This window comes from Xenopus tropicalis, chromosome 4 (genome assembly GCF_000004195.4).
Source record: "Xenopus tropicalis strain Nigerian chromosome 4, UCB_Xtro_10.0, whole genome shotgun sequence".
Classification (NCBI taxonomy): Eukaryota; Metazoa; Chordata; class Amphibia; order Anura; family Pipidae; genus Xenopus; species Xenopus tropicalis.
The window spans coordinates 128,630,064-128,766,298 of NC_030680.2; the positions used below are offsets into that span (position 1 = coordinate 128,630,064).

General features: G+C 39.9%; 3 protein-coding genes across 4 annotated transcripts; 2 read left to right on the plus strand and 1 right to left on the minus strand.

The window, feature by feature from the left end:
- The first annotated feature begins 19,086 nt into the window (after positions 1–19,086).
- fbln2 (fibulin 2) lies at positions 19,087–72,913 on the plus strand. Of its 2 annotated transcripts, XM_018093681.2 has the most exons (14): positions 19,087–19,188; positions 22,815–24,173; positions 36,498–36,603; positions 52,872–53,001; positions 53,970–54,156; positions 55,053–55,187; positions 56,735–56,869; positions 58,508–58,651; positions 60,766–60,894; positions 63,312–63,437; positions 67,673–67,789; positions 69,453–69,581; positions 70,788–70,911; positions 71,068–72,913. In XM_018093681.2, exons 2-14 carry the CDS (start codon positions 22,901–22,903, stop codon positions 71,420–71,422), a joined length of 3,090 nt encoding a protein of 1,029 aa, XP_017949170.2. In that variant the 5' UTR covers positions 19,087–19,188; positions 22,815–22,900; the 3' UTR covers positions 71,423–72,913. The 2 variants fall into 2 exon arrangements, with proteins under 2 accessions (XP_017949170.2, XP_031757003.1); XM_031901143.1 differs by lacking the exon at positions 69,453–69,581.
- A 4,717-nt stretch (positions 72,914–77,630) lies between these two features.
- Positions 77,631–83,863, minus strand: rpl29 (ribosomal protein L29). Its single transcript, NM_001171676.1, is given in 4 exon segments — positions 77,631–77,842; positions 80,052–80,116; positions 81,209–81,253; positions 83,629–83,863. Coding segments are annotated over 3 exon segments (228 nt in total). The 5' UTR covers positions 81,246–81,253; positions 83,629–83,863; the 3' UTR covers positions 77,631–77,716.
- On the plus strand, positions 83,683–90,386 carry LOC105947022. Its single transcript, XM_012961735.3, has 2 exons — positions 83,683–83,769; positions 86,504–90,386. The coding sequence occupies exon 2, from the start codon at positions 87,178–87,180 to the stop codon at positions 87,940–87,942; it is 765 nt and encodes a 254-aa protein (XP_012817189.1). The 5' UTR covers positions 83,683–83,769; positions 86,504–87,177; the 3' UTR covers positions 87,943–90,386.
- Positions 90,387–136,235: the final 45,849 nt, after the last annotated feature.

Consider the following 136,235-nt stretch of genomic DNA (forward strand, 5'->3'; position numbering starts at 1 on the left):
CTACAATGACTTTGGAAGTCTGATGTGTGTGAGAGCTCAGTTGTTTGCTTTTTGTTTTGCACAGTACATATATTGATTTTCGAATGACTTTGGCATTGCCGCTCTCTCCCTTTCCCTTTTGGCCAGTGGCAGGCGGGCTACTTTCAAAAGCAGTGGGTAAATAGGACATTTCCCTAAAATCATAGTTACGAGATAGATGGTTAAATGGGTGGGGGCAGCAATGGGAGGGCGTGGGTGCTTCCCTATTTAATACTTGTAAGAAAGGAGTGACAGATACCAAAGCCTTGTACGTAAGGTAAACTATACCCTCAGAATGAATACTTAATATATCATAATAAAGAACCTTACCAAACTGGAATATATACAGGTATAGGACCCATTATCCAGAATGCTCGGGACCTTGGGTTTTCCAGATAAGGGGTCTTTCCATAATTCGGATCTCCTACCTTAAGTCTACTAAAAAAAAATATTTAAAGAGTGATTAAACCCAATAGGACTGTTCTGCCACCAATAAGGATTAATTATATCTTAGTTGGGATCAAGTACAGATTCTGTTTTATTATTACAGAGAAAAAGGAAATGTGAATTATTTGATTACAATGGAGTTTATGGGAGATGAACTTTCCGTAATTCAGAACTTTCTGGATAATGGATTTCCAGATAAGGGGTCTGATACCTGTATATATATATATATAAAACTGGAGGAAGTGTGGGGGTAAAAGAAAGAACGTTGTCCATTAATTGGCTGAGGTGAATGTATATGTGCCCTTTGTTTGTTTATGTACACCATGAATCATATAATCCCAGAAGGTCTTCTGGGAAGACCCCCCTTTAGATTAGAGGAATGGAACTTTCATTTGAAACAGTGAGGGGGGTTTTCCCTGGTGAGGGCAGTGAGGTTGGGGAATGCCCTTCCGAGTAATATTGTAATGGCAGATTCTGTTAATGCCTATAAGAGGGGCTAGGATGAGATTTTGAACAGGAATAATATTCAAGGCTATTGTGATACTAATATCTACAGTTAGTATTGATGTTGGTATATATGGTTATATAGATATATATATAGATAGGCCAGTATGGGTCTGTATGTGAATGTATAGATAGGTCAGTATGGGTCTGTATGTGAGTGGATAGGTCAGTGTGGGTCTGTATGTGAGTGGATAGATAGGTCAGTATGGGTCTGTATGTGAGTGGATAGATAGGTCGGTATGGGTCTGTATGTGAATGTATAGATAGGTCAGTATGGGTCTGTATGTGAGTGGATAGATAGGTCAGTATGGGTCTGTATGTGAGTGTATAGATAGGTCAGTGTGGGTCTGTATGTGAGGGGATAGATAGGTCAGTATGGGTCTGTATGTGAGTGGATAGATAGGTCAGTATGGGTCTGTATGTGAGTGGATAGATAGGTCAGTAGGAGTCTGTATGTGAGTGGATAGATAGGTCAGTATGGGTCTGTATGTGAGTGGATAGATAGGTCAGTATGGGTCTGTATGTGAGTGGATAGATAGGTCAGTATGGGTCTGTATGTGAGTGGATAGATAGGTCAGTGTGGGTCTGTATGTGAGTGGATAGATAGGTCAGTATGGGTCTGTATGTGAGTGTATAGATAGGTCAGTATGGGTCTGTATGTGAGTGGATAGATAGGTCAGTATGGGTCTGTTTGTGAGTATATAGATAGGTCAGTATGGGTCTGTATGTGAGTGGATAGATAGGTCAGTGTGGGTCTGTATGTGAGTGGATAGATAGGTCAGTGTGGGTCTGTATGTGAGTGGATAGATAGGTCAGTATTGTTCTGTATGTGAGTGGATAGATAGGTCAGTGTGGGTCTGTATGTGAGTGGATAGATAGGTCAGTATTGTTCTGTATGTGAGTGGGTAGATAGGTCAGTATGGGTCTGTATGTGAGTGTATAGATAGGTCAGTATGGGTCTGTATGTGAGTGGATAGATAGGTCAGTATGGGTCTGTATGTGAGTGGATAGGTCAGTGTGGGTCTGTATGTGAGTGGATAGGTCAGTGTGGGTCTGTATGTGAGTGGATAGGTCAGTGTGGGTCTGTATGTGAGTGGATAGATAGGTCAGTGTGGGTCTGTATGTGAGTGGATAGGTCAGTGTGGGTCTGTATGTGAGTGGATAGATAGGTCAGTGTGGGTCTGTATGTGAGTGGATAGATAGGTCAGTATTGTTCTGTATGTGAGTGGATAGATAGGTCAGTGTGGGTCTGTATGTGAGTGGATAGATAGGTCAGTATGGGTCTGTATGTGAGTGTATAGATAGGTCAGTGTGGGTCTGTATGTGAGTGGATAGGTCAGTATGGGTCTGTATGTGAGTGGATAGGTCAGTGTGGGTCTGTATGTGAGTGTATAGATAGGTCAGTATGGGTCTGTATGTGAGTGTATAGATAGGTCAGTATGGGTCTGTATGTGAGTGGATAGATAGGTCGGTATGGGTCTATGTTTGTGCACTGGTGGTTACTTGGAAGGGTTGATCTTGATGGACTTTGGTCTTATATTCAACCCAACTTAACTATGTAACTGTGCAACTATATGTAGATTATTCTGCGGTATAGTTTTCCTATAACACCTTATTGGGCTGGGCTAGGTACAGGGCTCCTTTGTACTGTGTTTTGTGCTTTGCACCTCTTAGCACTTAATCACTTCCACCATAGTAAATGAGCCTTGGGGTTCTAACTGCCGAATTCCCCTTTGAAAAAATTGCTTATTTTTATAAATTCCATGTGAACTTCCTATAGCAAGTCATTTCGAGGACTACGTAAATATGTTGAAAGAATGACTTCCAAGGTCTCCGGTTACCATTTCTTTGATGACCAACATTAAGCAGAATGTTTTCTATCCACTAATATTTGAAGTGGTTGTCAGTAATTAAGGCTGTTTTGATCACCATAGTGGTTCAAGAGTAATACTGTAATTACAATTTATGACTGCCCTAGGAACATACAATCTAATAGGAGAAAAACAACTAAAGAAACCCAGTTGGTGAGTTGGCACAGTGAGCAGTCTGGGAAAAAAGATATGTGGGATTAAAGTATGTTTAAACCAAACATTTTTCTAAGAAACATGAAAGGGAATCCCAGTGAAAATAAAAACTTGAAATTATACTGGCATGCATGGAAAGGGGTATAATATGCCTGCAAAATGCTCAGTAGGGGAGTAGGAGACTTAAGTAGGTGTAGGGTAGGGCAGAACTGGGGATGTTATTGATGATAAATGGCAGTAATTAAATGTCATATTGCAATGGTTGATGTGTTATGAATGATAGAGAGGGAGCAGGGATGAAAGATGGTGAAATTTGTTAGATATATTATTGTTCCAATAACAATAGGGCCCTATGATATCCTTTATTCATATAGTTGTAGCACATCATCATTCACATAAGTCCCTGTCTCAGTGAAGCACACAGTCTGTTTCCTATCACACCCAGGTTCCTTAATGATAGAGCCCAGTCTAGAACTGAACTTAGGTCCCCACTGCTGCAGAATTACCCCAGCGCAATCAGAGAAGGAAACATTATTGTGGTGGAATTCTGTATGAGGGAAGTATTAAAGAAAATGTTACCTTTTAGTATGTTATAAACAGTGGTGATTCTGGGGCCGCTTACAACTTTAGCGTGGGAGCAGGTACAGAGGGGGCCACACCATTTGTGCAGAGAGATCTGTATTGCACTCTTTGTTCTACAGAGCCAAATTTTAAAAGTTACCAGAGACAGCTTTTTGCCTCATGGCAGGAGCGGCCCTAGTTATAAAATAGCCAGTTCTGAGCAGTTTGGTCTTCATTATTTATTTTGTATACGTTTTTTAAATATGTGCCTTTGTCTTCTGACTCTTTACAAATTTCAAATGGGGGTTGCTGACCCTAAACTTTTGATGGTATATTTTTGGGCTGTGGAGCTGATTTATCATCCTTCAAATTTGAATTTTAGCGAAAATTCAAATTTATTGCATTAAAACTCACAAATTTCAATTACAGATTCAAAAATTCAAATGTTCGGGATTTATTAAGCACAAAACAACTCCAAAACGTGAAAGTGGAACTTTGCCATGTATACACTAGGGTGCACCAGCCACTGCAGTTTTGGAGGATGCCTATTTACTCTTCTACATGTTTGTAAAATTTCAATTTTAGTATCCTATACACCCGAACAGAGGACTAGTGAGCCCTACACAGTAACTGAAGGAGGTCTAGCCTAAAGGACAATTTTGAGTGATTTCTTCTCCTACATGCTTACAAATGCTTACTTAAATATCAGCTACTGTGAGTTATCCTCAGATGTCAAAAAAGGATAGGTACCAGAATTAGGCTTTGTTATATGATGACGGAAATAAGGGCTGGCCTTAGGTAGTTGTAAGTTACATGGTGCCTTGGATGCTCTTCCAGAACTCAGAAGAACTGTGCTTGTGTGATATTACATCGAAGTTCTACATTTCCCCAATAAGCCCACTCATTTTCTGTTATGATAAATAACAATAATTTATTTAATACATTTCATTCAAAGTTGTCTTGACATTCAGCAATTAGATACCCTGTGCATCAGTTCTCATACATATTAATCATATTTTAGGTTCTTCAAATTCCCAAAGCACTCACAGCCATAGAAATGTGGATGCAAAGTAGCTGCTACTGTTGTAGCTTTGAATAGGAAGAATTGTAGTGTTTTTTCTCCTCAGAGTGATAAATTACTGGGGTGAAAAACCCCGGCAAATCTTCCCATGTGCTGTTATCTTGAATAAAAGGGCACAAGGGAAGGATGATCTGCTTGCATTTTGTGCACAGGCTGGGAAAAGGGCATCTGCTCCCATCCTCATCTCTTTGTAGCTCCACAGACGGGCACTGGATCGGCCTATGAGCAGCTACACTAGGACATTTACAAGTGATGTCATAATAAGAATACAAAACCTTACAAATCAAAAAAGCACAAATTAAATATTGTTACAATGTTATGCTTAATAAATTTTGAATAGTTCATGGTTTAGAGTAATCAGTATAGTCCATGATTCTTTTAGCACTAAAAATACGATTTATGAAAACAAGAAAACATACAAACGTTAGTAAATGGGCCCCATAGTGTTATTTTGCCCATATGCATGTAAGCAATATTTTTCTGGCGGTATTGGTTCATAATGTATCTCAAATGTATATCAAATTGAAAGAATATATCCCAAAACAGCCCATGTTTTCCTTTTTTGCACCTACCACATCGCTGTCTGATTCCTAAGGCCCAGACGGCATAGAATGTATATATTCTTCATACTTATGTTGAAATTTGAAATCCAAGTGACTCCACCAAGATAATTTGGTCCTAATTGGTCACAGCAAATGCTCAGGCCTCTCTGGCAGGGAGAGTATTACATACTGTATGTGCAGAACCTGGGGATCCAATTTCTTTGTTCTCTAAAATGTAGTAAATGGTCTCCGTATATTGGTCACTCTCTCCTTTCGGTTTAGCTTGGCAGTATTACAAGTAAAATTCTCCATTAACTCTGAGATTTTACAGTCACAGATTTTAAAAGATTTTTCTTTTCGTTATAAAAGATTTCACAGGTCATAAAAATATATACTCATTAATTGTGATTAGGCACCAAAGGTCTGCATAATAACCATAGAAATGCATGTTCTTCATTACTGCTCATTCATTCCCAGATATGAATATTAATATTATCCAAATGTCATTTTCAGAGAATGCACTGGGGAATCTAACGGCACATCCCAATGGGTAACGTACAGGCAAAGTAACTGTTATTGACAGTAAATGTTACACCTCTTAATCCCTCAGAAACTGTAAATCTTAAGAACTACGAATGGATTAACACAATATAACCTTGGATGAAAGGTATCGTATTAAATGGCTAAAAAACCTATTTGCCATTTAGTGCACCCTTTGAATTGGTAACACCCTTTATTTAAGTAGGCCTCCTATGGGGCTGCTTTAACACTACTTTAACTATAAGGGCACATTTATAAAATAGATATAAAATCAAGTGCACATATGATCTATTCACGTAGGTTCATGCTTCCTTACACGTTCCTTTAAACCTTATGATTATTGCCTATGTGCCCCTTTAGCCTGCTTAAGTGTAATTATGCATGTTATTGCAAGGAAACCCTGGAATTATCCTTATCCTGGCCCAGTAGTGTAATTAGATTTTACTGGGCCCCACAGCAAATTCAACTTAGGCCCTCCAAAAAATTAGTAAATTGACCTGCTCTACCAAGATATATTGAAATTGCTCATTTATTTGGGGCACTTCTGTGCCCCTTACACTCCAGGGTCCCCCTGAAACTGCAGGGTCTGCTTCCATAGTTACGCCCCTGGCCTGAGGTCTGGCAATTATTATGGGGTTACTTAACTGGGTTGTGTCAAAACCTGCAACTGAAATGCACCAAGTACTGTATATAGGACACTCTCCCCAATATGTAATAAAAGGCACTACATTTGCCCAGGAGCAGTGACCCATAGCAACCAATAAGATGTTTGCTTTTAAACAGGTGACCAGTAAACTCTAAATGCTGATTGGTTGCTATGGGTTAATCACAAATATAGAAGAAAGGCAGGCACTCCGGTGTTAAGGTGAATAAATGGCAGCCGTTCATGAAGAAATGGAGTAAAATCACAAAAGTTTATTATACTAACACATAATACAATTAGCCTTACGCGTTTTGTACCATGCAGTACTTAGTCTTTGGCTAGGAATGGTTGCTATGGGTTACTGCTCCTAGGTAAACTTAGTGCCTTATATTACATAACCCCATAATTCCATTAATGACACTGAGTGCTGTATAAGTAATACCATTTGCACACAAAAGTAGTAAAGAGGCCACAACTTGCCAAAATGGCTGCAAATGAAAACTTAATGGAGAAAGGTGGAGATTACATGGTGTGAAGGGAATAGGGGCTGTTCAGATTTTAGAGCAGGAATGGGTGCTTTCATGTACCTCCAAGCCTTTGAATATTATATTTTAGGCCATATAAACCTGACCTACTTATTGCTAATCCCCCTCCTTTCCATGCATACTGGACTGCCTTTATCAGGACAACTGACGATGATGATGTTGTTAAACTAAAACTCCAAGTGAGATTAAAAGATACTTGTAGTTGACAAGATATAGGTTTTATTGTTTTCTGTGGCATAAGTGGTCTGTTATGCTCCTACAAAAAATAATGAACCCTCTTGAAACCTGATTTATTCTGTGACAATCATGCATATAGGCTTTATATAGGCTGTCCCACCTTGTTTGTAATGAGAACATCCCTAGAACCTGAGAATCAGTGAGGTCAGATTGGTGATCATATTAAATACTTTTGGTGGGATTAGTTTCATTGTTGTTGTGATTGACAGGCTTTCCCATAACCTTTCCCATAACAGAATATTACCTGTTGTTTGTTATTCTAAAATGATTGTGTATCATTTTGTTTCTTAAACTCAGCCATTCTAGGAATGTACCACTTATTACTTGATTAATTGCATGTCACGTGACCTGTTTTGACCGCTTAAATGTTTCCATGTGGTACACATTAGTCATGCATCTGACAAAGAACACTGAGACATTTGAAACTTTGCATGGATTTTTCCTGTAGTTGCGAGCGTGCCCTTGTAATAAATGCATTTAAAAGTTTCTGGTTAGGGGTTCTGGGATCCTTCCTTTGACAAATAAACTCTTTAGTGTGCTACATTGCGGAAGGGTAGTTTACAATGGTGGTGCTGTGTGCATTTTACTCAACCAGTTCTCCTTTGATTTGCTTCTAAATCGTTTGCACAAAAGGTACAGTAACGAACATGCTATCATTAGCTTTATATACAAGCCCCCGTACCTACTGCATGTTCTCACAGAGGGCTTAAGTATGGGCTCCTTGAACATTCTGCCATTTCAGCTCTCATCATGTACTTTTATAAATAAGGAGGTGGCTAATTGTGTAGCCTAAAGGACCCCTGGAACTTGTAATATGTGCTGCTTGCGTCTTTGCATTTGTTTAAGTTTAAGCCTCTGCATCTCAGATACAAATTCTGATACAAAGTTCAGGTTCTGCTCATTACTACTTTTGCTAACCATTTCAATAGAATGGGGAATCTAGGGAGAAAAACTAAATGTTATTAACTTATAGGGATCTGCCCAGGCATCACCTCCATGTTATTCATCCAGAAAAACAGTCATTAAAGTCAGTGACCCTGGTACCCCATTGATGTGGGGCATTTAGACCCAGCAGTAACCTAAAGAAGAAGTAAGGAAGAGCAGCATAACATGAAATGCTGCTGCTGAGAATAATTACTGACTGAAGGAATATAGAAGATATATTATATAGTATCTAGGGAGCAAAACCAACAATGAGTGACTGCAGAAAAACAGGAGATGACTCCATTAAAATATAAATAAGTCACCTCCTTGGGAAGTGAAGAATTAAAAGTAGGCACTTAAAAACTGACATTATTGTCTGGGCTCAGTTCTAATTACTGGCTCTGAGAACCTGGATAAGCTTTGGCTACCTTATATCTAAGACCAGGAAGATAGACAGGCAATGTGTCAAAGTAAACTAAAAATAGACATAGTATAACATAGTAAGTTAGGTTGAAAAAAGACGTACGTCCATCATGTTCAACCATAACGCCTAGACAGGGGTTAAAGGGAAACTCTGAATAAGGAAACCTATGACCTAGTTATTGACAATGAGGCAATAATAAAACAAAACATCTAGGGCACTCCTATCCCCTCTCACATTCACTTTACTGTGCAACAATTGTTAGCAAGGAGTGAATATGTACCTTAACAACAGCCTGATGGACAATATTTGTCTCTATTGTACAGGTTTGAAAATGTTGTCAGGTGAGGGCAGCTTTGAACCACTGATGTACTTCTACTCCAATGGGTCTTCATAGGTCCCTTTCATGATCCGATCGTTGTCTTGGGGGCCAAATGATTGGACTGGCTCACTTTAAATCACTGCCTCACTAAAATGATAAATTGCTACCTTAAAGGGAATCTGTCATGATTTCATGGTGTACTTTTTATTTCTAAATTACACTGTTTACATAGCAAATAATTCACTCTCCCATTTAAAATTTTATTCTTGAACCAACAAATGTATTTTTTTCAGTTGTAATATTGGTGTGTAGGCGCCATCTCAGTGCATTGTGCCTGAGTCTGAGCTTTCAGAAGGAGCCAGCGAACAGCCATTAGAACTGCCTTCAGGTAACCTATTGTTTTTCCTACCCCATGTAACTGGAGGAGTCCCAAGCCGGACTTGGATTTCTTACTATTGAGTGCTATTCTGATATCTACTGGGAGCTGCTATCTTGCTCCCTTCCCATTGTTCAGCTACTGGGGGGAAAGGGGAGGGGGGTGATATCACTCTAACTTACAGCAGTAAAGTGTGACTGAAGTTTATCAGAGCACAGGTCACATGGCTGTAGCACCCTGGGAAATGAAGAATATGGCTAGCCCCGTGTGATTAAATATAAAAAAGGAAAGTCTCAGAACTCACCAGTGCAGTTGGTAATTTAATACTTACTCAGGAATACTGAATATTGAACTTTGTACAGACTCTTTTAAGGTACAGTATATTATGGCAGTAGATATTACTGTAACACAAATAATTTGTAGTGAGAAATAGCAAAGTAAAAGGAATATACTAAAAAGAAATGGAAATAATGGCAGAAAAAAAACACATAGTTAAGAACTGCAGGAGATTCTGATCTGCACTTTGCACGTAATTTACATGTATGTTTGTGACCATGCCGGTCAGTATGACAATAGCAAGCAGTCCTTGTCCGAGGGCCGGTTATCTGGTAGATAAATATGTGTGGGGAGTTAGGTGTTATTGAAACAATGATATCATACACCTGGATCCCCTTGGTTCAGCATATGTCATATAGAACTACAGGTGGACATGACTGGTAGTTACTGTATTTGTATTGCAGCAAGTGAATAAACTAACCAGGACAATTAGGGGCTGATTTATCAAAATTCAAATTTATGTTTTTTCAGGATTTGAGAAAAAACTGTGAAAAAACATGAATGAAAATGCGAATATACTTGAGACTATTCTTACGAACCACGAATAGTCCACAAAAAGTCACCAGCTGGGCAAGTAAAAGTTGTAGGTTCAATAGAAGGCAATGAGAATTGTCTCTCAGAACTTTATTTACTTAATTATCTTCCCAGTTGCATAGTTACTTCATATAAAGAACTCTTCACTTCCACAATTGGCTCTAATCTGCAGTTTCCGGATGCAGCAGGTTATTATGGAGCGTAATCGCTTTCTCCAACTTTCTGAGAAACCCCCTATATCTCAGTGTTAGTACGTGTATTTGTTTACTTAGACTATGGCTGCAGCTGGAAAAACATTTTCCATACATCCCTTTTTACTGGCTCCTGGGTAGATTTGGCTGAGAGAATGGCAACAGCTCTGACTTATTTCTTGAACTTGTGTTATGTACTTGAAGCAGTTGCACGCTAGAATATGGGATTAGAACTGCTTTTGGGATTATTCTGCTCCCAGTGAGCAATTTATACCTGGTAGCAGAGACGTTTCAATAAATGGCCAAATTTGCCCGGGGCCAATGGGACAGGGGGCCACCAGCAGACTTTTTATCTGGTACAAATGATGACACAAGCATCCCGCAGAGGTGGCAGTCCCCTCACTTTAATCAACTGGACAAGCTCTAAAGTATGGTTATATTCATTTCTTTTTTTTTTTTATTGTATCCCCAGGCATTTTGGAGAGATAGAACAATACAAGTGTCGCTTAGGACCAACTTTTCTTCTTACCATGATTAAGGGTAAACCATTAATGATTTTACTTAAATATGCAAATGATTACTAAACGTGATTGTAGAGAAAAAAGCTTGCGTTTTTTAGGATTTTTAAACTCTAAAATGTATCAATTGGCCTCTAAATCTCAACACATTTCAGTAAGTTTCTAACATAGTACCTTTAATTCTCCCCAGAGAAGTGCTAATACAATGGTGTAGAGTAGACTATAGTGTGACACGCAATATTTTTTAGTATTATTTGTCCAAATTAACCCATTAGGGTATGCACTACTGTCACAAACATGGGGGACTTGTAGTCTTGCAGATGAATACAAGAACAACTACTGTATATTTGCAGTCACCAATATAGATTCTCCAGTATTATTGTTACACAAATTGCCAAGCAGATATCAATGAACAGAACAAGGCTTCCCAGACCACTGGGCCACCTGCTGCCTAGCCTTCTGTTAATCCTCTTCAGGCCAAGCACTCTGTACTGTACAGACTAGAGATGCAGGGTCACAGCCTTGCTCTAGGGTCCTAAGGTCTTTATAGTCCTACATTTCATTTTCACCGTATGCCTGTATGTCAAGGTACTGCTGGGGAACTAGCCCTGTCCTTACTCCTTGTTGGAGCCTTAGATGCTCAACTAGCTAGTCTAATACTGTCTCTTACCACCTACAGTGAGATTCATGGACCTAACTAATGACTCCTTCAGGTACTTTACTTAGGGGCAAGCCTCAAGCTCTATGGCATCATTCACTCTTCTTCTCACATCGGCCAACATGTGGCACACTGCTCTCACCCATATGTCCTCTTCTAGGGAAATCCCCTTCAAGTGCCACAGAGGAGAACCTGCTCGAGAACCTCCTCAGAGTAAAACCAAAGTAATATTATTTATACAAAATGAACTATTTTTAAAATATGTACCCCTTACACCTACCCCTTAGTTAATGTCCGCGTTGGCTAACTAAAAGCCCCACACGTGACCTTTGACAAGACTATTTCTAGTCAGCTGTTCTCTGAAATGTTAACCTGAATTTCTACAAATGAGTAGTAGATTTCTTTTTAAAGAAAAGAGCCACAAATGATGGGCCCATTTACTTGTCCCTCCTAAGACCCAAACCATCCATATTCCTACTAAACCCCTACATGTGGGTTCATGTGTTGGTCTTATCACACTCAGGGGCAATCTTGGCCCCTGTGCTGGCCGAGGTAGATGTTGTAATGCTGCCCCCCTCCTCCCATCCACATCTAACTTTTCGGCAGTGGAGGGGTGCAAGGAGGGGTCGCATTGTAAGTGCAGAGATTACAATTTGGATGAATGATCTCTGTCCATGAAGCCCCTTCAAGTTGTCCCTTCAAGCTCCTTCCCATGATACTCTGCTGCACTAACTATCTGCAAATATTACCACCTGGAGTTTCACAAATAAGCACATCACTTAATGAGAAGCCATGCCATTGGTTATTAATGGCTGTAGCAAGTGCAAGAAAAGAAGCTTAAATATATTGGGTTGGAATGTTTTCCAGATTTAAACAGAAAGAGCTGGGAAAGCTCAGCCCACTTCTCTACCTATTCCAGGGTTCTGCTGCATATTGCTTGTTTTTTCCAATAATAATGTAATATTTTTTACCAGATGTCCTCATTCTTTTGGGACATAACATCATCGGCAGCTGCGTGCCTGCAAGTACATTTTTCCACATCCTAGGATCTAAGTAGTGTGCTGCTTCAGACCTTTCAGTGCTACATTCCACCCAATTTTCAGCTGAAAGTTATCAGAGACAGGCTAGTGATATGGGAAGGCTTAGGCAAGATATTACACCCTGTCTTCTTACACACCCAGCATTTATAAACACTGGGCAAATTTGTATCTAGGCAGTAACCCATAGCAACCAATCAGTGATTAACTTTTTTCAGCCAGCTGCAGGTAGAACAACAAAAGCAAACATATGATTGGTTGCTATGGGTTACGGACCAGGTGTGCCCAGTGTTTATGAATGGGCCCCTTATTTAAGAGTCTTTAAGGAAAACTATACCCCAGAATGAATGCTTAACCAACAGATAGTTTATATTATGTTAAGTGACCTATTAAAGAATGTCGCCAAACTGGAATATATATATATCAGTAAATATTGCCCTTTTACATCCTTTCCCTTGATCCACCATTTGGGCTGTGTGTTCCCTCAGGGATCAGCTGACAGGAAATAATGCAGCTCTAACTGTAACAGGAAGTAGTGTGGGAGCAAAAGGCAGAATCTTGCCCATTCATTGGCTGATGGGGCCTAGCATGTATGTGTGCCTTGGCTTGTTTGTGTGCACTGTGATCCTATGATCCCAGGGGGCGGCCCTTAATTCTAAAAATGGCAATTTTCTATTTAGGATTACCCAATAGCACATACTACTAAAATGAAAATGGTATGGAAAATGGTTTATTTAGATGAGGCAGGGTTTTACATATGAGCTTTTTTATGCCATATATTTCAAAGAGACCTACATTGTTTGGGGTATAGTTTTTCTTTAAAAGACTGTTACACTAAAATGTGTTATTTTCATATAATCTATCATCTATCAATCTATCTATTGACGATAGATGATGATAGATAGATAGATAGATAGATAGATAGATAGACAGACAGACAGACAGATAGATAGATAGATGATAGATAGATAGATACAGTAGATAGATAGATAGATGATAGATAGATAGATAGATAGATAGATTGATGATTAATAGACAGATAGATAGATAGATAGACAGACAGACAGATAGATAGATAGACAGACAGATAGATAGATAGATGATTGATAGATAGATAGATAGATAGATAGATGATAGATAGATAGATAGATGATTGATAGACAGACAGACATATTTCAAAGAGACCTACATTGTTTGGGGTATAGTTTTTCTTTAAAAGACTGTTACACTAAAATGTGTTATTTTCATATAATCTATCCTCTATCAAACTATCTATTGATGATAGATGATGATAGATAGATAGATAGATAGATAGATGATAGATAGATAGATAGATTGATGATTAATAGACAGATAGATAGATAGACAGACAGACAGACAGACAGACAGATAGATAGATAGATAGATAGACAGATAGATAGATAGATGATAGATAGATAGATAGATAGATGATTGATAGATAGATAGATAGATAGATAGATGATAGATGGATAGATAGATGATTGATAGACAGATAGATAGATAATAGATAGATAGATAGATAGATAGATAGATAGATCATAGATAGATAGATAGATAGATAGATGATTGATAGACAGATAGATAGATAGATAGATAGATAGACAGACAGACAGACAGACAGATAGATAGATAGACAGACAGACAGACAGACAGACAGATAGATAGATAGATAGATAGATAGATGATAGATAGATAGATAGATAGATAGATAGATGATTGATAGATAGATAGATAGATAGATGATAGATAGATAGATAGATAGATAGATAGATAGATGATTGATAGATAGATAGATAGATAGATAGATAGATGATAGATAGATGATAGATAGATAGATAGATAGATAGATAGATAGATAGATAGATGATAGATAGATGATAGATAGATAGATAGATAGATAGATGATAGATAGATAGATAGATAGATAGATAGATAGATAGATAGATAGATGATAGATAGATAGATAGATAGATAGATAGATGATTGATAGACAGATAGATAGATAGATAGATAGATAGACAGACAGACAGACAGACAGCCAGATAGATAGATAGATAGACAGACAGATAGATAGATAGATAGATAGATAGATAGATAGATAGATGATAGACAGATAGATAGATAGATAGATAGATAGACAGACAGACAGACAGATAGATAGACAGACAGATAGATAGATATGAAATACTGACTTGGTACTTAATATGCCCTTTCAATTAAAGGTTTGTTTTCTTTAAAAGACCTATCAAGCACAGAATCATAAGGTCTGGTATCTATTACCTGGAAACCCATTATCCAGAAAGCTGCAAAATAATAGAATGCTTTTTTTCTATAGATTCATATCTAAGCCACCAACTCTAGTTATTGACTGATTTCCATAATAAAAAATCTTTACACTTTACCTGATGGTTAATAAACCACATAAATTGTTGTTGGTGGCAAAGCAATCCTATTAGGGTTTTCAATGTTATGGTGCTTCAAATTATGAAAAACCCCTTAAAAAAAATCTTACTTATTTTTTCTGTGTGCAAGTTGTGTGTAACTTGGGGAAGCATTTTCAGTAGCAAACTGATAATTTGAGTTATGTTTTGTCAAGCAGTGGTACGCCCCCTTTATTAATGTGTTGCTTTGCCATTATTATATGTCATTGTTGTTTTTCTTGCAAATTTTCCATTGTGATTCATTTATCCCACATGCTTTAAATGGCCTGACAAACAAAGAAAACACATTTTGGCAAACACATAGGAGACAGCAGCTACACAGCAGGCTATTTTACCAACACAGTTTTCATAGATTAAGCATAACATAAATGTATAACAGCAGCTGACATTGTTTGTAGATTTTTGATGATCAACTTTTGGTATGGAATATGACCTGCAGTTAATAAATCAGTTGACCATTTTAGGTCCAACATTTGGCTAGGTCCCCTCAGTTCATATGTGTGTCTCTCATAAAGTTGGCACTCAAAAATACAAACTGGCACTATGATTGGGGGGTATAGTTATCATTCTGTGTAAAAAGTGGAGTAAAACATTACTGGTGATGTTCATAGCTGCCAATCAGATGCTTTGCATTGGTTTTCTAACTGTTGAAATCTAATTGCTGATTGGTTGCCTTGGGCAACTTTATCAGTAATGCTTCACTCAACTTTTTACACAGCATGATAAATATACCCCTTAGTGTCAGCTGGCAAGGCTTTGGTTATGGACCCTATCTTGGCTAAAAAAAGACTTTGTCCGGCTAGATAAGATAGAGCATGGATTATGATGGACTCTCTCGACACAGGATGGGCCTTTGTTAAGTGGAAGAGTGAAGCGAGGGTGTTGTAGAACCATACCTCTCTTGCTGTGGTATAAAAATAAAATAAAGGACACGGTTAATACTTACATCACTTGAGGATGGTAGAGGATTAATGTAATTTTTAGTCATAGGCGAAGATAGGCTCTGTGACACCATTGTAGAGATTGGTAGGGTTAAGGCTCACCTTCTAGGGTTTCTTGTATATTTGTTCCAGATCCCCTACAGCAGAAATGGATCAGGGAGGAGACTATGCCCAATTTCCTCTTCAGTACTGTGGTTCCTTCACTTAGGCCTAGGGGAGGCTACCTCCTGCTATCAATACTTGTTGGAGCACAGGTTGCTCTTTCTAGCTATCCCTGAGATGTTCCTAGAACGTGCTATAACAGTAGCTAACTGACTAAACCTCATTCGCAGTGTCCCTGTTGTCTGGCTTACACTAGAAGGATTGTCCCTCTAGGGCTGAACATCTTTACTGGGCCCTGTTGTTCCAGGCTTCTTAAACACATCCACCTGGTACAACAGTGGAGGGCCAAAAAGGAAGTGCCATCCCTTTTACTATATTACAGTGTGCAGGAAGTAGTCACCAAACCTATAATAATACACATATGCTAATAAGTGAAAGTAGACATATAGGCTTCTGACTAGTAACTAGGGGAAACTAGTAGGAATTTAAAGCCATAGGGGCTATTAACCCTATTGGTCCCTACAGATGTATCTTGAGAATAGACTTACTTGGGCCTATATGTGAAGTCTTTCGGGTTACTAGCTCCGTACTACACAAATAGCTGATGTTCTGGGGCTTGGCATTAAGACCCCAGGCTTGTACTGGGAAGTCTTTCTAAACTCTGCATTGGGAATCCACTTTGTCCCCTTAGCAAACAAGACTACAGATATGTGAAAACATTGCGGAAAATAAAGGAAATAAAGGAAATAAAGGAAAATAAAGATTCACCGCAAATACCACACTAAGGGGGGCATTTACTAATGTTTGTATTTTTTTCTTACATAAAAATACATTTTTTTTTTACATTTATTATGCAACAAAACTGCCACAAACCCAAAAGTAAAAATACGCCATCTGAAAGCTGTAGAAGTCAGTGGAAGCTGTCCTTTTTCAACTGGCTAATCTTTCTTTGCTTGTGGTTTGAAAGGTTATTGGTTTTTCTTTTTACTCTTTCCTTTATGACAAAATAAAAAATTAGCATTTTCACCATTCGTACTTTTTTTTAAAAAGGTTGTTTTAATTAATCCCTTGGCATTCGTGGTTTTAGAGAAAATGATTTTATTTGTGGTTTCAAACACCTTTAAAACCACAAAAGAATGTTGATAAATGGGCCTCCCCAAGAACTTTAAGATTGGCTTCCACGAGTATGAAGGGGATCATACCAACATTCTCACCAAATGTAACTGTAAATGGACTCGTGTTCTGGCCACTGCCGAAGGGGCCACACACAGTTTGAGTGCCAGTAGCCGAACAGAAAAAAAGATGGGAAAGGCATCAGGCTACCAGCAGGAAGCAAGAACAGAAAAAGAAGCAACTGGCAGCTATCAATGTACTATTGGTTACAAATAGAAAAAAAAATAATTTTTTCAAACTTTTAGAACTGTGCGTATTTTCCACGACTTTTTCGTACTTTGCGATAATTTGCGCAACAATTTGTGAGACAAAATCGTATTTGTCGCAATGAGTACGAAAGTTTCGGATTCATTCAAGCTACAGTATCGTGACTTTCTTTTGGCCAGGTTGGAGCTGCAGAGTGCCATTGAGCCCTATGGGAGACTTTCCTTGGGCCAGGTTGGAGCTGCAGAGTGCCATTGAGCCCTATGGGAGACTTTCCTTGGGCCGGGTTGGAGCTGCAGAGTGCCATTGAGCCCTATGGGAGGCTTTCCTTGGGCCAGGTTGGAGCTGCAGAGTGCCATTGAGCCCTATGGGAGACTTTCCTTGGGCCAGGTTGGAGCTGCAGAGTGCCATTGAGCCCTATGGGAGACTTTCCTTGGGCCGGGTTGGAGCTGCAGAGTGCCATTGAGCCCTATGGGAGACTTTCCTTGGGCCGGGTTGGAGCTGCAGAGTGCCATTGAGCCCTATGGGAGACTTTCCCTGGGCCGGGTTGGAGCTGCAGAGTGCCATTGAGCCCTATGGGAGGCTTTCCCTGGGCCGGGTTGGAGCTGCAGAGTGCCATTGAGCCCTATGGGAGGCTTTCCTTGGGCCGGGTTGGAGCTGCAGAGTGCCATTGAGCCCTATGGGAGACTTACCTTGGGCCGGGTTGGAGCTGCAGAGTGCCATTGAGCCCTATGGGAGACTTTCCTAGGGCCGGGTTGGAGCTGCAGAGTGCCATTGAGCCCTATGGGAGACTTTCCTAGGGCCGGGTTGGAGCTGCAGAGTGCCATTGAGCCCTATGGGAGACTTTCCTTGGGCCAGGTTGGTGCTGCAGAGTGCCATTGAGCCCTATGGGAGACTTTCCTTGGGCCGGGTTGGAGCTGCAGAGTGCCATTGAGCCCTATGGGAGACTTTCCTTGGGGCAGGTTGGTGCTGCAGAGTGCCATTGAGTCCTATGGGAGACTTTCCTTGGGCCGGGTTGGAGCTGCAGAGTGCCATTGAGCCCTATGGGAGACTTTCCTTGGGCCCAGGTTGGAGCTGCAGAGTGCCATTGAGTCCTATGGGAGGCTTCCCACATCATGCATTGAAGTGTCAAAGTCAGAAAGGGTTTTGCGCCGTTAACGATCATAGGGATACAAAAATTTTGTGATCGCATACTCATCTTTTAAATACGAAAATTTCTGAACTTTCGGATTGTAAGTACTAATTTTTGTGACATTTTTGATCATCAGAAATGATTGGATTTCGTGATTCGTATTCGTACATTAGTGAATCGGCCCCATACTGTACTGAGAGCCAAGGGAAAGGGCAAGATGTATCTAAATCAATTGATACAGACCATGCACCAATTAGCAGTACTATACACAAAATCATATTAATGAGACATAAACATGGGAATGACACCAATAAAATGCATTGGAAGCATTTGTGTAAATAGAAAAGCAGTCAGATCCTAGTGCAATAGCTGCTCCCACACACACACACACACACAGGCAAAAATATACAGAATGATCTGATTTCCTTGGAAAATAATTATCCTGTTTACCTTTTAACAGATTGGAAAGATCCCCTTTGCTGAATAAATATTCTATCCCTAAGTGTTCTGAAATCGCCTGAAATTCAGGGCTATTTTCCTTAAGTTCCTAGGGGGCAAAAGTAAATTGACTTTATCATACACATATGGTACTGTTCTCCTCATATTACATACAACACATTCTTTTTTTTTTTCTCTTTCTGGAGAGGGATTCTGTGTCTCCGCAGCTCAGCAGACAGACTTGCAGGAGAAGTTGCCTTATTCCGAAAATTTGCAGGTCAGTCCACTTTTTTTTTGAATGAAAAACAAATACCTGTTTTGCACATAATTATATGTGTTGTAAAAATGTATTTTTTTAATTAGTTTAATTAACTTCTCAGTGAATTTTTTTACAGAGCAGTAAATGTTTAGTGCAAGCTTCTCACTCATCTTGTAAACTGCCTCCTGTGTTCCTACTGCCTGTCAGTTTGTTGTGTTCCGACTCAATACACAGCGGCAAGGCTGAATTTTTATAAACTTTCAGAGAGGTTTTGAGAGACAACAAACAATAAAAACAGGAATAGGCAATTGTATGGGAGGCACGTGGTATCTGCATGTTATTGTATTGAGAATAATATGCCTGGAAACTGGTTTGTTGTATGCACTTGGTTAAATGTCTTTTGAGTTTTTATTTTATAGTATTACAAAAAAAAACATAAGCAGTAGAGCTGCTGGCACTCCCCTCAGTAAAGCACTCTAACATCATGGTGGGGAGAAGGCAATACAAGTTATAGAAGGAAAACTTTGTGATTTTAGAATGATTTATTACTATACTATACTTTTATTTTTTAATATACTTTTATTCTTTTCCCTGGAAAATAATTGCAGTTTTCTTTTGTCATATTACAGTTTAATAAAAGACAGGTATGGGACCTGTTTTCCAGAATGCTTGAGACCTGGGGTTTTCCAGATAAGGGGTCTTTCCATAATATGGATCTCCATACTTTAAATTTACTAATAAATAATTTAAGCATGAAATAAACCCAGATGAATTGTTTTGCCCCAATAAGGGTAATTATATCTTAGTTGGAATCAAGTACAAGGTACTGTTTTATTATTACAGAGAAAAAGGAAATCATTTTGGGAGATAGCCTTCACGTAACTCAAAACTTTCTAGATAAGGGGTTTCTGGATAATGGATGTTATACCTGTAGTATGTGTTGTGTGCAATTAAAATGTATATTGCAAAGTTGCTTAGAATTATGTTTTCTTTTATTAGGCAAACAATTATATTTTGGGTTGATTTGTCCTTTGGAGGACATTCTGTATAATACGTCCTATACATGTATATTTATACGCCCAGGATAAAAGAAAATACATTATAACTTCAAAATTGAAAGATTTTACATCCTTAATTGCTGTGACCCAGGGGATGTTTGTATCACTTCTACTTGTGGTGATAGGCAAAAAGCCCACTACCTGCAGCAGATTGTTTCCCACTGATGTGGGTGGTGCCCTCCATGCTACATTGCAGGCTGATAATTGCCCCTGCAGTCCAGCCAGTAGTACTTCTGATTCAATCCAATGGTTAACAAACTGTTGTGGTCACAGGCATTTTAGCTGCTGCTAAAAGTACAGAACTGGCTACCCAAAACCCAGTGTGCCATTGCCCTAAGGCAAAGTAATAAGGTTACTATTCTATCATCATGGGTTTCTGATTATTTTGACATTCACCTAATGTATAACAAACAGTATAAAATACTGGTGCTATATATATATATATAAAGGATCAGAATAATGATGGTAATAAACCTATTGTAAAGTAATTAATGTGAAAATACTAAATCCATTTACTCTAATTTATCATTTGCATTTTCTGAAAGCCAGAATTGATATATGTAATTTAAATTAATATAAACACTTTTCAGGCGACTGGAAGCAAACGTGCATTTTCAAACATGTTTGTAGCACCATAAACACGTACACAAATTCACCCTAAATGAGTTCCAACAAGCCAATAAAAGAGTTCCACAAACAGGAATGAACAATGTTTGAGGCCAAACAACCAAACACTTGGCTGGTCTTGGTCTGGTGGAAATACCAGTGAGTGGGTAGCCCTCAGGAGGGATTATTGTACTGATTACATTTTAATTTTTAAATTGAATTGGATAGAGAGGTGTCAGGATTATTTATATGCAACAATGTTATAAACATGGCAGGGGGCAAACCTACTATGGTGACTAGTAATGGCCTGGTGATGTGTTTAGATACATCTTGAAAGAGGATAAGGCCAGGGGAAATCCAGCTAGCTGGGAATTAGAGCAAAGTTATGCTTTGCTAAGTGTGAAGATAAGACGAATGTTGATGACAGGTCATGTCCCAGCGTATCCACAAACAAGCATTTAAGATAAAGCCTTTAAAGTGATACTGACACATTCCTATAATTGATATAAATGTGTCGCTATCACAAATAAATGATTATTTTTAATGAAATCTCCCAGCCCTCAGCAGTAGACACTGTGACATTGCAGGGGGAGCAGTCTATCAGTCAGGAAGTTATGGCTGTTGCCTCCAGCCCAGCATGAGTGACACAACCAGCTCTTCACACAACTTAAAGCCATGTTGGATTGTGACTATTAATGAACCCTGGGCTGGGGATGGTTTAACAGGGTAGTTTGAAAAAGGAATCAGGCAGTTACTTTGATAGTGACATGTTCCTATCATTTTTAGGGTGCATCAGTATAAATGGATCTGTACAATAAGGCCAGATGCGAGGATTACAGGAATGCCCACATGTGATTACCTAAAGGGATCTTACATGCCAGCTTTTTTGGCATTTTTATTAGGGATGCACTGAATCCATTATTTTAGAATAAATATACCAAAAAATGGATCTGAACTTGCATATGCAAATAAGGTAACGTAAGGGTTAAAGAGTGTTTATGTGACAAAAAGTCATGTGATTTAAAGTATTTGGTTCAGCCAGAGGCATGAATTCAGCCAATCCAAACCCTGACTTAGTGCATCCCTTGTTTTTTAAACACATATATGTATTTTGTCATTTCCAAAAGCAGCCCTCTGTTCTGTTGGCTTCTGAACACGTGAAGCGCAAGAAAATGCAGCATGTGGCGTATAAAAAATGTCATAAAATGCAACTCTGAGCGCTCATGGGTACAACCAGGCAGATTATAATGGAAGCAATTAGCGAATGAATTCAAGTACGCTCAAAACTGTGTCAAACTTTAGATTATTTACATAAAAATATATAAAGATAATCCTAGAAGAGTGTGTCAAAATGGGTTGACATGCTATTTAAGATCTCTTTGACCCCGATAAAACATTAAAATGTCTTCTTTCAATGGAATGGCAATGCAAATGTATTGTGCACAACTGAATCTAAGCCAGTTTCTGGGTCACATAACCATAGTAACCCCTAACTTAGAATATACTGTATCATAGAAATAAGCAAGTCTACTTTCTCCTAATGAAGGTTATCAACTTCTGAATTTTAGAGCACACTCATCCTTGGTTCCTCCCTGTCCTACCCACTTGGCAATAACTGCCGCCCTAGGCACAGGACTTTTGGTGCTTATATAGAAAATACAGGCCTACTTTGGGGTCCACAAAGTCTATTTTCAGTTGTTACAAATTAAGTAGCCAAAACAATCAGCTGCAGCTATATTTATTATATATTATGGACTTATTCTATTTTTGGTTCTGTACACACTGGTTAACACATCTTATCTAATAGCAGGTCAAGTATGAAGACCAACTGCAATGTAATTTTCTGCAACTTAAATACAGTAAGTCTCTATACAACCAGTTTCTATCAAAGATTAAGCACAAAGGGAAGTCAACAATTGAGTGTATCAGATTTAAACTGATTTCTGACTTGTGTCTAATAAGTGTTATCCTCTTCTCCAGGTGCTCATTAAGAAACTTCAATAAAACCAACTTTTACACCACTATAAATTCATTTTATCAGATGTTTTGGGGCACCTTGTTTAAACATGGCCTCTGATATCTGCAGAGACATCTCCACCAGTTTCCTATGCATTGTAGTCCTTCTGCTGATTGGCTCACAGACATCTCTGGCCCAGAAAGACTGCACAGATGTGGAGTGTGAACCCCCAGTAAACTGTATTGAAGAGGCAATAGAGGAAGGTTCTTGTTGTCCCACATGTGTACAGTTCGGCTGCACATGTGAGGGGTACCAGTATTATGACTGCGTTAATGTTGGATTCAAAGATGGCAAAGTGCCCGAGGGAGAATCGTACTTTGTTGATTTTGGAAGTACTGAATGTTCCTGTCCAGCTGGAGGAGGAAGGATTAGCTGCCATTTTATTCCTTGCCCAGAACTGCCACCAAACTGCATTGACACCCTTCAGCCAGCAGACGGCTGTGGTCAATGCGGAAGAATAGGATGTATCCACGGGGAAGAGAAGTATGACGCAGGACACACTTTCCACATGTCTTTGTGTAAGTTTTGCCACTGCCCCAATACTGGCGGTGAGTTAATGTGTTATGAGATTCCAGATTGTGACCTGGAATTAGACAGCACTACTCCGCTCATGGATACACCTGACAGCGATCCAGAAAGACAATACGATTACCCATACAGTCAAGAACATGAAGCTACTGAGTTGGCCAACCCAGCTGAGAAAAACAATAATTACAAAAGAAATGCCTTGCAAGATCATTCACTTTTGGATTATGATGATGGCTTGGGCGACTCTTTAAATTCTTCAAATACAAAAGTTTATCCTTTTAATGAGGTTGATTTCACCACCTCGAGTTATAAAATACATCCTACATCTGTACAAAAAGGATTAAATGCAACTTCCATGGCTAATGCATACAGAACAAAGCCCACTAACACAATAGCCATAACTACAACACCTACTTATAATGACAGCCGTCTGGAAGAAACAACAGCCCAGCAAATCACTTTGCATCCACATATTGAGCCAGAAGTAATGGGTCTAAAAGACCCATTCAAGTTCAGCAATGTTTTGCCTACAAGTAGCAAAGGAGACCTAAAAACAGACTTTCAAACTACTACAGCACCACACACAATGTCACCAATGAGCAGACATGAATCTCCTGAAGATAAGAGAGAAGAACCTGTCACACAGTTAAACTCTATTCCTACTGTTGCTCCCACCCCACAACAGCAAGAAAATAGTCAACAAATGACAACGGAGTCATCCACTACCCTGCCTCACTATATAGAAGAAAGATATGACCCGTCACACATTTATAATATCTCAAGATTGCATGACGGTAAGTCATATTGCTCATTCTTTGAGGGTTTGTTCTACAGGTATCCAGCTATATTATTGGTACAGGTATTGGACCTGTTATCCAGAATGCTTGGGGCCTGGAGTTTTCCAGATAAAGGGATTCTTATGTAATTTGGATTTCCAGACCTTAATGGGCACCTATCACCTTCAAATGGTTCCCCCACCAGAGGTGCAGGCTAACAGAGCCCGGGGTTTTGAGGAAGAGGGGTCTTTCCGTAACTTGGATCACCATTCTTTAAGTCTACTAAAAAAAAATTTAAACATTAAATTAACCCAGTAGGATTATTTTGCCTCAAATAAGGATTAATTATACTTTAGTTGGGATCAAGTACATGGTACCATTTTATTGCTAAAGAGAAAAAAGTATATATGTTTTTAAAATGTTGAACTGCTTGATTAAAAGGGAGTCTGAGAGATGTTCTTCCCGTAATTTGTAGCTTTCTGGATAACAGTTTTCCGGATAAGGGATTCCATACCCTTATATTGTATATTGAAAAAAGTAATTAATTAAGGGGGAACTCCACCTAAACACAACAGTCCCCCAAGCCCCGGCCCCTATTCTCCTGCTAATCTTCCTGATTAGTTTGAGACTCAAATAAAATGTAACAGTAGTCAGCTGTCCTGAGCCTTCCTTCAGCCTGCATCCTCCCAATCCCACAATTCCCTGCACATGTGATGTCAATAAGGAAAGGAACATCACAGTGCAATGCATTGTGGGTTATGTAGTTCCTGCATGCTGTCTGAAAGCTGTGAAGAAGTTGTTACAATTTGTAATATTGATGTTTTAGTCCCTTCTCCCCTGCCAGGATCTCAAATGATGCAGAAAGAGAACTGTTTTGCAGCTGGATTTCAGCATATAAAAATGGTATTTATTCCTACTTGTATAAATATTAGGGGTTTCTGTGTTGTGTGGGGCTTTTTAACAAATTCTGGTTTGGAAGCTGGAGTTCCCCTTTTAATTTGTTTTGAGGGTTTGCATTCCCTTTGAACCAGATCACCATACGGTGGCTTCCCCACTATAAAACACAAATTCTGCTGACTAATAATCAGTTCTACACCTCCGCCTTGTTTCTGCAGTGATATCCTTACACAGCCAGTCCGGAAGTTTGTAGGAAATATGACTTATATGCCCAATGAATTGATATATATTAATTCTGCTTTTATTAAACCTAGTTGGTTTAAAGTGTTAAAGAAACTGGAAGCTGGAAGAAATGCCACTAAGCTTTATATTTTTGAGGCAAAATATTTTCACTTCCATAATAGCCCTATATGGTCAACATCCATTATTCGCTGTCCTTAAACCATCCGTATCCTAAAAGTGTACAAGTGCTTGAATGAACAACTGGATACTGAGATAAGTTTATCTTGGAGACGTAGCAGGGAAGGTCTCAATGGAATGTATAAAGCTGAGAGCAGCGCTCAAGGCTGTTGACATGCAGAAGTGTTAAGAGAGTGTTCTTTTCCACCAGATTGTGCCAGTGTTAAATATAAACAAGTTCAACCTGGTTTTGATACAAAACAGCTCAAAGTGGTTTAGGGAATTAGAGCTGTGGGGCAGGGTCATGGTGAAAAGAACAGAACAGTACATTTCCTGTTACTTCCACTAAAATGTTAATGAGCTGGATTTTATATTTCTTAAAGGACATGTAACCCCCCCCCCCCACCAAAAAAATCAGCAAACAGCCTCTTTGAAATGTTTAAATACCTGCCACTCCTGGTAATAGTAAGGCTACTGCATCCCCTAAATCACTTAGGTTTCCTTCTCCTCCTCTAACCCATTTTGCCCCCTACCTTGAGAATTGACTTTGGCTCTTGGCTTACTGAGCATGCTCAGTTCTAGTGATGAGAGAATCTGTCCCATTTTGCTTCATAGAAAAAATGTTTTTGTTGCACGTGTCTTTTTTTTTGCTGGCGACCGCACCTATTTTGCCACAACCACGCCCAATTTGACGCCACCACGACTTTTTTTGATGTGAGACAAATTTTTTCCCCGCCAAATTTTCACTAAGTTTTTGCGAAACAATTCGTCAATGGTGAAATGCGGAAATTAGCTGCAAATCCATGCTTTGCGAAGTTGGTTTCCCTAGAAATGCTGCTTTAGCTGCGCACTCTGCGGAAAAACATGTTTTTTCTCCTAACCTCCTCTCCTGAGCTCAGATTAACTGTTACAGGGCTCAGTCCAATGAGGACTTTTTTAATAAAGTAATTTCTGCCCGTGTAAGCCTGCATTCTAAATTGCATGAACTTTACAGCACACCCGTGGTTTGCAGATGTAAATGTCACTGATGATGTGTATGAAAGAAAATGTCCACCAGGTAAAAACCTGCTATTCGTTTTAGGAAAATGTGATGGCGCATTGTTGTGTGACTTTTTTGTCGCCCGCGTCTTTTTTTTGGCAGACATGGATTCGCAGTGAATTTCCGCATTTTGGCATTGGTGAGATGTTGCGAAACTTTAGGGAAAATCCACCACGAAAGAAGTTGCCGCACGTCAAATAGAGTAGCAGTTGCGTCAAAATGGGCGCAGCCGCGTGAAAATAGGCTCAGTCACAGCAAAAAAAGGTGCTTGCCTAGCGTTTTGCAAATTTTACGGCGATGCAAAATGGGACAGATTCGCTCATCACTAACCCTCATATGTAATAAAAGGCTCAAAGTTCGCCCCGGCACAGTAACTCATAGCAACCAATCGTATGGTTTCATTTAATCAGGTGACTAGTAAATGCTACCTGCTGATTGGTTGCTATAGCTGATAAGAAGTGTAGCAAACTTTGCTCCTGCATAAAAATCATTCATTTGAAAAAACTTTCATTTTTGATATTTATTAAGTGGAAAAAAAAACATGTAACTTGAAAACTTCGCCATCTGAAAACATGCAAAGTCGTGCAGAAGCCAATGGGCAAAATTTTAACTATTTATTTGATTGAAGTTTTTTTAAATTTTTTTTAAACTTGTTAACCCATTAGAATTGGTAAGAATTGAAGAATTAAAGTTTTCTTTAAGGTTTTATTAGATCACTTTTTTTATTCAAATTTTGATAAACAAGGGCCTAAACCATACAATGGAAAAACTATTTTAAAACTATTTTTTTATTATAATTATGATATGAATGTTTTATTCATTTTAATACATTTTCATTTGGAAATTAATTTTAAGGTGAGCAGCCTCTTTTAACCTCTATATCTTTCGTTTTTGATTTTTTTTGTGTGTGTACAAATATTTTTGCTCCACTGAATCGCTTTGTTCTCTCCTCTCTTACATTTTCATTCCTGGTTTTCCAAATTCCAGGATTCTTTCCCGTGAGTCTCACACGTTAATCCTTAGCTTGTAAGTAAAGGTTTTATTGTTCATTCCAAAGTGTATATTTTGGCACCGCTCTTGGAGCATTCCAGACGGTTCCTTTACAAGTTCCATGGGTTTCACACGGCCCAATGATGATCCAAGAAAAAATGATTTTCGAAATTGCTTCCATAAATCATGGTGGCTACAAGTACTCTGTGTCCTAAATTAAATGCACTGTATATCACTTCCCGTCTGATGCACTTGTACATTTATAGAATTTGACATAATTGCTTTTCCTCTGCTTTTTGAAATGGCAAATATGTTATAAAACAATCAGGGCCGGATTTGAGAATAGGGTGCCCCAAAGCTGGGAGGCGCGTCCGGTCCCCATTGCTCTGTATGCAAGCAAAATTGTGCCATCCTAGGCCCGGGACTTAGTGACCTTGTCTTTCCACAAATCCAGGCCTGGCATTAATCATCTTTATTTTGGTGGGAGAACTTTATCATATTCTAGTCAGATATGAAATAGAAAGAATATAATATGCCCCCACAGCCAAAGAATCGGTGGAGAAACAACACATATATTGTGTATATACTCGTGTGTATAAACGTATTAATAGTTGCAGGAGTAATACTGGCAGAGCAAAGCCTCTACCCAAATGTTCTGTTACAAATTAACTGTCACCATAAGAATATATAGAAATTATTTTATGATTCAAGAGGAGACATTTGTGTTAACCCATTCAAACCTGCTGCTGTTGAGCTGTACGTCCCAGAATTCGATAGAAGCTGCCATGGAATATTGGAAATTATTACTCAACAGCATCTGTCTGTTTTAGTTTATGTATGTCTATGTAATCATATGATCAAGTTTATAATGGGTCCTTTAACATTATTAGGGGAATCATGTATATTAGAGTAATCGGTAGGGTGTTTAGCCTGGGCTCCCTAGATCAGATAATGTCAGCGGATCCTAACCAAAAAATACAACAATATAAAATTTACTGTATTTACCAATTGTTACATACTACGGTAGGTTGAAGTGCAGGTTTTAGGGGTCAGTTATGGATCCCTGGGGCGCAAGTGCTATTGCCCAGGGTATGGAGTGTACCCTTTTAGAGCTCATCTAACAAGTACTTGTGGCTCATGAATGCTGCCCGCCACTTCTTGCACCAGACTGAAAATCCTTATCGATGGACATTGGGCACTCCCTAACTTATGTGTCTAAATAATGTACAAGTTAAGGAATGAGGACAGTAGGGGTTACACCTAAGTGCCTCCACCCACCCCTGTTAAATAGACCACTGTCTTCATGGGGCTAGCCTCAGGTTTCTGTGCTCTGGGCATTCAGCAAGGGCACACAGGTGTGTGCAAATGGCCCATTGCAGCCATTTTTTCTACTTTGCAAAAATTGCTCAGTGCATCGCTTGTCTATCTGAGGCTCTGACCACTCTTTCTTTATTCACACTCCTTCTGTCATCTGCACTTTCTCTTTTAAAGCTCTTTCCTCACTCCTCTAAATAAATATGGATGGCAAAGGGCCAGAGGCAGATGGATTCCAGATAAATGTTCTCATCCACATCGGGAAACATATGATATGTATGATTATCATTTAATTGAGAATTGTGGTAACTACCTAATTGTTTTATGTCAAGCTTTACAAGAAGTATTATTATACTTGGGCTATTGTGAATGGCATGGAAACCATCATCTGTACTAAACAAACCAAATGGCCGCATTTTGGATTATGTTAGCTCTTTTCTGCAAATACGAGTCTCACTGATTATAATCATTCATTCAATTACTAGAAGACAGGAGTTTATCAGTTCCAATACTTGCCCAAATGGTTATGTTGTAGAACAATTCTGTTTCATAATAATCTGGAGCCTTCATTTAGTTCATAATATTTTCTTTGGCTACAGAGTGCTTGTAACTTTGTGATTTGCAGTACCATATTCCATATGGTATATCCATATGCTGCAATAGAATAGCACCTCAGGCGGTGGTTTCAAAAGTTTTGTGATTCAGAAATGATAACTGAAGTTGAAAATGTAATTCACCCTTGAGTAAAGAGGCAGGGCTGAGGTTATCATAGTATTTCAGAAGTGCTGGGATCTGGTTCCCCAGCGTTATGCTTCCTGTCTAGCAGTATGGGCTGAGGAGCACAGAAGATCTAACCTCAAACTACAAATGAATAACTATTTGTCATATCATTCCTCAAATCATATTCCTTATAAAGATATACAGTGTAAACTGTATTTAATGAATTTTTGGGAACAACAGCCAACATTTCTCTAATGACTCTCAGGAAAAGCTGTGGTGCCATTGCCCAGGACTTTAGGTTGCCCATGGTACAAAAGACTGCACCATCAGACTTATGCCCTCAACAGAAGTTGTCTAATCTCAGAGGAAACAAATATTCTCAAAGTTCCTCAAGGGTAAAGCAGCATTTCAGTAAGTAAGACAACACTCTCATGATGTGCAGTGAAGGCAAGTACAGAAAATTATAATGTAAAGATCAGTAATAATAAAGTAAAGAGCAGTAGAAATGGTACAAACAATAACTGCTCATTTCAATTTGGATGGTTAACATAGTGAGACACTCAAACACCCAATAATAAGTGACAAGTCAGGAGACGCTTTGCTTATTTGTATACAAAGCACAAGGAATCCCAACAGGGAAACCCAGCTTCTCTCCTTCCCAGCTTCTCTATAAGTTTATTAGAGAACTGATGAGTCTCAATAAGGATGAAACTGGTCTGTGGTTGGCATCTGATCGGTAACTGCCCTGGCTGTGCTTTAAAACCTATTGGGGGATTGGGTTGCCTTTTTTGCCTCTGTTAATTATTCCACAAAAATAGAAAGTGTTTCTTTCTCAGGATTCCCTCTGCTTTGTATAGAAATGGGGAGAGGATTTTCTCACTGCAAGCTCTTCGAGTGCAACCGTTTGCCTGGCTCTACATATACTGATCAGAAGACTCTGCAGCACATTAATAATGGGGGTCGAATCCCTTTAGCCTACAGGGAAATGCATAAAATGTAAATGTTAGGAGCAAAACTGGGTTTCCTTCAAACAAGTCCTTCTGCTTTTCATTAACATGATAAACATTCAACTGGGCTATAATAGTCCATCAGTGGTAATGAATCAATCTTATTTATTATGATTTCTCACCTTTTGGTGAGCTAAAGCTTGGGAAACTGCCATCCATCTTTGCAAAAACATGACCTGCCTCATGATTAAGACTTCCCGATTTGTTGTTTATCCTTGGTGGTAGAAGTGGTAACTACCTAAGTTTATTCTTGACATGAAGTTTATATGTGCATACCATACTTTACCATGGTTTTACTAATATTATGGAATTGCCCCAGTATGGAGCCCACATATTTTGTTTTCAGCGCAGTTTTCCCTCCATACATCTGTTCTGTAATAGGCAAAAAGACATCAATGCTAAATATATAAAAATGGTACTAAAATTCCACTGCTGAGACTTTCCTTTGGTAATTGAATATTTCTAGTTCAAAAGCATTCCAGAACTTTTGATGTGGAGGCACCAGCAAGAGAAAATGGATGCCAGAGCAATCAAACAATATATGAATTTCACCAATAGGTTTCTGGGATCATTGTAGTTTATTGTAACACTGATTTCTTTCTTTTGCAGTAATTGTTATTCATGTAGGATCAAAGCATCAGTATGCTTGGAAAACATCATATTACACTTACTTTCTAAACATTCTGTTGGCTTGCAGAGTAATTTATGTGGAAATAGCATAAACAATCACATACATTTGCTATCTGTAATATTTACATGTCTCCCCCCATTTGTTTGAAGGGAATTGTCAATTTGCATTAATTTTTATAACTCGATTCTTAAAATGATGACTATTTCATAAAAGTATAACAGTTTAGCATACAAAAGCATACAAGTTTATTTAGTCTTCTGCCATACAGGGTTTTAAGGGGCCAAAGACAGTAGAAAGAGGCATGCATGAGATTCTGGCTGTAGTATATCAGGTATAGTAGGATCCTATAGCTTTGAGGATAATAAACTCTGCAAAGGAAATCTAGATAATAGCCTCTGGGAAGGGACAGTGGCTGTGGGATAGCAGGTATAGTAGGGAGAGATGGTGCCTATAGTAGCAGTGGGGGGATAATAGCCTCTGGGAAGGGACTGGGGCTGTGGGATAGCAGGTATAGTAGGGAGAGATGGTGCCTATAGTAGCAGTGGGATAATAGCCTCTGGGAAGGGACTGTGGCTGTGGGATAGCAGGTATAGTAGGGAGAGATGGTGCCTATAGTAGCAGTGGGGGGATAATAGCCTCTGGGAAGGGACTGGGGCTGTGGGATAGCAGGTATAGTAGGGAGAGATGGTGCCTATAGTAGCAGTGGGGGGATAATAGCCTCTGGGAAGGGACTGTGACTGTGGGATAGCAGGTATAGTAGGGAGAGATGGTGCCTATAGTAGCAGTGGGATAATAGCCTCTGGGAAGGGACTGTGGCTGTGGGATAGCAGGTATAGTAGGGAGAGATGGTGCCTATAGTAGCAGTGGGGGGATAATAGCCTCTGGGAAGGGACTGTGGCTGTGGGATAGCAGGTATAGTAGGGAGAGATGGTGCCTATAGTAGCAGTAGGGGGATAATAGCCTCTGGGAAGGGACTGTGGCTGTGGGATAGCAGGTATAGTAGGGAGAGATGGTGCCTATAGTAGCAGTGAGATAATAGCCTCTGGGAAGGGACTGTGGCTGTGGGATAGCAGGTATAGTAGGGAGAGATGGTGCCTATAGTAGCAGTGGGGGGATAATAGCCTCTGGGAAGGGACTGTGGCTGTGGGATAGCAGGTATAGTAGGGAGAGATGGTGCCTATAGTAGCAGTGGGGGGATAATAGCCTCTGGGAAGGGACTGGGGCTGTGGGATAGCAGGTATAGTAGGGAGAGATGGTGCCTATAGTAGCAGTGGGATAATGGCCTCTGGGAAGGGACTGTGGCTGTGGGATAGCAGGTATAGTAGGGAGAGATGGTGCCTATAGTAGCAGTGGGGGGATAATAGCCTCTGGGAAGGGACTATGGCTGTGGGATAGCAGGTATAGTAGGGAGAGATGGTGCCTATAGTAGCAGTGGGATAATGGCCTCTGGGAAGGGACTGTGGCTGTGGGATAGCAGGTATAGTAGGGAGAGATGGTGCCTATAGTAGCAGTGGGATAATGGCCTCTGGGAAGGGACTGTGGCTGTGGGATAGCAGGTATAGTAGGGAGAGATGGTGCCTATAGTAGCAGTGGGGGGATAATAGCCTCTGGGAAGGGACTGTGGCTGTGGGATAGCAGGTATAGTAGGGAGAGATGGTGCCTATAGTAGCAGTGGGATAATGGCTGGGGAAGGAACTCTGGTTGTGCAAGTAAAGTAAGAAGAGACAGGGCTCTGGGCTGTGGTTTTCAAATAGCCGGTATAGTAAAGTAAAATTTGTCAGCTGTTATAGTAATAAATGCCTTTGAAGAAGCCCTGTGGCTGTAGAATAGCAGGCAGAGGAACAGTGGGTGTAGGATACCATGCAGGATGTAGCGACAAGAGTAACGCCTCATTGAAATAAAGAGACCCCAAAAAGTTTACTTTACCCTGGGCCCCACCACCAATTAATAGAGCCCCATTTCCAAGAATCCATTGAACCCTAGTATGCACAGGAATGAATTACTGACCATATACTTAGATGGACTGATTTACAGATCTGTTTCTGAACTTTTTTCTTATGTTTTTTTTTATATATAAATATAGGACAGTTTAAAGCATTTGACCTTTTTCGTCTGGGTTTATACTTGATTTATTTAAGCATGAGCCCTCAAAAAAATCTTGGATCAGCTTTTTTAGAAAAAATATGTCTGCATTCTTTTAAGATTATATTCAGCTTTGGTGAAATATTGCATTCTTTTCCTTACATTGCCGTACATTTCAGCAGATCATTCATGGGCCAAATTAGACTATAAATATTTAGACACAAAGGCAGAGACAGTGGAACCTAATATCATTTGGATTCCAAGGCAAAATTCTAGTCTCCAATCAGCTAACTTGACCTAACACTCGAAACCCCTACTGGCTGTATATCTTATATACTGTATATCTTAGCCGCCCAGTAACCCCTTTTTTAGTTATTTGTCTCCCACAATGTTTGATTCTCTTAGATTCTTTTTAGCTATTTAATACCAGTAATATACTAGTAATTGTAATGATAGCCGCCCTCTAGATAACTTCATTTTTTATTGTATATCTAACGTACAAATACAGGTATGGGCTCCATTATCTGGGAACCCCTTATCCAGAAAGGAAGGTCATATCCCATGGACTCCATTTTAATCAAATAACTCACATTTTTAAAAATCATTTCCTTTTTATCAGTAAAAATAAAACGGCAATGCATAGAGAAAAACAAAACTCGCACATCACTTTGTGGGGCTTTTCTGTTCTCTGGGTACCGACATTCAGTGGGGCTTTATTTTATTTATTTTTTATTTTATTTATTGTATTATAAAACAGCACCTTGTATTTTATCTCAACTAAGATATCATTCTTATTGGGTTTCTTTCATGGTTAAATTATTTTTCAGTATGGAGATCCAAATTGCAGAAAACCCAAGGTCCCAGACATTGTGCATTACAGGTTCCATCTCAAATATAGAGAAAAGTGATATCAAATCTGAATAAAGCCAGTCACACATGCCCAGATTTGGTCAGACAGTTTTACTGCTTTTGACCATTCTCCTTGACCATATGGGCATGCACAGGAAATTAAGGTTGCAACTGGCAAGTATATGACCGACCTAGCCAGTAAGTCGCTAGCTAGGTCCATCACCAGTATTGCAAATTTACCAGCAATGTACTTGCTGGTCAATTTGTAATGCCCTATAATTAATTTAATCATTTCATTTCATAGTGCTCTTCTTTTTATATTTCTACATTTTTTTCTGGTTACTATTTTTTAGATTAGTGTCATTCAGCCATAGTTTAGAGAATAGTTCCATCAATGAGAGCAAACAGGGCATTCTCAGAACTCACCCTAACTGACCTTCAAGTTGAGCCCAGGCCCATTCCAGTAGGACCAGGCACAAAGTTTGGAAACCACTGGCTTATACAAACAGTTAGTTTACCCATTTATCTTAATAGTGCTGTTCTTTTCTGGATTTCCTACTTCTTCTTATGGCCACTGTGTTTAAGATACAGTACATGTTTTTCTAACTGTAAAGCTAGCCTTACTTGAGAGACAGGTGTGCTGGTAATGCCCAAGTCGATACCTTGCTCCTCATAAACCACATCCTAAGTGCCAGCACCCTCTTCGATTGTACTCAAATGACAACTGATTCAACATTTTATATTGGAAAAAAGGATCTAAATGACTTTCTTTGCAAATATTTTGAGCCTGAAATGTCTGGTGGAGCTGATGTAAAAATCTAAATAACAGCAATGCATACCAGTCTAAAAAATGCTAGGCACTGAAATGTGATCTTAAGCAAACTAATATCCAATTAGTGAATTGCAGCTACCTGAATCATCCTCTCTCTATAGGAGTCCAAAATATGATACAAAAGTAGTAAAACTACAAGGAAGCGCACATTAAACAAAAACTATATAGTGTAGTAAGTTATACAAAAGTGAAAATGACCGATAAAATCCACTTATAGTGACTTGTGCACTTTTTTGATCTCTCCTTTACTACACACCCAGTGAGTCAGCCTACTGACCAGATATAGATCAGTATTAAGCCAAATGGAAAGAAATCATGGTGCATATGGTCTTGCAGCAGATCTGCAAATGTTCCAATGCTCCACAGGTTGGACATAGAATATACAAGCCAGTATATAGTGTAGCAAATTTTAATAAATGAGTAAAACACTAAAAATGGGTACTTATAAAGCATCCAATATAGGTATAGCACATAGACAAATAGATGGGTTCAATTCAGTCCAATGCGTTTCACATGGTTATACGCCACGCTTCCTTAGGGACAGGATTCATCAAATAACAGTAATGTTTGTAGCCACCTGTATACATATAACTGTTATTCCAGTAGTGATGTTGGATGAAGCATGGCTGTTGACTATAATAAGCCAGTGAAGTCCTGGTGGAAAAATGTTGAGAATATTTTGCATTAGAGAACTAGACCTGGACAGCTCTGGAGAGGAAGAACTTGGCATAAACTAACCTGAGAACTATTACTGGAACAAATATATTGTCTATACCCACTTTCTTCCTGACCCAGTTCCAGTTTTCGACATTCTTTAAACATCTGTTTGGCTAAAGATGTGTTGGAACCAAACTTTCTCTGAGACAAGATTACTATTGGGCCTTTCCTTATTTCACTATAAAATCAACACATTTGACCTACAGTAGCTTGTTATGGACCAGTCAGCTTGACCTTTTCCATGATTAGGCAAATGGGTCAAGCTGTGAAAACCATGAATTGAAACAGCCATAATCTCCTATGCATCTGCAGTGCTTGCTTGGTGCATTTGCAACCTTCTTTGCAAATTTGTTTTTTGGGGGGCCTAAATCATTTTGTGATTTCACATATTATTTTCTTCTGAATATTTTTGCATAGTAGCTGAGCACTATTGTTTACATTTTCCAAATTATGTTGCATAATATGGTAGTGAGCAAATGGTGGGCTTATGACAATGTTTATGTTTAGATTGGCTATCTTTCATTTCTAAATATTTGTATAGAGAAAACGACTTTGTTTACGTGAAAGTTTTTACTTATATATATGAATGAATAAATAAATAAATACAAAATATAATAACATTCCATAGAAAAAAACGTTTTTGTCTTAATTTATTTAACTTTATTTAATTTGAAATATTCCACACAGTGATAACGCTCATCAGCAGATGTTAGGAACAGGGTAACAGACAGCTATCCATTGTTTCCCTGGGGGTAATAAATGGACAGAATTTTGTACTGACTTTTATATGGCAGGAGATTTATGTATTTTTCTTAAGAAAGGATTTTCTTTCAAGGTTCAGTGATTCATTTTGTATCATTTTTAGGATCCACAAAAGACCTGGTTGAAACGTGCTGTGCAGCTGGCCAGCAATGGTCAATTGATCATGGAGAATGTGAAAATATGCCATTGAGTGCTTCTGAGGAGTGCAGGTATGCAGAGCCTAAAACCATTATATTCCATTACAATAAATAATTATAAAGCTGATTACTACTTTATAGAAGTCGATTTTGAATGGAGGACAGGGTACAAAGTGCAAAAACAGGCACAATCCGCCATATTATTTTTTTTTTTGCATTTCACACTGGCTTATCATTAGCGCTGTTTTCATTAACAACACAAGATGGATTAAGAATGTTAAGGTATTTATGAGCTGGAGAGAGTGCAAAGACTTGTGACTAGACTGGTGGAATGGAAGATTTAAATTATAAGGTTAGACTGTCAGGGTTGGGGTTGTTTTCTCTAAAGAAAAGGCGCTTGTGAGGGGACATGATTACTCTGTACATTAGAGGGGATTATAGGCAGATAGTTGGGGCATCTGTTAGATAGAAAACATCAACGCATCAGAAGCCATCCCTTTAGACTTAAAGAACTGAGGAGCTAGAGACTGGTATAGTCTATGGTTTAACCAATGGAAACCTTACATAAAACATTATTATTCATTTGTTCCCAAGCCCATTATCCAGAAAGTTCCGAATTATGGAAAGGCCATCTCCAATAGACTCCATTTTAATAATAAAATAAAAATAACTAAACTATTTTTGAAAATGATTTCCTTTTTCCCTGTAATAATAAAACAGTACCTGTACTTGATGCCTACTAAGATATAATTACCCCTTATTGGGGGCAGAACAGCCCTATTGGGTTTATTTAATGGTTAAATGATTCCCTTTTCTCTGTAATAATAAAACAGTACCTGTACTTGATCCCAACTAAGATATAATTACCCGTTATTGGGGGCAGAACAGTCCTATTGGGTTTATTTAATGGTTAAATGATTCCCTTTTCTCTGTAATAATAAAACAGTACCTGTACTTGATCCCAACTAAGATATAATTACCCGTTATTGGGGGCAGAACAGTCCTATTGGGTTTATTTAATGGTTAAATGATTCCCTTTTCTCTGTAATAATAAAACAGTACCTGTACTTGATCCCAACTAAAATATAATTACCCCTTATTGGGGGCAGAACAGCCCTATTGGGTTTATTTAATGGTTAAATGATTCCCTTTTCTCTGTAATAATAAAACAGTACCTGTACTTGATCCCAACTAAGATATAATTACCCCTTATTGGGGGCAGAACAGCCCTATTGGGTTTATTTAATGGTTAAATGATTCCCTTTTCTCTGTAATAATAAAACAGTACCTGTACTTGATCCCAACTAAGATATAATTACCCCTTATTGGGGGCAGAACAGCCCTATTGGGTTTATTTAATGGTTAAATGATTCCCTTTTCTCTGTAATAATAAAACAGTACCTGTACTTGATCCCAACTAAGATATAATTACCCCTTATTGGGGGCAGAACAGCCCTATTGGGTTTATTTAATGGTTAAATGATTCCCTTTTCTCTGTAATAATAAAACAGTACCTGTACTTGATCCCAACTAAAATATAATTACCCCTTATTGGGGGCAGAACAGCCCTATTGGGTTTATTTAATGGTTAAATGATTCCCTTTTCTCTGTAATAATAAAACAGTACCTGTACTTGATCCCAACTAAGATATAATTACCCCTTATTGGGGGCAGAACAGCCCTATTGGGTTTATTTAATGGTTAAATGATTCCCTTTTCTCTGTAATAATAAAACAGTACCTGTACTTGATCCCAACTAAGATATAATTACCCCTTATTGGGGGCAGAACAGCCCTATTGGGTTTATTTAATGGTTAAATGATTCCCTTTTCTCTGTAATAATAAAACAGTACCTGTACTTGATCCCAACTAAGATATAATAAATCCTTATTGAAGCCACAACAATCCTATTGGGTTTAATTACTGCTCAAATTATTTTTTTTAGTAGACTTAAGGTAGCAGATCTGAATTACGGAAAGACCCCTTATCCGGAAAACTCCAGGTCCCAAGCATTCTGGATAACGGGTTCTATATCTGTATTTTTATTTATTTTATTTTTTTTGAAAGAAGTACATTTTCTAGTCCTTTAAAGTGCACCAATTTGAATTGACAATTAGTCCAGGACAGAAAAAGATGATTTCTCAGGCTTTTTGTGTATGAAATGTTTCCCAAGACATTAGTCTGAGCAGCCTTTGCGCCAAATTTCCTCATTCATTAGTAATTTGTTACTATTCTAAGAATCTATTCTCTAGTCCAAAAAGTGTGCCAAAAATCTGGAGCTTCTATATTGGGTAACATCTGAGGAAATGTTATTAATGTTACTGAGAACAACAACAGCAACAAAAAAAACCCAGCCCTGTTGTCTGTAATTAATATATGGAAAGAAGTAAAGAGAAGAATAATGAAAGGGATATAGGAGGGGAAATTAAGACCACATTATTGTGGAGAACAGAAACATTGGAAAAGGAGATAAATATGAAAGTGGAAGAAGGAGTATAAGACAAGAGTGGAGAAGGAAGCAATGGAAGAGAATACAATTTGACAGTAGATAGGAGGTCAGTAGTTAGTGGGTCCATGTTTTATTGGTGCCCCCCCCCCCCATCACCCTAGTCCAACACTAATGCAGTGAACCATTATGACCTTTGCTTGCTGTGTTTGGGGGTTTGCATTCCCTTATACACAGTAGCCATGTAACTACTGTACGTGCAGTGCTGAGACTCAAAAATGCAACAATTTGAACAGAAGGAAATATGATTAACCTACAAAAGTAATGGAAATTCCTTGGCATTTGACTTTATTGTGTCTCCGTTTGCAGGCATTCGAGCACATAAACCTAGCATGACCAGGGAGAAATAAAAGCTGAGATCACATGTGGGGGGGGGGGGGGGGTGGTGGTTTAATTCAGTTTACTATGAAGTATAAGCAATAAAACTATGCAGAATTTCTACAGTTCATGCACACGTGCACACAATGGATTGGATTTGACTGTTGAATCAAAGTCAGTTTAATGATCTGCAATTTAATTTAAAACAGTAGCATTTCACTGACTTCCACCAAATTGCAGCGTCTGAAATGACTAGTTGGGCCCATTGGGGAGGGAAGGAAACTGTGCAGAATTAAATATCATCATGGGAACCTCGGTGGCTTCTCCTTCCTGTTCCCTCCTCATGTTCCACTGTTTCTCAATTACCCACGTTCGTGACCCGTAATTGTTACAGCAACTGCCAACTTCATTATTACTGTGCCCCAGACTCCTTTCTCTCTCTCTCAAGTTTGAGTACAATAACTGCGAAATCTGAGCAAGACATTACATAACGTTGATGTCATCCCACAAATGGCTAGCACCTACTCCATCTGTCTCTTGTTATTGCAGTTGAATTCTCCCATAATATTTGTGCAACTGGAAATTAATTGTTTCAGTGTTTACACAGGATTTATCATTCCTAATGCCCATACAATTAGAGGGGTGCTTAGAATATTATTTTTATTTATTTATATAGCACTAACATATTCCATAGCACCCTACTCTGTAGAGATTACACATCATGTCTATATCAAGAAAAACATACATTAGGGCTCATTTAATGATCTGGGCAAAAGCACTGTGTGTGCTAATGGGCACCACATTGTTCCTAGACCCAGTGCAGCAAAGAAGCAATCTGCACCTTGTGCCATTTGTGCAAGATGCAGAGAGCAGCACCCCCTGCACAATGGAGCTCATCATTGAACAACTTGCCCCCATTGCCACTCTCCTGTAGAATGATGTACTTGCAAGGGTATTACATGCGGATAGCCATTGGCCACCCTAAGGTTGTATATCCTTATCATCATCAGACTGGGGTAGTTCGGGGCCCACTGGGGCTGGCACCTGAGGGACCTCCATGTCCATTGGGCCCCCTGCCACAGCTGTGAGGTCCTCCACATGCCAACTCCGCAACCCCCCTCCTTCTCCTATGTGTACATTGTACTATTCCCTTGCAGCCGCAGTTGTGGGGAGGTCAGGGGGAGCACTTATAGTGTCAGACAGGGAGCAGGTCCTGGGCAGCGAGACCTACGAGGGTTGGGGTCCACCAGATTTTTTCCAGGGTTTTTTCCCTGAAATGATAATGACAATGATAACTGGGCTTTATCTCAGGATTGGTATGCTATTTCTGTGTAGTTTTGCCTAGCAAAGAATTAAAATTGCGCTCATACTGAAGTCATTATACAACTTGTACAAAATAAATACAAAATATTTTCAAAAATTTGAATTGGGGTATCCTTAAAGGAACAGTAACACCAAAAAATGAAAGTGTTTTAAAGTAATTAAAATATAATGCACTGTTGCCCTGCGGTGGTAAAACTGGTAAGTTTGCAACAGAAACACTACTATAGTTTATATAAATAAGCTGCTATGTCAACACGGGGGCAGCCATCGAAGCTGGGAAAAAGGAGAAAAGGTACAGGCACATAGCAGATAACAGATAAGCTTTGTAGAATATAATGGGGTTTTATCTGTTATCTGCAAAGTAACCTGTGCCTTTTCTCCTGTAAATGGCTGCCCCCGTGGCTACACAGAAGCTTTATTTATATAAACTATAGTAGTCTTTCTAAGGAAAACACACCAGTTTTACCAGTACAGGACAGCATTACATTATATAGTAATTACTTTTATACACTTTCATTTTTTGGTGTTACTGTCCCTTTAAGGGTTTCTGAGCAGTATGAACATCAGTCCAGTTATAAAACACTTTTCTAAGGCCAACTTTGGCACTGGTGGGAGTGGAGGGGCAATTTGTTGGCCTGTGCTTACACAGATAGAGCTCGGTGTGGCATTAGCCTTAATCTGCTCTGAGAAACTGAGTATAAAATGATATAGTCATGCCTTGGTAAATTAGATGAAGAAATGGCTCTGGCACTTAAGTAGCTTTTAAGGAAAGTGTTTCATTAGCACATACAGGGTCTATTAGTTCTCATTATATTCAGTTCAGTCCTGAGATCTGTTTCTTCCACTACATTTCAATGTTTATTCTATGTTTAATTTGGGATAGAGGAATGCCTTTGCTGTTTCTTTTCCACAAAACATAGCAGCCATTGCTTGCGCTAAGCACTAATTCTTTAAAAATACAATGAAATGGGAGTCTAGAAAGTCTAGTTTATCCAATATAAGCTAATCATGCTTGGAAAATGAAATGATTGCCAGTTTAGAATACCTGGGCTTATTTAAAGAAGCCATATACTACTTATTTATGTTGAACTTTTCTGTGTCCTATAAATATTCTTATAATGAACATTTAAATAAACTAACTTGAATACAACCATTATGTAATGCATTATCACACTTGAAGTCAATGCAGTATTAGATCAATTTGACTTTATCACATATGCATTTTATTTCTATGCTGCCATTCACTAGTTAACTGAAACAACTGATTGTTATTATAACTGTATATATTCTGGTTGCCACTGGTTTATTTTTTAGCTGGTGTCAGGATATTTCCAGGACTTAGCTTTTAAAGAACAAGAAGGTACAGATATGGTTTTCTCTTAAGTCTGCAGCATGTGCCCAAAGACTGTTTAGTCTAGTGCTCTGCTTGTGGCCCTTCATACCTCCCAAAGGGCATGTTTAATGGCCGCTCGTTATAAGCATGTGGTTTTACTAGCCTTTTATATGTGCTAATTACTGGTTTGCAGAAAGTTGAGGGCTTGTTAGCAGCATTTACTAGGATAGGAATCATAGGGGAAGCTCGCAACCATTTGGCTCATAAATGAGTTCTGGAATGTGACTTTGTGTGTGTCTATTTGTCCATGTGTTACTGTACTTTATACATATGTGTTACTGTACTTTATACATATGTGTTACTGTACTTTATACATATGTGTTACTGTACTTTATACATATGTGTTACTGTACTTTATACATATGTGTTACTGTACTTTATACATATGTGTTACTGTACTTTATACATATCCTGGGGTTGCTGTTATCTAACTCCCCTTATATGATTGATAGATGATAGATAGATGATAGATAGATAGATAGATAGATAGATAGATAGATTCCTGGTCCTCATAATTGATGTCACAGTGACTTCCCATCCCTGTTGCCCTTAGCAACCCATCACATTGCAGACATTCCCGTGTGTTTCATAATGCACTTGTAAATTGCCCAGCAATCCAGGCTGCATCAAAACAAAGATATTTGTGATGAATTGGGTAAACTATGTGATTATCAGCTAAATCATTATATATTGGCTAAACAACTGCAGATTTGCTAAACACTCTCTTCTTTGTCTGCTGTTCCTCCCCTTTTTAACTTGATATATGGTGACAATTTAAGATGAGCAGACTTTGACCATTATGCTGTCAGTAGAATATTCCCATTGATATTTATTCCCATGTTCTACTTATCTCATGCGGCGAAAGAATCCCTGCCTTTCCTGCGCTCGGTTATGGCTCTCAACTGAGTCACTGCGGCTCCTTGATTGAATGCAGATGTAGCCTGTATTTATGTGACATTTTTTCCATTAGCCCTGTCATTGACAGCATGAAAATTGGTGGAGCCTTGTAGAAGTGAACTAAATAGGAAGGAAACAGGAACATGCAGACAGGGCTGAAGCATTCATAAAGGATTCTATATATATTTTCCATCACTTCGTAACATGATGTAGTTCTAAGCTGAAAACAGAAAAGTACTGCAGCTATTTGGCTGAATCATTAGGAGTACATAGGTGTCAAGACTTCTGTGCCCTCTTTATTGTTTTTACTTATTATAAACCTATGTAGGTGACACTATGGGGCACATTCATTAAAGGAGAAGGAAAGGCTAAGTCACTTGGGTGTGCCAAAATGTTAGGCACCCCCAAGTGACTTTAATCGCTTACCTTGTACCCCGGGCTGGTGCCCCTGTTAGGAGAAATCAGCACCAGCCCGGGGTACCTGGAGCGAGCGTTTCCTTCTGTCATCAAAATCCATGGGCCGGCGCATGCGCAGTAGAGTGAAAAGCCGACTTTTTGTTAAGGTTTCGCTTTTCACTGTACTGCGCAAAGAAGGAAGAGGAGACGCTCGCTGCATTTTGGCACCCCCAAGTGACTTAGCCTTTCCTTCTCCTTTAAAGCACGAATTTTGGATTGTTAAAAGCACGATTGGAAAATTTCGGAGTACCCTTGATAATTTCTGATGTGTGGAAATTGCACAGAAATTCGTGTCGTGGTTGTATGAAAATATTGTGGTTGCGATCCGAAAGTTACAAAATTTTCATATCGGAACGATTGTAAACAGTGCGAAAACTTTTCTTGCTTTGAAACTTCAATGCATGATTTTGGAAGCCTTCCATAGGGCTCAATGGCACTCTGCAGCTCCAACCCGGCCCAAGGAAAGTCTCCCATAGGGCTCAATGGCACTCTGCAGCTCCAACCCGGCCCAAGGAAAGTCACCCATAGGGCTCAATGGCACTCTGCAGCTCCAACCTGGCCCAAGGAAAGTCTCCCATAGGGCTCAATGGCACTCTGCAGCTCCAACCCGGCCCAAGGAAAGTCTCCCATAGGGCTCAATGGCACTCTGCAGCTCCAACCCGGCCCAAGGAAAGTCTCCCATAGGGCTCAATGGCACTCTGCAGCTCCAACTTGGCCCAAGGAAAGTCTCCCATAGGGCTCAATGGCACTCTGCAGCTCCAACCCGGCCCAAGGAAAGTCTCCCATAGGGCTCAATGGCACTCTGCAGCTCCAACTTGGCCCAAGGAAAGTCTCCCATAGGGCTCAATGGCACTCTGCAGCTCCAACCCGTCCCAAGGAACGCCTCCCATAGGGCTCAATGGCACTCTGCAGCTCCAACCTGGCCCAAGGAAAGTCTCCCATAGGGCTCAATGGCACTCTGCAGCTCCAACCCGGCCCAAGGAAAGTCTCCCATAGGGCTCAATGGCACTCTGCAGCTCCAACCCGGCCCAAGGAAAGTCTCCCATAGAGCTCAATGGCACTCTGCAGCTCCAACCCGGCCCAAGGAAAGTCTCCCATAGGGCTCAATGGCACTCTGCAGCTCCAACCCGGCCCAAGGAAAGCCTCCCATAGGGCTCAATGGCACTCTGCAGCTCCAACCCGGCCCAAGGAAAGCCTCCCATAGGGCTCAATGGCACTCTGCATCTCCAACCTGGCCCAAGGAAAGTCTCCCATAGGACTCAATGGCACTCTGCAGCTCCAACCCGGCCCAAGGAAAGTCTCCCATAGGGCTCAATGGCACTCTGCAGCTCCAACCCGGCCCAAGGAAAGTCTCCCATAGGACTCAATGGCACTCTGCAGCTCCAACCCGGCCCAAGGAAAGTCTTCCATAGGGCTCAATGGCACTCTGCAGCTCCAACCCGGCCCAAGGAAAGTCTCCCATAGGGCTCAATGGCACTCTGCAGCTCCAACCTGGCCCAAGGAAAGTCTCCCATAGGACTCAATGGCACTCTGCAGCTCCAACCTGGCCCAAGGAAAGTCTCCCATAGGGCTCAATGGCACTCTGCAGCTCCAACCTGGCCCAAGGAAAGTCTCCCATAGGACTCAATGGCACTCTACAGATCCAACCTGGCCAAAAGATAGTCACGATAGCAAAGCTTGAATGAATTCAGAATTGTTAATTCAGAATGAATTCAGAAACTGCCACCCTGGACCTGGCAGTATCTCTAGGGTTCCCAAAGCTTGTTGCATCAATATGCCCCCCAGATTTACCCCCCAATGAATAAGGTTTGAACAGAAGCTGAACAGAAGAAAGCATCATCTTTATTATTAACACAATCTTTTTTCCCTATGGTTACATATATTTACCCATAATTCCTTGCATTTGGCATATCAAGCATTCAAGAACATCTCCCAGATAAAACAGGCTCCCCAAAGGATGAAGTGAGGTTTATACAGACAAAAGAATGAGAAGGGCAGACTACTTAGCACCAACCATCAATTGCACTTTAGATTTAATAGCCAAATAAATTGTTTAAATGAATGGAAAATATAATTAATAGGATAGAAAGATAAGATAAAAAGACATATGAAGTGTGTTATGAAATGTTTAATCCTCCTTTGTCTGCCTTCACGTGCAGATCTGTGGAGAACCTACCATGAACTTCCTCTGCAGCTGCTGTGCTTTCTCTCTAGGCCAAATTGCAAGAAATTAGGTGATTTTCCTGATGAAATATCCCAGAACATATGGGAGTGATGAAAATGATGACGCTAGCATCTGTATAAGAACTTCACTCCCACGTACATACCTAAGAAATATGGGTAGAAAAACAATTACATACTTACACAAATTAATTCTGAATCTAGGGTTCAAAATGCAGAGGCTAAAACACTGATTTTGGTGACGCTGGATGAACCAATAGAAATGGATTTTGAAAACCTCCACCTAAAATAGAAGGCATGTTTTTGCCCACTACCCTATTACACAATGCTAGTTCCAATCAAGTCTACTGGGTCTAAGGCCAGAACCCTGTGGCCAAATAAAAAGCTCTAATACAGGTATAGGACCTGTTATCCAGAATGCTCGGGACCAAGGGTATTCCGGATAAGGGGTCTTTCCGTAATTTGGATCTCCATACCTTAAGTCTGCTAAAAAATCAATAAAACATTAATTAAACCCAATAGGATTGTTTTGCATCTAATAAGGATTGATTATATCTTACTTGGGATAAATCACAAGGTACTGTTTTGTTATTACAGAGAAAAAAAGGAAATCAGTTTTAAAATTCTGAATTATTTGATTAAAATGGAGTCTATGGGAGACGGGCTTTCCGTAATTCGGAGCTTTCTGGATAATGGGTTTCCGGATAAGGGGTCCGATACCTGTATTCCATACCTAAACCTATACTCTAGTATACCTCAAACCAAAACTGCCTAAATGCTAGACCCTCTCTGTGCACATTTCTTTAGCCATAGTACCACTGGGTGTTGGTAGAATGTATTGGGAGAGCATAGTGATGAGCGAATTAGTCCCGTTTCGCCTCTCAGGAAACTGCTGTAAAATTAGTGAAACAGCGGAAAATGCAAATGCCCATGTGTGTGACTTTTTTTTTTTTACACGCCACCCATTTCTTTTAATTGCACAACTTTTTTTTCTGAATACATTAAAGTCAACAGTCATTTTTTCTTGATTAATTTTTTGTTGCAGCTAAATTTCGCTACAATTTCGTGAAATGTCATGTGGAAATGCAGAAAATCCATGCCTGCCAATACATTTTGCTTATCACTAGGGAGCCTCACATCAAAGCCACCTAAATCCAAGACCTTCTATGTGCACATTACTTTACCCCTAGTCCTACTGGGTGTTGGTAGAAGCTATTGGTAGAGTCTCACATCCAAGCCACATTTATCCAAGACCTTCTATGTGCACATTACTTTACCCCCTAGTGCTTCCGGGTGTTGGTAGAAGGTATTGGTAGAGCCTCACATCCAAGCCACATTTATCCAAGACCTTCTATGTGCACATTACTTTACCCCCTAGTCCTTCCGGGTCTTGGTAGAAGGTATTGGTAGAGCCTCATATCAAAGCCACCTACATCCAAGACCTTCTATGTGCACACTAATTTACCCCTAGTCCTTCTGGATGTCGGTAGAAGGTATTTGTAGAGCCTCACATCGAAGTTACTTAAATCCAAGACCTTCTATGTGCACATTACTTTACCCCTAGTCCTACTGGGTGTTGGTAGAAGCTGTTGGTAGAGCCTCACATCCAAGCCACATTTATCCAAGACCTTCTATTTGCGCACTTATTTTTTTCCCATCTCACTTGGTGTTGATATAGGGGGTCCTTTCAGCGGCATTTGCACTTAACACAGAGTGGTGAGCGGGAAGTCCCTTAGGATCATGGTATTGGGTAAATGGTGGTCTACATAACCTGACAGTGCAACAATCTCTAGGGGACCCTGCATTTAAGTATGGGGTCAATGGCAGAAATCATGGGACTTTGCCACCAATATAGAAAATAAAGAAAATGAATGTCACTATAAACATTTCCAAAATTGTTGATGTTGCATCACAATACTATTCAGCAGATAATTATTGCTTTGAGAATCAAAACTGCAGAATGCAAATCTGTTTGAGAGTTGGATTTATGTCACAAAATGAAAGCTTTACCCGTAGGACATTTTATTACATCTAATGGAAATTTGAAATTGAACATAAAGGCACCAGGTCCACTTTGCACACAATAAAATAACATCCTTTTATTTTATCGTCGGCCGTTCATATGAATGGTACATAATCATGGAAGACGCAATCTTGGGTTTTAAATCTTTTGACATCTTTATTATCAGTGATGAATATTACCCACAGGTCCCTCAAGGATATACTTTTGTTTTCCCCTTTACCAGAAGGACTTTCTAAATAGACTGGAGCCATAAAGCAAAATCGCATTTCTTTATATAGCTTGTTGGAAAGCCAACATCACCTCTTCTGGATAAGTAAGCAGCTTGGATTTGCCAAGAATTTCTTGGAACAAAGAGCCAAGGAATAGCGTATAGCCGAATGCATTGGTATGTAGGTTTTATGGTTTCCTTTAAATAGCAGCAAGTGCACAGCTTAATCTTGCTCAGCCAGTGAAAGTGCTGCATATTGCCTGGAGGATGTTGAATATTTGTAGTTAACTATTTTATTTCGTAAAAGGCAATTAAATATGGGTTATTTTCATGATGTGTATTGCCAACCATCAGCCCAGTTAGAGCTCTTCATTAACCTGCTGGGTTCCTTCAGTGCTGGGTTCCTCCATTGAGATGGGGGGGGGGAGATTGCCTATATAGACCTGGATTTTAGACCCCCCCTAAGCCCCTATGTAGGGCATTATTAATATAAGGGAGCCTGCTAAGGCAAGATAAATAACAGGGTGCCTAAGTGGTTGGGTTGTTACAGGGTAACATGTTATAAACTCTTTCTCATAAGCAAAACCATCTCTCTCTTTCTTTCAATAAAATGTACGGAGTATATAGAGAATTAGGGGCCCTAATATTACTTTGCCTGAGGCCACCAAGGGTCCTAATCCAGATTTCATCAGCAGCATTCCCATGATGCATCCTTCAGTACTTTCTGACCTAATCAGGATATTAATATAGGTTGAGTTTACAAGTGTGTGTGGTGGCAGATATATTTTACATTTATTTCAAGTGGAAAAATGCCACAGTGAAAATAAGTGGCAGAGAAAGCAAATCCTTCAGCCACACCTTCAGTGCTCCAACCCTTCTGGTAGATGCATCATGAGCAGATGGGAACGTGTCCCCAGACACCTACGTCTGAATAGGGCTGCAGGCTAAAAATAGGAGAATCGAAATTTTCTTTCATCGGAATTGCTTCTTCTGCTGAACTCTGGGCTGTACCACTACCTCCCTCCTGCAAGGGAATCCTAATACTGAAACCAAGAAACTGAGACCCTTCAGGGAAGCCCTACTCCAGTTATAAGTAGCATTTGGTACTTAGATAGGTACTTAAGAGTTGAGAATTCTGTAAACCCAGTTCTAAAAACCACTTTGCCTGGCCTAGTGTACATCTATGTAGCTATGTTATGCACAGACCACAGGCTGGACAGTAAACAGTTAAAGGGATTCTGTCATGATTTTTATGGCGTACTTTTGATTTCTAAATACACTGTTTACATAGCAAATAATTCACTCTACCATTTAATATTTTATTCTTGAACTAAAAGTATTTTTTTAGCTGTAATATTGGTGTGTAGGTGCCATCTCAGTGCATTGTGCCTGAGTCTGAGCTTTCAGAAGGAGCCAGCGCTACACATTAGAACTGCTTTCAGGTAACCTATTGTTTCTCCTACTCCCATGGAACTGGAGGAGTCCCAAGCCAGACTTACTATTGAGTACTATTCTGATACCTACTGGGAGCTGCTATCTTGCTACCTTCCCACTGTTCTGCTGCTCGACTGCTGGGAGGGAAAGGGAGGGGGGGTGATATCACTCCAACATACTTGCAGCAGTAAAGTGAGACTGAAGTGTATCAGAGGACTTCTCTAAGGGTATGGTTTCTCTTATGGCAGAACACTTCTGGGCCTTGTGGATCCCAGGCTTCCTGGAACACATCCACATAGGTCAGATGCGGCAGGCCAAGAAGGAAGATCCACCCCTTCTCAAACACCATATTATAGTGTGGTAGGGTGTGGTCTAGACTTGAGCCAATAATAAAAGTATATGTTAATACCAAAATAGATACATGTGTCTTTGCACAGTAACAAGGAATAAGGAAATGGTGGGGTTTAAAGCCATAGGGGCACATTAACCCTATGGGTTCCTACATAACCCAATAACCCCACACCTTCTGGATCCACAGGTAAGAACTGTCCCACCTGAACAGAGACAATTGGGAGCTGGAAAACAAGACTAGGTATAGGTTTATACTGTATGTGTAGGGACCCATAGGGTTTATGGCCCCTATGGCTTTAAATCCGTACAGTTCCCTTAGTTGTTGGGCGGAAGGGAGTGTATCTAAGCAAGTTTATTTACATATGTATGCTATTGGCTAGCGGGTAGGGTGACCACTTCCTGCCTCACTTTGGTATAGTGCTGGGAAAGGAGTAGCACTTCCTCTTTGCTCCTGCCTAAGGAACAGGGTGGATGTTGGGGGAAGTCGGGGAACAGGGCCCGTGAATGAGGCATTAGATAGTGGCAGGTGTAGCTCCCTTTATAATACCAGTCTAGGAGTGTAAGGCAGTTAGGGTTGAGCTAGAAAGAGCAGTTCCCACATAGGACTTGCAGTTTTGGAGGTATCTCTCCCAGGCCATATTGCCTATAGTGTAGGGATCCCAGTGAATAGGGAATCCGGATAAAGAATTCCCTGAGGGGATCCACTATAGGGTGTGGCAGAGGTGCAGTGAGATTCCTGCCAAGTTTGCCCGCAGTGGAGTGTCAGTCTGTATTACACTCTGCGTGTGATTTTGCCAAGGCCCGGATTTGTGGCGAGGCCAAAAAGGCCAGGGCCTGGGGCAGCACAAATTTAGGGACAGCATGCTCCCCAAGCCGCACTGAGACTTCGTATACGGAGCTCACATACGGAGCAATGGGGACTGGGGGGCAGAAAACTTAGTTAAATGGGGGTGGCCTCAGGGCACCATGTTAGGAAATCTGGCCCTGATTTTGCCTGTACCACTGGCCTTTGAGAAGCTGTATTGTGAGTAAACCCTGTGGATGTTTAATAAACACCTGTTATTTTGTTGTTTGCAAGAACCTGGCGCCCTCTGTTTTAATTCTCTGTATAGCATCAAGAGACGTGTAGTTGCACAACACCCTCACCTTCCTCTTCCATTTAGGGAAGGCCCATTCTGAGTGAGAGAGTCCAGTGTAACCCATGTTCTACTGGTACTAGTCCAAGAAGGCAGTTATTCAGCTGAAATAGAGGTAACATGTTTAAATAGAAGAGAATAGTGTTCTGCCTGTAGACCATAACACAGCAACAAAAATGAATGATAAATGTGCTTATAAGAACTTTATATGCAATTCTTTCCAATTATAACTGTTGCTATGAGTATCTGTACAGTGTATGAGTTATTTGCTTTATCTCTAATCCGGCAGGTGCCTAATGGAAAAAATGATTTATGCACATTGTGTTCCCATTTCATCATAATTCTGAAGTGACCCAGAGGCTTCACCTCCATGTCCTGAAGCTTTGCAACATGATCTTATTGAATTAGCCATTAGGGGTGCGGAAGGACATGCTTAGCTAGTGAGAAAATGTGGATTATTCTGTAAAGCATTAGCAGATACTTTAGCATTGCACACACAAACGGGGTAATGTAAAAAAAATCCTAGATGCAAGTGTGCACCCCTTAGTGCTCATCTACAGAGTAATAAAGGTATGCTGGTCCTTGTACAGAATGCCAGATCACAAATCTGGTGTTAGCGTTGCCACCTGTCCAGTTTTCGCCACATCATAGCCAGTGTCGGGCTGGGCTGTCAGGGCACCGGGAAAAAACCTGCGGCCCAGGCCCGATCCCCCCAGGGTGCTCCACTGATCTGCCAGTCTCCCCAAGCGCTGCAGGTAAGTTTAATTTAGGCGTGCTTGGGGGAAGGAGTCAGACGGGTGTTGGGGGCCCCTCTGGGGGGGGTGAAGGCGGCGGGGGCCATCATTGGGGGGTGCAGGGGCCCCAGAGACAGAAGCCCTGGTTGACCCTGCACCCCCCAGTCAGACCCTCGTCATAGCCCCATCCCTGTGACGGAGCAGCCCATCCCAATGGCGTCACGCCCCGCCTCCCAGCCCGGAGTTCCCGGCAAGGAGAGATGGTAAACCTATCTGGTGCAAAGAGCAGCACCAGGAAGTGCTTTTTGCCTCCCCTGGTAACTTGCAGGCCGCTGCTGGCTGAGGAAAGTTTCTCAATTTGCATTATGGCAGCAGCGCCCCTAATTGAGCCCTTAAAGCAGAATGCAAGTCAAAATTTAAAAAGCATACTGCCCAATAGTCCTCCTATTGTTTAGTAAAAACGCCACACTTTTGGCTCACCTAATCAAATATTTACTCAGTCACACTTACTTCACATTTTCTAGAACAGACAGCCATCTCTAAAAAGTTATTCTCCCTTCCTTTCCCTCCTTGCTTCATACTGCACATGTGTTTCATTCCCCCCCCCCCTCCCCTCTGCCAGATCCGCTTCTGATTGGCTGGTGGGCATGTGTAGCTCAGAACAGGAGACAGGATCAAGTTACACACATGCTCAGAGAATAGGAAGGCTGCCGCTGGCACCTACAGGAAGGGGAGAGAGATTTCAGTGATGTCACTGTAGGCTTCACACTGCTGTAGGCTGCCAGCACCATATCTCAGAGAAGCAAGCAGGGATCTGGGAATTTAGATATGCAGTAAGTACTTAAAAAGAATGCCTTTAGACTTACTTTTAATTTATATTAACCTTTCATTGTCCTTTAAGTCTAAAAAAAAACCTTATGCCTCTATTTTAGTCGTATATTTCTTAGCTTGTTTCTGGGGCTGATTTTTCAATGTTCAAATTTTCACAGCAATTCACTTTTTTTTCTAATCTTATGAATACAAATGATGGTTTCTAAAATGGTTTTAATACTAGTTAAGGATTTCAAAAAACTTGAATGGAAAACTTCAGCATCAAAAAGCTTGCGAGTTCATGTAGAAGTCAATGAGAGTTGTCCTAGCGAAATTCTATTTTTTTCAGTCTTGAGTTTTTTAAATTCTTTTGACAGTTTGTAGACCCTTTGAAAAGGATGAATAGAATACAATTTCAATGCATTTGTTGTTTATTTACAGTTTTATTCAATCAAGTTTTTTACATTCCAATGTTTATATAACCATTTCAAATTTCTTGGAATTAAAAAAACTCCACAAATGTAAATGTTGATAAACAGGCCTCCCTGTGTATTGTATTTTGTGTTTCAGGCTGGCGGAAAAGCAGTGCTGCATCTCCTACATCAAGGAGAATACTTGCATTGCAGGAATGATTGCAGCGAAAGAAGATGGAATATGTTTGCCTGCAGAGAATGATATCTGTGAAAGATCTTATTTTAAGGTAGGCCTGTGGCATACATGCTCCTGACTGGCCTAGCTGGTCTCCACTCACCTTGCAAGTTCATCCTAAGCAACCATTGTCCTGGTTATTATTCAGCATAGACAATCTGTTCATCACAACAGGGGTCTAGTCCAGCAAGAAATTGCTCAGTATAAAGGTGCCCATACACTATAAGATCCAATCGCTTGGCGATGTCGCCAAGGGAGCGGATCTTTACCCGATATCCCCACCTACGGGTGGGCAATATCGGGTAGCAAGCAGCTACCCGATATTGCCAAACGATCGGATTACATTTGTGGCCATGGGGCAGTCGGTTCGGGGACCGCTTAAAAACGGGACCGATATCGGCAGCTATAATCGGCCCGTGTATGGGGACCTTAACTCTTCCTTCCTTGAGGGTTAGCCAAAGGGATTGCTGCTGCCTAAAGCAATGGTTGGTGCATTCTCGGTCCCATAAGCAGCCAGTTGTATTGTCCATACATCATTTAAAAGCTGCAGTTGCCTATGTCTGTCCAAAACTAACTTGTTCCCTATCAGTGAGGTGGCACCAGTATCCAGTGTGCTGCAGCCAGTAGTGTTGTCTCCCATACTGTGCTTCAGTGGTTGCACACTTCCAGTAAATTCCCAGGGCAGGACCTACTGTCCTGACTCCCCCAGAGTATATGGGCCCTTGGGACCCCAAAGGGCAGCCAGCTCCATAGTTCAGGTACCTACACCTCCACCAAAGTGGATAACAGTTCTAAAAAGATAAGTAGCATATCTTGTCCTAATTTAAAGATGAAGTTAAAGACTCTACTTACCTCCTGTCTCTGTAACTCAATGCAAAGGGGCAGTAGGACACAAAAGCTGCTTTTATTTCTTGTTGGCTCTAAATACCTGAAGCCCAATAACTTAAAATGACAAAAGATGAAGATGAAACACCTGAGTGGATGCTCCTAAATGTTTTTTTGAATGATTTTATAATCCAGCTGTGCTGCGACTGCTGTTCGTGGGGCCTGAAGGTGAGGAAGGAGGGCAGCTCCTGTGAATCCAACCTTAATCTGGGCTATCCCTGCAATCACATGATGATCTTGTGTTGCAATGGGGAAGAGCAGCTCATCCCCCCAGATGCTAAAATCCCCTCTAAACCTGAGCTCTTGGTTTTGCCTGAAGCAGGTAAATATTACACTATTAAAGCTTACAGTTTTTAACTCAACGTCACGCCTGGATTCATTGGTCACATTTCTGCAGTACTCTTCTTGTGTGTGAGGCTTCCTCCAACATCCTTGAGAATTCTGTAAACTGACTGACAGTAATGTTTCCAATGCTGATGTGCCCCCTTAGTTTGAATGAATGTCAGAGCCAATGAGATCCCAAACATGACTGAGACAGCTACCCCCTTCCCCACAGATTTCTTGTCCAAATTTAAAGCTAAATTCAGTTTTGCAGCAGGGATAGTGAAATGTGTTTGCTCTTAAAGGCTTGACTTTCTAATCAATGGACACTAGACAGAACATGAATTAACAAGGTGAATATCAGTAACTATTCCCCTCCTGTCCTTGTAACTTACTCTAATGGGGCAGGAATGCTGGTTTCCTTCCCTTGTTAGCATTAAACATCTGGGCCATAGTTTATTAACTCCTGAGCCTTGCTTCCCAAGGGAGCTTCCCTGCCTGTCTCCTGATATAAAGCATATATATAGTTTAACCAAAATTAGATTCTTCAGTTGGTTATTTGCACATTACTCTATCTATCTATCTATCTATCTACTTATCATCTATCTATTTATCTATCTCTATCTATCTATCATCTATCTATCTATCTTCTGTCTATCTATCTATCTATCTATCTATCTATCTATCTATCTATCTATCTATCTTCTGTCTATCTATCTATCTATCTATCTATCTATCTATCTATCTATCATCTATCTATCTATCTATCTTCTGTCTATCTATCTATCTATCTATCTATCTATCTATCTATCTATCTATCTATCTATCTATCTATGTACTTATCATCTATCTATCTATTAAGATATAATACATTTTTGTATCACACTTAAATTTCAGATATTGATGAATGTGTTCTGAACACACACACATGTATCCAAGGAGAGCGATGTGTTAACACTGTTGGGTCGTTTATTTGTATCCAAGAAGAAAGATGTGAGAGCGGTTTTACAGTTGTAAATGGAGCGTGCACAGGTACAGTATGTTTAAAGAACAAATACATCCAGGGCCAGACTGGGCCGACAGGGCACCAGGAAAAAACTCAGCCTAGTGGGCCCCGCCAACCCAGACCAGATCCCCACTGCGCTCCTTTGGGTAGCTGATCTCCCTCCCGGTGTGGGCCCTGCACCCCCAGTCCGACCCTGAATACATCAATAGTTTGTATGGGGCCTCTTCCCTAATCTGTTCATTCACCATCTTATATAGTCTGCAATGAGAAAATAGAGGCAGTACAAGAACTTGCAGTTGGGGTGCTCCCATATTTATTGAAGGTTCATGTAGAACTGAATAAAAGTAACATTCTTTTACCAGAGCTCCTTTCTTATATCCCTTTACATCATGAGGTTATGCATTGAAGAACAACAGTGCTTGTTATTTGTCCAAGAGAGTAACTGATATTACACTACTGTTATGTTCGTATGCTGCATTATTGATGCATATAAACTAGGGCCAGCCCTGAACTCCAACTTCCTCAGTAGGCTTAGACCTCCTAATCAGTGGAGCGTGCAGCCTCTACTCCCTTCCTGTTCAATTAGCTTCCTCAAGTAGGCAACAGCAAACTTTCTTAAAGAGCCCCGCACAACATAGAAACTCCTAATATATCTATCACTGCAATCTGTTTCTTCAAAAAGTAGGAATAAATACCATTTTTATATGCTAAAATCCAGCTGCAAAAGTTCTTCTCTTTATTTTGAAATCCTGGCATTGGAGGAGGGACTAAACATTGATGTTACAACAGACAGCATGCAGGAACTATATAACTCACAATGCATTGCACTGTCATGTTCCTTTCCTTATTGACATCACGTGTATAGTCGACATCTGTTATATAGATATTTTTTTTTTTTAGTCTGAGTCTAAAAGTAGCCAGCCAGATCAGCAGGGAAACGGGTGGCCGGGCTTAGGGAATTGTTCCAAACCATATTATTACATAAAAAATTATGAAAAGGCTGCATATTTTTTTAATTGATGTATATTGCAAACTTGCTTGAAATTATGTTTTCTTTTCAAAAAGCTTTTAAGTTGTGTTTGGGTGGCCTTCCCCTTTAATTCATAATAGGTTTTAAGATAAACTTTATACAATAAGAAAAAATTTAAAAAAAAAATTGAGTAATGACACGGTAAAACTAATTTAGGCTTAGGGGTTTCACAGAGGAACCCTCCGGTTTAGTAAATCATAATAACTGCTCAACAGGCTGCAATTACTGGTCTGCTATTGATTGATATGTATGGCTGGAGAAAGCATGGCACCTAGGGTTGTTACCTCTTCTGCCTGGGAACCCCATGCAGGGAGGCGGGACGTTATGTCACGGGGGCAGGTAACGTCATCACGGGAACGGGGCTATCCCAAATTTGGAAAATGGGCAGGTAGTTGGACAGCCCTACCAAAAAACGTCTGTCCGGGTCAAAACCTGACAGATGGCAAACTTAATGGCTCCTATTATACAACTTCTTCTATTCAATATGTACAAAGGACCCTGCTTTGTATCTATGTTGTAAGAGTGCTGTTTCTCATTTTCTAGATATTGATGAATGCGTCATAAATAGACACACGTGTGCCACGGGGGAGCGCTGTGTTAACACTGTGGGGTCATACATTTGTATCCAAGAAAGGAGATGTGAGATTGGATACACACTAGTAGATGGAGTTTGTACAGGTATGTATGTACATTAGCCCAGCTTATGTTTATCCAGAAGAGTAAGTGATTTTGAGATTGCCATGCTGATGGGCCGTGTGTCGGGGAAGCACTGAACATACAGTACATCTCAAAACACCATAATTTCTCTTGCTTTTTTTATTTTCAAATTCAGCTAAACTCATTTTCCCAAATGTCTAATATTTACTAAAATAAGTCGCAAGGAAAAGTCGCTGAGAGAAAAGTCATAAAAAACTCGACTTTTTCAAAAAATCGCTGCGATTTGCTGAAGTCGCCCAAGTTGCCTTGAGAGGAAGCTTCGGGCGACTTCGGCAAATCGTAGCGACATGTATGCCATCCCACCGGCGATTTACATTCTTGCTGGTAGGATGGCATTGTGAGGACATTAGTCGCCTGCGGTAATGAGGATTTGTCACGGGGCGACTAATCTCCCCATCTGCCACTGCCCTAAGGGCCCTCCAGTAAACGCAAGTATAAACTGTGTCTTAATCCCCAGACAAGGAGCAGCTAACATTTTCAGAAGTGGGATTGCACCGCCCGTACAGAAGTGCATGGAGCATGTTTGGATACATGTACCTTTAATAAATAGTGTCAATAAGTGCAACATTTGTGTCTATTTTAGCACAACCACTAGTGTCCCATTTTGTCAGAAACTGAAACTGCGGTAAAACTGGCAAAATTTTGCCAAATGCATTGTATTTAATAGGAGTGTTTTTCCGCATTGGAAGCAGTACTTCTGAAGCAACTTTTACCAGAGCAGGCAACAGTACATATTTATATTCTTTTCATACATTTTCATTCTTTCGTGTTACTGTTACTTTAGATATTAAAGTGATACTGACATCATTTTTAGGAGCATGGTAGTATCGCTTGAAAGGAGAATGCAAGTCAAAATGTAAAAAGCATACTGCCCAATAGTCCTCCTATTGTTTAGTAAAAACGCCACACTTTTGGCTCACCTAATCAAATATTTACTCAGTCACACTTACTTCACATTTTCTAGAACAGGCAGCCATCTCTAAAAAGGTATTCTCCCTTCCTTTCCCTCCTTGCTTCATACTGCACATGTGTTTCATTCCCTCCCCCCCTCCCCTCTGCCAGATCCGCTTCTGATTGGCTGGTGGGCATGTGTAGCTCAGAACAGGAGACAGGATCAAGTTACACACATGCTCAGAGAATAGGAAGGCTGCCGCTGGCACCTACAGGAAGGGGAGAGAGATTTCAGTGATGTCACTGTAGGCTTCACACTGCTGTAGGCTGCCAGCACCATATCTCAGAGAAGCAAGCAGGGATCTGGGAATTTAGATATGCAGTAAGTACTTAAAAAGAATGCCTTTAGACTTACTTTTAATTTATATTAACCATTCATTGTCCTTTAAAAAACAAACCAAGGCTATCATTGTTTTTTCCATTATATTGTGTTAGTTACCATCCATTAGATGTCAATATCGCATGAATATGATCGTATTAGCAAGAATGGAGCGTTGTTTCAGACAGTAGAACAAATACACCGGGGCAGTGGCATTGCTGTTTTTTAGCTCATTTTTCATAATGAAGTTGTAGAAAACAGATGCCATTCCTGTCACTACAAATATCCGTCAGACTGGCAGCAACTAACAGCTCTCCTTCCATTCGCAGATATTAACGAATGCGCGTCCCTCGCCGCTCCCTGCAAACAAGGATTTACTTGTGTGAATACTTTGGGCTCCTTCGTTTGCCAGAGAAAGCAATTAAAGTGCAACAAAGGCTATGAATCAGATGAGAATGGAACGATATGCATTGGTGAGAATGTTTATTATGACTGCACGTTTTGCAGAACGTTTTGTGAGCGGCTATTTATTTTCCTGCTCGGCTAATCTCCACCGAGCCTTGAAACTAATGGAGGGAGTCTCCTTCCTGCTCTCGCTGGCTCTTATACAAAGTAAATCTAAATGAGAAAATGAGATTTATTTCACTAAATTGTTTTCAGCACAAGAATGCAGGGAATGTAAAAATCCAGAGCTATGCAAATGATAAAATGATGAGCTGCAGTGGCATAACTACCCCACACCAATCCCCCCACTACCATAAAATCTGCAGGTAAATCAGTAAATCACCAGCTAGTGCTAGCACTGGTATTACAAATATATTGGCAATGTACTTGCTGGTAAATTTGTAATGGCCTTTAAATCCCTCCCTTCCCTGACCCTCCCCACTGCCGAACATCCTTTATAACTATGAGTTCACCTTTGCTCTGCCTATAACCCTGCCCATTCTGCCCATTTCCCCACCCATTTACCGACCCCAATAGTCTTACCCTGCCCATATCCCTGCCCCTTACAACATACACCTGCCCCCAAATGACATCATGTGCTGCCCCATCCCAAAGGCCCGTTGAAAAAGGTTGAATTTTGATAAATCTGCTCTAAAATATACAGCAGCATGGATCACTGCAGGGACCACATCCTTAGACAATCTCACTCTGGGCTTTGATGTAAACATACAAACAACTGACTGACGTGTTTTGTACGTTTGGTACTTAATCATTGTTTGTATCTTTTAATGTATTGAGAAATAAAGCTTAATTTGAATTAATACATCAGCGTAAAGTCCAAAGTGCCATTATCTACGATGTGGTTGTTATTTTGAAATAACCTTAATGGCGTGGATCACTTTTAAGTTAACCTTTAGTGTATTATAGAGTGTCCTAATTCTACCTCTTTCCACCTTTCAAATGGGGTTACTGGGTCAAATGTTGCTTTTTGTTACTTAAAAAATATTCCTATTCAGTGCCCCTACAATACTTATTCCAGTCTCTCACTCAAACCTGGTTGCTAGGTTAAACAAGACCCTAGCAACCACATAGCTGCTAAAATGCCAAACTGGAAAGCTGCTGAACAAATGACTAAATCACTAAAAAAACATAAAGATAAAAAAAAGGAGACCAACCGCACATTTTCTCAGACTATGACAGTGTACATCATACTAATAGTTAGTCTACTGTAAAGATGAACAACTACTTTCAGCTACGGTTTCAAGGTATAAGCACCCAGACCACCTATACTAACTGGTGAGTTTCCTGATTTCTTTCCTTCTCTGCGCTAAGGTATCAAGAGATTATACTGATTAGTGATGAGCGAATCTGTCCTGTTTTGCTTTTCTGAAAAATTTGCAAGATAGCAAAAATTCAATGTGATATGCATTGAAGTTAATAGATGTTTTTTCGGAAAAACCTGGCGAAAAAATTCTGCTCATCCCTAAACCAATATATTTAAATGGTGACAAACTTATGAAAGTGACAGATCCATGGTATTACCACCCGGCCCTAGTAATTGTGGCCAAAAGCAAGTGTTGGTGCTAAAGAAACACTTGAAATCCTGTGAACAATTCAATAATAATCAAAAGCAAACCCTATAGTGAAACACATACAGTGGCAGCCTTTCTGTGCACTGTTGTACAGTAATACAATATTGACATGCCTAAATATTCCCCAAATAATTACAGAATGTGATGGAGAACAACACTCTATAGATAAGTCAGAGAAAAGGAACAAACAAGAGCCGGCCGCTCCCCCTCATAGAAATGTATTGTATATGTGTATAATATAGGGATACACTGAATCCAGGATTTGGTTCGGGATTGAAAAACACTGAATAGGTTCGGGATTGAAAAAGACCAAATCCCAAACCAAATCCTAGATTTGGATTTGGCCGAATCCAAGTGCCCAAAATAGTGGGTTCTGTGCACCCCCATTGCTTTAATGGGAATATTGCAGCTTTTTGGGGCACTTTGCTCACTGCGTTCTGCATTGTACATGGACCCCATATTGACTGCACTGCAATGTACAATTCTCAGAAATTCCATGTGTATTGTAGTATTATGAAAGTTTAAAAAAGGATAACTATCTATTCTTTCAGACATTGACGAGTGTAAGCTTGGTACCCACAACTGCTCACAGGAACAATCGTGCTTCAATCTGCCTGGGTCCCACCGCTGCGACTGCAAAATTGGATACCGCTATGACTTATTTAGAAAGGCTTGTCTTGGTATGTGCAGATTCATTCCTATCATTCCTTTCCTTTCAACCTCTGTATAAATTTAGTATGTTACTTATGTAAAGTACAAAAGTCATGGGCTTCAGTTGTTTATTATATTCTTCTGCCATGAGGTGAGGTGATGAGCTGCCCCTAGTGGCTTCAAGCCCACAATTTTAGATTTTTAACCAGATATTCTGCTTTTGTAGTGCAGCAGATTAAATCTGAGCTCTCTACATGCACTCGATTACTTCCATTAAGGGCAGGAGAGGTGAGCACATCCAGTGGGAGGGGGCAATAATGGGTCTGCTGCCTCAGGTAGTAACCTAAAGCTGGCCATACACGCACCGAGGATATCGTTCGAAACCTCTGTTCATACAATATTCTGTGTGTGTATGGCAGCTCGACGAGGCTACGGATATCGCACAAGGCTGTGGATATCAGTTGACTCGTCGATCAGGTGGGTTAAAAGATTTTGATCGGGCGCCATTGAAGGCGCCTGAGCAATATCTACATTCACGGCTGAATCGGCAGAAGGAGGTAGAATTCCTATTGTTTCTACCTCCATATCTGACGATTCAGCCCTGAACATCTGTGGAGGGTGGGAACGATCTTTTGTGCGACCAATGGTCTCATGAAAGATCGAAAATCGCTATGTGTATGGCCACCTTTAAAGCACCCTGATTATAGTAAAAGCCACCAATCATCAGACTCTCCTGGTATAGAATGAGCCTCACACCCTTCTCTGCTCCGCTCTTAAGCCCTTTTGGCTTAATATGAATACATGCCACCCACTCGTATATACCGCTTCTTACATATACCTTAGTCTTGCAAAGCATTATTATCAGGTAATGGTTTTCACCATTAGGAAAGTGAGCCCCTAAGAATGCTGCCCATTTAGTGACAATTAGAGGAGATTGTGCGGTGCAAGACAGATATTTGTTTTACTGTAGCCACATATGTTTGAAATTACAAATTTCAAGCTCTCAGAAGATTGTAGGATCTTGTAAAAAAATCTTCTAATTTCAACCATATGGTGAGCGAATAAACTGCATTACAAATGGTCTCGCTATTTTCCTAAAGGTGTAGGTGAAAACCATGAAAGACTAATCAGTATTTTTGGGTCAGCCCCAGTCTGTGTATTACTCCGAGAGAAAGAAGTGTATATCTCTGCTGTAATTGCATCTAACCCTAAGGATACGCACCAAGGGACACCGGAGAAAGTCTTTCAACGCACGTGCCACCTGCCATTGAATGGCCAAGGGAACATTTCAGCCTGAAAACCATCTGTATACACCAGGGGTCCCCAACCTTTCTTACTCATGAGCCACAGTCAAATGTAAAAAGACTTGGAGAGCAACACAAGCATCATAAAAGTTCATGGAGGAGCCAAATAAGGGCTAAGATTGGCTATTAGGCAGCCTCTATGCACACTATCAGCTTACAGGGGGCTTTATTTGGTAGTAAATAATGTTTTTATTCAAGAAATCCTTGCCACCAAGTCAGGAATTCAAAAATAACTACCTGGTTCAGGGGCACTGAAAGCAATATCCATGGGGTTGGTGAGCAGCATGTTGCCCCCGAGCCATTGGTTGGGGATCACTGGTATACACAGTGACTGACTACTGTCATTCATGTCTATGTGAGGTGACACAGGCAATGCAGTTGGCCCAAAGGACATCTCACTTTGAGAACAAGTCAGGAAACCAACACATTAGCCACTAAGACAGATCTCATGACTGGCACATCTGTGGTACATAAGCACTGGGCATTAGGGACATTTATGACAAATTTTGACAGTTCACCACCCCAAAAACTATTTGTGAAATTAATTTAGTCTTTTTTTTATTCTGATACGACTGTTCCATAAAATTCTTTAAAAAAGGAAATATTTATCATAGATTTAGATTCCATTGGATGTTCCCTACTATTTTGCCATTACAGGTATGTGAGCTGCTATACAGAATGCTCAGTACCTGGGGTTTTCCAGATAAGGGGTCTTTCCATAATATGGAACTCTAATGCTACTAAAAAAAACAATTAAACAGTAATTAAACCCAATAGGACTGTTTTGCCTCCAATAAGTATATCTAAGGATCAAGTACAAGGTTCTGTTTTATTTTTACAGTGAAAAAGGAAATTATTATTAAAATGTAAAATTATTAGGTTACAATAGAGTCTATGGTATTTCTATTTCTAGCCATAATCATTTTAAGGGTTTAGTTCTCCTTTTTAGGGTTTAGTTCTCCTTTAATACCGCACTTTGGCTAACATCATGGCACCTCGTTGCATGTGAGTCCTACACTGCAGTTCTAAATCTGTGGGGCATTTTAAATCATTGGTCCCCTACCTGTAATATATTTCCCTTTAATATGTGTGATTAACAAGAATACAGTATTATCATTTGGTTATTTGGGTTTATATTGCAGATGTAAATGAATGTTGGATTTATCCTGGACGTCTGTGCCACCATACTTGTGAGAATACAGTTGGCTCCTATAAATGTTCTTGCTTTGCCGGCTTCCAGTTGGGTCAGGATGGAAAACAATGCGAAGGTAAATATATTTACTTATAAAAAATATTATATGTTTTATGATTCGTCAGAGAGGGCATTTACATTGAGTCCCCAGCATTAAAGGGATGGTTTACCCTAAGATTAACTTTCAGACTTTCAGTTTGTTATAGCATGGCCTATTCTTGACAACTTTTCAATTGGTCTTCATATTTTATTCTATATAGTTTTTGAATTATTTGTCGCCTTTTGACCTTTTCCAGTTTTCAAATGGGGATCACTGACCCCAGCAGCCAAAACACTATTGCTCTGTGAGGCTACGATTTTATAGTTACTGTTACTTATTATGACTTATCTTTTGATTTAGACCCTTCTCTATTCATATTTTAGTCTCTCTTTCAAACCACTGGCTGTTGCCAAGTTAAATTGGATCCTAGCAACCAGATAGCTGCCAAAATTCCAAACTGGAGATCTGCTGACCAAACAGCTAAATAATTCAAAAACTGCAAATAATAAAAATGAAGAAGAAAATGTGCAGACTGTATTAGAATAGCAATCTCTACTTCATACTAAAAGTTTATTTAAAGGTGAGCAACCCCCAATACCAAAAAAGCTACAGATTTGTGAATGCAGTTGCACACACATTGGTTCATGGTGGCTGATGACTCCCTGACCAATCGCTACTGTGGGCACTCTGAGGACAACAAGAGAGGATGCACACCAGTTTATCCCACCTCGTTTGGGAGTCTGGGCAGGGTAAATGTACCAGGTCAGCTTGGCACCCCTTTGGAAGCAGTCAGGATAGATACTTCGGTCCTCAGGTTAAGAGCTTGAGAGTCCTACAGCCGACTGTAAAACAGGGTTAAGATACTGCCTGTCTCCCATGTCTTAAACCATGGCCTAATGCTGAGGCAACATTGCCTGTATGGAAGAGTACTTCCAGCTACTTTCCTTGGTGGAGCCGAGCTGCTCTTGCTTCCTACACTCTCTGTCTCACTCTCCTAGAGAGTGCTCTACAGGAGTAACTATCTAACTGGTCCTCATTCACGGGATCCCTGTCCCTGACTTCACCAGAGTGGATTGTAATACTCTGGGGCAATAAGGCATTACTGGGACCTATTCTGATCCCAGGCTCAGTGGAACTGTTACCTTGAGATTCAGAGGCAGCCAAAGAGGAAGCCACACCTCCCTGCTAAACACTATATTGGAGTGCAAGGGTTGTGATCAAACAAATAAACCAATAGGCACAATATGTAAATTGTAAACTAGATAAATGGGTCTTTGCCCAGCAACAGTGGTAGGGTTTAAAGCCACAGGGGCAGATTAACCCTATGGGTCCCTACAGTTGAAAAACCGGAGTAGCCCAATTTGACCCACAGCTTGGTTGGTCCTATCTAGCAAATATATTTCCATGTATGGTTATAGGTTTTGCACTAGATGAAGGCAGACAAACGTCCAGCTGAATTCCTTCCCAATCAAGCCACAGCAGAAATATAATAAGAATCAAATTTTTCCCAGGATCACTATTTTCCTGCAATTACGCTAATGGCTGTAACTATGTATACCCTTGTGTCCTACAGAAAATATATTTATTGAAGCGATTGACTGAATTTGACACCCTTGGCTCTATTGGAAGCGAATTCCACATTTTTACTGGCCTTATCGTAATGAATCATTTCCTGCCTTGTACATGGAATCTCCTTCCCCTTAATCCCAACAGATATCAAATGAAATGTTTTTGTCACCCGGAGTTTGACCATTTACTGTGGGCAAAAGTTATAGTGACTCTAAAATGTCATTGTGAGCATAATGGCACATTTGCATTTATTTTTACTTCTAATTGTTTGTATATGCTGTTTAGATATCCTGATCAAACTGTCAGCTTAAAAATAAGCAAAATATATATGTGCCCTATGTTCATTATATGTTTATATTGTGCTGTCATGTGCTGCCAAGAGCAGACTACTGGCATCCATCAGGAAGTTGATGAAACAAGGAGGAAAAATGTGTTTTGTAAACTTTCAGAGAAGAAGTTTATAGTATACATAAGGATATAGTATACATGAGGATATAGTTACCAGTTTTGTGTAAACCAGCGAAAGGGTGAAGGAGCATATGTTGCAGTTCCGTGGGTGAAAATGATGACTCTGCCAAATTACCAGTGGAGATTAATAGGTTACCCCAGTCACAATGCGGTGAAAGGTTGAGCTATCCCACAGTTAAAGTGGTAGAGTCAAAGGATAACTATTAGGGAAAGGGTCTTTACCAGTCTCAAATAAAGCTATGTTTAAGAGTGTATGCTTTATTCTCGTTCCTGTTTCAGTCACTTCTACTAGGTCACTGGTGCAGGTTGACTACTTGTAGCATCAAAATCCCAGCTACCCACCATGGATCATTCCCCACCAATATCAAGCATTGTGGGTTGCTCCACACCAACAATTGTCATTTAGTGTTTTTTGCCAAAATGTGCATGGAGTGAACATTATCACAATACAGTAATGATGTTGGGAAGCAATCCATGATTGAATAGACTGTGTACACCATTCATTTTTCTATTCAACGCCCCCCCCTTAGCGTATAACAAGGTTGCGGCTATATACTGACATTGCTGTATCATGGATTCCAAAGTAGTTCCAGAAATATCTAGGACAACAAACCACAAATTGCACCATATTTGCTACAGTAGAGCAAAGAGATAAGAGGCCCCTCTAAAGGGATAAACCCACAGTTTGGGCACCACCAGTGTTTTTTCTAATATATTGATTGGCTACACCATGGTTCTAGCCCAATCCACTTTTGAAGTTACTTCAGAAATAGAGAACAAAAAGTTATTACGTAATTCACAATACAATGTTGCTTAAAATGCTTTTTTTGCTTTTTATATTTGCCTATTGAAATGAATGTAATGTCTACTACTACAAATGATAATAGACCAAGCAGTTATATACCTCATTTTTCAAATGAGCCTATGTCATAGGAATATAACTTTTAATAGGGGTTGGTCATAATAAACTAAATAAGAAATGTAATACATCATTTGGACATTACATTTAGCTGGATTGTCCAGTAATCTATGATAGTCCGTGTGTTAAAATGCTTTTCTTGCGGGGAGTTAGGCACAACAACTATAAAACCTGTAATACATAACCAGTCATGTAATACATAATAACCAATTGGATACTTTTTTCTTTATTCCATATGCAATAAAACTATTAAAGCTGCTGATTGGTTGCTTTGGTTTACTGGACCAGTGCACACTTCAGCATATATTACCATTGCATTGCAGTTGGACTGAAACACATTCATTTGCTTCTTATTGGAAATCAAAGCGACCATGATATAAATGCTAGTTGCATTCTCTTTATTCATATATTGGGAAGTATTTATATAATATTATTTTTACTAGATGAACAGCAATGAACAAATGTGCCATGGTCTTCAGGATGCTTGGGATACTTATTTGGGACATGGCAAAATGCTAGGAAATCGCAAACGGGTGGATAGGCAATATTAACTATTCTGGCTGTCTGTACAAAACATTATTTACTTAAATATAGCTAATATTTTAGTCTGGTGAAGACTTTTCACTGGATCCTTCATTCTAAACAACATGGTCAAACAACGTTCCCATTCCTTGAGAAAGAATCCTATAAATGCCATAAAGAAAGCATGCAAAATTTAATTTTAAATTAAATTTTCTAACACTACGTACTCTTTTTACAAAAGGACAATCATGGAGTAAAACATTTTCCTACTGGTTGAAGGTCCCTTAGCCTGCTATTAAATGCTTTAGCTAATCCAAGCAGATGACATCCACTGACATCCTAGAATGAAGATTCCCGCTCACCTCCTCAAAAAAGGCAACTAAATTAGTCTGGCAAGATCTGTTACACATAAAACCATGCTGGCACAAACTTATAGTATTGTGATGTTCAATGAATTCAAGTATCCTATCATATTACCTTATTACCCCTTCTAAAAGCTTTCCTACTACTGATGTCAGACTAACAGGCCTATAGTTTTCAGGCTGAGAACAGGATCCATTTTTGAATAATGGCACCACATTAGCAATTCTTTCTGCACCATGCCAGACCTTATTGAATCCTGAAGAATTAAGAGAAGAGGTTTTGCGCATTCTCCTTTTTCTCAGTCTATCTTTCTATACACATTTCTACAGAATTAGTAGGTGATTTTCTTTAAGAATAATGATTCTTTTATTAAAAAAAACAAGTCTAAGTTTCTTTTTCTTTTACAATAATTATTTTGTTACTTTTACAGATGTGAATGAGTGCAAGAGTAATCCATGTAACCAAGAGTGCACTAATGTCTATGGCTCCTACCAGTGTTACTGCAAGGAAGGGTATAAGCTTGCCGATGATGGAATCTCATGTGAAGGTAACTGTTTAAGATAGAAGTGATTGGCATGTGTATGGCGGCTTAAGAAGATGCATTTGCAAAGAAAGTATCTGATATGATCAAGGACTAAAAAGACTTTATATTCAGAATTTCCCAAGCGTCCTGTTGGATGTCGTGCTAAAGTACTTTAGGTTTTACCAGCAACAGGAAAACTTTGAAGGCCTTCCCATAGCTTTCCACATTTTTGCTAGAGATTAGGATAGATGTTATAGTAGGTCTAGTCTACTAAAGTCAACTTTCTTCTGTGTCCCACCATAGTTGATTAAAGCGACCTCGTACGAAAGTAATAGGATTTATAAAACATTTATTTACTATACGTATAGCTGCTGAAATAAGGAAACAAGTTAACAAAACTAGAATAATTTCACCATATGTCAACAACTGTCTAGAACTAACTGTTGGTCTCCAAGAAATTTCAATAGGGGATGCACCCATGATGGTGGCAGCCATTCTCAGGGGCTGGTTCAAAATCTCCAATGAGCCCTGAGTTGGAGTGAGTAGAATGGCAGAATCGTAGAATGGCTCAAGGGTCACATTGTGGAGTGTGGTTTACAGAGTTTCTGTCACTTGTGAGGATTTTATAGTTAAACACAAACCACTCTTGATATTTCTTGTATTAACTGACATATGAAAGACAAACAGACCCAAAGCTAATGGCTTTCAAAACTGGAGACCCAAATATATTGGGTTTGTAGAACTAATAACTAGGAGACCAAAATACATAAGAAATAAATACAAAGCAATGACACAAGGTTAATATAACCAATCAAACATCAGTGCATTGATATTGTAGCTTATAGTTTTATTTTAATAAAAAAACTACTACTTTAACTAAAAACCATTTTGCACCTTATTTCAGATATGTCTCTTCATAAATCTGTGAGAAATATTATACAAATAGATAACTAAAACCACCAGTTATGGAATTCCCATACAGGTATGGGACCTGTTATCCAGAATGCTCTGGATGAGAGATTTTTCTGTAATTTGGACCTTAGGTCCACTAAAAATCATTTAAACATTAAATAAACCCAATGGGATTTTTTTTTGTTATTACAGAGAAAAAGGAAATCAAAAGTGATTTATTTGATTAAAATGGAGCCTATGGAAGACGGCCTTCCCATAATTTGGGATAACAGGTTTCCAGATAACTGATTCTATACCTGTACTACTGCCAATTCATACATATCACAATAAAGTGATGGCTCCTTGGCTAACAGTTATTACAGGGTGGATTTTTAATTTTTGGGATTGTGTTTATGTAAACTGCAGCAAAAAAATCATAAATGAATCAAATCATCAGTGAAAATGTCATTACCTTTAACCTGTTCAGATGTAAGTAAGATATTAAGGGGACAAAATAAAAACAATAAACACAAATTGCATCCAAGCACAATGCAAAAACTAAATAAACCAACCCATAGGTGTTAATATGGGAAAGCAAAATGCACTTAAGCAGAATGAAAAAAGAAACTTCTCGAATAGGATGGAGATGACATTGACATTCTCAATGGTTTGTTCCACATAAGTTATAAATATATATTTCCTACATGGTACAACTGCCCCCCATGAATGCTTCATTTTCTAAATGTCTGGATCTGCAGTTATAATGTTTTTGGGTTTTTTTTTTCATTTTTTTCAGATATTGATGAATGTGTCCAGAACTTTGGAAGCCTTTGTGTGTTTGCCTGTGTAAACACCCCTGGTAGCTACCAGTGTGCCTGTCCAGAAACTGGCTACACTCTGTCAGTGAATGGACGGACATGCAAAGGTGAGAAGAGTCAATTACAAAGGGGCGCTCATTTCCATGTAGGAAGGTACTTGTGCCTAGATATCCCAATGGTATAATGTACATGCATACTTTTTGTTTGAACTTGACTCATTTGATCCTATATCCCTCCACAAAGACCCTAGTTCCCTCCACTTGGCAGTGTCTGCTTTACCTTGTTAGGTCTGAATTCATCTCACATTTATGTTCTCCCTCTTACCAAGATCGCTTCATCCTTCATGGTCACACAACAGCTTCATTGCGCTATATGGAATTCTTGCAATGTACAGTGGCCATCGGGAGAAGGTCCCCCAGATAATGATGTTCCTTTCCTCTGACTGCCACCAAGTATCTCATTAGATGAATGTATAGGTAGGAAAGTAGCGTACCAGAAGCTGCTGTGGTATAAATATATATATATTCATACTGAAAGGAGAATTTTAAAAGCAAGGAAAGGGAAGGCCTTTGTGGAACTTGCGAGGTTAACAGGACAGGAGGCCATTGTGGTAGTGCAGGTTTGGAAGTGATTATATAGTTATATTGTGCCCAGTTTGAAAGTAGAATCCCATATAAATTAGATCTGCTTCTAGTTACATTTAATATTTATTATTAATGGCATTGTATATTGTCTAGAAAATATATTGCTTGCATTGTCTGTAGATGACTCCAGACTTTGTAATCAGACCTTCATATCTGCTCACTGCAGAAAGAATCTTGATATTCTTGGTAGGCTAAACAGAGAAATGGCAAAGGCTAAAATGCCACAAGCTAAACTGACTTGGTTGCAGCAACTTTTGACTTGATCAGCTTTTTTGGCTTTGGAAATGTTACAACCAGTTTGACACATTTCCAGCCTTACTTAGGGCACAATGGAAATCAAAATAGGGAATCAAGTTGGCTGCCAAGTAGGTCAATATTCTTTCCCATTTAAGTCCAAACATATTGTCACATTTAGCAAAGTACATAGATGTTATCAGCTGCTCTGAGTAGTTGAACACATTGGATTTCTGTAGAGGGGAACACTAACCCTTACTCATAATTCTTACTTCTGCATATCTACCTGCAGAGATTTACTGTAAGTATTAAGGTTTATTGGATTCCTTGGAGTGGAGTTTTGAAGATACTTTTGGCCAGCAATGCTGAAACCTTCTCACTCATAGCAATGCAAAGCTGGCATTTCAGGATTAACCTTTTCTTTTTGTTCTGAAGATATTGATGAATGTGAAGTAGGAACACACAACTGCTCATCCTCAGAGGAGTGCTACAACATCCAAGGGAGCTACAAATGTCTGTCCTACACGTGCCCAGAGAACTACAGAAAGGTTTCCAACATGTAAGTCCCATCGCAGGTGTCGTTCCTGAGATATTTAGGGAAGCAATATGATATCCCCTACTCAAGATGGAGAGTTTAAAATAACAGCTGTAATATAAATCTTACGACATTGTGTTTATACTGAGCCATGAACTAAAAAATATTTCTTTTTAATAGGGTTTGTGAAAGAATATCTTGTTTCAATTACCAAGAGTGCCAAAATAGCCCCGTACGGATCTCTTATCTCCGACTGACTTTTCCAGCTGGGGTGGTGGTCCCAGCACAGATTTTCCGCATTGGGCCGTCCCCAACATATGCCGGAGATAGTATCGTACTGGATATCAAAAAGGGGAATGAAGAAAACTATTTCAGCTCTAGAAAATTTAACCCCTACACAGGCATCATCTATTTACAAAGACCAGTTAAGAAAGCCAAAGACTTTTTACTGGATGTTGAGATGAAACTGTTCCGTCAGGGCGTGGTCACAACCTTCCTCTCCAGGATTTATGTATTTATTACTTCCCCTTCATAAGCATTTATTTCTACTTCTAGCATTTTCCTCTTATACTTAAGATATGAAGACAAGCATTTGGTAGGACTGACACAGCACATTAAGCTGGAATTCCAGTTTAGAGTCCCTAAAGGCAAGATGTACTCTGTATATGTGCAGGGTGTGTATTCCATTTATTTTCCCTTAAATGGGCAATAGTCATCTGTGTTTTTAACATATTACATTTTTTTTTCTTGAATTTGTTGAACCAACAGGGCAACTTATTAATCATTTTTTTACAGTTCATCCAAATTCCCTTCTGAGTAATTTTGGGAGAAGAAATTGTCTTAAGAAGTCTCCCATAAACTCCTCCTAATCTGTAAACTCAAGTAGAAGGGATTATACACCACTCCTTCTGGCCAGTCCTTCTGACTGTACTTTAAACTGTTCTTATGTTGTTCAACTAAGGAAGGAGATCAGAAGCCTGAGATGCCCTTTCCCATCTCTCTTCTGAGCAGAGAAACATTAGAACACTTCTCTGTTTACCTTCTGAATATCTCTCTGGCCAGCAGGTGGTGCTGTTACAAAATTCATTATATTGGCAGTTAATTGGCTTTGAGCCCATTTAATGACAACATGTTGACAGTGCCATTACCAACAGTGAGCTGCAGGCTCAAAAAATACAGATTGTCTGATATTAGCAGCCCTTCTGTGTCAGTATAATTTAAAGCTCAGCTTTGTGCTGTAGTATTCCCCTGGAATTCTACCTCCATCACCTCTCCACAGCCCATTCTCTCCAACATTGATGTTGTTCTTTGCCCCAGGGCAGCACCGAGTAGCACCCTCAGTCTAACCCAGGGGTGGGCAAACTTTTAGGCTCAGGGGCCACATTGACTTTTAAAATTTGACAGACGGGCCGGGCCAGCACCGTCTCCGCTCATCAGTCCCCTAGGTTTTGCGTTGTTGTGCTTACATGCAGTCTTGACGGCAAGTCTCGTGTGATGAGACTTGTGGAGTCGGGATCTTCTGAAAGACAGATGATTGCAGACTGCGGTCTCTGTTAGGAAAAGCAAGACACAATAAGCCAACATTCTGGGCAAAACCATTATGAGTCTCAGTGTGACAGGCTTGATCTCAAGCAGTTGAGGGTATATGGCCACTATCAGTGCAATGTAAGCAGGCAGGCCTCTATCTAAGGCAGGTCTATTTCATTGTATAGTGCACTGGTCCAGCCTCAGCCACGTGGCATGAAATAAAAGCAGCTTATCTATACATTTATTGAATTTGGGATAGGAGGGGCATGGAGTTACCTTCTACCCCCTTAGGGCACTTATTAAATACACATGCTGCAAGTTAGTTGCATGGATCAAGGATCTGTGTGCAGTTATTCATCCAACTTACAGCATTTGTATTCAATAAAGGGGGGTGAGATAGTAACCCTAACTATAGTCTAGAGCAGGGATCACCAACCTTTCTTGTGAGCCACAGTCAAATGTAAACAGGGGGCTTTATTTGGTAGTAAATCTTGTCTTTATTCAACCAAAACTTGCCCCCAAGTCAGGAATTTAAAAATAACTCCCTGGTTTGGGGGCACTGAGAGCAACATCCAAGGGGTTGGTGAGCAACATGTTGCCCCCAAGTCACTGGTTGGGGATCACTGGTCTAGAGCAATGCCCATCCCTTTTATCCACCCCCCTCACCAAATTATGAATTAAGGGGCCACTACACTCTCATGTTTAGCAGAATCATGCCTAGTACAGGAGTAGTACCTAACACAGACTTCTTGTATCGCTCTGTACAAGCTACACTAAAAACCAGGAATGAATGAATTTCCCTCTTGTGAAGAGTGCCACATTCAACTGACCAGAGCCCAAAATATAACTTACTGTGCCCCAGTGGCCATGCCCCCTCCTTGAGTCTTGTAATAGGATTATAAACACAATAGGTGGGAGGTGATCAGTCGGTTGGTTCCAAAGGTGAGTGCTGGTATCACGACGGACAGGTATTTCTGATTTCTTATTTGATCAAGCTTTTCATATTTGGATTTTTTAATGAATAAGCAAACATTTGTTTTTCTAAATGCGAGTTTATTTGAAGTTGAAAAAGCTCTAATATTCACAAACTTGAAAAGAGATAAATAGGTTGCTAAGATGTTAAACACCTCCTCTCCCTTTCTCAAGATTATTTAGCATGGCTGCATGTACACTGAAATAGTCCCTCAGCGCCACCTTCTGGTCTCGAATGTTATAAAAAGACAACTAGCTAAAACAGGGGTCCTTTTTAAACAGGGGGCCAGTCCACAGTCCCTCAGACTGTTGGGGCGGCCGGACTTATGCCATGTTTTTTCCCCGCACAGCGCTATTTCTGTCTTGCGGGGTCTGAGCAGCAAGCTATGGAAAAAGCCTTGTGTAGTGGGGTAATAACTCTGCCCAATTTTCCCCTTTCTGCCGCCCTGCACAGGTAGCTCCTTGTATGAAGCACAGGAATCCCGAAAGAAAATCAGATTTGTGTTACCCTTTAATAAATTATATTTATTTAAACTCAACCTGACACTTTGGGAATAATGTCCCAGACCCCTGGCACTGCCACGATGCCTATCATGCAGTTTAATATAACAGAATATGTCTCTATTTACTTACTATTGACAATGTTTTCTTGGTATCCTATTCATATTTGTATTGCATTCATACAGTATGAAGCCTCTTGTACATTGTATCTCATGTATGTATGTAGCCGCCTGTCCCGAAAGCAAACCATTATTCTCCTGCATGTTTACACCCGGGTTTTATATTATTTATTATGATTTAATTTATTCAAAGAAACACAGTTGTGTTTTGTTTTTTTTTTAACTCAAACATTTCAAATGTAAATTCTTAAAAATTAAAGAAATTGCTTATAAAGCTTGTTTTGGGGGATTTTTTTTTTTGCTTTGTGCCGGAAAAAAAAGTCAGATAAAACTAATGCCTTTCTATGACGCAGGCTGTCAAGGACTTCACTGCCAGCCACCATAGAATCATGGTACAGCGCTACATTGCCACATACCATGCTCACAGCCCAATGTACACAGAGGGGCTGCTGTAAGATGCCATAGACAGTCACTATTTATTGGGCTGGTGGGGGCTGTTTGGGTCTCTTTGTACTTGAAATACCAGGGCCTATTTTGAATCCCAGTATGTGATGGTTGGTGCCCTAAGTGAGGTGCAGTTTAGACAGCAGTAAGGTGTGTAACAGTTACAACATCACTTCAAGTAAAGAGTACAATCCCGTGCAGCCCCATGTCTGAGTCCAATCACAATACATATAGACAGAAACAAGAGATCCTCTGCACTCATTATCAAAATATATAACATTAATACATTCTGTGCATTAAGCTACCAAGAAATGCCCTCCCCTTTAAGCAAAACAGGGATTGTTTGTCCATATATTGCAATATACTTCAAGCTGGCCAACTATGTCAATTGGACATTACGACATGCTGTGTAGTAGACTTCTTAATGACTTATCAGATAAGTGAGTGTAGGACTGGCCAGAAGGGATGACTGTGACGCAGTTGGCCAGCTTGAAGTATATTGCAATATATGGACAAAAAATCCCTGTTTTGCTTAAAGGGGAGGGCATTTCTTGGTAGCTTAATATATATATATAGATAATGGGTGAGTGCAGAGGATCTCTTGTTGCCTGGATGAATTTTCTGGAATATAATTTAATGTTCAACACTGACATCTAGGGGACAGCACCAGAACTACAACACAAATGATTTTTCCTAAATTTAAAAAAAAGATATTTTAAAGGTGCAAAATAACAGTGTTTTATATCACACAGCACTTTGTAATACCACATTTATTTATACAGATGTGCAAAATTCCATTGTAAAAAGAAGTGCAACATTATCTGCCACACGTTTACTTAAATATTCCTTCTCTTCCTTACGGTAACTCATCCCTATGTCTTTAACGGGTTATTCCCCCCCATTAAGGATAAAGGTACTTTAAAGATCTCAGGTAAGACCAAACCTTAAAGAGCAACTGATCTTTATATGAACTTTTAGTATGTTATATATATGGACATTTTCTGAGCAACTTTTCAGTTGGTCTTTATTTTGTATGGTTTAAAATGATTAGCCTTCCCATTCTGGAGTGACATAAATAGGGTCCAGCACTTGAGAGAGATCTCTAGTAACTCACAAACTACGAAATAAAAAGTGAAGACCAACTGCAATATGCCTTAGATCAAAAATCTTTGGAGGGAAAGAAAAATGCAACCTTTGCTTGTTTGCCCCCAGTTTTGCTCAGACTGATGAAATCACAATCAAAGCAGTAGAGAAAATGTATCTTAACTGCTGCAAAATCTGCCCCCCCGCCCAAAAAAACCCTCTAATATGAGCATAAGCATTTTTTGGTTAATAAAGGCCATCTATGACATTCCCAGATTTTGTGCAAAGTTGAGTGTGAGTCCAACTGATTTCGTATGCTGACCCCTTAAAGCTAAGCTGGCAGAAACTAAGTACAGAAAAGTATATTTTAACTGTGCCATGTAGATTTAGTGCCTATGCTGCACCATGTGACCACTTCACATTTAATATGGGCCCCACAGTCTCCCTATTGTGACAGGGAGATGACTTGTCCCAGCAGGTAGGATTGGGCCATGTGAGCCAACAGACACTTTTATATGAATGATTTACGGGGGAAAAACTCAAAACAAAGTTCCAATAAAAACTCCGATTCAATAATAAATGAAATGTTGCCTGTTCCTGTCTGGATATGGATAGGTGCCATTTGCCTTTGGTGTGGCACAGAGAGCCCCTGTACAACTGGCCACATTCAGGTTACAAAGCCAGTGATAGGAATGCGGCGTAGCCAATAAGCCCTGCCGGAGATGTACCATTTCCCAAGATCTCCCCTTCACTATCGCTAACATGAGACGCAAAACCCTCACTGCTCTTCCTTACGCTGGAATATCCTTATGAAACTGCCGCACAAACATGAGGGGTAACACGCTGCGCTCACGAGCCTACGATACCTCTCCAGTAATACAGGCCCGGTACAGTACAATACAGTTTGTTTTTACAAAATTCCAGTATTTTATTGCATCTTTTCCTCACTTATTTTCTTATATCCATAGGGAACTCTTCCTGACTGACCCTTTCCCTAATGCAGCCATGTGTTCCTTCTATTTTGTCAGACCATTTATATACTGAAGTGACTGGTGCATTGTGGGTGGGCATGTTGCATTGTAGGGTTACTTATTCTTTTAAAGGGGTGGGTCACCTCTTAGTTAACTTTAAATATAGGTTATGGAACGGAGCGATTCTTAGCAACTTTTAACTGATCATTTTTTATTTTGTATAGATTTAGAATTATTTGCCAATTTTCAATGGGGATCACTGACCCCAGCAGCCAACACGCTCTGTGAGGTTACAATTATTGTTATAGTTACTTTCTATTACTTATAATTCCATTTAGGCCTTCTCCTATTCACACCACTGCCTGGTTGCTACAGTAGACCATAGCAACGAATCAGGTGCTGAAATTCCAAAGAATAAGCTAATAAGCTAAATAAAACTGAAAACTTCAAAAATGAAGACCAATTGTAAATTGTTTCAGAATATCACTCTCTGCATAATACTAAAAGCTAGTTTTAAGGTGAACAACCCCTTCAATAGCTTTTAATCATGCCAAGAGGGACCTGACCATGAATCAGACAAATCTAAGACTTCTTTAAATGAGTCGACTAATGAAAGTCTCTTGCACACCATGTATGCTGCATTTCATATTCTCATTAAAACATCATGTTTCACACCAGTGTTTTTTTATGTCAAACCAATTTCCAAAATTAACCCTGCCATTACCTTTGCTAACATCACTGTTTCACCAGTGACATCTTGCTTGGGGGGGTGAGTAAAGTCCTAATAAGCAGGACATAGAAAGCCTTGTCATCAATTAAAGCCAGCACTGGCGGAAGCCAACACATTCATGTAACAGGGAAGGCTGGAGTCTCATTTGCAGAGTAAGATTAGCATGTTCCGTACAAGTATTAAGGACAAATTTGGAAAAAATTTGAAGATAAGCCTTTAAAAAAAAACAAAAAAAAAAGGAAAACTAAAGCAGTACCAGCAGGAATATATGTGTCCCCAAGGGAAATTCCTAATAAAAGGGCTGATATGCCGTAACAGCTAGGGGCAAAATGTATGTCTTGCGCATTGTGAGCATTCTGAGCTCTATCAGAAACAAATAACTTTTGATGGTTTTGGTTTTTTTTTTTTATTTCAGCGGTGACACCACAGAAAATGGAAAATAGTAATGCTGAAGTCCCAGGTTTAACATCAACAAGTACAAATTATTTTGCAGCTGCAGGGGCGGGGGCGCTGGCGGCATTCTTTGCGTTGTTTGCTAGCATTTTCTTTATTCCCTTCTTGTTGTGTTTCTTGGCAAAGCGCATGTTCCGCAGGAACTTAGGATCAACCTGAAATGGAGAACACAATGTGTATCAGCAAAAAGACAATACGTAAATATTCATTTCTGTAAAATATATGTATGTTTTTATTTATTAAGCACTATGTATGCAGTGATGTACAGCAGAATAAAATGAATAACCAGGGGGTCATTAAAATAATAAACAGTACAATAATGAATACAAATAATGAATAAGAATCACAGAAAGAGCAATAGTAGTGGGGGGCGCAACTAAGCAGTTCCTCTGAGAGGAGCGGAGGAGTTGCCCAGGAACGTATGAATGAAGGGCTTTGAAGGTTGTGAGGAGTTTTTAAGGTATACGTGTTTTTATGGGAAGCCATGATAAGGAGTTCAGCAGGGGAGGGGCCTGTATTCTCCTTGATGAGAAGAGGAGAATTGTGGCAGCAGTACAGGACAAGGAAAGCTTAATCACATTTATATGCCATATAAAACGCCTATTAAATAAACAATGGAAGAAAGGGACGGATTTTGGCAATATTGTGTAAGAAAAAGTGTAAATATGGCAGAGGAGGAACGAGAGGGGTCACAGACCACAATATTTCTTTACATTTACAATTTCCTTTAGATTGAAACATTTTCAGGCCACCTGAACTGAGGTGTGTTTGTTGAGTACAGGGGATCACTCAAAATAGGAAACAGCCAATGAGATTTCAGGTGAGATGAAGGCTAACTAAGGGGCTTATAGAAGTGGGCAAACAATGTTGGACGGCCAATCAGGCAGCCACAGCAATTGCCCTGAGCCTGTCACCAACTCAATGCAAATGGACCCTAATGAAGAAACCCCATTTTTTATGCATTGTCTACACTGAGCTTAAATTGGCTTAAACCTGAACCCCTAAAATATGTTCATCTGTAAGTTAAGCATTCACCCTGGTTATCCCTGAGGTCACCAAACAAGCTAATCTTTGGCCATATCTATAGTGGACAATAGCAGAATGAGCCATCTACTGAAGCAGGGGACCTGGAGGCTCATGCAGAACCAGAGTGTGATAATTGCACTTATAGGCTACATTCAAATTGATTTAAGACAAACAGGATTTTTTTGTCTAGTGTGACCAGATATTGACCAAGGAACATATAAACAAAAGACACAGACTATAAGAGGCTATACACAATCCCAGCTGTTTGGGAAAATAAACTCCAGTCAGTGCAGGTAAAGATGTTTGACAGGAAACCTGAAATATAATAACACTTTTCCCCACAATCTACAACAGCAACTTATTTTGTGATAGCAGGTAACAATGTGCAGGTACATTTAAGCTGCAGAGACAATGTAAAGTGCCAATGCCGCCATTTGGCAAAGCCTCCAAACATGAAGCTGCAGTGTAACGCTCTTATTTGGCCCATCACAGACACAGGAACACAGGCTGTCGGGCGAAGGACTACATAAATAAGCCAATGTGCTCCTCACCTGCCTGATCACAGTCAGAACGTTGGAGGGCCCAATACACAGGCAGATAAGCTGCTGCCGCCTTAAGGCTCATATATATGACCCATGTGCTATTACCCTTTGGCTGAATGTAAGAGACCACAGATCAGAGATCATTAACCTAAATGTCAAGAGCAAAAGCATTACCTTAAAATGAATAAAATATAAACTAAAGGTCATCCAATGGTGAAGCAACCAGTAGAATCACGACCTACAGATAAAGCAAACTTTCTCTCATAGCCCTCTTCCGGGCCCCTTCATAGGCAAATCCCTCTAAACATGAACCAAGCCTCCCCCCGCTATGTAAAGCCTGGCACGCTAATATGGGCAGCCAATGCACGCTACAGAGGTATAGGTATATACAAATGGGTCGACTACTGTGGCACAAGTGTTTCTGGAAATTCTAGCTACTCACAAATAACTAGTGCAAATGTAAAGTAATGTTTTATCATCAGTGTATTGAACCCTTATTTAAATCTCATCACTGCATACTGTGTATGTCATTGTCACCTACATGGAATGTAATTGCATACCAAGCATAAATAATGCCAAGTGTCTCAATAAAACCTCCCCTGAATCAAATAAACCAGAAACTAGATGTCTGTTACTCTGTGCATTTTGAATACATTGAGTGGAGAGGAGAGTTCCTTGACCATTAAAGCTTACAATCTAGTTCCTTAATGCTAAGCAGTTACACCCTATTCTCAGAGCAACCAATAGAGAGGAAAAAAAACAAATAAGGGCAAAAATCAAACAAACCAACACTTACCCCCTTCAGAGATTCATATCTCTGGGATCTGGGCTTCTTAATGCCATTTCTGTGCCATTTGCGAGCTGCAAAGAAAGAGAGGATCAAACCTGATCACGTATTTTTTCTTTAAAGATTAATCTGAAATCTGCATTGATCTAAGTGGGTGGGGACATAAGAAAAACACAAACAATGCATGCAAGGCACCAATTGTGGCCACACACACTATAATTACAATCTTTCCTACAACCATTGGTGTATCGTTTGTCCACTCTACTAACATTAGGAACTGAATCATCAGATATGGAGTTATAAACAAATCTGACTATTCAGCATTAATGTCAAAATGCTTGGGCACCTTTAATGGCGCCCAATCAAAATTTCCAGTCCTGTCTGACTGATGAGGGCTAGCTTACCATAAATTTCACTTTTAGTATGGTGCAGAGAGTGATGAACCACTTTGCAACTGGTCTTCATTTTTTTAATTTTTTATTTTTAATCATTTAGGTTTATTTAGCAGCTTTGCAGTTTGGAATTTCAGCTGCCATCTTGTTTGCTATGGTCCAATTTTACCCTAGCAACCAGGCAGTGGTGTAAACAAAAGACTGAAAGATGAATATGAGAGGGGGCTTGAATAAAAAGTAATAAAAAGTAACAACAATAATAAGATTGTAGCCTCACAAAAATTGTTTTTTGCTGCTGGGGTCAGCTGAAAGCTAGAAAGAGGCAAACATTGTACAAACTATAAAAAAAATTAAGACCAACTGAAAAGTTGCTACGGATATTCTATAAGATACTAGAAGTTCAGGTAAAGGCTTAGGGTTAAAATATATACATCCCTACAAAAAGGCATTAGACGTTAGGCGCAACAGTAGCGGGTTCACACTTCGCACACAAGTAGGAAGGAAACGCTCTTCAAACAAAGCGCTGCATATGTTTTCCCACTGCTGATTTACTTTATTGCCAGTAGGAAAGCAATTTGTGGGCATTTGTTGCCCTGAAGTGACTAATCTGCCTGTGTGCCCTTACCCTTATGTTACCAACTGAAGCCTACACCATGTGCCTGCTCATCATTTCAGCGCTACATTGGTCTGCCTTTGGCCTTCCGACTGTACTCCCTTCTGAACTCCCAGACTTATGCAAATATATAAAGCCTTTGTGCATCTTCAAGTACTTACATTGGTTGTGAGTTGTGTGATTCTTGGACTTTGCCATGATCAATCCTGCGGAAAAAGCAGACAAAATTAGGCACAAACATACACAACTGAGAGGTAGATCTGCCCCATGATACATATTACTAGCTGCTATTGGGCTGGAAAGCACCCTGTTCCACTGCGGAGATCATGAGGTGGTACGAGTCCTACACAGAATGCCTACATCTCATCTAAAATCTTTACTGCCCATTATCTAGTGTAAAGTAATAGATTCTACTGTAGAATCACAACTGCAACAACCGACCTAGGGGAACCATAGAAAGAATATAAACAATAAACAGAACATAATACACTGCAGCCCACAGGTATAAAGCTGGCCAAACAGCCCAACATGGACAGATTCTCTTGCTTTGTGATGTCCATCCATGTTCTGGTTCAAGTAACACTGAGGGTCTGGCCCCAGGGCAGGCACTGGATTCTATGCAGGAGTGCAAATCAGTCAGGAAAGCACCTTATCATTGCACTCCATGTCTGGTGGGGTTTTCAAAGCTGCCAGATAACGGTTAGGTGGGCCGTACCCCCACATGAGCCAATAAGCTGTTGAGTCTGGAGGGGCCAAGTCTACAGGTTTACTGGCCACCTTAAAGTAGTAGATTGGCTAAAAGCTAGTGGCTCACCTCCAAGTTAACTTTTAGTATGTTATAGAACAGCCAATTCTCAGCATGTTTTCAATTGGTCTTCATTTTTTTTGCAGTCCTGAATTTATTTGCTTTCTGCTTCTAACTCAGTAACTATTGCTCTGTGAGACTTCCAATTTATTTATTGTTACTTCTCATTACTTTCTGTTTAGTCCTTTCCCTATTCATATTCCAGTGTCTCATTCACCCTGGTCACCAGGGTAATTTGGACCCTAGCAACCAGATATCTGCTGAAACAAACTGGAGAGCTGCTGAAAACAAAAAGCTAAATAATTACAAAAACCACAAATCAAAAATGAAGACCAACTGCAAGCTGTCTCAGAAAAGCACTCTACAAAATACTAAGTTAATTTAAAGGCCTATTTCTTCTCTATTCTGAATAGCAGTGAACGCATTACACTTATTTTCACATTTTCTACATCCGTCCACCGGATTCCCAACCTAAGAGGGATTGTATGGGCAGCGCCATGTACTCTGCAAAGCAACTGTCACCGTAAAAGGGGCGGCTCACCTTTATTTTAATGTTTAGTATGTTATAGAGTGGCCTAATCCTAGCAACTTTGCCATTGGTTTTCATTACTTTTTTTTTTTTTTTATAGTTTTTTTCTTTTGCCGCTTTCCACCTTTAAAATGGGAGTCACTGACCCCAGCAGCCAAGAACAATTCCTCTGTAAAGTTAGTTTAATTATTACTTTTTATTCCTTATCTTTTTGTGCAGGCCCTCTGCTATTCTCTCATTTAAACCACTGCCTGGATACTGGGGTAAAAAAAAAAAAGTCCCTAGCAACCAGATAGCTGCTAAAATACCAAATGGCGAGCTGCTGAGCAAACAACTAAATAACTGAAAAACCATTAACAATAAAAAATGAAGGCCAATTGCGAATTGCCTCAGAATATCAATGTCTACAACATATTAAAAGTTAGCAGTTTTACTGCTATATGAAACAGCAAAGTTCTGTGCTAACAACATCCAGTCACTAAGTAATCTGCAAAGTGACATGGGAATAGGGTGAAGGCACAGAGCATGAACCAGAGCTGCCAATATTCCACCAAAGCTCTCAGCATGGGGGTGCTGTGTATACATCTGCGCCAGATGGCAGACTAGTGGTTAATATAGTGTGTGTGTGTATATGTGTATGTATGTATGTATGTATAATATATATATATTAAACACATACATACATACATATACACACAAGAGGGTGCATACACAAGTTATACACAGATGAAAAACACATATACTGACTCCCATGACATTAAGAGGGGCTCTTTAAATGGAGCCCCAAACTGTGGGGCCAGCCCTCTGTGTAAAGCAGTGAGTGTGGGGAGCATTAAAGTCAAAGTGAGGGTTAGGGGATCAAATCATGTGACTCTCACTAGCCTATGGCTGCCTGTCTAATACAGCAATGCTTCCATGTAACCTACAACACTATTAAATAAAAGGCGATTCTGACTAAGTGCTAAAGCCGAAATAGGCTGAACCCCACTTCTGTAACCCAAGCAATTAGTACCCATAGAACCTCTCCAAACCCAGAGAGCGTATTCGCCCATACACAGAAGGCAGTGTCCCCTATGATCTGTACGCAGTTTAGGACCTAATTCCGCGCAAAGTTCAGAGAACGAAAATAAATACCATCCCCGCCCGGCTCCTTAATGTCTCAGTGAAACAAGGAGAGCCCAACGGTACCGATAACGCGTTCCGCGGGTCAGGATGGTATTGGATTTTGTAAAGCAACTAGTACTCACAGTGTCTCTCGGCAGGGCTCACAAACCGGAAGAGGACGGGAAGCGCAAAGCACGCCGGGACGTCACACGTCCTGGTCCTACAGTAATAACTGCACCGCCACAGCGGAAACTGTGGAAGCATCGTACCTTCTGTGTTTAAATGTGAGTTACATTTTTTGTGAATGGTGTGCGTCAACCGTTCACTCTTTAATGGTTCTGAGAGCTAGTGCCCCTAATGAAACAAGGCTTGAAAGACTTACTAATCCCGATACGCACGAAGGCTGGGACCCGCTGGGGCGTTCAAATAAATAGTGGATGCCCGGACTGCAGCCCTTACTGCAGGGTCTCCATAGTAACGTGGTTTAATTAAAATAACTATAGCATTACATCTAATTTGTATGAACTGTGAGGTTACAACCCTGTGCCATCATTCCAGCAACTGGCAGCCTTGCACAACTGACTACTCACTAATATACAGTTTTGCCCCTTTTCCAGATTCCTATACAACAGCCCTGTTTCCCTGGCCTCATAACACAGAAATAAAGTTTAATCTCAAAAATCAATAAATTCACCTAATGCTGATGCCACACATGGCGTTTTTACGCTGTGTATTTTATCAGCCTAAAAACGCCGCACAAGCCACACAGCCCCTGACTATGGCGTTTTTCAGCCTAGTACTGGTGACGCAGAAAATCCCGTTTCCATGGTGCTAAAAGAGGCGCTTGCGAGGGGACATGATTACTCTGTACAAGTACATTAGAGGGGATTATAGGCAGTTGGGGGATGTACTTTTTTCCCATAAAAACAATCAGCGCACCAGAGGCCCCCCCTTTAGATTAGAGGAACAGAGCTTCCATTTGAAGCAGCGTAGGGGGTTCCTCACGGTGAGGGCAGTGAGGTTGGGGAATGCCCTTCCTAGAGATGGGGTAATGGCAGACTCTGTTAATGCCTTTAAGAGGGGCCTGGATGAGTTTTTGAACAAGCAGAATATCCAAGGCTATTGATACTAATATCTACAGTTAGTATTACTGGTTGTATATATAGTTTATGTATGTGAGTTAGTATAGGTTGTGTGCTGGGTTTACTCGGATGGGTTGAACTTGATGGACAATGGTCTTTTTTCAACCCTATGTAACTATGTAATAGTGTGAAATAGTAAAAAACGCTGCGTATTTCCGCTAGGTCTGGCAGCTGTTTTTGTGTATACATAGGAATAGGTTGCTGTGCAAATAACAGCGTATTTCAACAAACGCTTGAAAATCCGTGCTAAGGCATTTTCTAGCGTATTTACGCATTGTGTGGTTTCCTTCGACTCTTTTCAAGTTATTTCTATGGATGATGATATTGTGCGTTTTTCAGCCGCAGAGAGAATTTGAAAATACGCAGAGTAAAAACGCCACGTGTGGCATCAGCCTTAAGCTACCTCAGACCCAGGCAGCACTGTGCAGCACAGGGAGTGCAATAAGGTGTGTAGTCAGGTCATGGGCAAAATATTCCAGAAAAAAGTTCACCAGGTGTTTGTGTCAGGCTTTAGCTACACAGTACGCTGCCTGGACATTCCTCATATATACTGAAAATAGTTTTTAAATTAAATAGTCTGGCCAGTATTAATTAATCCACTTATACATATCAACAATGTGGTTTTTATGTCCACTGGATGCACTCAGGTGGGACCAGCTAATACAGTCTCAGCTTTTACACCCCTATTTACAAATATTGCATGAATATTCCCGTAAGCACCAAGGGCTAACAGGATAGTATGTGCTTAGTTTTTTATATCTAGCATATCCACAACAGCCAATCAGATGTTGCTTTCAAATTGAGGATCAGTCAATACTACATCCTCATGGTTTACTAAGGGCTATTAGTAGTGATGAGCGTATCTGTCCCATTTCACTTTTGTGAAACAGCATATCATTTGTGAAAATTTGTGTACCGCGTGGCTATTTTTACACAACTGCGACTTATTTGACATGACTGCAACTTTTTCCTCACTCTGCAAATTTTTGGGGTGCAGTTAAAAAAAATGTTTTTGTGGCTTTTATTATGTTAAGCTTGCCATACATGACCAAATTTAGTAGGTAATTGTACTATACTACCTGAATATCTGGGTGTGTATTGTACTTGAAGGGGCATAGCTGCCAGCAGGGGAGCTGGGAAGTTTTTGCTATAAAGCAGCGCTGTCCAATTAGCAGCCCACAGGCTACATTCGGCCTGTGGCTCCTCCTGGTCTGATATTTTTTTTTCCACAACATTTTTTCTTAAATATACTGAGTTCATAAATATATTACAGAAATCAAAATGACAAACAGGGCACAGGAAACCGGTGTGGACACTCACCCTAATGGTTGTATTAGGAGTGCTTATTGGTCCTTGTGCTGCCACAGCAGTAGTTCTGTCCACATTTTAGATAAAGCCATTCTTAAGTGTTGCAAATCTCTTCATATGTAACAATTTCTTATATGTATTGGGCTTTATGTCCCTCCCTCTCTCCTCTGGCCACTTATAGTACTGTGCCCTTGCTGTTGTTTATTATTTACTTTGATATTCACTCTGCCACCTGATTACATCACTTCCTGGTCCTGAGAGGAAGCAGCCATTTCTGTTGCAACAGTCACTTTGCCAGGGCTGGTTAAAACAGCACCCACACTCTTCTCTAAGCAGGCCTATCCAAGCATTTTGTTTAATGCCTGCTTATTATAAGCTGTGTATTTTGCTGTTTTGTGCATTCTGGTTGTAGTTGTGATTCACTATTTCTCCCTTAGCAGTCACCTATTAGGCCCCTAAAGGACTGTATAATGCATATCAGATGTTTATATATGCTCCTATTGTATTTCATATGTATTTTACATACCCAGAATGTATTCTAAAACTATTGTACTGTTTGTATCTACAGTTCTACCTTCTTTTGATCATCATCATTAAACAAGTTCAAGACTTAGACAATGTGGTGATTGAAGGGCGAGTAAACTGTCTGTTGATTCACTTCTCACAGTTCTCACAGTGATGGACATAGGCTGTGCTTGATCTGTACACCACAACACCGTCACAGCAGCCACAGCATCCACCACAGCAAAACTGAAGGTACTAACACACTTAGTTACTTATCTAGCAACACAACAATGTCTGAATGTTCATTGAAGACCAGATCTAGGGTGTCATGCTCATCTAGACACTCCTATCGATCCCATGCTTTAGAGACAGCAGCACTGGCCAGAGCTGAAGCAGAGGCCATCAGAGCACAAATAGCCTTTGCTGAACAAAAAGCACATATAAAGAAAGAAAAGGCATGTCTAGAAGCTTTACTAGAAGTGCTGAGTTTGAAAAAATCTGTAGCAGCGGCAGCTGCAAAAGCAAAAGTGTTAGAGGCTGCAATACTGACTGACTATGACATCAGTGATGAACCTGACATCCAGTTCGACCTAAAGCCTGAAACTGTTTTACAGCAAACTCAAGACTATGTACATGAATGTTCCCAGACACTCAGCCCTCCCAATCCAGTCCCAAGTCGGGTAAACAAGTAAAACGCATACACACTGTGTACGTGAATGACTCTAGGAAGTTCTGCAGATGGCGTGGCAAAGACTTGACGAGTGCTACGGGGCTCCCGAGATCATAGAGGAGTCACTGTGGAAAAGAATTGATGGCTTTGGGAAAATCTCCAACAAAGATCACCAGAGGCTCAGAGAGTTAGGAGACCTGCTGATGGAACTCCAAGCTGCAAAGGAGGAAGGTGACTTTCCAGGCTTAGCTGTTCTTGATACAGCTCGAGGTATAAACAGCATTGTGCAAAAGCTGCCATTTTTCCTGCAAGAGAGGTGGATGACTCAGGGTTCTAATTATAAAGAGCTGCATCATGTGCATTTCCCACCATTCTCTTTCTTTGAGAACTTTGTCATCCAACAAGCAAAGAGGCACAATGACCCAGGATTTTTTCTGGCTCCTCAAAGCTTTGATGGCCAGAAACTAGAGAGAGACTTTCACAAGAATGCCACTCACAGAACTCCTGTTTTAGTGCACAAGACTGTCATTCCTTCCGCTACACCATCACAGAAGGAGTCCACCAATCCCAAGACGACAGATCTTACCCAAGGTTGTCCCATACATCACAAGCCTCACTCTCTGCTTAAATTCCGTGGCTTTAGGACAAAACCCTTGGAGGAAAGAAAGACTTTCCTAAAGCAAAATAACATTTGTTATTGTTGTTGTGCATCTACTTCACATGTGGCAAAGGACTGTGGTAAGATTATCAGCTGTGCAGAATGCAATAGTGATAGACGTGTATCTGCCCTGCATCCTGGTCCCACTCCCATGGACTGTGAAAGCTCCAGCTGAGGGAGAGCATGGTGGGGAGGGACAGGAAAGAAGAACAGCAGCAACAGTAATGGCTATGTGTACTGAGGTTTGTGGAGGAAACCATAAGGGCCAGTCATGCTCAAAAATCTGCTTAGTCAATGTCTTTCCTACAGGGCATAGGGAAAGAGGGATCAAACTGTACGCAATCTTAGACGATCAAAGTAACAGATCAGAGTTTTTTTAGCTTTTTGGGTCAAAGAGCCACCAATTTCCCTATTCTCTCAGAACCTGTGCACATTGCCTTTGAAAGAACTAAAGAGGATGACAAGATGACTCCGTCCTTCAGCGAGCTCACCTTCATGGAAATGATGAGGGTAGGCTTCTACAGGGACGATGGCAACAGCTGGGTTACCCCACTGCCTTTTAACCCACAAAGACAGCGCCTGCCAAATAACAAGACCCAGGTTTTACATCGTTTTAGGTCTTTACAAAGGTCCTTTAGGCTGAAGCCTGATATGAAAGAACACTTCTTTGCATTCATGGAGAAAGTGATCCAGAATGGCCACGCAGAAGTACTGCCACCCCTTGATATTGACCAGGCACAGGATATCTTTGAATGGTGGATGAAATTGCATATTTTGGCAACAGCCCTTCACCAGCAATAGCTATATTTGGCCTCAAATGCACTGCACGTGAAGAAGAAAAAGAGTTTGATGCAGACACTAGAGTATTTGTTGAAAAATACTTTTACGTTAACGACGGACTAAAGTCCGTACCCACTACAACACAGGCCACTGACCTCTTGAAAAGGGCAAGAGAGATGCTTGCATGCTCCAACCTTCATCTACATAAGATAGAATCTAGTAGTGGTCATGACGGCCTTCCCTTCTGAAGAATTCAACAGCAAGGCAAGTTCAGAGCCTGGCCAAGGTCTTTTGGGACAGATGGTGTAAACAATATCTGTCTACTCTGCAGGTATGAAAGAAGTGGCAATCAGACAGGCCTAATATCCAGCCAAGTACCATTGTACTTCTGAAAAATCACCAATCCAGGCAGATTGAATGGCCCATGGGTCGAGAGACTAAGACTTTCCCTGGAGATGACAGTAGGGTCTGTAAGGTAGAGGTAGAAGTTTAGGTTTATTTGTTAGACCAGTTACAGAACTCATCTTGCTTTGACCTTCAATGTTTAGGTTAAATTGTGGTACCTCCTAAAGATACCAGGCGGGGAGTGTGCTGCGACAGCAGTAGTTCTGTCCACATTTTAGATACAGCAATTTAGTTAAGTGTTGCAAATCTCTTCATATGTAACATTTTTTTTATATGTATTGGGCTTTATGTCCCTCCCTCTCTCCTCTGGCCACTTATAGTACTGTGCCCTTGCTGCTGTATATTATTTACTTTGGTATTCACTCTGCCACATCTCATTACATCACTTCCTAGTCCTGAGAGGAAGCAGCCATTTCTGTTGTAACAGTCACTTTGCAGGGCTGGTGAAAACAGCACCCACACTCATCTCTAAGCAAGCCTATCCAAGCATCGTTGGTATGTTTGAAATTTGTTTAATGCCTGCTTATTATAAGCTGTTTATTTTGCTGTTTTGTGCATTCTGGTTGTAGTTGTGATTCACTATTTCTCCCTTAGCAGCCACCTATTAGGCCCCACTAGGACTGTATAATGCATATCAGATGTTTATATATGCTTCTATTGTATTTCATATGTATTTTACATACCCAGAATGTATTCTGATACCATTGTACTGTTCAAAACGTATACAGTGTGGTGACTGAAGGGCGAGTAAACTGCACTTTGATTCACTTCTCACAGTGATGGGAACAGGACAGTCCTTCAAACAGCTAACTAGTCCACTGCTCTATTAACCTAGAACTTTCTTACCTGCTTTGCTAACTTTTCTAACGTTCTAACGTCCAATGCATCTTTCATGTCTTTCTCATATTCCTGCATCTGGGCCACTCTTGGATCTAGGCCCAGATTTGAACGTTTGAACATGATGGACGTATGTCTTTTTTCAACCCAACTTACTATGTTACTATGATTTGTGGCGAGGCCACAAAGGCCTGGGCCTAGGGCGGCAAGAATTTAGGGGCAGCATGCTGCCAAAGTTTGGCATGGTCCTCTCAGTCAAAACAATGCCCACTTCCTATTCATGTGGAGAGGAAAAATGCAAACACATTGCGCTGTCAGGCAGGGATCTTGTATATATGTATTTATTTTTTAGGAAGAGTAGATTTTACTGGGAGCCAAGAGAGAAATTGATATGTGGGTGAGATGATGCGGGCGGCAGCAGTGAAGATGGATTGCAGAGGGGTGGATATAAGATTCTGGGAGACCAGCTAGAAATATATTGCAGTTGTTTAAACATAGATTCTTACCAGCTTCTCTGGGGACAGTGAGCATGTGCAGTGTCACTGACATTTGGGGGCACATTTATTAAGCAATTATGGCAAAGTCAGATTTTTTTTCTTCTAGATAATTTTAAGATTTACAAGTGGGTTTTACTACTGAGTTTTTCATTATTATTCCCAGAGAAATTTGAGTTTTTTTTCTTTAACTCCCATTATTTGTGATTTATTAACGTTTAGTTAATTTTTTTTATGTAAAATAAAAATTTTACAGGTTTGATCTGTCGAGTACCATTAAGTCCTATGGAGGCTTAGAATAGTAGAGGAATAGAATAGTAAGTAACAGCCTGTCCTTCAAGAACAAATTAATCCCCTCATTGTTTTCAGTTTCACTCAGTTTCAAAGGGGAATTTAATCCCTTCATTGTTTTCAGTTTCACTCAGCTTCAAAGGGGAACGTAATCCCCTAATTTTTTTTTTTAGTTTCACCCATCTTCAAAGGGGAACTTAATCCCCTCATTGTTTTCAATTTCACACCTTTTAATGGAAAATTAAACCCATCATTGTTTTCAGTTTCACCCAGTTTCAACTGAAACTTAAACACATTATTGTTTTCCAAGAATGAGTGCCAATGCTCCTGAAAATATAAATATTCATGGAAGCGAACGTCCATTTAAAATTTTGTGATTTTCGGGATTCAAATTCAAAATTTTCGTACAAACAATTTAAGCATTATCGCAACATTTTATAAATACAGCAATGATCGAGTTTAATTCCAATCTATGCCATGTCAAGTTTATACGACTTTCAAGGCCAGACATTAGTAAATGTGCCCCATAGAATCCAAATGGTGAGCTCCGGCGCACAGCTTTGAAGATCTGGATCATTACGGCTATAGTGAGGCTGAACCTCTTGCCTGATGCAATAAATGCAGCATATAAAATACGGTGTTTCTAACCATATTCATTTCTATATATAAATATGATTAATGTGAATAATACATTGCTAATAATTATATTATCAAAAAATAATGATAATAATACACAATTATTATTCTTGATATTTTCCCCCCGTTTTCATTGTGGTGCTCAGGCCATTTGTGTTGTGACCCAACATTTTGCCTAGAACATTAGTACCATGAGTATTAAAGGCAAGCCCTGCAGTCTCCCCACAGAAGATATGCAGCCCATCCTAATATATAATATAACTAATAAAATATTAGTCAAGTATTTTACTTTACACAAATGTAAAGACATTTTATTGAAATAAACATAAATATACAACAATGGTGGGGCGGTTTCATTTCTCCCCCCACTGCAGCTCATTCGTGCAGAATCACTGAATCACTGCTGAAGTTTTGGGGCCCTGGTGTAGAACAACACCCTGTTTTCCTGATATTTACGTTTCCCCTTTCAGTTGTATTAAAGTTGATATAAACGTTTCTTCTGTAAAATCTTCAAATATCAAATGGAAACCTTTATAATATCCATCCATTTTTTTAATCAGGTTCCTCCTCTCAATTTGCGCTTAAGCTATCGCTCTCACTGCTTTCTGTCTCTGTTTCTGTCTCTGTCTCTGTCTCTATCTCTCCTGTAAATGACAAAAGTGAGGTATAAAAGTTAAATACCCAATGACCGAGGCCGACTGACAGATTTTTTTTTTCATAAATAAACAAATTCAGGTTTATTCGAGTTAAAAAAAAAAATTAAAATTTTAATAAGTCTAAAATACTGACCTTGCTCAGCTTGGATCAATTTGTCCGTTTCCCTGAGGGTAAAACAAAGAAACATATGTCAGATGTGGGGAAAAAATGTAACAGAATTTAAAAAGGATAAAAGTAATACCTACGGCTTTTTAAAACCAGAAACGACATGTGCCACGTATATTGTTGCGCAGATGGCCAGGACAAATCCAACGCCTGTTACCACCGCAATAATGAGGAAATCGAATTTGTTGTCCTCTTCTAGTTTTTTAAATATATCGATCATCATCTCTAAAAATGCACAAGACGTAAGAGTAACTGTTAGAACCTCACTGGTAACAGAGCATCTCCCATAAGAAGCTACTGTTTTCTACCATTTTTACTGGCTGTTTGTATAGTATCACATATTAGGAAAAGGAAAGGGTTTATTACTGGGGTGCCAATATATTAAGCCCCCCCAGTTATTACAATCGCTGCCCTCAGACCATGGGCAGGTGCTTTTTGAAAAAAAACAAAAAAACTAGCCCAGGGTACTATTTGATTCATCTTACCTTCATCTAAAGCAGGTGTGGTTGAAGTTATCACAGCCTGGGTTGAAACTTCTAGGAAAGATAGAAAGAAATATTTATTGCGCCAATTGCTCCAAACTAGATAGAAAACATTGCTGTGATTACTGCTAACATAAACAATGCAGAACAATAAGGTATCTTCCTAAAATATTAATACATTTTTTCTTTTTGTGTCTACAGCTACAGGTAATCTAGCTAAACATTCCTTATCAGCAAAGCAACTAGAGTGCAATGTGATAAATATACACTTTAGGTGCATACCTCATATGCAGATGAAAACATTTAGATAAGTATAAATAATAACAAGGGATACATGCAAAATATTTGTCCAAAATAAAACTTACTAGTCACACTGGTCACTTCATTTTTCTTAAAAGGCTTTGCTTCTGCATTGATAAAAAGAGGTTTGATGTTAGAAAAAGTGTGTAGGATTATGAGTAAATATAATCATATATAAATATATATAAAAGGCACAATAACAGTAATACTAATCTAACAAATATTTATACCTATAACCAGACAATATAGGAGTAGAAAAAGAACATAAATATCACAAGAAAACAATATAAAGTAAAAAGCTTATAGATTTAGTTCAGTATATGTTGTTTATATAATAATCTTAATAATAAATAATCTATAACATGGTACCTGTTCTTCCATAAAATTCAGAAAATATGATAAAAAGTAGAAAAAATATAAAACAAAAATCTCTCCTAACTCTCTCCATGTCTAGTCTGAATGTAAATGAGCAAAGATTCAACGGTTGCCTTGAGTTCAGCTCAGCACCATTATGACATCATCATCAGCAGTAGCTGTTATCAGCACGGCATTGTGATGTCATCAGTGTTTTCATGGCAGGGACAGTTCAGTGTAAAAATGAAAAGGGACAAAATAGATTGTGCAAAATAAAAAATATTTTGAATATAGTTCTAATGTAGATTACATGTTTGCCTAACTAACTATATTGATAACATTTTTTATTTTATCCTCCCTATTATTGTGCCACGCAAAACATAAATAAAGGTTTCTAGGTATTTCCCGCAGTCTCTACGGAAACTCACATGTAACTCTTATGCACACATTCTCATATTCTCTGCTCCCTTAGTGTAATATGTGTGGGTTGTCAGGGCTCACTAGCAGCCCTCCTTCATACAGTCTAAGCCCTCCTCCTTCCTCACCCTGATGCTCTCTTAAATCTTAACCCTAAAAGTGTAACCTTATCATCATTTATTTATATAGTCAACACTTTACACAGTGATTCATATTCATTTATAACAAATGGGTCTTATGAGTTAAAAAACATGGGTTACAGAATCAAAATTGTGTCAGAGGGCCATAACCTTATATTTAGAGTTAGGATTATATACATATAAATATATATAATTGCTACAATATCTACTTGGTCTTTTTCTAGTATCTTTTGCCTGCTATGTACTAGTTTGTTTAGCAGAATCAGACAGATCTATGCATCTGGAAGTCTGTCTGAAAAACGTGACCCTCACATGGGATTAAGATCTTTGCATGAAGTACCTATTACTGTATGTGTGCAACTGTACATGTGGTTGCATATAACGAGGGTGCTTTTAACTACGGTTATTGTGCTTTAAGAGTGAGAAAAGATGCTGAGAAAGGATAGGTAGAAATGTTCTGTGCAACTGGCTTGGAACATCAAAACCACCAGCCCAGGCCTGAGATTCTGGGGGCAATTACACTGTATTAAACAAAAAATATAGCTGTTCCCTTCTATGAGACAGGCTTCCAGATGCCAGACCTGCCTTAGACCATACACATAAAACCATTTCTTTGATGGACAACAATAAATACAAATATGAATTCTTAGGGCTCCATGATCCCCACGCTCCTGGCTGATAAGGCATTTCTTATCATCTGATGCTTTAGGGGGAAGGCTCTTATGGGCATAGGCAGAGAAAATTAAGATTTACTGAGGTTTAGCCTCCCCAAACAGAGACCAACTTCTAGAAATTGATACAAACAGTGGAAAAAGAAAAATGTTACCCAACTCCAATACACAGGGATCATGGAGCAATAGGATACATCAGTGATCCCCAACCAGTGGTTCATGAGTAACATGTTGCTCTCCAACCCCTTGGATGTTGCTCCCAGTGGCCTCAAAGCAGGTGCTTATTTTTTAATTTCTGGTTAGGAGGCAAGTTTTGATTGCATAAAAACCTAGTGAAATTGCAAAACAGAGCCTTCCATAGGCTGCCAGTCCACATGGGGCTATTAAATAGCCAATTATAGCTCTTATTGGCACCTCCAGGAACTTTTTTCTTGCGTGTGTTGCTCTCCAAAACTTTTTCCATTTGAATGTATAAAAGGTTGGGGATCCGTGGGATACATAGTACGTTAGTGCACACATATTAAATAGACAGTTATGCTGCTCTCCCTAAACAAAAAAGTGAATTTTTATGAGGTGCCATTATGAGCTTTTCCACTTCCAACCTACAGACATGGGAGGAGCCCCAGGGTGCAGAGTTGGACTGGCCTGCCGGGGTACAGGGAGTTTTCCCAGTGGGCCCTACCCTGAGATGGGACTTTTGTCCTTTTTGCAGCATAGACATTTACTCTTTTCTACCTCTTCCAGGTTCTGCTTGTGTTTTGTTTACTCCCAGCAGTGATTAAGATTGGAAAGGGCTGATTTAGGAGTCTGTGATGGGGTCATGGAAAAGAGAAAAGGCAAATTTATTTCCATTAATAACAAGATAATCTGGGGAGGCTGTTTATTTTATAGTTCTGACAGGGTGAGTGTCCCAGGAACAATGCATGGTGTAAGTGGGGGTGCAAATAAATCCCCTAGGGGCGTTATGGCCCCTAATGCCGTCCTGAGGAGGCCTGTGGGTGCCCTCTGCGCTTGGGTTTATTTTGTAGATGGGGCCACATCTCTAATGCTGAGTATTTCTGTTTTTCATGTTTTCTTCAGTCTTGGAATCTGCAGTCACAGCAAGCAGGCAGGTGCCATTTTGTGAAAACTGGGAACAAATTCTATTTATAATTTTTTAGGATCTTTTTTTACAAGTAAAATTTGATAATGAATATTACATTATTTTAGTAAATAAATAAATATATATATATATGATTAATGTGAATAATACATTGATAATAATGATATAAACAATAATGATAATCAATAATAAACTATTATTGTGTTGTGTTGAAAAACCCCAACATACTGTTCTTCAACTTTAGCTTATTCTTCTGCTTTTTCTTATTATTCTTAGCGCCCCCCATTTTCTAAACGCTACTCCTCCTACAGTTTTAGGGGTACAACACCCAAACTCCCCACACTTCTTCACCCTATAGCGGAGCAGGTTGCTTGTGCTTTTCTAAGCGATCCCGCCCCCCGTCTTTTTGTGGCGCCGCTCCGAAACCCCAATTTTCCCATTGACTTTGACACGGAAGATTTTCAAACTGCTGCCACTCTTACAGCTTTGAAGCTACACCCCCCAAACTTGAATAACATAATCATGGGGTCACCCCGAATGAAACAGCTACTTTGTTGGATGACCCTCAATGTGGGAGGGGCCAACAACAGCCAATCAAATTTCACCTATTGTCTTTAATGGGGAAATTGAAACTGCTGCCAATCTTACAGCTTTGAGGCTACACTCCCCAGACTTGAATCACACCGTCATGGGGTAAGCCTGAATAAAAATATGATGATTGTTGAATGCCTAAAAGTGGGCGGAGCTGTGAACAGCCAATGAGATTTTACATATTGACTTGGCGGAAATCCATCTTGCTGCCATTCTCACGGTAATAACACCCGGGTCCCCAAACTTTGCAGGGTTAGGCACCAGGTAACTGTGGTTCAAGGTTAGAAAAAGTGGGTGGAGCCATTAACAGCCAATCAGATTTTATTTATTGACTTTGAAGGGGGAAATTCAACCTGCTGCCATTCTTACAGTATTAACCCCAGGGTTCCCAAACTTTGCACAGTCATTCACTGGGTGACTACGCAATCAAGTTTTGTTTAAAAAAAAACAAGTGTGAGGGGCCCACAACAGCCAATCAAACTTCACCTATTGACTTTAATGGGAAAATTGGAACTGCTGCCAATTTTACAGCTGGGTGACTACGTTCCAAGTTTATAAAAGTGGGCGGGGCCAACAATAGCCAATCAGATTTCATCTATAGACTTCATATGTTTATATTTATACTGCTGCCATTCTTTAAATATTAACCTTTTTAGTGCCACAGGACGTAGAATCTACGTCCTGTGTATCAAAGGACCAAAGTGCCACAGAACGTAGATTCTACGTCCTGCTGCACTTCCGGTTTTGGGAGCGGAGGAACGGCTTTTCAAGCCGTTCCTTCGCTCCCCACTCGTTCCCCAGCCTCCAGACAACAGTCAGAGGTGGGGAACGAGTGGCCCCTGGGTAGCGATCGCCCAGAGGCCACATACAACTTACCTGCCATCCACGTGGCTTTCTGTGCAGCTCCTCTCCCTTCCGCAGCTTCCCCCTCTGGCCCCCCTGCTTCCTGACACGCCCCCTCACATGAGCTGATGCTGCTGTGCCAGATCGAATTTCTCCTGCAGATCCTGATCTTCTAGACCCCAAGTAAGTGGCAAATACACACACAAACACACAATCACACATTTATTACACTAATACACACTTATACTCACACTTACACACACACACATGCATTTTTGGGAGGTTTTCAAACATTCATCACTTACAGCACTTAGAGAAAACTCACACTTGCTTGCACACTCACACACATGGACACAAAACACATTTTACACACATGTACACACACACTTACACACTTATGTAATTTTGTAATTTTTATTTTTTTTTCTAATCGCATCGTTTTTATTCTTGCCTGAAAAAAATGTTTTATTGCCATTGCGGATAGTGTATTCGCTAACCGCACTGCGCAATACCTTTTGTGTATTATTTTGGTGTTTCTACTACATTTTCTGTGATTTTGGTGGATTTTTGGGTATTTTACTGCATGTTTAGCCATTTTATAGCATTTTCAGTTATGCATAGTTGTTGTTCGCTTGACTTTGTCTGTAAAACTTATTTGCCCTAGCCAAAATACTCAAACTGTTATTCTGCCCGCAGATATTATTAGGCAATTTTATTGCTTTTTACATTGTTCTTTGTTACTTGTCTTTGCACATGGACATTTTGTCTGCTGTATTTCAATTTGGCATCCTCTGTACCCCACATAGTTTGGTAAATCTATTCATATTGGGCATCAAACTGTTCAGTAGACCCCTGGCGTTCATACTTAGAGTGTTTTATGTTGGTACGTTACTAAATGTGGGGGTACATAATGGGGCAACATGCAAGCTTTGTGACGATTTTCAGAAATGTCACAAAAACAGTTCTGTTTAGCATAGCTTTGTAATTTGGTAGTTTGCAGTAGAAAGTTTTATTTACCCATTTTTGTTTTGTCAGAATGTGTATTTTCGGAAAATATATGGTTTTCTAGGGTCTCTGTACTGTTAGGGGGTCGTATGGCACATAATACACATACCGGGTGCAAAAACTGCATGAGCCGAAGCATCTTATGTGAAAATTCATATGCACTATTTTTACTTGGGTGCCCCTGTACCCCACATAGTTTGGTAAATCTATGCATATAGGGCATCAAACTGTTCAGTAGACCCCTGGGGTTCATATTTAGAATGTTTTATGTTGATACGGTACAAAATGTGGGGGTACATAATGGGGTAAAATGCAAGCTTTGTGACAATTTTCAGAAATGTCATAAAAACCTTTCTGTTTAGCATAGCTTTGTAGTTTGGTAGTTTGCAGTAGAAAGATGTATTTACCCATTTTTGTTTTGTCAGAATGTGTACTTTCGGAAAATATATGGTTTTCTAGGGTCTTTGTACTGTTAGGGGGTCTTATGCCGCAAAATACACATACCGGGTGCAAAAACTGCATGAGCCTGAGCGTCTTAAGTGAAAATTCATATGCACTATTTTTACTTGGGTGCCCCTGTACCCCACATAGTTTCGTAAATCTATGCATATAGGGCATCAAACTGTTCAGTAGACCCCTGGCGTTCATATTTAGAATGTTTTATGTTGATACGGTACAAAATGTGGGGGCACATAATGGGGTAAAATGCAAGCTTTGTGACAATTTTCAGAAATGTCATAAAAACCGTTCTGTTTAGCATAGCTTTGTAGTTTGGTAGTTTGCAGTAGAAAGATGTATTTACCCATTTTTGTTTTGTCAGAATGTGTACTTTCAGAAAATATATGGTTTTCTACGGTCTCTGTACTGTTAGGGGATCTTATGCCGCATAATACACATACCGGGTGCAAAAACTGCATGAGCCGGAGCGTCTTATGTGAAAATTCATATGCACAATTTTTACTTGGGCGCCCCTGTACCCCACATAGTTTGGTAAATCTATGCATATAGGGCATCAAACTGTTCAGTAGACCCCTGGCGTTCATATTTAGAATGTTTTATGTTGATACGGTACAAAATGTGGGGGCACATAATGGGGTAAAATGCAAGCTTTGTGACAATTTTCAGAAATGTCATAAAAACCGTTCTGTTTAGCATAGCTTTGTAGTTTGGTAGTTTGCAGTAGAAAGATGTATTTACCCATTTTTGTTTTGTCAGAATGTGTACTTTCAGAAAATATATGGTTTTCTACGGTCTATGTACTGTTAGGGGATCTTATGCCGCATAATACACATACCGGGTGCAAAAACTGCATGAGCCGGAGCGTCTTATGTGAAAATTCATATGCACTATTTTTACTTGCGTGCCCCTGTACCCCACATAGTTTGGTAAATCTATGCATATAGGGCATCAAACTGTTCAGTAGACCCCTGGCGTTCATATTTAGAATGTTTTATGTTGATACGGTACAAAATGTGGGGGTACATAATGGGGTAAAATGCAAGCTTTGTGACGATTTTCAGAAATGTCATAAAAACCGTTCTGTTTAGCATAGCTTTGTAGTTTGGTAGTTTGCAGTAGAAAGATGTATTTACCCATTTTTGTTTTGTCAGAATGTGTACTTTCGGAAAATATATGGTTTTCTAGGGTCTCTGTACTGTTAGGGGATCTTATGCTACATAATACACATACCGGGTGCAAAAACTGCATGAGCCGGAGCGTCTTATGTGAAAATTCATATGCACTATTTTTACTTGGGTGGCCCTGTACCCCACATAGTTTGGTAAATCTATGCATATAGGGCATCAAACTGTTCAGTAGACCCCTGGCGTTCATATTTAGAATGTTTTATGTTGATACGGTACAAAATGTGGGGGTACATAATGGGGTAAAATGCAAGCTTTCTGACAATTTTCAGAAATGTCATAAAAACCGTTCTGTTTAGCATAGCTTTGTAGTTTGGTAGTTTGCAGTAGAAAGATGTATTTACCCATTTTTGTTTTGTCAGAATGTTTACTTTCGGAAAATATATGGTTTTCTAGGGTCTCTGTACTGTTAGGGGGTCTTATGCTGCAAAATACACATACCGGGTGCAAGAACTGCATGAGCCGGAGCGTCTTATGTGAAAATTCATATGCACTATTTTTACTTGGGTGCCCCTGTACCCCACATAATATGGTAAATCTATGCATATAGGGCATCAAACTGTTCAGTAGACCCCTGGCGTTCATATTTAGAATGTTTTATGTTGATACAGTACAAAATGTGGGGGTACATAATGGGGTAAAATGCAAGCTTTGTGATAATTTTCAGAAATGTCATAAAAACCGTTCTGTTTAGCATAGCTTTGTAGTTTGGTAGTTTGCAGTAGAAAGATGTATTTACCCATTTTTGTTTTGTCAGATTGTGTACTTTTGGAAAATGTATAGTTTTCTAGGGTCTCTGTACTGTTAGGGGATCTTATGCCGCATAATGCACATGCCGGTAGCTTATATTGCAGTGTATACACTTTGTATGCACTAACTTCCTTTTGGGGTCTCTAAATGCCAGATATAGTGCTGATCCTATGCACAATGGGCATCAAACTGTTCAGCGGACCCTTGGCTTTCATATTTAGGGTGTGTTTTCTTGGTACCTAATGTTATGTGGGAGATATGGTGCTTGAAAGTGGAAGATTTGATGTGATTTTCAGGTATTCCACCAAAACTAGCAATTTTGGGAAAGCACTGCGACTCTGTAGTTTGGAGTAGAAAGACATGGGTACCAATTTTGAATTCGCCTGAATGTGTACTTTCCAAAAATATATGGTTTTGGGGGGGTCAATGTATTTTTTTGTGTTTTTACCCCACAGAAAATGCAGTAAATGTGTTGAATTTTCAGTAGCTAAAGAGATCTCCTGGGCAATTTGTATGCACTAACTTCCTTATGGGGTCTCTAAATGCCAGATACATTGGTGATCCTATGCACAATGGGCATCAAACTGTTCAGCGGACCCTTGGCTTTCATATTTAGGGTGTGTTCTTTTGGTACCTAATGTTATCTGGGAGATAAGGTGCTTGAAAGTGGAAGATTTGATGTGATTTTTAGGTATTTCATCAAAACTGGCAATTTTGGGAAAGCTTTGCGACTCAGTAGTTTGGAGTAGAAATACATGGGTACCAATTTTGAAATCGTCCGAATGAGTACTTTCCAAAAATATATGATTTTGGGGGGGTCAATGTATTTTTTTGTGTTTTTACCCCACAGAAAATGCTGTAAATGTGTTGAATTTTCAGTAGCAAAAGAGATCTCCTGGGCAATTTGTATGCACTAACTTTCTTATGGGGTTTCTAAATTCCAGATACATCGGTGATCCTATGCACAATGGGCATCAAACCATTCAGTGGACCCCTGGCTTTCATATTTAGGGTGTGTTTTCTTGGTACCTAATGTTATGTGGGAGATAAGGTGCTTGAAAGTGGAAGATTTGAGGTGATTTTCAGGTATTTCACCAAAACTAGCAATTTTGGGAAAGCACTGTGACTCTGTAGTTTGGAGTAGAAAGACATGGGTACCAATTTTGAATTTCCCCCGAATGTGTACTTTCCAAAAATATATGGTTTTGGGGGGTCAATGTATTTTTTTGTGTTTTTACCCCACAGAAAATGCAGTAAATGTGTTGAATTTTCAGTAGCTAAAGAGATCTCCTGGGCAATTTGTATGCACTAACTTCCTTATGGGGTCTCTAAATGCCAGATACATTGGTGATCCTATGCACAATGGGCATCAAACTGTTCAGCGGACCCTTGGCTTTCATATTTAGGGTGTGTTCTTTTGGTACCTAATGTTATCTGGGAGATAAGGTGCTTGAAAGTGGAAGATTTGATGTGATTTTTAGGTATTTCATCAAAACTGGCAATTTTGGGAAAGCATTGCGACTCAGTAGTTTGGAGTAGAAATACATGGGTACCAATTTTGAAATCGTCCGAATGAGTACTTTCCAAAAATATATGATTTTGGGGGGGTCAATGTATTTTTTTGTGTTTTTACCCCACAGAAAATGCTGTAAATGTGTTGAATTTTCAGTAGCAAAAGAGATCTCCTGGGCAATTTGTATGCACTAACTTTCTTATGGGGTTTCTAAATTCCAGATACATCGGTGATCCTATGCACAATGGGCATCAAACCATTCAGTGGACCCCTGGCTTTCATATTTTGGGTGTGTTTTCTTGGTACCTAATGTTATGTGGGAGATAAGGTGCTTGAAAGTGGAAGATTTGAGGTGATTTTCAGGTATTTCACCAAAACTAGCAATTTTGGGAAAGCACTGTGACTCTGTAGTTTGGAGTAGAAAGACATGGGTACCAATTTTGAATTTGCCCGAATGTGTACTTTCCAAAAATATATGGTTTTGGGGGGTCAATGTATTTTTTTGTGTTTTTACCCCACAGAAAATGCAGTGAATGTGTTGAATTTTCAGTAGCTAAAGAGTTCTCCTGGGCAATTTGTATGCACTAACTTCCTTATGGGATCTCTAAATGCCAGATACATTGGTGATCCTATGCACAATGGGCATCAAACTGTTCAGCGGACCCTTGGCTTTCATATTTAGGGTGTGTTCTTTTGGTACCTAATGTCTCTGGGAGATAAGGTGCTTGAAAGTGGAAGATTTGATGTGATTTTTAGGTATTTCATCAAAACTGGCAATTTTGGGAAAGCACTGTGACTCTGTAGTTTGGAGTAGAAAGACATGGGTACCAATTTTGAATTTGCCCGAATGTGTACTTTCCAAAAATATATGGTTTTGGGGGGGTCAATGTATTTTTTTGTGTTTTACCCCACAGAAAATGCAGTAAATGTGTTGAATTTTCAGTAGCTAAAGAGATCTCCTGGGCAATTTGTATGCACTAACTTCCTTATGGGGTCTCTAAATGCCAGATACATTGGTGATCTTATGCACAATGGGCATCAAACCGTTCAGCGGACCCTTGGCTTTCATATTTAGGGTGTGTTCTTTTGGTACCTAATGTTATTTGGGAGATAAGGTGCTTGAAAGTGGAAGATTTGAGGTGATTTTCAGGTATTTCACCAAAACTAGCAATTTTGGGAAAGCACTGCGACTCTGTAGTTTGGAGTAGAAAGACATGGGTACCAATTTTGAATTCGCCTAGATGTGTGCTTTCCAAAAATATATGGTTTTGGGGGGTCAATGTATTTTTTTGTGTTTTTACCCCACAGAAAATGCAGTAAATGTGTTGAATTTTCAGTAGCTAAAGAGATCTCCTGGGCAATTTGTATGCACTAACTTCCTTATGGGGTCTCTAAATGCCAGATACATTGGTGATCCTATGCACAATGGGCATCAAACTGTTCAGCGGACCCTTGGCTTTCATATTTAGGGTGTGTTTTCTTGGTACCTAATGTTATGTGGGAGATAAGGTGCTTGAAAGTGGAAGATTTGAGGTGATTTTTTAGAATTTTCATAATTTTTTATAAAAAATGCTAAATTCAGTAAAGCATTGCCGTTTGGTACTTAGGAGTTGGAAGACATAGTTACCTATTTCGGATTCGTCAGAATGTGTAGTTTTCAAAAATGTATGGTTTCCTGGGGTAAACCTAATGTTCCAGGATTTTTGGCTTTGGAATGTAAAGTAAGCCGTATTCTGCTGTAATGCTTTGAAAATTTAGTAATTTACTGCTGGGAGTTTTTGATCTATAGAAGTCAGAAATCTCAATAAAACTATACATATCAGGTATTGGCACATTCGGGAGACATGAGGCTTTCCAAATCAGTTGAATTTTTGTCCATAAAATAAAATATGTTTCTGGTAGAAATCCTTATATCATGAAAAATAGCATTTTTTCTTTTTTTTTTTTGTATTTCAAGCTCTAAATCTTGTTCCAGAAGGGGAAATACACAAAAACTTAGGTAGATTTGGAAAGCTCAGGTTCTCCTGAAAAAAACAATATATAGTTTGCCTACCTAAACTTAACCCTGCCCCCAGTAAAAGCCCCTATATTGAGAGAGCACAGAATGTTTACAAAACGTCTGGCACTGGGGGGAACTGAAATGACGAATTCGGCTGGCACTTAAAGGGTTAATACTAAGGCCCCCAAACTTTGCAGAGCTAGTCACCAGGTAACTGCGGTTCAGAGTAAGAAAAAGTGGGTGGAGCCACCAACAACCAATCCGATTTTAACTATTGATTTTTAATGGGGAAATTCAACCTGCTGCCATTCTCACAGTATTAACACCAGGGTCACTAGGAGACTACATTTTTAGGTTTTAAAAAGTGGGTGGAGCCACCAACAGCCAATCAGACTTCACCTATTAATTTTTTTTGGTTTAAATTTAAAATGCTGCCTTTCTCACACTATTTATGTCAGGGTTCCCAAATGTTACACAATCAGTCACTAGCTGACTACGTATACAGGGTTAGAACAAGTGGCCAATGAGAAGCGGATCTGGCAGAGGGGAGGGGGGGGAGGGAATGAAACATATGGGCAGTATGAAGCAAGGAGGGAAAGGAAGGGAGAATACCTTTTTAGAGATGGCTGCCTGTTCTAGAAAATGTGAAGTAAGTGTGAGTGAGTAAATATTTGATTAGGTGAGCCAAAAGTGTGGCGTTTTTACTAAACAATAGGAGGACTATTGGGCAATATGCTTTTTAAATTTTGACTTGCATTCACCTTTAAACAATCAATCACATTTCACCTATTTACTTTCAATGGTGAAGTGTGAAATGCTGTCAGTCCCACAATTTTGATGCAAAGCTGGTCACTGGGGGACTGCAGTTCAAATATAGGAAGAGTGGGTTGGGCCCCTAACAGCCAATCAGATTTCATCCTTTGAATTTTATTGATTTAAATTTAAAATGCTGCCATTCTCACACTATTTATGCCAGGGTGCCCATTGTTTGTCACTGGGTGACTTCGACTCAAGGTTAGAAAAAGTGGGTGGGACTACCAACCACCAATCACAATTTACCTATTGACTTGCTGCCGTTCTTTTATTACTATTACGTTCTTACTATTAATCCTAGGGCCCCCAAACTTTGCACAGTGGTTTTAACTATATAACTGTGGTCAAAGGTTAGAAAAAGTGGGCGGAGCCAACAACAGAGCAGATTTCATGCAGCGACTTCACGTTTTTCAACCCAACATGAAGTTTGTTCTCAAACTTCCCTTTCTAGTTATTGTTAATATTTTCCCCCAGTTTTCATTGTGGGGCTCAGGCCATTTGTGTTGTATGACCCAACATTAATTTCCTCAGAACATTAGTACCATGTGTATTAAAGGCAAGCCCTGCAGTCTCCCCACAGAAGATATGCAGCCCATCCTAATATATATAATATATAAATAATAAAATATTAGTCAAGTATTTTACTTTACACAAATGTAAAGACATTTTATTGAAATAAACATAAATATACAACAATGGTGGGGCGGTTTCATTTCTCCCCCCACTGCAGCTCATTCGTGCAGAATCACTGAATCACTGGGGCCCTGGTGTAGAACAACACCCTGTTTTCCTGATATTTACGTTTCCCCTTTCAGTCGTATTAAAGTTGATATAAACGTTTCTTCTGTAAAATCTTCAAATATCAAATGGAAACCTTTATAATATCCATCCATTTTTTAAATCAGGTTTCTCCTCTTAATTTGCGCTTAAGCTATCGCTCTCACTGCTTTCTGTCTCTGTTTCTGTCTCTGTCTCTGTATCTATCTCTCCTGTAAATGACAAAAGTGAAGTATAAAAGTTAAATACCCAATGACAGAGGCCGACTGACAGATTTTTTTTCTCATAAATAAACAAATTCAAGTTTATTCGAGATAAAAAAAATAAAAAAATAAAAATTTTAATAAGTCTAAAATACTGACCTTGCTCTGCTTGGATCAATTTGTCCGTTTCCCTGAGGGTAAAGCAAAGAAACACGGGTCAGATGTGGGAAAAAATGTAACAGAATTTAAAAAGATAAAAGTAATACCTACGGCTTTTTAAAACCAGAAACGACATGTGCCACGTATATTGTTGCGCAGATGGCCAGGACAAATCCGACGCCTGTTACCACCGCAATAATGAGGAAATCAAATTTGTTGTCCTCTTCTAGTTTTTTAAATATATCGATCATCATCTCTAAAAATGCACAAGACGTAAGAGTAACTGTTAGAACCTCACTGGTAACAGAGCATCTCCCATAGGGAGCTATTGTTTTCTACCATTTTTAATGACTGTTTGTATAGTATCACATATTAAAGGGATAAGGAAAGGGTTTATTACTGGGGTGCCAATATGTTAAGCCCCCCCCCCCCAGTTATTATAATCACCGGCCTCAGACCATGGACAGGTGCTTGTTTTTGAAAAAAAACAAAAAAAAAGAACCAGCCCAGGGTACTATTTGAGAGAATACACTGCGCACTGTCAGTGAAAGGTGAATGAATTGGGTATATACCGACTGTCTTACCTTCATCTAAAGCAGGTGTGGTTGAAGTTATCACAGCCTGGGTTGAAACTTCTAGGAAAGACAGAAAGAAATATTTATTGCGCCAATTGCTCCAAACCAGATAGAAAACATTGCTGTGATTACTGCTAACATAAACAATGCTGAACAATGAGGTATCTTCCTAAAATATTAATAAATTTAATATCATTTTTCAAGATTATTTTTTCTTTTTGTGTCTACAGCTACAGGTAATCTAGCTAAACATTCCTTATCAGCAAAGCAACTAGAGTGCAATGTGATAAATATACACTTTAGGTGCATACCTCATATGCAGATGAAAACATTTAGATAAGTATAAATAATAACAAGGGATACATGCAAAATATTTGTCCAAAATAAAACTTACTAGTCACACTGGTCACTTCATTTTTCTTTAAAGGCTTTGCTTCTGCATTGATAAAAAGAGGTTTGATGTTAGATAAAGTCTGTAGGATTATGAGTAAATATAATCATATATAAATATATATAAAAGGCACAATAACAGTAATACTAATCTCAGAAATATTTATACCTATAACCAGACAATAAAGGAGTAGAAGAAGAACATAAATATAACAAGAACACAATATAAAGTAAAAAGCTTATAGATTAAGTTCAGTATATATTGTTTATATAATAATCTTAATAATAAATAATCTATAACATGGTACCTGTTCTTCCATAAAATTCCGAAAATATGATAAAAAGTAGAAAAAATATAAAACAAAAATCTCTCCTAACTCTCTCCATGTCTAGTCTGAATGTAAATGAGCAAAGATTCAACGGTTGCCTTGAGTTCAGCTCAGCACCATTATGACATCATCAGCAGCTGTAGCTGTTATCAGCATGGCATTGTGATGTCATCAGTGTTTTCATGGCAGGGACAGTTCAGTGTATAAATGAAAATGGACAAAATAGATTTTGCAAAATAAAAAATATTTTGAATATAGTTCTAATGTAGATTACATGTTTGCCTAACTAACTATATTGATAACATTTTTTATTTATTAGTGGTGCTTGCGAAGCAAAGCATCACTATTGTTATCTCACAGGCTTATTTTTCTTCTTCTTCTTATTCTTCTGTACAAAAGTTCGGTACGTAACTAGTCCCGCACCGTTTGTCGTAGCCCCATGAGTGAGGTGTCAAATCGTGCGGCCTATTCGGCAGGGGGCAATTTACCGGCCCAAAAATCCCATTGACTTAACATTGAGCCCAACTTTAACGGATTGTAGCGCAGAGAGGGAATTGTGTAGAAATGTGAAATTCACCACATTTGAAGAGGTTAGCAACCTGTGTCAGAAGATACCCCGCACAAGGGTATAAGTTTTACCCCCGGGGCAAGAGAGGTCCCCAAATTTGCCCCATTGACTTATAATGGGGATTTTAGCAAATAACTAGTTTGTCGTAGACCCATGAATGAGGTGTCAAACCGTGCGGCTTATTCGGTATTGGGGTGGTATGACTTTTCTGAGGGGTGGGGATGACACCAAAGTGGGAGGGGCCAACAACAGCCAATCAAATTTCACCCACTGACTTTAATGGGGAAATTGAAACTGCTGCCAATCTTACAGCTTTGAGGCGACACTCCCCAAACTTGAATCACATAGTCATGAGGTCAGCCTGAATGAAAATATGATGATTGTTGGATGCCCAAAGTGGGCGGAGCTGTGAACAGCCAATCAGATTTTACCTATTGACTTAATGGAAATCCAACCTGCTGCCATTCTCGCAGTAATAACCCCAGGGTCCCCAAACTTTGCACAGTTTGTCACTGGGTGACTATGTTCCAAGTTTAGAAAAGTGGGCGGGGTGAACAACAACCAATCAAATTTCACCTATAGACTTCATATGTTTAAATTTAAACTGCTGTCATTCTTTACATATTAATATTAAGGTCTCCAAACTTTGCAGAGCTAGTCACCTGGTAACTGTGGTTCAGAGTTAGAAAAAGTGGGTGGAGCCACCAACAGCCAACAAGATTTTAACTATTGATTTTCAATGGGGAAATTCAACCTGCTACCATTCTTACAGTATTAACACCAGGGTTACTAGGGGACTGCATTTTAAGGTTTTTAAAAGTGGGTGGAGCCACCAACAGCCAATCAGACGTCACCTATTGATTTTTTTTTTTATAATGGGGAATTTGGCGAATAACTAGTTTGTCGTAGACCCATGAATGAGGTGTCAAACCGTGCTGCTTATTCGGGAATGGGGTGCTATGACTTTTCTGAGGGGTGGGCGGTTAATTGCCCCAGAAGGGGGCAATTATCCGCCCATAGACTTAACATTGAGACCAACTTTGACTGAGTCCCCACCGTTTGTCGTAGACCCATGAATGAGGTGTCAAACCGTGCTGCTTATTCGGGAATGGGGTGCTATGACTTTTCTAGGGGGTGGGCGGTTAATTGCCCCAGCAGGGGGCAATTAACCACCGTTTGTCGTAGACCCATGAATGAGGTGTCAAACCATACGGCTTATTCGGGAATGGGGTGCTATGACTTTTCTGAGGGGTGGCCGGTTAATTGCCCCAGCAGGGGGCAATTAACTACCGTTTGTCGTAGACCCATGAATTTGGCGAATAACTAGTTTGTCGTAGACCCATGAATGAGGTGTCAAACCATGCAGCTTATTCGGGAATGGGGTGCTATGACTTTTCTGAGGGGTGGGCGGTTAATTGCCCCAGCAGGGGGCAATTATCCGCCCATAGACTTAACATTGAGACCAACTTTGACTGAGTCCCCACCGTTTGTCGTAGACCCATGAATGAGGTGTCAAACCGTGCTGCTTATTCGGGAATGGGGTGCTATGACTTTTCTAGGGGGTGGGCGGTTAATTGCCCCAGCAGGGGGAAATTAACCACCGTTTGTCGTAGACCCATGAATGAGGTGTCAAACCATACGGCTTATTCGGGAATGGGGTGCTATGACTTTTCTGAGGGGTGGGCGGTTAATTGCCCCAGCAGGGCAATTAACCACTGTTTGTCGTAGACCCATGAATGAGGTGTCAAACCGTGCGACTTATTCGGGAATGGGGTAATATGACTTTTCTGAGTGGTGGGCAGCTAATTGCCCCAGCAGGGGGCAGTTAACCACCGTTTGTCATAGACCCATGAATGAGGTGTCAAGCCGTGCAGCTAAATCGGGAATGGGGTGCTGTGAGTTTTTTGAGGGGTGGGCAGTTAATTGCCCCAGCAGGGGGCAATTAACCACCGTTTGTTGTAGACCCATGAATGAGGTGTCAAACCATGCGGCTTATTTGGGATTGGGTTGCTATGCCTTTTCTGAGGGGTGGGAGGTTAATTGCCCCAGCAGGGGGCAATTAACCACCGTTTGTCGTAGACCCATGAATGAGGTGTCAAACCATGCGGCTTAATCGGGAATGGGGTGCTGTGACTTTTGTGAGTGGTGGGCAGCTAATTGCCCCAGCAGGGGGCAATTAACCACCGTTTGTCGTAGACCCATGAATGAGGTGTCAAACCGTGCGGCTTATTCGGGAATGGAGTGCTATGACTTTTTTGAGGGGTGGGCAGTTAATTGTCCCAGCAGGGGGCAATTAACCACCGTTTGTCATAGTCCCATGAATGAGGTGTCAAACCGTGTGGCCTATTCTGGAATGGGGTGCTATGACTTTTCTGAGGGGTGGGCGGTTAATTGCCCCAGCAGGGGCAATTGTCACAGAGAACTGAAGGAAACATTGTAATATTGGGGCACGAGTTTTGCCACGGCAAGCACCACTCACATTTTCTTCAGGAAATGTACCTCTCTAGTTAGTGGTGCTTGTGAAGCAAAGCATCACTTCTATTATCTCACAGGCTTATTATTCTTCTTCTTCTTCTTCTTCCGTACAAAGTTTGCTACGTAACTAGTCCCGCACCGTTTGTCGTAGACCCATGAGTGTCAAATCATGCGGCTTATTCGGGAATGGGGTGCTATGACTTTTCTAAGGGGTTGGCGGTTAATTGCCTCCACAGGGGGTAATTAACCGGCCCAAAAATCCCATAGACTTAACATTGAGGCCAACTTTGACGGATTGTAGCGCAGAGAGGGAATTTTTTAGAAATGTGAAATTTACCACATTTGAAGACGTTTTCAACCTGTGTCAGAAGATACCCCGCACAAGGGTATAAGTTTTACCCCTGGGGCAAGAGAGGTCCCCAAATTTGCCCCATTGACTTATAATGGGGATTTTAGCAAATAACTAGTTTGTCGTAGACCCATGAATGAGGTGTCAAACCGTGCGGCCTATTCAGGAATGGGGTGCTATGCCTTTTCTGAGGGGTTGGAGGTTAATTGCCCCAGCAGGGGGCAATTAACCACCATTTGTCGTAGACCCATGAATGAGGTGTCAAACCGTGCGGCTTAATCGGGAATGGGGTGCTGTGAGTTTTGTGAGGGGTGGGCTGTTAATTGCCCCAGCAGGGGGCAATTAACCACCATTTGTTGTAGACCCATGAATGAGGTGTCAAACCATGTGGCTTATTCGGGAATGGGGTGCTATGACTTTTCTGAGGGGTGGGCGGTTAATTGTCCCAGCAGGGGCAATTGTCACAGAGAACTGAAGGAAACATTGTAATATTGGGGCACGAGTTTTGCCACGGCAAGCACCACTCACATTTTCTTCAGGAAATGTACCTTTCTAGTTTTTCTTATTATTATTATCCCGCGCCGTTTGTTGTAGACCCATGAGTGAGGTGTCAAATTGTGCGGCCTATTCGGGAATGGGGTGCTATGAGTTTTCTAAGGGGTGGGCACAGGGGGCAATAAACCGGCCCAAAAATCCCATTGGCTTAACATTGAGGCCAACTTTGACGGATTGTAGCGCAGAGAGGGAATTTTTTAGAAATGTGAAATTCACCACATTTGAAGAGTTTTGCAACCTGCGTCAGAAGATACCCCGCACAAGGGTATAAGTTTTACCCCCGGGGCAAAAGAGGTCCCCAAATTTGCCCCATTGACTTATAATGGGGATTTTGGCGAACAACTAGTTTGTCGTAGACCGATGAATGAGGTGTCAAACCTTGCGGCTTATTCGGGAATGGGGTGCTATGACTTTTCTGAGGGGTGGGCGGTTAATTGCCCCAGCAGGGGGCAATTAATTACCGTTTGTCGTAGACCCAAGCACCACTCACATTTTCTTCAGGAAATGTACCTCTCTAGTTCTCCCTATTATTGTGCCATGTAAAACATAAATAAAGGTTTCTAGGGAAACTCACAAGTAAATCTTATGCACACATTGTCATATTCTCTGCTCCCTTACTGTAATATGTGTGGGTTGTCAGGGCTCAGGAGTCGTACTTCTGTGGCGAGGCCTCTCCATGCTCTTTCCTCTGCCCACTAGCAGCCATCCTTGGTACGGTCCAAGCCCTCCTCCTTCCTCACCCTGATGCTCTCTTAAATGTTAACCCTAAAAGTGTAACCTTATCATCATTTATTTATATAGGCAACACTTTACACAGTGATTCATATTCATTTATAACAAACGGGTCTTATGAGTTAAAAAACATGGGTTACAGAATTAAAATTGGGTCAGAGGGCCGTAACCTTAGAGTTAGGATTATATACATATAAATGTATATAATAGCTACAATATCTTCTTGGTCTTTTTCTAGTATCTTTTGCCTGCTATGTACTAGTTTGTTTAGCAGAATCAGACAGATCTATGCATCTGGAAGTCTGTCTGACAAACGTGACCCTCACATGGGATTAAGATCTTTGCATGAAGTACCTATTACTGTATGTGTGCAACTGTACGATGTGGCTGCATATAACGAGGGTGTTTTTAACTACGGTTATTGTGCATTTAGAGTGAGAAAAGATGCTGAGAAAGGATTTCTGGTAGAAATGTTCTGTGCAACTGGCTTGGAACATCAAATCCACCAGCCCAGGTCTGAGATTCTGGGGGCAATGACACTGTATTAAACAAAAAATATAGCTGTTCCCTTCTATGAGACAGGCTTCCAGATGCCAGACCTGCCTTAGACCATACACATAAAACCATTTATTTGATGGATAACAATAAATACAAATATGAATTCTTAGTGCTGCATGATCCCCACGCTCCTGGCTGATAAGGCATTTCTTATCATCTGATGCTTTAGGGGGAAGGCTCTTATGGGCAAAGGCAGAGAAAATTAAGATTAGTCTTAGTCTCCCCAAACGGAGACCAACTTCTAGAAAGTGATACAAACAGTGGAAAAAGAAAAATGTTACCCAACTCCAATACACAGGGATCATGGAGCAATAGGATACATAATACAGTATAACACACATATTAAATAGACAGTTATGCTGCTCTCCCTAAACAAAAAAAGTGAATTTTTATGAGGTGCCATTATGAGCTTTTCCACTTCCAACCTACAGACATGGGAGGAGCCCCAGGGTGCAGAGTTGGACTGGCCTGACGGGGTACAGGGAGTTTTCCCAGTGGGCCCTGCCCTGAGATGGGACTTTTGTCCTTTTTGCAGCATAGACATTTACTCTTTTCTGCCTCTTCCAGGTTCTGCTTGTGTTTTGTTTACTCCCAGCAGTGATTAAGATTGGAAAGGGCTGATTTAGGAGTCTGTGATGGGGTCATGGAAAAGAGAAAAGGCAAATTTATTTCCATAAATAACAAGATAATCTGGGGAGGCTGTTTACTATATTGTTCTGACAGGGTGAGTGTCCCAGGAACAATGCATGGTGTAAGTGGGGGTGCAAATAAATCTCCTAAAAAAATACCCCAAAATAATTGGGAACATTGAATCTTTCAAACACAAGGATACCATTTTTTCAGAATAAGTGATTTGTTTGCTGCAGGGTAAATATATTCAGCTGAAGGAATGCTGAAATAAACCATTTTCACCTCAAAAACTTTAAGAAAAAAAATTAAACCTATTGGCAAATAAATATTATTTTGGGCTCATGTTTACAGCCAGGGGCATTATGGCCCCTAATGCCGTCCCGAGGAGGCCTGTGGGTGCCCTCTGCGCTTGGGTTTATTTTGCAGACGGGGCCACATAGTGCTGGGCGGTATGACCAAAAATTTATATCACGGTATTTTTCAAAATTATATCGGTATCACGGTATTTGACGGTATTTTTTTTTCCCCATGCATGATTAGGTGACCACCCCAAACACCCGCCACCCGCACCCCCCCCGCCACCCCAAACACCCCCCCATCCGCACGCAGCCCCCCCACCCCCCCATCCGCACGCACCCCCCCATCCGCACGCAACCCCCCCACCCCCCCATCCGCACGCACCCCCCCCACCCCAAACACCCCCCCATCCGCACGCACCCCCCCACCCCAAACACCCCCCATCTGCACGCACCCCCCCACCCCAAACACCCCCCCATCCGCACGCAGCCCCCCACCCCCCCATCCGCACGCACCCCCCCATCCGCACGCAACCCCCCCACCCCCCCATCCGCACGCACCCCCCCCACCCCAAACACCCCCCCATCCGCACGCACCCCCCCACCCCAAACACCCCCCCATCTGCACGCACCCCCCCACCCCAAACACCCCCCATCCGCACACCCCCCCCACCCCAAACACCCCCCCATCCGCACACACCCACCCCACCCCACCCCAAACACCCCAAACACCCCCCCATCCCCTTCACATAAATATAACCCCCCACCCCACCCCACCCCCAAACACAACCCCATCCCCTTCACATAAGTATAACCCACCCACCCCCACCCCAAACACAACCCCATCCCCTTCACATAAAATATAATTACTGGCCAGGCACCCCCCGACAGCTCACATTGGTATCCGACTCTGAATGCGTCCTAGCGATGGCGCTTTTGTAGAGTGTGCGCGCTGACGTCACGTGCGCGCTGACGTCACGTGCGCGCTGACGTCACGTGCGCACCCGGAAGTATTCAGCACACCGGTATGTAGAAAATTCATATCGGTTTCAAAAAAAAAAACCGGTGATCGGTTTTTACCGGTATACCGCCCAGCACTAGGGCCACATCTCTAATGCTGAGTGCAATAGCGCTCTCTGCTCTAGCAAAAGTTAAATTCCAGTTTATAAATGAGAATTTCAGCTCTTTCAGTTACGAGGAGCAGCTTTTTCCACCCCTGGTAATTTCAGGGTCAGCAGCTGTGAATTATAAATATTCATGGAAACAAACGACCTTTTTCAAGTTTTAACTCGAAAAATTCTGGATTTTCGGGATTCAAACTCTAAATTTTCGTATGAACAATTTAAGCATTATCACATTTTATAAATACAGCAATGATTGAGTTTAATTGGAATTTATGCCATGTCGACTTTCAAGGCCAGAAAAAACTAATTTTAGTAAATGTGCCCCTTAGAATCCAAATGGGGAGCTCCGGCGCACAGCTTTGCAGATCTGGATCATTACGGCTATAGTGAGGCTGAACCTCTTGCCTGATGTAATAAGTGCAGCATATAAAATACGGTGTTTCTAACCATATTCATTGTTAGGATTTAGGAAAGGCTTCTTGAGTATTGGTGTGACATGGGCATGCCTGAATGTGGGTGGGAATATACTGATTGAGAGGGATGGCCTGTCACCCTAAGAAATCATGTTAGTTGAGAAAAATGAACTTTACTTACACTAGAAATTCTATTTATAATTTTTTAGGATTTTTTTTTACAAGTAAAAATTGATAATGAATATTAAATTATTTTAGCAAATAAATAACTATATATATATATAAATATATTATCAAAAAATAATGATAATCAATAATAAACTATTTTTATGTTGGGTTGAAAACCCCAATATACTGTTCTTCCCCTTCAGCTGATTCTTCTGCTTTTTCTTCTTTTTCTTATTCTTAGCGCCCCCCATTTTCTAAACGCTACTCCTCCTACAGTTTTAGGGGTACAACACCCAAACTCCCCACACTTTTTCGCCCTATAGCGGAGCAGGTTGCTTGTGCTTTTCTAAGCGATCCCGCCCCCCTGTCTTTTTGTGGCGCCGCTCTGAACCCCCCAATTTTCCCATTGACTTTGGCAGGGAAGATTTTCAAACTGCTGCCACTCTTACAGCTTTGAAGCTACACCCCCCAAACTTGAATAACATAATCATGGGGTCACCCCAAATGAAACAGAAACGTTGTTGGATGACCCCAAAGTGGGGGGCCAATAGCAGCCAATCAAATTTCACCAATTGTCTTTAATGGGGAAATTGAAACTGCTGCCAATCTTACAGCTTTGAGACTACACGCCCCAAAATTGAATCACACAGTCATGGGCTCAGCCTGAACGAAAATGTGATGATTGTTGAATGCCCAAAAGTGGGCGGAGCTGTGAACAGCCAATGAGATTTTACCTATTGACTTGGGGGAAATCCAACCTGCTGCCATTCTCACAGTAATAGCACCCGGGTCCCCAAACTTTGCAGGGTTAGGCACCAGGTAACTGCGGTTTAAAGTTAGGAAAAGTGGGCAGAGCCAGCAGCAGCCAATCAGATTTTACCTATTGACTTTCAATGGGGAAATCCAACCTGCTGCCATTCTCACAGTAATAACCCCGGGGTCCCCAAACTTTTCACGGTTGGTCACTAGGGGGCTGCAGTTTTTATTTTAAAAAAGTGGATCTACCGATAGCCAATCAGATTTCACCTATTGAATTTTATTGGTATGATGCCAGGGTTCCCAAACTTGGCACAAGCTTGTTACAAGCTTAGAAAAGTGGGCGGGCCAACAACATCCAATCAGATTTCACCTATATACTTCATATGTTTAAATTTAAACTGCTGCCATTCTTTAAATATTAATACTAAGGTCCCCAAACTTTGCAGAGCTAGACCAGGTAACTGTGGTTCAGAGTAAGAAAAAGTGGGTGGAGCCACCAACAGCCAATCACATTTCACCTATTTACTTTCAATGGTGAAGTGTAAAATGCTGTCAGTCCCACAATTTTTATGCAAAGTGGTTTTTGCAAAGCTGGTCACTGGGGGACTGCAGTTCAAAAATGGGAAAAGTGGGTTGGGCCACTAACAGCCAATCAGAATTCATCCTTTGAATTTTATTGATTTAAATTTAAAATGCTGTCATTCTCACACTTTTTATGCCAGGGTGCCCACTGTTTGTCACTGGGTGACTTCCACTCAAAGTTAGAAAAAATGGGTGGGACTACCAACCACCAATCACAATTTACTTATTGACTTTTATTGGTTTAAATTTAAACTGCTGCCATTCTTTAACTATCACCAACCGCCAATCAGATGTCACTTGTTGACTTTCAGTTGGGAAATTTAAATTGCTGCCATTCAGACACTATTAAAACCAGGGCCCCCAAACTTTGCACAGTGGTTTTACCATATAACTGTGGTCCAAGGTTAGAAAAAGTGGGCGGAGCCAACAACAGAGCAGATTTCATGCAGCGACTTCATGTTTTTCAACCCAACATGAAGTTTGTTCTCAAACTTTCCTTTCTAGTTATTGTTGATATTTTTCCCCCAGTTTTCATTGTGGGGCTCAGGCCATTTGTGTTGTATGACCCAACATTAATTTCCTCAGAACATTAGTACCATGAGTATTAAAGGCAAGCCCTGCAGTCTCCCCACAGAAGATATGCAGCCCATCCTAATATATATAATAAATAACTAATAAAATATTAGTCAAGTATTTTACTTTACACAAATGTAAAGACATTTTATTGAAATAAACATAAATATACAACAATGGTGGGGCGGTTTCATTTCTCCCCCCACTGCAGCTCATTCGTGCAGAATCACTGAATCACTGGGGCCCTGGTGTAGAACAACACCCTGTTTTCCTGATATTTACGTTTCCCCTTTCAGTCGTATTAAAGTTGATATAAACGTTTCTTCTGTAAAATCTTCAAATATCAAATGGAAACCTTTATAATATCCATCCATTTTTTAAATTAGGTTTCTCCTCTTAATTTGCGCTTAAGCTATCGCTCTCACTGCTTTCTGTCTCTGTTTCTGTCTCTGTCTCTGTATCTATCTCTCCTGTAAATGACAAAAGTGAAGTATAAAAAAGTTAAATACCCAATGACAGAGGCCGATTTACAATTTTTTTTTCATAAATAAACAATTTTAAGTTTATTTGAGTTGAAAAAAACCCCAAGATTCAAAATTTTATGTCTATGATACTGACCTTGCTCAGCTTGGATCACTTTGTCCGTTTCCCTGAGGGTAAAGCAAAGAAACATATGTCAGATGTGGGAAAAAATGTAACGGAATTTAAAAAGGATAAAAGAAATACTTACGGCTTTTTAAAACCAGAAACGACATGTGCCACGTATATTGTTGCGCAGATGGCCAGGACAAATCCGACGCCTGTTACCACCGCAATAATGAGGAAATCGAATTTGTTGTCCTCTTCTAGTTTTTTAAATATATCGATCATCACCTCTAAAAATGCACAAGACGTAAGAGTAACTGTTAGAACCTCACTGGTAACAGAGCATCTCCCATAGGGAGCTATTGTTTTCTACCATTTTTCTGGCTGTTTGTATAGTATCACATATTATAGGAAAAGGAAAGGGTTTATTACTGGGGTGCCAATATATTAAGCCCCCCCCCAGTTTATATTATATATACATTATAATCCCTACCCTCAGACCATGGACAGGTGCTTCTTTTTGAAAAAAAAAGAGTAAAAAAAGAACCAGCCCAGGGTACTATTTGATTCAGTACAGTAGGGTAAAATTGGAGAGTACACTGCGCACTGTCAGTGAAAGGTGAATGAATTGGGTATATACCGACTGTCTTACCTTCATGTAAAGCAGGTGTGGTTGAAGTTATCACAGCCTGAGTTGAAACTTCTAGGAAAGATAGAAAGAAATATTTATTGCGCCAATTGCTCCAAACCAGATAGAAAACATTGCTGTGATTACTGCTAACATAAACAATGCAGAACAATAAGGTATTTTCCTAAAATATTAATACATTTTTTCTTTTTGTGTCTACAGCTACAGGTAATCTAGCTAAACATTCCTTATCAGCAAAGCAACTAGAGTGCAATGTGATAAATATACACTTTAGGTGCATACCTCATATGCATATGAAAACATTTAGAGAAGTATAAATAATAACATTTGTCCAAAATAAAACTTACTAGTCACACTGGTCACTTCATTTTTCTTTAAAGGCTTTGCTTCTGCATTGATAAAAAGAGGTTTGATGTTAGATAAAGTCTGTAGGATTATGAGTAAATATAATCATATATAAATATATATAAAAGGCATAATAACAGTAATACTAATCTAACAAATATTTATACCTATAACCAGACAATAAAGGAGTAGAAGAAGAACATAAATATAACAAGAAAACAATATAAAGTAAAAAGCTTATAGATTAAGTTCAGTATTTATTTTTTTATATAATAATCTAATAAATAATCTATAACATGGTACCTGTTCTTCCATAAAATTCTGAAAATATGATAAAAAGTAGAAAAAATATAAAACAAAAATCTCTCCTAACTCTCTCCATGTCTAGTCTGAATGTAAATGAGCAAAGATTCAACGGTTGCCTTGAGTTCAGCTCAGCACCATTATGACATCATCAGCAGCAGTAGCTGTTATCAGCATGGCATTGTGATGTCATCAGTGTTTTCATGGCAGGGACAGTTCAGTGTAAAAATGAAAACGGACAAAATAGATTGTGCAAAATAAAAAATATTTTGAATATAGTTCTAATGTAGATTACATGTTTGCCTAACTAACTATATTAAAAACATTTTTTATTTTATCCTCCCTATTATTGTGCCATGCAAAACATAAATAAAGGTTTTAAGGTATTTCCCGCAGTCTCTACGGAAACTCACATGTAAATCTTATGGACACATTGGGGCACATTTACTAACCCACGAACGGGCCGAATGTGTCCGATTGCGTTTTTTTCGTAATGATCGGTAATTTTGCGATTTTTTCGGCGTCTTTACGACTTTTTTGTATTTTTTGCGATTTTTCGGCGTCTTTACGATTTTTGCGCAAAAACGCGAGTTTTTCGGCGTCTTTACGATTTTTGCGTAAAAACGCGAGTTTTTCGTAGCCATTACGAAAGTTGCGCAAAGTCGCGATTTTTTCGTTGCGTTAAAACTTGCGCGAAACGTTGCGCCTTTTAAGTGTTAACGCAACGAAAAAATCGCGACTTTGCGCAACTTTCGTAATGGCTACGAAAAACTCGCGTTTTTACGCAAAAATCGTAAAGACGCCAAAAAAATCGCGTTTTTACGCAAAAATCCTAAAGACGCCGAAAAAGTCGCAAAATGTTCGTTTCCAATCGGAATTTTTCCAATTCGGATTCGAAATCGTGTCTTAGTAAATCAGCCCCATTGTCATATTCTCTGCTCCCTTACTGTAATATGTGTGGGTTGTCAGGGCTCAGGAGTCGTACTTCTGTGGCGAGGCCTCTCCATGCTCTTTCCTCTGCCCACTAGCAGCCCTCCTTGGTACGGTCCAAGCCTTCCTCCTTCCTCACCCTGATGCTCTCTTAAATCTTAACCCTAAAAGTGTAACCTTATCATCATTTATTTATATAGTCAACACTTTACACAGTAATTCATATTCATTTATAACAAACGGGTCTTATGAGTTAAAAAACATGGGTTACAGAATTAAAATTGGGTCAGAAGGCCGTAACCTTATATTTAGAGTTAGGATTATATACATATAAATATATATAATTGCTATAATATCTACTTGGTCTTTTTCTAGTATCTTTTGCCTGCTATGTACTAGTTTGTTTAGCAGAATCAGACAGATCTATGCATCTGGAAGTCTGTCTGACAAACGTGAACCTCACATGGGATTAAGATCTTTGCATGAAGTACCTATTACTGTATGTGTGCAACTGTACGATGTGGTTGCATATAACGAGGGTGTTTTTAACTACGGTTATTGTGCTTTAAGAGAAAAGATGCTGAGAAAGGATTTCTGGTAGAAATGTTCTGTGCAACTGGCTTGGAACATCAAAACCACCAGCCCAGGCCTGAGATTCTGGGGGCAATTACACTGTATTAAACAAAAAATATAGCTGTTCCCTTCTATGAGACAGGCTTCCAGATGCCAGACCTGCCTTAGACCATACACATAAAACCATTTCTTTGATGGACAACAATAAATACAAATATGAATTCTTAGGGCTCCATGATCCCCACGCTCCTGGCTGATAAGGCATTTCTTATCATCTGATGCTTTAGGGCAGTGCTGTCCAACTGGCGGCCCGCGGGCCGCATTGATGGCTTACCTTTTAGTAAGCATTAAATGGTATCAGTACTGAGATTAACTGGCCCCCTGTATGGTTCTCACCTCAGATTCAGGCTGTAATCCCCCTGTATTGTTTAAAAATATAATCCCGTGTTTTTCACACCTTTTTATACCTGCATTGTTCACCCCCTGCAGTGTTCACACCTCAGGCTCAGGCTGTAATCATCCCCATTGTTCACTTCACACCTCAGACATAGGTACTGTAGGCAGAGTATGGCACATACAGCCAGCATAGGGCAGGTAGAGTATGGCACACACAGGCAGCATAGGTCAGGGAGGGTATGGCACACACAGGCAGGGTAGGGCAGGCAGAGTATGGCACACAGAGGCAGCATAGGGAAGGCAGAGTATGGCACACACAGGCAGGGTAGGACAGGCAGAGTATGGCACACACAGACAGCATAGGACAGGCAGAGTGCTGCCTGTGTGTGCCATACTCTGCTTGCCCTATGCTGCTTGTGGGAGGTGAACCTGTCAGGGGTTTGTTGTGGGAGTTTGTTAGCAGTTGGAAATAGCCATTAAATGGTCCCTAAGGTGTGTAATTATGTACTGGGGGTTGCTCTGCTATCCACAGGGGAGGAGGAGGCATATGGAATTTAAGGGTATATCTTAATATGACATAATTCTTTCACATATGAATGATGGTTGATATCCCCACAGTAAGGACCAAGCATTTGGGATTTTGCTGTGCTACCACCATTGTGATAAAATAGGTGTGGTTTGAAGTGGGTGTGGTTTCAAAAAGGGGAGTGGCCAAGACTGGCTTCCATTAGCGGCCCTCCACCATGTATGCTAGAGAAATTCCGGCCCTCGGCAGAGAAAATTAAGATTTATTGAGGCCTAGCCTCCCCAAATGGAGACCAACTTCTAGAAATTGATACAGAACAGTGGAACAAGAAAAATGTTACCCATTTCCAATACACAGGGATCATGGAGCAATAGGATACATAGTACGGTAGTACACACATATTAAATAGACAGTTATGCTGCTCTCCCTAAACAAAAAAAGTTAATTTTTATGAGGTGCCATTATGAGCTTTTCCACTTCCAACCTACAGACATGGGAGGAGCCCCAGGGTGCAGAGTTGGACTGGCCTGACGGGGTACAGGGAGTTTTCCCAGTGGGCCCTGCCCTGAGATGGGACTTTTGTCCTTTTTGCAGCATAGACATTTACTCTTTTCTACCTCTTCCAGGTTCTGCTTGTGTTTTGTTTACTCCCAGCAGTGATTAAGATTGGAAAGGGCTGATTTAGGAGTCTGTGATGGGGTCATGGAAAAGAGAAAAGGCAAATTTATTTCCATTAATAACAAGATAATCTGGGAAGGCTGTTTATTATATAGTTCTGACTGGGTGAGTGTCCCAGGAACAATGCATGGTGTAAGTGGGGGTGCAAATAAATCTAAATAAATATTCTAAAATAATTGGGAACATTGAATCTTTCAAACACAAGGATACCATTTTTTCAGAATAAGTGATTTATTTGCTGCAGGGTAAATATATTCGGCTGAAGGAATGCTGAAATAAACCATTTTCACCACAAAAACTTTAAGAAAAAAAATAAAACCTATTGGCAAATAAATATTATTTTGGGCTCATGTTTACAGCCAGGGGCATTATGGCCCCTAATGCCGCCCTGAGGAGGCCTGTGGGTGCCCTCTGCGCTTGGGTTTATTTCGCAGACGGGGCCACATCTCTAATGCTGAGTGCAATAGTGCTCTCTGCTCTAGCAGAAGTTAAATTCCAGTTTATAAATGAGAATTTCAGCTCTTTCAGTTAGTTGAGAAAAATGAACTTTACTTACACTATATAAATTATATAAATCATGTTTCCTTCAGTCTTGGAATCTGCAGTCACAGCAAGCAGGCAGTGAAGCATTTTGTGAAAATTGGAAACAAATTCTGTTTATAATTTTTTAGGATTTTTTTTTACAAGTAAAAATTGATAATGAATATTAAAATATTTTAGTAAATATATATATATATGATTAATGTGAATAATATATTGATAATAATGATATTATAAAAAATGAATGATAATCAATACTAAGCTATTATTGTGTTGGGTTGGAAAACCCAATACAGGTATGGGACCCGTTATCCAGAATGCTCGGGACCGAGGGATAAGGGGTCTTTTCGTAATTTGGATCTCCATACCTTAAGTCTACTAAACAATCAATAAAACATTAATTAAACTCAATAGGATTGTTTTACATCCAATAAGGATTATTTATATTTTATTTGGGATCAAGTACAGGTACTGTTTTATTATTACAGAGAAAAGGAAAATCAGTTTTAAAATTCTGAATTATTAGATTAAAATGGAGTCTATGGGAGACAGGCTTTCTGTAATTCGGAGCTTTCTGGAGAACGGGTTTCCGGATAAGGGATCCCATACCTGTATACAGTTCTTCGACTTCAGCTTATTCTTAAGCTTTTTCTTCTTTTTAGCTCCCCCCATTTTCTAAACGCTACTTTTCCTACAGTTTTAGGGGTAAAACACCCAAACTCCCCACACTTCTTCGCCCTATAGCGGAGCAGGTTGCTTGTGCTTTTCTAAGCGATCCCGCCCCCCGTCTTTTTGTGGTGCCGCTCCGAACCCCCCAATTTTTCCATTGACTTCGACAGGGAAGATTTTCAAACTGCTGCCACTCTTACAGCTTTGAAGTTACACCCCCCAAACTTGAATAACATAATCATGGGGTCACCCTGATTGAAACAGCAACTTTGCTGGATGACCCCAAAGTGGGCGGGGCCAACAACAGTCCCTATAGACTTCATATATTTAAATTTAAACTGCGGCCATTCTTTAAATATTAATACTAAGGTCCCCAAACTTTGCAGAGCTAGTCACCAGGTAACTGCAGTTCAGAACTAGAAAAAGTTGGCAGCAAATCAGATTTTATTTTTTTTTAAAGGTTATTTTATTTTCTTTACAAACATAAACATAAAAACAGCACAGTAGCATATACAATAATTAGTGCTATGACCGTGGAGATAGTACATAGTAGCAGAGTCAGCTGGATACAGTCGGTGTGGCCTGAGTAGTTTGGACAGGGCCTGTGATTTGGGGGAGGCCTTTGGTGTAAAGGTCTCAGGATTATACCCTGGGACTTGCTTCGGGTTGAGCTTCTAACCAGGGTTCCCATATACTCTTGAATTTGCTAGGGCAACCCCAGGCAAGGTATGTTAGTTTAATAAGTGGGAGTCTAGTGTTAACAAGTTGTATCCATTGCTGGAGGTCAGGGGGGTGGGGGCTCATCCATTTCATTGCGATCACTTTTTTGGCATAGAAGTATAATGATCTAAGTAGCAGTCTAGTTTTGTTCAAGGGGACTAGGTCATCAATGAGGCCCAGAAGCCACACTTCTGGGGATAGAATTCCTGGTAAGGGGATTTGCTCGTTTAGGTATTTGGTTACATCTGTCCAGTGCATACCACATTTTAACTATTGATTTTCAATGGGGAAATTCAACCTGCTGCCATTCTCACAGTATTAACACCAGGGTCACTAGGGGACTGCATTTTGTTTGGTTTAAATTTAAAATTCTGCCTTTCTCACACTATTAATGTCAGGGTTCCCAAACATTACACAGTCACTGGCTGACTACATATTCAGGGTTAGAATAAGTGGGCGGAGCCACCAATAGCCAATCCATTTCCACCCATTAAATTTCATTGGTGTATGTTTAAACTTATGCCATTAGTTAAGTATTAATTCCAGGGTTGTTAAACTTTCCAGAGTTAGTTACTAGGTATTTGTCATTCAAAGGTAGAAAAATGCTGGTGGAGCCACCAACAGCCAATCACATTTCACCTATTTACATTCAATGGTGAAGTGTAAAGTGAAGTCCCACAATTTTTATGCAAAGTGGTTTTTGCAAAGCTGGTCACTGGGGGACTGCAGTTCAAAATTAGGAAAAGTGGGTTGGGCCACTAACAGCCAATCGGATTTCATCCTTTGAATTTTATTGGTTTAAATATAAAATGCTGTAATTCTCACATTTTTTATGCCAGGGTGCCCATTGTTTGTCACTGGGTGACTTCCACTCAAGGTTAGAAAAAGTGGGTGGGACTACCAACCACCAATCACAATTTACCTATTGGCTTTTATTGGTTTAATTAAACTGCTGCCGTTCTTTAACTATTAATCCTAGGGTCCCTACCAAACCAGGGCCCCCAAACTTTGCACAGTGGTTTTACTATATAACTGTGGTCCAAGGTTAGAAAAAGTGGGCGGAGCCAACAACAGAGCAGATTTCATTCAGTGACTTCACGTTTTTCAACGCAAGATGAAGTTTTTTCTCAAACTTTCCTTTCTAGTTATTGTTGATATTTTTCCCCCAGTTTTCATTGTGGGGCTCAGGCCATTTGTGTTGTATGAGCCAACATTCATTTCCTCAGAACATTAGTACCATGAGTATTAAAGGCAAGCCCTGCAGTCTCCCCACAGAAGATATGCAGCCCATCCTAATATATATAATATATAACTAATAAAATATTAGTCAAGTATTTTACTTTACACAAATGTAAAGACATTTTATTGAAATAAACATAAATATACAACAATGGTGGGGCGGTTTCATTTCTCCCCCACTGCAGCTCATTCGTGCAGAATCACTGAATCACTGGGGCCCTGGTGTAGAACAACACCCTGTTTTCCTGATATTTACGTTTCCCCTTTCAGTCGTATTAACGTTGATATAAACGTTTCTTCTGTAAAATCTTCAAATATCAAATGGAAACCTTTATAATATCCATCCATTTTTTAAATCAGGTTTCTCCTCTTAATTTGCGCTTAAGCTATCGCTCTCACTGCTTTCTGTCTCTGTCTCTGTTTCTGTTTCTGTCTCTGTATCTATCTCTCCTGTAAATGACAAAAGTGAAGTATAAAAGTTAAATACCCAATGACAGAGGCCGATTGACAATTTTTTTTTTCATAAATAAACAATTTTAAGTTTATTTGAGTTGAAAAAAACCCCAAAATTCAAAATTTTATGTCTATGATACTGACCTTGCTCAGCTTGGATCACTTTGTCCGTTTCCCTGAGGGTAAAGCAAAGAAACACAGGTCAGATGTGGGAAAAAATGTAACGGAATTTAAAAAGGATAAAAGAAATACTTACGGCTTTTTAAAACCAGAAACGACATGTGCCACGTATATTGTTGCGCAGATGGCCAGGACGAATCCGACGCCTGTTACCACCGCAATAATGAGGAAATCAAATTTGTTGTCCTCTTCTAGTTTTTTAAATATATCGATCATCACCTCTAAAAATGCACAAGACATATGTGTAACTGTTAGAACCTCGCTAGTAACAGCATTTACTGTTTTCTACCATTTTTACTTTACCGTTTCTACTATTTGTATAGTATCACACATTAAAGGAAAGGGTTTATTACTGGGGTGCCAATATGTTAAGCCCCCCCCCAGTTATTATAATCACTGGCCTCAGACCATGGGCAGCTGCTTCTTTTAAAAAAAAAAGAAAAAAAAAGAACCAGCCCAGGGTACTATATGATTCAGCGCAGTAGGGTAAAATCGGAGAATGAATTGGGTATATACCGACTGTCTTACCTTCATCTAAAGCAGGTGTGGTTGAAGTTAGCACAGCCTGGGTTGAAACTTCTAGGAAAGATAGAAAGAAATATTTATTGTGCCAATTGCTCCAAACCAGATAGAAAACATTGCTGTGATTACTGCTAACATAAACAATGCTGAACAATGAGGTATTTTCCTAAAATATTAATAAATCAGGATCTTTAATATCATTTTTCAAGATTATTTTTTCTTTTTGTGTCTACAGCTACAGGTAATCTAGCTAAACATTCAGCAAAGCAACTAGAGTGCAATGTGATAAATATACACTTTAGGTGCATACCTCATATGCATATGAAAACATATAGATAAGTATAAATACATGCAAAATATTTGTCCAAAATAAAACTTACTAGTCACACTGGTTACTTCATTTTTCTTTAAAGGCTTTGCTTCTGCATTGATTAAAAAAAAGGTTTGATTTTAGATAAAGTCTGTAGGATTGTGAGTAAATATAATCATATGTGGTAAATATATATATAAAAGGCACAATAACAGCAATACTAATCTAAGAAATATTTATACCTGTTCTTCCATAAAAATCTATAAAAATAATAAAGATTAACAGAAAAATGCTCAAACGAGCTCTCCTGTCTCTCTCCATGTTTGGTTTGAATGTATATGAGCAAATATCTGAGTGAAACCTTGAGTAAACCTCAACATCGATTGTGACATCACCATCCATTATGATGTCATCAGTTGTTTTCATAGCAAGTGAGAGAAGCATACAATAGCTTGTTTTAAGCCATTCTCCCTATTTTTGTTTGTTTTGTTTTTTAGGTAACAAAGCAAACAAAAACCACAAACACAGCTGGTCATTTATTATGTTTTCTGTGTCAGTTTTCAGAACTTTAAAAAAATTAAATAAAAAAGGATGCCAGCTAAACCTATAGTCCCTAGGGGGCTGATTTACTAAGACACGATTTCGAATCCGAATTGGAAAAATTCCGATTGGAAACGAACATTTTGCGACTTTTTCGTATTTTTTGCGATTTTTTCGGCGTCTTTACGATTTTTGCGTAAAAACGCGAGTTTTTCGGCGTCTTTACGATTTTTGCGTAAAAACGCGAGTTTTTCGGCGTCTTTACTAAAGTTGCGCAAAGTCGCGATTTTTTCGTAGCGTTAACACTTGCGCGCAAAGTCGCGCCTTTTTTGTAGCGTTAAAACTTAAAAGGCGCGACGTTTCGCGCAAGTTTTAACGCTACGAAAAAATCGCAACTTTGCGCAACTTTCGTAAAGACGCCGAAAAACTCGCGTTTTTACGCAAAAATCATAAAGACGCCGAAAAAAATCGCAAAATTACCGATCATAATAAGAAAAAAACGCAATCGGACGCATTCGGCCTGTTCGTGGGTTAGTAAATGTGCCCCTAGGAGTAATCACACACCAGGCAATAAAGGAGTAGAAGAAGACCATAAACATAACAAGAGAATGATATAAAGTAAAAAGCCTATAAATTAAGTTCAGTACAGGTATCGGACCCCTTGTCCAGAAAGTTCTGAATTACGGAAAGGCCCATAGACTCCATTTTAATCAAAGAATTCACATTTCCTTTTTCTCTGTAATAATAAAACAGTACCTGTACTTGATCCCAACTAAGATATAATTACCCCTTATTGGGGGCAGAACAGCCCTATTGGGTTTATTTAATGGTTAAATGATTCCCTTTTCTCTGTAATAATAAAACAGTACCTGTACTTGATCCCAACTAAGATATAATTACCCCTTATTGGGGGCAGAACAGCCCTATTGGGTTTATTTAATGGTTAAATGATTCCCTTTTCTCTGTAATAATAAAACAGTACCTGTACTTGATCCCAACTAAGATATAATTACCCCTTATTGGGGGCAGAACAGCCCTATTGGGTTTATTTAATGGTTAAATGATTCCCTTTTCTCTGTAATAATAAAACAGTACCTGTACTTGATCCCAACTAAGATATAATTACCCCTTATTGGGGCAGAACAGCCCTATTGGGTTTATTTAATGGTTAAATGATTCCCTTTTCTCTGTAGTAATAAAACAGTACCTGTACTTGATCCCAACTAAGATATAATTACCCCTTATTGGGGCAGAACAGCCCTATTGGGTTTATTTAATGGTTAAATGATTCCTTTTCTCTGTAATAATAAAACAGTACCTGTACTTGATCCCAACTAAGATATAATTACCCCTTATTGGGGGTAGAACAGCCCTATTGGGTTTATTTAATGGTTAAATGATTCCCTTTTCTCTGTAATAATAAAACAGTACTTGTACTTGATCCCAACTAAGATATAATTAATCCTTATTGGAGCCAAAACAATCCTATTGGGTTTAATTACTGTTTAAATAATTTTATTAGCAGACTTAAGGTAGTAGATCCGAATTGTGGAAAGACCCCTTTTCCGGAAAACCCTAGGTCCTGAGCATTCTGGATAATGGGTCCCATACCTGTATATGTTGTTTATATAATAATCTAAATAATAAATAATCTATAACATGGTACCTGTTCTTCCATAAAATTCCAAAAATATGATAAAAAGTAGAAAAAATATAAAACAAAAATCTCTCCTAACTCTCTCCATGTCTAGTCTGAATGTAAATGAGCAAAGATTCAACGGTTGCCTTGAGTTCAGCTCAGCACCATTATGACATCATCAGCAGCTGTAGCTGTTATCAGCACGGCATTGTGATGTCATCAGTGTTTTCATGGCAGGGACAGTTCAGTGTAAAAATGAAAACGGACAAAATAGATTGTGCAAAATAAAAAATATTTTGAATACAGTTCTAATGTAGATTACATGTTTGCCTAACTAACTATATTGATAACATTTTTATTTTATCCTCCCTATTATTGTGCCATGCAAAACATAAATAAAGGTTTCAAGGTATTTCCCGCAGTCTCTAGGGAAACTCACATGTAAATCTTATGCACATGTAGCACCCTTGGGTGAGACTAATATGTATGGGTAACTCCAGCACACTCAGTGCCACCCCAATGACTGACCACAATATTGGTAAACAATAACAATCCCTTTTTCTTTATTAAGTGTAACAATCAGCAGGGATCTGACTATGATTGAAAATATTAAAGCAAGCTATATATAACAATATACCAAAGAACAATAACACAATTTAAATTGCCCGGTATAGAGTATGCAGCAAATATAAACTTGTAATATGTACTAAATCCCTTAACTTAATTCCCCTGTCACGGTCCCAGATGATGTGTGCACGTTGGGGCCCTTATTGAGTTTAACTTATTGGCCAATGACACTGTTCCTTTAATTTGCTGGTTAGCAGTATAACTCTGAAACTTCCAGGTAAGAAATCACTCAGCAGAGAGTGGGTTAACGCCTATGGGTTAATAGTACACAGTTCCCCAATAGTGTGTGGTGTTGCAGGATACTCGCAGTCTGTGCTCCTAAATCACCGTATAACCTTTAGTAGTAGATCTCAGATGGGACGCAGACAGCTCTGTAATCACCTGGGCCTCTGTGCAGCCTGGGACTTTCCTACCAACAGCAGGCAGCTTCCCCTGCTCCCTTTCTGGCTAGCACTGATAGCTCTTTTACAGGTGCTAGTCCAAAAGTGGGATAGCAGGGTCAGCTTCTCCCTGTAGCAGCTTCTCCTGGGTCAGGATCCCTGCAGGCGTCTCTCTCCCCTCTGGCAGCTCTTCCACTCATAGCAGGCAGCAGTTTCTCTCTGACACACACTTCTCTCCCCTTTTTATAGTCCAGGAGGGTGGTCCTCACAAACATTTTGCGCCTTTTCTTATCATTGGTGGATTCAAAGCTCTAGCCAGGTCCTCAGCTCTGAGGCATGCTGGGATATGTAGTCCTGTCAACTGTCTATGCAGCACTTGTTCATGTTTCTCACTTTAGTGTGTTACACACACACATTGTCATATGCTCTGCTCCCTTACTGTAATATGTGTGGGTTGTCAGGGCTCAGGAGTCGTACTTCTGTGGCGAGGCCTCTCCATGCTCTTTCCTCTGCTCACTAGCAGCCCTCCTTGGTACGGTCCAAGTCCTCCTCCTTCCTCACCCTGAGGCTCTCTTAAATGTGTACCCTAAAAGTGTAACCTTATCATCATTTATTTATATAGGCAACACTTTACACAGTAATTCATATTCATTTATAACAAACGGGTTTTATGAGTTAAAAAACATGGGTTACAGAATTAAAATTGGGTCAGAAGGCCGTAACCTTATATTTAGAGTTAGGATTATATACATATAAATATATATAATTGCTATAATATCTACTTGGTCTTTTTCTAGTATCTTTTGCCTGCTATGTACTAGTTTGTTTAGCAGAATCAGACAGATCTATGCATCTGGAAGTCTGTCTGACAAACGTGACCCTCACACGGGATTAAGATCTTTGCATGAAGTACCTATTACTGTATGTGTGCAACTGTACGATGTGGCTGCATATAACGAGAGTGGTTTTAACTAAGTTTATTGTGCTTTAAGAGTGAGAAAAGATTCTGAGAAAGGATTTCTGGTAGAAATGTTCTGTGCAACTGGCTTGGAACATCAAAACCACCAGCCCAGGCCTGAGATTCTGGGGGCAATTACACTGTATTAAACAAAAAATATAGCTGTTCCCTTCTATGAGACAGGCTTCCAGATGCCAGACCTGCCTTAGATCATACACATAAAACCATTTATTTGATGGATAACAATAAATACAAATATGAATTCTTAGGGCTCCATGATCCCCACGCTCCTGGCTGATAAGGCATTTCTCATCATCTGATGCTTTAGGGGGAAGGCTCTTATGGGCATAGGCAGAGAAAATTAAGATTTACTGAGGCTTAGCCTCCCCAAACAGAGACCAACTTCTAGAAAGTGATACAAACAGTGGAAAAAGAAAAATGTTACCCATCTCCAATACACAGGGATCATGGAGCAATAGGATACATAATACAGTATAACACATATTAAATAGACAGTTACGCTGCTCTCCCTAAACAAAAAAAAGTGAATTTTTATGAGGTGCCATTATGAGCTTTTCCACTTCCAACCTACAGACATGGGAGGAGCCCCAGGGTGCAGAGTTGGACTGGCCTGCCGGGGTACAGGGAGTTTTCCCAGTGGGCCCTGCCCTGAGATGGGACTTTTGTCCTTTTTGCAGCATAGACATTTACTCTTTTCTGCCTCTTCCAGGTTCTGCTTGTGTTTTGTTTACTCCCAGCAGTGATTAAGATTGGAAAGGGCTGATTTAGGAGTCTGTGATGGGGTCATGGAAAAGAGAAAAGGCAAATTTATTTCCATTAATGATAAGATAATCTGGGGAGGCTGTTAATTATATAGTTCTGACAGGGTGAGTGTCCCAGGAACAATGCATGGTGTAAATGGGGGTGCAAATAAATCTCCTAAAAAAAATACCCTAAAATCATTGCGAACAATGAATCTAAAAAGGATACCATTTTTCAGAATACTTACTGAAAAAAAAGATTCATTGTTCGCAATGATTTTAGGGCATTTTTTTTTTTTAGGAGATTTATTTGCACCCCCATTTACACCATGCATTGCACTAGCAGAAGTTAAATTCCAGTTTATAAATGAGAATTTCGGCTCTTTAAGTTACGAGGAGCAGCTTTTTCCACCCCTGGTAACCGCACCGCCAGAGGCAAATATCTCAACTCGCTTCATGGCAGCAGCGCCTCTGTTTACAGCTGACAGTTTGCCTTTAAAAATGGTTTAAATACTCTTTTGTTCTGATGCAGTGTGACTTTAGGTAGGTTTGGGATAATAAAAACATAGCGTAGCATTACCTGGAGATCATTTAGTAAAGTCAGTGAGAAGGTAGACACTTCCCAGACTGAGCAGAGTTGGGATATGGTAAAAGAATGCAGTTGGCCTGAATCATGGAGATCAACAAGAAAGTCTGTCCCCGCCCTGTGTGAGAGGAAGGAGCACGTGCAGAATCACACATCTACCATCCAGTGCGGCTCCCAAGCCTACATACACCTGTAACTGTCCCAACTTGTACCTTCAGAAATGTGTCAGCCAGACAGGCAGGAATTTATGGCAGGTAAATGATGGACTAGATCATGCACAGAGACAAGCAGATGAGCCCAATAAATCATATGGCTGATCATCATACACACACGTAAAAGACAATTTTTTTTTTTTACAGAAAATAAGTTTATTTGTAGTAAAAACAATCTCACTTTCCTTCATACTGCAAAAAAAAACCCATAAATGAACAGTTAAGTCATTTTACCATAACCATTTCCATATAGAATGAAAGCAAGCAACGTAAGTGCTTTATACCCAATACCCACAGGGGAGCAGTTGCCTTCTGTAATGCTTTCCATGCCCCGCAGGCACATATCAAAACATAACACCAGGGGGCACTACTTACTAGAATACTGTAGGTGCTACTGCACTAGGCAGTTACTAATACCAACCAATCAACATGGCTACAAGTTAGAATTTGAAAACAAAGATTGGTTGCTATGGATAAGTGCACTGCTGCAAATGAGCACCTGTGTTAGTAAATAAATGAGCCCCAGCCCAGTATTTATATTCTTTACAACTTTTAATGACACAAAATTATCTGAATAAAGCAACAAAAGGCCCTGCGGATGTTGTTGAACTGCAGCTACAATGAGAAGGACCACAGGCTGCCTATGCCAAGAATATAATTATTATAAATACTGCTTTCTGATTTGGCATTTAGAAATCCTAGAATTTGAGCTCTATGGAGATATAGCATGGTGTGTCCCCTTTGGTAAATGTAGGCCCAATATATGAGCTATTTCTATATACTGGTATATTCTAGGCTCCCATTCTATTGCTTAAAGAGGTAGTTCACCTTTAAATTAACTTTCAGTGTGACAGATATTGATATTCTGAGACAATTTGCTATTGGTCTTTATTTTTTTGGGGGGGAGGTTTGTTTTTTTTTTCAGATACTCGGCTTTTTAATCAGCAGCTCTCTAGTTTGGAATTTCTGCAGCTATCTGGTCGCTTGGGCATTTTTTATCTGAGCAACCAGGCAGTGGTTTGCACAAGAGACTGGAATATAAATAGGAGAGGGACTAAATAGAAAGACAAGGAATAAAAAGTAAAAATAGCAATACAGTTGTAGCCTCACAGAGCAGCAGTTGCTGTGTGACCCCCATTTGAAAGCTAGAAAGAGGCAGAAGAAAAAAGGCAAATCATTCAGAAACTATAAAAAATAATTAAGACCAATTGCAAAGTTGCTAGGAATAGAGAATTGTATAACATAATAAAAGTTAACTTAAAGGTGAACTACCACTTTAAGTGGGAGACAACACTTAATTAATGTAAGGCTATAGTTATCTGCACTTATAAGGTACTGCTGGCAAGGCCAGTGTCAGCCAATCAGCTAAATTCAAAACAGTTGCACACAGTGAATTTCAAACATGGGCACATATAGAACTAGTGGTATTTCAAAGTAATTGTAATTAAAAAAAACAAAAACTTAGAATTAGGAGGACTACCGCCTTAGAACTAGAAATACTTGGGGGGGAGGGGGTTACATAAACTCAATATAATAAGTGCAAAATAATGCATGGGAAAAGGACATCAATAGTTAAACAACTTGCACTGACAGAAGGCACTTTAAGATAGTAAAAAATCAAAAGTAAAATAATTCTTGATAATGTAAAATGTAGGGATGTTCTGGATCCGCAATTTTAGGATTTGACCAAATATACACTTCACCACATACGATTTTGCCAAAGACCAGACCAAACCCAAACCCTATTTTGCATTTGCAAAATAACAATATTGCCTTCAGTGGTCTATAATATACATAGTTAAAGAAGGCTGGAACTGGGCTCAGCCCCTTACCAAATCTCAACTGCGCCCCCTAGCAGGGAGACAAGAGGTAGCAAAGAGAAACTCTGCCTGTACTGACATATAACATAGATTCAATATACTGAGGTGAACAACATTTACAGGGAAATAGTTTCATCCTCAATATGCCAAACAAACACCTTATACACTTGGACAGAACGTTCCCCCTGGCACACTGATGTCTGCCCTTACCACAGTTGGCAGTTGATATTTGTTTAGTGGATATTCTAATGGTGATTGGCTACAAGTTGGCCTTTATGAAATAGTAAAAATGTATGTAGCAATGGCCTTGTAATAGCAATTGGCCTAGTAATAGGCCTTGTAATAACAATGGGCCTAGTAACAGATATGTTACAAGAAGAAAGTCAGCCATTGCCCTGCACCCCCTCACTTCCGCACTATTCAGTAATCAAAAGATTTGGCCCCTTGGATATTCAATGCTTAGGGAGAAAATGAAGATAGTGAGCAGGGAAGAGCCATCAGAAGTTTCCCCAGTCGGTTCTATGCAGGACAACATTGCAAGACCTTGGCCAAAACCAACAGCAGGTGGCGCTGTTGGTTCATATTCATAAGATAAGCATTGTAAAAACTGCTAATATATTGAACTCAAGCAAAAACAATTATGTCAACTGCAAAAATTCTCAGAAGAGCATTTTACATGAATTTTTTTAAAGATTTAAATATCCTTTACAGGACTCCCTTGCGACTGTATTTCTTGGTTTTGTTAGGTTTTTACCTGAAAAACACCCTATATGTAAAGATCCAGGTAAACTCGCATTTATAATTGTAGTTTTTTTTTTTTTTTACATACTAATTGAAAACTGGCTGCAATAAATGCTGTGCAAGCCGCATTAACTCTTTACGCCCTAGAAATTGTGCGGAAACACATTTTTTAACTAAAAAATATTTTAAAAAATATTATTGCCATTATAGATCCATTACATTATAACTGTACATTATTTATACACCATGCAAAAAGTGGCACTTTTTAATGATATTAACCTTGGCAAAGTATAAAAAAAATCAGTAAAATCTCATTTCCTTGGCTATAGTCACGAGAGGAAATAGCAGGCTTTTGTGGTAAATATGGTAACCAATAAGACATGAGCTTTCATTATCTTGTTGGCTCCAGACTGATTAAAGCTTATTCCTGATTAGATGGTATGGGCTCTATGTTAAGACATATTGCAAGAGAACACTTTAGAATAGTGTTTACAAAGATGTGGAGAATTACAAATATATTAGAATAAAAGTGTAAAACATAGATTAAAATATTAATGCTGGATAATGTAACATGATCAGCATGCAAGCAGACTTACAGGATATAAATGCCAAGCACTGTATGAAAAATATTTAGGGGCTGTTGTGGAACAGAGAGAGCATTTGGCCTCAACATTAAAGGGACCCCTTCGGGGAAAGAAATGTCAGTAAGAATATGAAAGAAATATGATCTTGCATGGCAATTAGATGTAGCATATACATGCAAGATATGCACCCTGCAGCTTTGGCTGTCCGTGGATACTATAATTCAGCAAGAGATGTTGGGATACAGATGGGATATCCTTGATTTCTGCCATATTTCCCCCTCATATGGGTCCCCCACTTTTGTACTTGGCTCAGGCCCCTGAAAATGCCATTTCAAGTACACAGAGGCCCAAACAGCCCCCCACCAGCCCAATAAATAGTGACTGTCTATGGCATCTTACAGCAGCCCCTCTGGCATTTGCCACAATCCACAGACTGCCAGTCTGGGCCTGCTATAGTCATGCTGGGACTGTATACAATCTGTAGGCCCGTGTTAGGTTACTATTTCCCTTTAAAGAGAAAAATGGCAATTGTAAATCAAACAACAGAAATGCCTTGAATACCCAATGAATAAGCCCAATACTGATTATTCTGGGAGAGATTTGCCATAATATCTAACTAAATACTGTATTGTTGATCAGAAATTAAGTGATTGTCTATATATACAGTATATATGTAGGTCAGGCCTGTGCAACTGAAGGAGCAGATGTGGCCCTCCAAGGTATTTTAATGGTTCCCTGTCTGCCTATGGGCTCTATATACTGCTATGTGTGGCATCACTGACATAACCTGCCTTGATGCATATTGGTGTTTTTTTCTGTCATTGGGATTAGTGATAAGCAAAGTTTTTTGGCAGGTTTTGTTGTGAAAAATACCCATAGACTTCATAGGACACAAAAAA

Coding starts and splice junctions, on each gene's coding strand:
- fbln2 (XM_018093681.2), top strand. CDS start 22,901: ATGGCCTCTGATATCTGCAGAGACATCTCCACCAGTTTCCTATGCATT. Junction 58,652..60,765: donor GAATGGAACGATATGCATTG/GTGAGAATGTTT, acceptor CTATTCTTTCAG/ACATTGACGAGTGTAAGCTT. Junction 60,895..63,311: donor ATTTAGAAAGGCTTGTCTTG/GTATGTGCAGAT, acceptor TTTATATTGCAG/ATGTAAATGAATGTTGGATT.
- LOC105947022 (XM_012961735.3), top strand. CDS start 87,178: ATGGCGTGGCAAAGACTTGACGAGTGCTACGGGGCTCCCGAGATCATA.